This window comes from Lates calcarifer, linkage group LG24 (assembly GCF_001640805.2).
Source record: "Lates calcarifer isolate ASB-BC8 linkage group LG24, TLL_Latcal_v3, whole genome shotgun sequence".
NCBI classification, from domain to species: domain Eukaryota; kingdom Metazoa; phylum Chordata; class Actinopteri; family Centropomidae; genus Lates; species Lates calcarifer.
Window position 1 is genome coordinate 15,868,846 of NC_066856.1, and position 142,688 is coordinate 16,011,533.

A 142,688-nucleotide genomic window follows, 5' to 3' on the forward strand; every position below is an offset into this window, starting at 1 on the left:
ATTATAGAATGTACAGTGCTGGATTGAATATTATGCACAGAGTCAAGAGGTATCCTCAGTTGAACTCTCCAAAGCAGGTGTACTTTACAGTCATGCACCAGTGTAAAAAAAAGAAACTAAACCACCAGCAGGTCTTTGCTTTCTGTGTTCATTCCATCATGTTTCAATCCACCACAAGCTAAATGCTGTTACGAAAGCTCAGAGAGGGCAAAAGGCAGAGCTGTCATTGTGACAGGGCACTGGGGTGTCAAAAAGGCAGGCAGCACTACAGGCAAGGTCTGCCAGTGCTATATGAGGATTTTGGCGACAGTCAGAATAGGACAAAGACACAAATGTCTCACCAGTCCTTCATGCAAAAATACCAGCGAACAAAGAGGGAATGTGCAGCAGGCAAACTGCATTAAGTTTTTACATAAAAATAGATCAGTGTTGTCACCTAGAATGTCCCCTCTGTCCTCAGACCATGCAGGGCTGAGGTGGTTTTTTTTGTTTGTTTGTTTTTTTTTTTGTTTGTTTGTTTTTTTTATTTTGCATGAAGCAAGGAAGGAAAAAGGCCAAAGTCTCATACAATATGTGCATTGTAGCCATGGTAAAATGGGAAACAATAGACCGATGTCGGTGTGGCTTCTTCTTCTTTATTTAAAGAATACCCAAGTCATGGCATGATCACTGGTTTTGATTAATGACTGATGGGTTTCCTGTGATTTCACTACAATAAAAATGCAAACTGGCAAGTCCATTCTGTTCTTGTTTGACACGAGCTATAATTATGCTGAATTTGAAATTCAGTTGCAAAGCCCAGTTTATATTTTCATTTTCAAGTTTAATTAAGCATTGTCAGCTGATTTGAAAATGAGCATTAAAGCCAGGATTATATTTTGGTTCATTTGGCAATTTTAGCAGTAATTATGCATTTTCAAACCTTTAAAATGAGAACTGGATTTGCGCACAGCTCTGCTAAGAACACAGCAGGATTTATATTTGCAAAACGCTGAAATAAAATCAACAACATTTCAGTAGAACACTGCTGTCAGTGTATCACCTGAAGTGGCAAAGTAAGTGTGCACAGTGCTATCATATGAAATTTAACTCAGGTGAACTTTGACACACAAAGTTGTGTGTTTGAACATTTGCAAACTCTTGAAAGAGTAATATTTTTTGTGGGAATGGAGAGCCAGAGTCCAAAGTGGAACAAGTTAGCATATTAGCTGTGTTGCATCCTATTTTATATAAAGGTTCTCTGCCAGAGTGTAAACTGGGTCATTATCATCTCCTCCCAGTCCTTGCTGTGGTGAGTTTGGTGTTCCTTTGGGGAGTGACAAACACTCTTAACCACAAATAACAAAGCTGTGCATATTCTATATAATACTATATACTACCTAATTTATAAGACAAACTGAGCTTGCCCTGCTCTGAAATTCATGTAATTTCCAAAATGAGAGGACTGGGCTGTCCTAAGTCTTCAAGTGTGGAGTCAGGTTTATTTTAGGTAGATTGTAACATCCATTTTAGCTAGATGATTCACTCAAATCAAATTATCCAGAACTTAATGTAGTTTATCATCTTATTCACCCAAGAGAAGCTGTAATAAACCCAACCACATACTGACATTTTAATGATCTAAAATAGTTGTTTTTCATGGTGCCTCCAAACTGTGAAGAGGTAGTGAGCCCATCCGCTCACTCATTTTAAAATCATTGCTGCAGGTACAGTCTGAATTCACCACCCACACTGTTTTTGGGGATTGTGAGTGTCAAAACCATCTGGCATTAAGCAAAGAAGTCTGAGAAACATGGCTGCTGCCATGGGAAACCTGGGGCAAGTGCTTTGCAGTTGAAGATACGTTTACAGTGTCTAATAGATTGGCACAGGGCCAGGAATCTGATCGTCCACCTAAGGCCACAGTCAAGGGTCAAGCAAGTCAGTGGAGTGAAATGTTGAGGTTTAATCACCAAGCAGTGAAGTTTTGAGGGGGGGATTGAAAATTCATGCCATGGGCAAATTATTATTTTCAGGTGTTTGTGGAAAAAAATGAGGTGGCGAAGCCATGTTTGTGATTTCCCCTTTTTACTACAGTTCCCCCTCTAATGCAACTGCCAAGCCATTTCGTGTTGATGGTTCACTTTAATGTCAAAACTCCTCATCTGCAGGCTTGAAAAATTTGCATGCTAGGTATCATTTGTTCCCCGAAGTCACAATCCCCATAAAACTCGTTGCCTCTCCTCCCTTTGCCCCCTGTGCAGGTGACAAGCTAAAATGAGAGATAGCTCCATTTGCTTCCTATAGCTAATTGGATTAGTGCTTAAGGCACTACAATAATGGCTGAATTTAGAGAGGCAGGCGGAGAGAATAGGGGAGTGGGGAGTGGAGTGGTAGAGCCAATTTTCCAGTGAAATGAGCTTTGCTCCAGGTGAGGAGAAAACTCCTGCAGAGAAATAGAGAGGCTCTGTGTTAGGAGATTTTATGCTACCAGACGCAGTAATGTGTCACAGAATTTACATTCAGTGCCTCACAAGAAGAGAACATACCGTCGTTGTAAAAGACATGTTTGTACTATCATCACAATGCAGCAAATTAATTACATGTCATGTGTGCTTTATAACATGCTGTAGAGTAGATTTGATTCTGAGTAGCTGGAGGGTGTGAATCAGTTTTAGATAATACTGCAGCTATGACGCAGCATCTTTATCACTGTCATATATGTATGTTTAAAGGAACTTTGTGGATTTTTTTAAAGATGCAAATTTATGTTTACACTCAGTTTCTCACCAAAACTCTGTGTGTAATCCTTGAGGCCTAACAAACAAGCTGAATGCATTTTCTTCCTCATGAAGCAAAGCCAAATATTTTAAACCCTGCAGCATTTACAGTCATATTCCTAGCCTTTTGTTGGTACATTGCTTCATTTCTTTGTGCATTTATCCCACCAACTGTTGATTGCCAAAACAGCCTGAAACTGGTGGCAGGAAAGTGTATTGAATAGCTGCATTCATGTGTGCCTTTGTGTGTCTGCAGAAGACAGAAATTAGAGAGCTGCTCACAAACACTGCTCATAGTATATTTAAATATATTCAGTACAGTCAGTATATTCAAAACATCATTGATTATTATTACAATGATAGGAATAGAATATGTATGTGTACTGCTGACTTCCACTGTCATTCCTGATACTACCACAAGACTGTGCCAAAGAGAGGAATTTTCAAATTCTACTAATGGATTTAATATTTGATATAGAAAAATATGGTTTTATTCTATTTCTTCATTTTTCAGTTAGCGTACCCTACAGTAAAAATATGATTACCTTTCTTAGAGTGGAGTTCAGCCATTGTTATCTCTGTTTGAATGTTTCCTCAGGCTTCCTGCACACTGGCACCTCAACTATATTCAGGCCAGAGCCAGTAGTTAAAAACAGCATACAATGGAAGAAAATTACACAGAAAGTCCATTCAACTACTTTGAAAAATATCTTAATTAGCCTGTTACTATGAAACCTCTACAGTAATAGTTATGTTTCATCAATGGAGGTTTAACAGTACTACATTTTCTGATTCTGTTGACAGTTTCTCAGTTCACTCCCCATGACTTATTGTAAATCTGCACAAAGCAGCTTTGAATGCTGGCAGCTCCAGATGGCAGCAGGAGGTAAGATGTTTTCAAAATGTGAATATGCAGAATTCATGTAACCTGATGCTAACCTGATGGAAGCTCATGCTGCACACTGATTAGTCTGTGATACAGGGACAAATGAGGCAAAAGGTTTTACATGACAATTTTCAGTTAAAAAGAAAAGAGAATTTGTAAAGGGAATGAATTCTTTGTCCTCTGAAAATGATTCACAAGAAAGGCTTTTCATTTTAGGCATCACACTACTAACACCTTAAAGGTACCCTGTAGAGTTTTTGTCAGCAAGGCAAGTCACATGTTTCTCATCACAAAACATTTTGCCGAAGCAATTTTTAGAAAAAATTGAAACATTCATTGTTTGCATTCATGTTTGCATGCTGGTAGTCTTCTGTTTTCTTGCCTTTGTTGGTGAAACCATGAGCAGGATCGTGTATCACATCAGGGTCCTATTTTAAAAACATTGCTCCATTGTGCTACCAGTGGTCAGAAACTCCACATGGTACCTTTAGTCATCACTGAAGACATTGTATCTTTATCTTGAGGGTCAAGAGTCATTCCATTATCATGATTCAGATGAGCATTATGATCTGATGTTTTCATCTGAACCAAAATCTCTCAAAGATCACTTCCTCTCCCTTGTTTTGAAGCAAATTGTGACAAATTCTAAACTCCTGAACCTGTGCATGAGTATGTGAGAGCCCTGTAGGACTGAAATGAAAGTCATGAATTGTGATGTGCAGACACCAATTGCAAACTGCATGTAAGCAGTGCTCACAAACTCTGTCACAGCCCCAGGATTAGTAGCAGGACATTTATGGCTTCAATCCAAACTTTAAATATGCTTATGATCTCATACAAAGAGCAGTGAACAAGAAAGATAAAACTCAAATCAATATTTAATGTGACCACCCTTTACATTTTAAAGCACCAACTCTACTTGCACACAGTTTTCAAGGTATTTGGCAGGTTGGTTTCAAGCATCTTGGTGAACTTGCCACATTGGATTTAGGCTTCTGTTTCCTCACATAATCCCAGACTAACTCCATCACGTTGAGATCAGGGCCTTGTGGGGGCCAGACCATCCGGTGCAGGACTCCTTGTCTTTTTCGTTGCTGGAGATTGTTCTTTATGACCCTGACTGTATGTTTAGGGTCGTGATCAAGCTGCACAGTTATTTTTGGGACCAATCAGACGCCTCCCCCTCCCTGTTTCTTCATGCACAAATTATGTATTTTTTCCAGATCAGATCAGGATTTTGAGTGCAAAGGTTCTCTGTATAATATTGTGTATGAGGATTTTTAAACACATAAGCCCATTAAAAAAACTCTTGTCAATGAAGATTTTTTTTATGGCTTGAGCAGCTCTCCCACAAAGTTGAAAATGGAAACTGTACCTGCTGCGTTTAGAGTCTGTAAAATCAATTTTCTTGTCAGACTCTTACACTTGGCCTTCATCTATATGATTATTCTGCTACGCCTTTATTTCAGATGTCATAATTGCCTATTATATGTGCCACAATGGGAAACAGAGTTTCATGCAGAATGTAAATAAATGTAGCAGTCACTGTCGGAGAATGTGGGAAAGAAATGGATTTGAGGGATGGTGTGAACACACATGGCATGAAATAGAAAATTGCTGAGATGCAATGGAGAAGACATGGACTTATGGCCATTCTACAGTGCTGATTTATCTGATGAGAGAGGCAATTCAACACTTCTGCACTGATTTGTGGATGTTCTTCATGCCCTGTCCACCTAGATCAATATGGGTGTCAGTGCTATGGCTTTAAATTACTGTTAGATGCTCATTACGAAGCAGAGCTCAATAGAATTGGGGTGTTGTATGTGGTTTGTGTGTGTGTGTGTGTGTGTGTGTGTGTGTGTTGCACCTGTGAGTGCATCTTTCTGAAGTGCCTGCCAATATACACCAAGGCCATGAGGTGGTTTGAGTTGCAGAGGTTTAATCAACCAGAGGCATGAGCTCTCCCTCTTGCACTCGCACTACACGAAAATAGACACCAGGGGGAAAACACCAAACTATCCTTGAACTTTCCTTTTGAAACCACAGGTCTCTGGGTATACAATATAATTTATAGCAAATAATGTTGCAGTGCAGATAAAACATGAAATAGTATGTCCACAATGGGATGATCAAAGGCCAGAAAAAGCAATAAAAGAAGTGTGTCTATCCATCAACGGGCTGCTGAACACCCAGAATGATCTCAGTCTCAGGTGGACTGGATGCCTGACAGGGACTCTCCTCTCTAAATCACATGGCTGCTCTCTTATTTCCTGGATGACTGGACAGTCTCTCCCCTCAGCCATGTACAAAACAAGCAACTTCTGAAAAGGCAAACTTCACCAGTCAGTCAATGGTGAATCACATTTATGAACTGATTTTTTTTGTTGTTGTTGTTTTGTTTTGTTCCTGCTCACCACCACATCAGTGCATCTTATGAGGCTTAAAGAATTAAAAGAATTACACTCAAACTTTGTAAATATAATGGAAAATGGAACATTTTACAGGTTTACCAGCTATAATCCCTGATATATTTATACTAGAACCTCCTGAGTGACCGCACATGATTTTTATAGCACTACTTGGCTTCATATTCATACACTTGCACATTTCATACATGGGCCTTTTTTAAAACTGCTTATTGCTACTACCGTCAAGCTTTCCACTCTTACATGACACATGCACTTTACATCAATAGCAGCACATTTACCATTTGAGATTCTCAATCATTTTTGAATCAATGGCTCTTTGTTTTCAGACAGTTAGACAAAAGCAGGTTTCACATTTCTAACTGGCGACCATCAGTTTTGCCTGCTGAGTAAACGGCAACTGTTGTTGACAGATTTTATCAGCTAACATGCTATTTAAGGTAACGTTGGCTCCATGAGTTAGTTGGTCTCTATCTGACTATTTAATTGCAAATTGTAAAACAAGAGTCTCGTAAATGTGGTCCCTAAACATGAATTCAATAATAATGTGCTAAAAGATTTAGGCTAAAGCTGCATGTTACAGAAAAAAAGTTAGTATCCTTAATAGTTGATAAATCATAAAGGAATGGAACTGGAACTGTGGATAGTTGGTCCTGGTATTATAAGTATGTTAGGAAAACTGTGAGACCAAAGATTTAATCCATTTTGAATACATTTGCCCTTGTCAAACTTCTTAAATGCAGAGTACTCAATAGATAATTTAGGCGGGAATGAGGGTTGGTGCCACCCTGCTTGTTAGCAAAATGACCAAAATGCCCCTTGTTAACGTTCCATCCCCAGGCAGCAGCAGCAGTGCAGTGGCAGAGGAGTTGTTTATTTTAATATGCATGTATGCCTGATTCATTGATCCTTTATCTCACTGAGGTTTGAGCATGTTAGATTGTTCAAATCACCTACTGCTGTTACTTCAGCCTCTTCACAAACCAGTGGCTGATGTCAGAGACACCACATCCATGTTTACTGAAGGAACACAAGCTGAAAAAATAGGACATGCAAGACATATCATGCCTAATAGCAAATATGCAGCCTAGTGTTGGATAACATGTCTAACACCAGCCTCCCGCTCTTCTTGAAGAAAACACCTCGACAGTATCAGCAGGTTACCCTGCTCCCAGACCTGTCACTGGCTGATGTGCTTGGCTGCCTGACTGTCTGAGGATCCGAGTGAGACCATCCTAATGAGAGATAAGGGAAGAGCAGAGGGGCATGGCTGTGTGTTCCAGCAGTTGTTGAACACACCTGGCTACAGAGGGCTCACACTGAGAGGTAGAGAGCAGCCATAAAAATTTACTTTGTGTGTATTCAGTGAAGGTAAACTGAAGCTGCATTAAATATAAACCACTTAATCATTATATGGAAGCAGGGTTTTGTTTACATTTGCTGCCACAACACACTGTGTGCATCCAGCCCAGCAAACATACTGAATGCCCTTTCTACCTCGTAAAAACATCTTCAAAGGGTTTTATTTTATTTTATTATCATTATTTTATTTTATTTATTTATTTATTTATTTTTGAAGGAATATGCATCAAGTCACATCATGAGACTCAACACACACACACACACACCATATATTGGTATTATTGCTGCTAAGTGACCAAACCTCCACAGGCTATGTTTGCATAAGTTGTACTTTGTATATTGAATATTATATTTAATACATAAGTGAGTGATGAAAGCTGAAGCTGATGAAGCTCTTATAAATATAATGCTACATGGACTCACGTGGCACCACAAATTAATGTGCACACGTTTTAACCTTATTTAATGAAAGTAAAGAACATTTTTCAGCCTTATTTTTACAGTCATACTGGTCCTGCCTCCGTCTTGTGAGCTGCCCAGTGCTACCACAGTCTTATCTGCCAGATTTTGCCAGATTTATATAGTTTTTCCTGCTGGTCTCGGGAGCGAACAAAGAAAGCCACCTGCTCTAACCACTGAGCCCCCTGCTGCAGCAGACTTTCAGCGTGTTCAAGGGCACAATATCTACTCCTCCATTGTATTTCTTTGTGTGAAAATGTTCCTTTTTGTATGATTGCAATAATTTCACATGCAACCTTTCTGGCAATTTACTGTTGCTTTTTCATAGGTCATATTGTTAAATCTATGTTATGTTATGATGATTATTGGTTATATATAACTTTGATCTTCAAGTCCATTTCAATTCAATTGAAGTTCTACTTTTGACAACCGAAATTATTATCATATCATATATAGTTTTCACTATATATGATATGATATGATGTATATATATGTTATTTCACTGAAAAGTTCCATAGGTTAATCTTTAAAAAAACAAAAAAAAAAACAGCCAGTCATCCACTAAGATTCATATCTGTTTCCACAACACTTCACAGAGCCCAGTCGCTCATGTAGGAACGTTTTGGAGACACCATGTTGCTAGAGGAGCACAGTGCATTCGGCGTAATTAGGATTTTGTTTGGCAGTGTCTCCAAAGCTTGTTGCCTCTGTAGATAATCCTAACAGGCTACACAATGTGTTTGTCTGAGCTATGGGAGAACTGTGAACTCAAGCCTGAGCCTGTAAGCTGCCACAGAAGAAAATGAATGAATACCCACATTCACAACAAATCAGACTTTAGGAGAGAGAGGCAGGAAGAAAAAAACAGAGGCAGAGAGGTGGCTGTTCAAATGATGACACATAGCATAGCTCTGTTCTACAGCAGAGAAATTACTTTGGTGACTGTTTCTGCTGAAAGTTTTGTGTGTTAAGTCAGCATGCATTTTTTGCTGTTTCTCTAGAGAGTGAAAGAATTATTTTACTTCCATCAGAATTATTTATTATTTATCAGTGAGTGATAGCTAAAGGACATTTTGTGAAATTTGTTTGCTGAGAATTGGATGAAAAGATACCACCCTCATGTTACTTGGTGGCTCAACTTAATTTCTTAGTTCTACTTTGAAAACATTCACGTTATTTAAACAAAAAGAAGTTGCTCCAAAAGTTGAGTAAATTCAAAGACTTTGCGGCTTTGCCTTATATCCTCTGAACTATTGTGTTTTTGCAGTATACAAAAACGACTATTTGTGGTCTAAGAAGACATGGCAAGAAATAGTCCAGCACATAACCCCCCATAAAATCAAAACTTCTTGTTTTTACACCCAGTTCCTTCTTCTTCCAGGTCCTTTTGAATTGGAAATTTGTTAATATTCATAGCCCATGTAACCGCTTTGAGCCAGTCATACCTTAGTAGGTGGCTAGAATTAATATAAACCCATTGATTTTCATTTAATTGTTGATGACTTTGTGAGTCTGGGGCTCATTAAAACAACAGTGCGATGCAGATGCACATCTTAGCACCGTCAAACTCGCATCTCTGACCTCCAAGGACCACTGCATTTAACAGTGAACTGCCTCTCATTACTTATCCTTTATCTGCTGTCTCATTATACCCTTGTTCTGTTTTTTGAATTTTTCTATTACTGTCTTTGCAATGCAAATCTGCTGCTTAAATCAGCAGCTCTGTGTATACAAAGGCGAGGAGGGGGGAATGATCATCCTATTAGTGCTGAGGAATCTGGGCTCTTGGGGAAGTAGTCGGGGTGTAAAAAAGGGAAAAGGCTCTGACGAATATTCCCATCGTCCTAAATGCTGCTTTCACCAAAGTATGATTTATATGAGAGAGAGAGACTTCCTATAATCTTTGCGGTGCAGCATCAGGTCTGCAGTAAACTAATGTGCATGTGCTGATATGCTTTCCTGGATGGTGGATGATAGCTCATGTGTCATGACTGCAGGCCTATCGCTCGCTGTGTTCCCCCCGCAGTGTGAGCCAATATGTTCAGCAGACATAGATGTGGGCATTGCCTAATGGAATCCAGTCAGCATGGCTGATACCATCACCAAGTCACACTGCCAAGCCTCGATAACACTGGGCTCTCTCCCTCTTTGGAGCTATGGCAAGTGTCCTGGAGAGCCCTGCAGGATGTTACATATTAATACTTCTCGACATTTGCTGGGTGATAAGCAGACTGGGTATAAATATTTCTTTTTATGAAACCACTTCGGCACAGCTTCCTCACAGAAGACAATCTCTGGCTATTTTCTCTTCACAGACCCGTATCTGAAAACAAATGCTCTGTCCTCAGTAACCTGTACTTCTTAAAGATGCATCACCACACAAACAGAAGATAATGCGTAATGGAAGGTCTGCCAGAGTATAGTTAGAGTAGGGTTTATATGGTCACTATAGTGTATTGTGTGGTGATGCAGAACTTGCACTTAGTAACCTGCTTGGTTCTTAACCAATTTTTTATTTTTTTTTTCAAAATTCTCCAAATGGTTTGAGATTAGGCACACAACTTGGAATAGAACCTGTCCCATGTTGGTGGAAACAGTATATCAGAGAGCTTTAAGTGCTGTTAGGCTAATTTTGTCCTTGTTTGTTCCTCCTCTTTCCATGCTAAGCTAAGCTAAGCTAAACAGGCTACATATTTGCTGAGAGAGACATGAGAACTGTATACCTCACTCTTGGTGAGAAAGTCATTAGGTGTCATTCCCAAAATGTCACATTAAGAGTGAATCTGCTTATACAGTTACCATGAGCCACATAGTCACCAGGCATGAATGTGTGTGTGTGTGTGAGAGAGAGAGAGAGAGAGAGAGAGAGAGAGAGAGAGAGAGAGAGAGAAGATTCATTCCTGTGCACCATGTACTGTGTGTCCAGGTGCTACAGAGCCTTGAAATCTGAATGTGAAATGCAGAGTGAAACAAATTCAAACTACACAGATCTTCTTCGCCCCCTCCTCTATCTCTCTCTCTCTCTCTCTCAGCCAAGTGAAAAATTCATGTTCTATTACCCCATCAAATATGAATTGCAGTTTATACGATCACATTTGAAATTCCAGGTCGCAGCTCATGCATTCCCAAATACTTTTGGTAACATCGCCAGGGTCTATTTCTGGAGCGCAATTCACCAACTAGTTTAAAAAAAGAGTTACGTCAAGAAAAGGTAAGGTAGACTGTGACAAACAAAGCTATCACAGTTTTAAATGTGAAATAATGAAGCACAGCTACTGTATATGGAGATATATTTAAATGTGTGCATCAGCCACCACAGCGCTGCATGAGTTATGAGATTGCCTGATCACTTGTCATGGGCTGGCATAAGGGAATGAGGCATGTGTCATATCTTGTTTAAGCAGCCTGATGCAGTGTGTGTTTTGGTGGATGGTTCACAGCTACTCCTCAGCCTCTCATTGCAGTTCGTGTTGTTGAACGGTTCCTCCCCTCCGGCTGTTAACACACCAGGGGGAAGTTTCCCTGCCGGATACCATGACGACGGCTGGCATCCGTGCTTTGCGCCAAGACAAATGGAGGTCATCTGAAGAGACGGCACCCTTTTACCTCTTACCTTCACCGTTGCTCCGCTGACATGGCTACGCCAGCCGGCAGACTCTCTCTCTCTCAGCCCTCAGCCATCCCAGCATGCTGTTCACCTCTCAGCCGGCTGGAGCCAGGCAGCCGTTCCAACGTACATATGCTCATGCTGTGGAATTCAGGTGCCAAGAGACAAACGCAGCATGTGCTTGCTTCTCTTACACATCCAAGTCCTTGGGGTTTTTACATATCCAAGTCCCTCCAGCTCGCTGTAGAAATCCACCAGAATGCTGCTGCAACGAACGAGTTCAGCACTCCCCCCTTGGCAAGTAGCCCACAGCATGATCAAAACACATTCATTATTCATCACAAAGTAAAGATTCCATATCTCTGATGTGTGTGCATCAGCAGTATATTTTAAGATTTAGTTTCTTTTCCTGATCCCCTCAAAATCCACAAAGTTACTGTCAGAATTTTGGAATTCATTTGCTTGTGTTACAAGTCTAACATTAAAACTATGATCACAAGATGTGAGATGTGAAACTGATCTGTTTAGCATTAGTAATTAGGCAGAGTATATCTTTTCTTTCCATTATGATACCACTTCAGACACACGTTTTTCATGAATGAAAATGATTTATCTCCCCACTGAAGTGAACAAGACTAGGCCTCGTGGTACTCTTACATGAATAATCTTCTCTTTCGGTGTCAATGGTGCTTGACTTAGCTACTGCAAGTCGTGATGTGGCTCTGTGTCTGATGCTGGGGGCAGTAAATACCTGTGATTGGAGGGGTGTGATGGAAAAAAAAAGAATAATACAGCACACAGCCTCCAGCTGTTAGGGAGGACAGGTAGAGAGCAGGATGAGCCTGCAGTGGATATATAGGTAAGAGAAAAATGCTCAGCTGTAAAATACCATCAGGCCTTCTCTGGCAATGACAGACACAGGATGTAGTCAAATCTGGTAGCTGGTATTTGATTGTTTCACAAAAGAACGGTTGATTTCAGCATCACTGTTTGAGTTAGAGTTACCAGTTGAGTAATGTGTTACCAGCCCTGCATAAGGAGTGGGTCTGCAGAAAATGGCCCCTGTTACTGATGCATCATTATGTATGACTTTGTTACTTGTTGTATGATTTTATTTACAGTCACAGTATAGTTTAGTCCAGTGGTTTGCAACTTAGGGGTCAGGTCCCCTCCAACAAGTCACAGGACAAATCTGCGGGGTCCTGCAATGATAAATTTATGTATAAAAAGTGGTTACACAATGTGGTCTCTTTAACAAGACTAAGCATCTACAGCCACTCTATTAGTTCTTCTTTAAGCTAAATGCTAATGTTAGCATGCTGTAACATGGTCTTCAATATTGCATTCAGTTAATGATAGTGAGGGCAGTACAAGATGAATGACAATGGAGCCAAATTGCATCACAGAGAATCAGGAGCATGAATAACAAACTGAATCAAATATTTAATTAATTCAAAGGGGGGATAACACTGACAGTGACAGTGTAATCAATCCACATTTTGGCCTGATCTATTGTGTAACAGGTCAGACAAAAGAGGACAAGTGAAGAAAGAAGTCGATTTCTCCTGTGCTCCGAGGCCCATCTTCCTTTCACTCTTTCTTTCTGTCCTCTCTCATTTCTCTCAACGTTTCCTTCCTCCCCTTGTTCTTCTTCCTTCAGATCACTTTGAGTCCATTTTCCGACTTCAGTATATTACAGTTTAGTGTGATAACTAGCTAGCCTCACATTTCAGAATTATTTGCTGTGGTTCATATGTGGCACTACCACAGTGGAGAGTCAGCCTCCTCAATTTCTTTCCTTGTGACACATTTCATCCTCCATGTATCCATCTTTCTTACCAGCTTGGACCACATTGCTTCTGAAATAGGAAGAAAAGGTCAGAGCGTTAATGCACAAAGTGACAGCAGATACATCACCTAAATCTATGGTGACTTTTGGCAATACATCGCACACATGGACACTCAATTTTCATTGGGAAGAAATGGGAGTGATGAGGGAGGTTCAGAGTGTGGAAACACACATTCTGTCTTGGCTTGGAAGGATTTTCTTTTTAATTGTTAATGGACTTTAATAAGGAGATAAACAGAGAGGAGAGAAGTCATTCTTTGTAATATAACTCATTTTAAAAAACAAAGAAGATGCAGTTTATTTGCCATTAAATTAGTCTTAATTTTGTTGATTTAAAAACAGATGGCGACCAGTGCACTTAATAACGGAAGCACATCATAAGACTGTGAATTTGAATCAGTGAGAGACACAACTTGGCACATTTTCTTTTATAATGCTTTATGCAATATAGCTGTGCCAATGCTATACAATAATAGATGTCCATACTGGACAATATATTTGTATTTCCTGTTTTTCTCATTTTATGCCCCTCATACTGATTTGCATTGCTGCAGACTGTTTTCCAGTGCTTTTATCACACAACATTTCCCTCATTTAAATTGTATTTCACAGTAAATATTTTAAAACAAGAGTTTCTGACAGTAAGTGTGTACCAATTTCAAGTTGATTTTAGACACTCATGCCTTCCCTCACATTTATCTCTCAGATTACAGCTAATGGAAGCATCTCGTTTGATTTGTCGGTTGGCTTCAATGGGTTGTGACTGACAGATGAATATTTATCTTAGAGCAAAAATGTGTGAAATCAAGGACATAGAGAGTGAAAGTATGATGCTTTTTGCTCTCACTGTGTTCCTAAATGTGCACATTATTTTGGAACAGAGCTTTTGAAAGTGTTTAAATCTATAGGCTGATATTGGTTCTCTGCTGCAGCTTTGCAAAATGTGATTGATGGCACTTCTTGCTGTGTTCTGTGCCGTGCTGAAGTCACTGACAGTGAATGAGGCAGAGAGGCAAACCTGACTAATGTGGCAAAACTGAGCTGAAAATATTGCAGAGGTAGGATGTATATATATGAGCAAAATTCAGTATTAAAGGATGAAAAATAAGATGAAATAAAATAGATAAGATTAATCCATAAAGAAAGTTGTGCACAAGATATTCAGTATTAGTAGAAACATAACTAAATAAAAGGTTCAAGTTGCATTAATCAATATTTTCATATCTTTAAAAAAAAACACTAGAATGTAAAATGTCATTTTGTCATTATTTTGTTTATGATCATCAGGGTGGATTTCCCTCCACAGATTCTGCTAAATTTCCTGTAGATTGCAGGCCATCGGAGCCATTAGTAAGGAGGCATTTTTCACACCCTCTGTCTCTCTCTCTATCACTCTTTGTCCTTGTGGGTGATTAGAATGCACCCTGGTTGTCTGTCTGCTCGCTCATTAATCACACTGCGAGAGACTGGGCTGAACACTAAATATACAGTTTGTCCTCCTCTCAGCACTCCACACAAAGTGCTATTACAGCAGAAAACCACATAGGGTCATAAATGACTCATAAGCAGGGCTACAGGTTGGCCTTGTGCTTGTTATTATAACCCTACCAATCCATAAGGAGTAGAATCCCCAACATTTATGTAAAGTCTTGCTCCCATTAAAAAACAAATCTTGGAGACCAACAGTAAATACCATGTTTACATTACCATTATATTAGTCTACAATGTTTTCAAGGTTGAAAATGACTGGTCAACCAACTCCTAAACTTTTAATGACTAAACAACACTGAAATCAATCAAGAAGCTATATCAGTTTTGGTGCTTACTGAATTTTGTTACCGTTGGACACAAACGAGCTAGCTGTTTCCCCATGATTTCAGTCTTTGTGCTAAGCTAAGCTAGCTGGCTGCTGGCTGTGGTGTGCATGAGGGTGGTATCAACACTCTCAAAGGAAATGAGTGCATTTCCCAAAATGTTCTCCTCTTACTTTAAGCATAAGCTTGCATTACAATGGCCTCAAGACATAAACTGTTCTCATACTGTCTGCTTGCATATGGTTCTCTATTTAAACTTTGTAAGGGAAGGTTTTGATATTTCCTGTCTGGAAAAGATCAAACAGTTCTGCATTTTCAGAACTTGATTTTTCATCTTGACAGAAAACTGAGTGGAAACTCTGCCAATATCAACCCAAAGTCAAACCTTATAAGTGCAATAAATGAACTTTTCGAACCCAGAGGTTACAGAGAATGCAGATGTTTTTTTCATGGAACTTTTGTTTTGTAATAGGGGCAGACAGCACTTTTCCCTGTAGCCTTGGTGCTACCAATAATTTTTGACAGTTTCAAAGACAAAGGAGGATATTTGTGATTCAGAGGAAAATGTTCATCAGTTAACAGACTGCCTACACACACCAGAAATTCAAATAAATTGGCAGTATGCCTGATGCACTTAACTACTCACATGCCAAGTCAAATCAGGTCTCCTGGGAGGAGACGTTGCACCTAAAAGAAACCTACTTCACCAACCGATAAAAATGTTCCCTAACTTCAAGGATATGATTTAAAAGAACAAGGACACTGTAATAAGCACTCTCTTCTTATATTCTGTTTCTCTAATTATGCTGCTTTAGATGGACATCCACCCTCAAAGACCAACCCGAGGGCAGTCATTTACCAGCAACCTAAACTCATAAGTCATTACTGCTGCACGATTCGCAGGCAAACATAATGAGGTTGAAGCAGTTGCTTCTAATCAAATCCAAACAACCCTCTCTTTTAGATATTGTTTTCTGTCTAAGGATTTACCAGCTAAGTGTGAGGATGTGGATTGTTTTGTGTTTTTAGCATCAAATGTCTGCTCTTTGACAAATTTGAAGAAACTGAAATACGTCTACCCAAACACCAATTATCTCTTGAATAATAAATATATCTACTACAACCATGGCAGGTGTGAGCCTAAATCAGATAACAGCTCTGTCTTTAAGATTCATCCTCGCCTCTTGGGAAAGGGATGAGTGCAAGACTCATTTCCACAGGGAAATCTGGGAATCGTGCCCGTTAATGGTGCACTCCACTGATTTTACATGTCAAAGTCAATTTACTTGTCACATGGACCCTCTGAAAACACTTGAATAATGTCTTCAGTAGCTTTGGAGATTCAAGGTACATCACCAAAAAATCCTGCACAACAAACTAGAGCTGTGGAGTTCAAACCAGGCAGGAAGGATCTAACGAAAGACAAAACTGAGCTGCATTATGGGAAGTGTAGGACCCATGGTTTTTGATACTTGAAGCAAATTTATGGCTAAAAGTCCAAAAGGAGTCTTGGGAGTCACCCAACTTCATGGAAGTGGAACACTAAATTGCTAGAGTACACCTTTAATGTGCTGATGATGAAAACTATACATAATACGTGGCAGGCCTCAAGCAAAATTAACACATACGGTTTTAAACCTTTCCATGGTCTAGTCTTTAGTGTGGCAAACCCTTTCCTCATTTTTGATTTATTTGCATCGCCTGGATTTGATCAGCACCCAGCTGAATTACACTGCTGTGCAGGCAATTTCACATTTTCTAAACAACTAAAACCTCTGTAGTTATCTACAAATATAAATATTTTATCCCCCACATCATGCAAAAATCCTGCTGTTAGGTGTTACATCAGTTTTACCACATTGTGGTTTTCTTGGTTCAGTTTACATAATCTGTGTAGTTACTATTTTTGACACATAGATCATTAAAATGTGTATGTATTTAAATTCCTTCCAACAGAATTATGGAGTATTCCCTGAACATTACTGGTAGATTTCATTGTTCCTCCTCATCATAAACAACCACACACAGACAGCTTTTATTTCCTCATTCAGATGGTTCAAAAGTCCGTGGGGTGAGTTTTCCCTCCAGGTAAATCTGTTTTTCTCTGACAGGTTGTTTGCTCAGGGAGATGTCAGCAGTTCATCTGTGGTATATTCACTTTGAAACAACACTTCACACTCAACATGGGAACAGTCTGTTTCTGGAAAAGCTGTTGGAGAAACAGGCTGCAGAACAAGCTGTACACTTACTGTATAAATGCTACGTCTTCCCGTGCAGCGTCAAGGTTTAACAGTGCAGCAAACAGAACTGCTGAGCACAGGCCGTGCAGTATCTGGCTATGACTTCATCTACACAACAAGCAATGAATCATAAACAAGATGTCTTATTGACTTATCGACCTTTGCAGGCATCAAAGTGGTTGCCAGTTTTGTATCCATCCCCCCATGCCATTTCAATTTGAGCCACAATAATTCTCTGGATTGCAACTCGCACATTTCACGCTTGATTTCATGTTTCTCTCCACATTTATGGAAAAGCAGTTGTGTTTTCCTACGCAATTTACGTTAATGGCTCTGGAGATTGTTTTTGCCACGGCTTGGACAGCCGTAATATGTAGGATGTTGCTTTATAAAAACATTTGTACCCTTTGTCACAGATCATCTAGCTTTGCCTTACCTTGGAGATATGAGATTTTGCATTGCATAAAGCAAAGGATTTATTGCCATAGCAGCATTACACTCTCCACTCAACAAATATTATTTACCATAATCCTTATAAAAGCACGTCATTACATGGTGATGAGTGAATACACAGACTTTACATTGTGAAAAACCAACCACCGTTCCTGTTACTACTGCTGCTGTCACTGCTACATTCCATTCTTGTCAGACTCTTATTGATCCGGAGCATCCTACAGTAGATACAGTAGCAGATCACCAATATTACAACCAATCTCTTCTGCAGATACAACCTTAACTCCTCAACAAAGACCATAACAAAAACATGATTGAACAATTTTGTTTACAATGTGATGAAGAGGTGACAGAAATATAAGAGAAGAAAAAAATAAAAGCCCCACAAAAAAAGATATAAAATGGGTTGATGAAATGTAAACACATGATGGAAAGAACATTTAACCAAAAATCATTAAAACTGTCAAGGATTCAGTCTTCAAAAACCATGACAAACAACAATACATTCAAGTATTCAAGTTCTGAAAAACAAAACATCACCATCTTCCTCTTGAAAAAAGTTCAATATGTAAGTAATGAGTGTACATATAGATAGACAACATGACAATACCCCAAAGGTGAAGCTAAAACATCTCAATCGCCCCGGTGCTGCTGTAGTATAGGTCATAACCTGCCGGCTCCGTGTTAGGGATGGGAAATGGGTCAAACTAAAAATCTAATTACACATCAAATAAATATTTCAAAGATGGTTTCTGTCATTTTAGGTAGTTTTTTTATTACACTGATGTAGGTTCAAGTGTTTATTTCTGATTGGTTATTTGTTGGGCCAAGCGGCTATAACCTCCCTTGGTCTGGTATGACCTGTAGCTTATGGTGGCTAGATGTTTTTGTTGTTGCTGTATAACTGACATGACTGAGTCACTTTACTGACTTTAGGACTACTCTATACTTGTGCTACTGTTACACTGTTTTTTATCTTCTTCAGATTACCTAATGATGACATTTCAGTGTTTCCACTGTTAAGTAAAAGTTTTTGTATTTAACAACATCTTCTACATTTGTTCAACGAGACCACCCTCCTTGTTTATTAGTATTTCTTACATGTTCTTGTAAAATATAAATAGCTCTCTAGTGCAAACATGCAATAGCTGGGTCCAAGCTGCAGAAGTGTTAGGTTCATGCCGTCAAAGTTTTTCAATTAATGTTCTCCAATAACTTTATCCCTGATCTGCCCTTGTAAAAGAAGCCTGTGGGTCAAGTTGCTTGGTGCAGATTGGAGCCGGATTCTCTTTTATAATAACTTACCGAAGCTTGACCTTACATGTCAAAGGTAAGGAGTGGAGCAAAGTTGAGTGTGACATTTATGAGTCATATCTGCAGTAAATGATTGGAGCGCCCTTTGTCTTCATGGTGAGAGTTAATGGGGATGTCAGGGAAAAGGTGAAGCCATATGAAGCCTTTCAGTAATGTGATGGTATTACTAACCAGTGGCTACCTCTGCCACTCTGTGTGACAATACCACAATAAAGGTCAGTGCAGTGTAACCTTTTGGGCAGAGTGTCACCTTGCTGCTGGACACACAGACCTGACAGCCAGGATGGAGAAGTTGCCCTTTAACACTCCATCATGATTGATCCGCTCTGAAGGCTTCAACCCTTCTCATCCAGTGAATATTAAGTAAATCACTATCTCTGAAATTACACAGTTAATGTAGTGTCTTTAAAAAGAAACCACTCATTAGGAGAGATTAACACCCTGTAATGTAGTCACGTTAATGGCTGGCATTCTACCTAAGCTTAAATAATATGCATCAAGCATAATTATAGACACCATGAAAAGTTTTGCTGTGCATGCATGTGGAAGACTGCACAACCATTGTTTCGCTGCTACTACTTTTTAGATTTCACATTTTAATTAAAAACTACTTTGAACGCAGCCCCAGGAGGGATTCACTCAGAAAGAAAAACCAAAAAATTGTAAACAAAACATTATCTAAAAATGTCAGCAGGCATGCATTTTCTCTCTCTTTCTGTCTCACTCTCTGAAAACACACACTCACACACACACAAAATAAAACAAGGTTTGACCAGTGGCCATTAAACAGCCATTAATTCAGCTGACTCACCTCTTCAAGGAGCAGTATGGCCCAAGGCACAGTGATGCACTGTGGGTCACATAATGGTTCAGTTACTGCAAAATCTCAAAGGTTAATTCAAAGTCAGCACATTAACTCTTCAATAAATCATCCTTAACTCCTCATTATTTCCCCTCCCCCGTTCGACTGTCAACACAGCACAGGTAGCGCCTCTTCCTGTCTTTGAGCCACCTTGGAACAGTAATGAGTTAACAAGCTCGAGTCCAGGTAAGTCTCTGATTAGCCCAATATGATAAGCTTGTGGATCATAATGAAATTGGCTGCATTCCATTTTCAACAAGAGCCAGAAGGTAACGAAGTTAAGGAAAGTCCTCAGCCCTCTGCTGGCTCCTTCACACACTTGAGCCACTGAAGTAAGAATGAATTAATCCTGTCAGCTCTACTTGCCAGACATCACTATTAATGGGCATGTGTCCATATTTATGGGCTTTGGTTCAAGGATGAAAGGTATATCTTGGTCATAATTTTCAGTTTTGCAAGGTTTATGGAATCTAGTTGAAGGATTGAGACACTTCTGATTTTCAGCTTCTTTTCCAGTCCTTTAGCACCACACTGTGCCTCAACCGGGCAGTGCAGCAGTTAGAGAGTCCTGTGTGCATGAACTGCAAAGACCTGCCATGCAGTGTGCTCATGTGTAAAGCTAAGTATGTGAGGCATTTTGCTGATCCCCTCGTTTTCCTAAGGCTTAAGATTTGGCATATGATTAGAGGATCAATCTAGACTTTTTAAGGCCTTCTCAAGTGCAGTAATAGCTGTGTTTTGTGTTAGTGAGTGATGAAGAGTGCTAACACCAGGACTTATGAAACACTGAAAATGAACATCTTATTTCTGCGTTTTGTTTATCTTTTTCCCCCTTTTTGCCAATTTTCCTGTCAGCATGGTTTCTGTGTGCCCTTCTCCATGACCATGTTTATCATCTACCTCCAAAACAAATATCAATGCCATCTATATTTGTTATTTTAATCCAGCCTGACATTTCTTAAAAAGTTGAGACATGCTTTTAAGGGCCAGATGTAGCTCCTCCTGTTTTTGAAGCATTTCAAAGGAAATTGTCTGTCTTTTTAAAAATCCTTGGGACATATGAACAGTAAACATTCATTACAATTACTTGTCTACTTAGAACTGTGTTTCAAGTAACCTCCTCTCTCATATCTCTGTTAGCTTGGCTATGTGTTAAATTTTTACTTTTCAGTTTTTGTATGGATTAAGCAAATTGGATGTACGATGTTAATCTGTGAGCTTTACAGGTGTTATGGTGGATTGTAGACTGTTTCTCCTTGGTTCAAGTATTTAATTCAAGATGAGCTAACCAACTACTTCTGTTAGCTTCATATTTACCCCACAGACATGGAAGTGGTCTCATCTAATCCTCTAAAGGAAGTGAATAAGTGTATTTAGCAAAAAGTCAACCTGTTCCAACAGATACAAATGTATTTTATGTAATGTATTATATATAATGCAGTATTTTTTTTTTCATTATAGTGACTTAAAAAGAATCACGGCACAATAGATAAGTACTGTTCATTTTATTCCTTGGATTTTGTGGGATTCATTGAAATATCCTTTTTTGGTTACCTGACAGGAAGTCATGTGACCGGGCAATCAGCTCACCTGTACACAGCTCCTCTGGTGTGGTGTGCTGAAATGTTTGTTTCAGTGTTTTCAGACACTTGATTGTAAAAAGCCTAAGGTTATTTTATGTTTTAGATGATTTTTGCTGGAGTTTGGTCATATAAATGGAAGTTCCATCTTTTTTTTTTTTACCTACGCAGCCAATATTAGTGGAAGACAAGACCTGGTGAGTTTTACTATGTTTATTAAGTTAACACAAAACAAAGGGAACATAGGTCTATAGGTAGGTGAAAAACTGTAAATTAATGTCATATCTAGTCAGGGTGCCTGTTGGTGTTTTTTAATGGATTATAGCCCTGTTTGAATAATTACCAAAATATGAAGAGTGCCTGCCCTCACTCCTCATCTTCTCTTTAAATCACACTGACTGTTGTTTCAATCAATCACACAAAAAATATGATGCTGCCAGTCCCACTGAAGCTACCGTAAATTTCCAGCAATCCATCATCCACAGCATATTAATCACAGACTAGCTGCCATCCTCGTTCTAAATTAGCTTTGGAGAACGGAACCCCTCCTGAGATAATCGCTTTTTCATCACCGGCAATGTGACGTGTGACAAATTCAGATGTGCAAGTGATGGGTAAAACAAAGGACAGATGTGTGTGAAGTATATCTCTTTAATCAGCTGTGGCTTTAGTATGGTTTGTTTAGTCTTTTTTTTTTATATATATCTACTGCCCTGTGTACTTCATTGTAGGTAGCCTTTAAAATCTATTTAAATGGCAGTGACCAATATTTAAATATTTTCTAGTACTAGTCACTTGAATCCTCCTGAATGTAGATTAATGGAGTATCTTGATGCTGTGGAGCTTTTAAAAAGCAATTCTATTAAACTTGATAGGAATAGAATTGAATTTCCATCCTAGAATTATGTTTCTTTTTTCTTTTTACTTTGATATATATTTATGTAAGTATGTGGATTGATGTACATTATGAATTGTTCCAACTGGATTAGCATTTCTTTGCCTATTTTATAAATTTGTTCCTAATTTCTGAATACTATTTAGCTGTTGCTCCAATTTTTTTTCCAGCATTTGAAAAATCTTTCATTTGAACATGACTTGTAAGGAAATAGTTTTGAAAAAAGAAAACAAAAATGTTATTTGAGAGCTGCTCCGTATTTAGTAAAGGTGAAAATGGCAAAAAGGTCTACTGACATCCACAGAAATTCATATCAAAGTTGGCATTAAGTGGTAGCATTCAGCAAGACTGGTTTGTGATCTTTGAGAAACTGTTTTCCATAAAGTTCAAAGTACAAATTAAAGTGCTTGGAGATTGAGTCCTCTGGGAGCTGTCATCTGTTGGTACATTTTCTTTCTTCCTGACAGTCACACTGCTCTGAATCTGTGTTTGAGGTTGTGCATTATGTTGTCTGAAACCTGTCGTGTGCTATCTCCTTAGCCATGTCTCCCTTGGGAGCCTGAGTGGTACTAGCCTGGCTGTCCTTTGGGGAAAAAAAAGGTAAGCGTTCTCATGCCACAAATACAGCAAAAATATGTCAGTTTGCATTATACTGCCTTATTTTGGGAGCTGGTCCTCTTATGAGTTGTGTATATGCTCAAAGTGTCAAAATTTAGCACCGGTGAAATTGCAGTTCTCGGCTAAGGTCTGTTGGTTTTGAGTGAGACTGACAAGCGAGTACATTTGCCTACAGATGCAGCTCTGAATGTCAAGCTGAATCACAGAAACTATATCCATGTTGCTATGAGCACACACTGCAGGTGAATGAGTGCGTAGTGACGCTTGACATGACACTGCCATCTAGTGATGTGATCTATGAAGTCAACATATCCAATGATGGCACAATGAGAGACCTTCAAGAACAAAAAGCATAGAGATTAAAGAGACAATGATGTGTTGTTGGCATTTCTTTAATAAACATTTGCCAAAGGAGGAGGGAGGGGGAACAAAATCATTTTAGTACAAAAAAAGAGACATTGTTTCCTCTTTGAACCCAAGTTACGTGTGTGTTTGTTTTTGCTCATGATTTTACAACACCTACTGGCAAAAAGGCAAGTGGAATTGAAAGTGAAAACAGCCTTTCTCCATTAAGTCAAATCAGATTTGCTGCAGTTGTCCAAGTGCTACCAGTCTTTCTGGAACTAACAGCCCTTTTCCCCTAACAGCTCCCTGTGCTGATGCCTGAGCCATCAACCCAATCAACTGAGCCGCCATTGTTTCAACATAATCGTGGCCATAAAAGGAGAGGACACTACATTACTGGTCATATTCCTAATTGTGCAGGTAAAGCACATCATCCGTTTCCTTTCATAGCTAAAATAGTTTCCGCCTACTTCAGTCAGTAGTGCAAAACATTAATACTAGTCTGCCCTGGAGCAATTACAGACAGGCTAAGGTAGAGATTTAAAATTTACCTGCCTGATAAATGTACACTCAAAAAGGTAAAAGTTTAATTTAAAAGACAGCAGAATAGATTACAAAAAAATATGAAAATGGTATGAGCAAGAAAAGCTCCTCCGGGGTTATTCAGCTGTCCTTCTGCAACATACTCCACATTCCAGACTGAGGAGGAATACAATGCCTTACACAGATTTAAGTTATTACAAACTGAGTGTGCATCTCCAGATCCCTCTGGTCTGGCCTGAGAGGCTTTAGGCTCAAAATAGAGTCCTCTCGCCTTTGTCCATTGTCACAAATTGCCGTGTCAGATTTCCAGTCTTTCAGAAAGGCAGTCCCTCGTCCTCTGATTGTTGCTGTTGAGTTCACATGTGGGACATAGCCTAGGGGTAGTGGTGGAGCCCCGACTTGAGAAGGAGAGCCCCAGGGTTGTCCTGGTGCTGGGATGGGTGGGGGAGGAGGTACGCCATCCTTTCTAGCCATGGTGTGGTTGTACAGGTGGATAGCGCTGGGGTTGGGCTGTCCCTCCACAGGTAAGGGGCTGTGATTGTACTCGAAACGGTGGTCCTTGTCCCCGGCGAACACCATGCTGCCAGGCCCCGTGGCTCCGGCACCTGGAGGGAAGGGGTCTGGGCGGGCTGGGGCCAGAGCCCCTGCGCCAGACGAGGAGCCGGTGGCCTGGCCGGGTCCACTAAACACTTCTCTCAGAGTGTGAGGGGGCAGGCCTCCACCTAACATGTGACCCATGTAGCTGTCCCCAAAGCCTGCAGGTGTGAAAGGCGGAGGTGGTGGATGAGTGTACTCTGCACCATACCCAGGCCCCTCTGCAGTAGGGAGAGGGGGGTAGTCTGGTTCTGGAGGTCTCCCACCATCGCCTCCACCTGCAGATGCAATGGGGGGAGCGTGGCCTGTCTTGGGCTCAGGGGGAGGCTGCCGGTAGTCCAGGTCAGCATGTGGAGGTGGCTCTGGAGGCTCCGGTGGTCTCTGGTCTGGGGGCAGGATTGACACGCCACCTACTTCAGACACTAGTAGACAAAATTATAACATTATATTAGGTACTGCAATGTACTGAAAAGTTATTTTTCACTGAAAATACTGAACAGACAAAGGCTTACCTGGAGAGACTGGGCTGGGCTCTGGAGGCTGTTTGATCTCTGGAGGTAGAGGAGGTCCTCCTGGTGCTCCACCTGCAGGGTTTAGGCCCTCCGCCCCTTCTCCACCATCGCCCGCTTCCTGCCTCTGTGCCTGTTGAGCTTGGAGGAGTTGAGCCAGCAGCATTGTCATGGCTGTCTGAGTGGCAGTTGCAGCCTCTCCCTCTGGGATACCTGGCGGCGCCGACATGGGGGGTGAGGGAGGCTTCGGCATCGGGGGCGTACGGGGTACTCCTGCGGGAGCAGCAGGCTGAGGAGGCTTGGTGGGCATAAGCTGAGCGGGAGGCTCAGCTGGGTCAGTGGGAGCGAGGGCTTTGGAGAGCTGCTGTAACGTCTCCTGGTTGACCTTTGTGCTCATGGACTGGACAAACTGGGCCGTGTTGACTGTGCTCTTGGGCTGGCCGAGGAAGTTCAGGAGGACTGCCAGCTGCTCCTGCGTCAACTGGGAGTTTGGACCCTTTGGGTCTGTTAGAAGACAATTAACCTTTAATTAAAGTTCATTTAACAGCTTTTTCTGTAGCTTTCAAACTTAACTGAGATTAGACTGAAATCTCCAGTTTAAAATATTTTACCCCAGAAAAATGTACTGTATTTCACAACGAGTACTACAGGATAACCCAGTATGTCAGGTAGTGTGTGGTTTGTAAAGACTGTAAATGCCAAATAAAGGGTCAATATCACTCTCATATGGGAAATGACTGTAAAAATAAGAACAGGTTAAACAAGTCAGACTACAGGATCGGGTATGAAGACAACCACACACTTAAACAGTACCATAGAAAAGAGCTGACTAAATGAGCCTGGTTCTGTGTGTTGTCTATACATGTCTTCAAAACGTATGACCTTTCAGAGGGCAGATTAACTAAGTGACTAAGTGATTGAATGAGTTGCATTTCAGAAGGGTTCAGCATTTAAGACCAATTACTTTGCAAGGCAACAAAGTGCCCTCTAAAACTGATGTAAGTTCAGCTGAATTTGAGTATTTTTAAATCTCCAACAAGCTACCATTTATTATGTACACCATTCACCTTTCACACAGGTTGGTGTAATTATACCAGTGACTAACAAACTAATAGTACAGTACAATTAATAGTCAGACTCACCAAGCAGCGCAGAAGCAGCGGCATTCTGAGCTTTGACACCTCCAGGAGCAGGGAAGCCCTGGGGAGTGTTGCTGCGGCTGTCGTCAAGGCCCAGCTCTTTACGGGGCGCCTTAGGGGCCGCCAGTTCCTCCGGCATCTGCTTCTGTCGCCGCCGTTTCTTACTCCACAGCTCATGACAGTCCTGCCACAGTGGAAGACTGGGGAGATGGTGAGAAAATGTTGAGGATTTGGAAGCTAGGGTTATACACAGTGGGACCAACATGTTGACGCGACATGAACCAAAACATACTCTGGTGGGGGCATCTTGTCTGGGTCCACGTCCTTGAGGAATTCGCTGCCTAACGCTTGTTCGGCCGTGCAGCGTTTGCTGGGGTCCAGGTTTAACATGTGGTCGAACAGATCCAAGGCAGACGGAGGGATACTGAACAATAGAGGCACAATGTTGTGGTAAAATACACTGCTGGAAGGCCCAATCACATAAATATGTGATTAGATGTCATGGACGCTGACTTACAAAGCAAACTCCTCTCGTAACCGTCTCCTGTACTGTTTCTTTGGTTTCATGGTGTTGAAGAAGGGAAGCTTTATTACATCTGGCCAGACAGCAGGACAAGGGCTGCCACATATTCGGCTAGAAGACAGAAATTCATTTGTTAAGAAAAATACAGCAACGTGTGGGCAGACAAAAAAAATAAGCAAAAGCAACTTCCTCCGTACAGAATCCCAGAATAACTGACAACACCCAGGGAACTGGCCTGACTTGTTGCTTTAAAGAGCATCACATTTGCCCTCGCTACTTTATTTTCTCTCCTCCCTCACTGTGCCTTGTAAAGTGGGAAGTAAATGAGAGAACAAGTAGAAATGGTACAGTTGTGGTTCTTCCATTTTGTGTCTCATAGCAAAAAAAGAACTATAAAAACTTTTAGGATTTCTGCGCTCACTACCTTCACCTTTTCTCTAATAAGAGCACGATAAATCAAGTGAGGCCCGTTAATCAAAACCAATCTCATGGCTCTGTTGCCTTATTGCCAATTGAGACCATCAGTAGGAAAATCTGTGCCACTTTCTCTTCCTGTTTGATTAAAATGGGTGCACCACTGCTTGGGAACCAGTCTATGGTTCAAAACTAAAATCTCAAAGTGAGACTAACATTTCAATCCGATTTACCCTACACTTACCTGATAAGCTCTAACTGAGCAAGCTCCTGATTAGCTTGAAAGATGGGTTTCTTTGTGAACAGTTCTCCAAGAATGCATCTGGAAGACAAAACAAGATACAATTTATGGTTATGAGAACAAAAACAGTTACGCTAACCTGGTAGATAATCAAGTGACATATGTAATCTTAAGTCTGTATTAGTCCTGCTCTTACCCGCAGCTCCACACATCAATAGCAGGTGTGTACCTCTCTTCTCCCAGGAGCAGCTCTGGGGGACGGTACCATAGTGTGATCACTTTATTGGTATATGGTCGACTGGAAAGGAGAATACAGTTTATAATCTTGAATCACATACATAGGTGGAAATAAAATATGGAAGATGATACAGCAAGAAAGCTTAGCAGGTTGGATAAATTTTGCAAGAATATAAGAGGCTCACCTCTCTTCAGAGTTATACAGCCGAGCAAGACCAAAGTCTGCAAGCTTTATTTGACCTCTGATTAGGAGGGGAAAAAACAACATTGATTAAATCTTGCTGGAAAACATGTTTGACAGTGTAATAAAATACAACAAAGGTGTTTGTCCTGGTTGAGTGTGGAGATCCCAAGGACTCACTTGTTATTGAGCAGAATATTAGAGCACTTTATGTCTCTGTGTAGAAAGTTTTTCTTGTGGCAGTAATCAAGACCCTCCAGCAGCTGTCGCATGAAAGACTTGATGTGGCTTTCGTTGAAATGAACTAAGCCAGACTCGAGTAAACCCATCAGGTCGTGGTCCATGTACTCGAATACAAGATAGAAAGCACCTGACAAAAGATTTAAATATCATAAAATGTCCACATATTAGTGAAAACTATGCTGTGTGGAAGGATCACAGAGTAACTACTGCACTACTACAAAACGTACCTTTATCGTTTTTAAAATCTAGAGCATCCTCCTTGTCTGTGACAATCTCCTTCATGTTTATGATGCTCTTGTGGTTGAGCTGTCGCAAAATTTTAATTTCTCTGATGGCTGTGATTGGGAAGCCCTCCTTTTCATTGTCCAGGCGAACTTTCTTCAGAGCCACCATTTCAGCTAAGAGAGAGGGAAAAGAACTCAACCTTAGAACTAGATCATGAGCTGGTCGCACTCTAAACAGCCAATAATCTATGATAGTGGTGATGAGGAGTTTAAGAATTAATATTTATCTTCAAAATACTTACCAGTGTCTTTGTCTTTAGCTTTGTACACCTGTCCATAGGTGCCTTCCCCTGTGATTCCAATGATCTCAAACTTGTCCACACAGCGTTTACCCCAGTCTATCTCGGTTTCCTTAATCTCACCGTATCTTGGGCCGCAAATTCTGGAAAATATTACAAAGTGAAAATACAAAAAAGAGTTGCAAAAGAAAATATGACAGAGCAGTAAATGCACTATAACATACTTAGGTCTTCGGCGAAGTGTTTGAGACTTTTTGTCCTCAGGCGGGCTGTGCGGGGAGGACGTGCCACCAGGAAGTTCAGGGGGGAGAGGCAAGTCGCTCAGAAGCTGACGGGCCTTTCTCTCTGACTTTTTCTTCCCTGAGAGCGAGCTTTCCTTCAAGCTGATGGGAAAAAATGCAGGAGAGACAGAGAGTGTGACTAAGTCTAGACAGCCAGTATAAACGTGCGTAAAAATTCTCGACCAAACAACACAAACATACCTTTCTCCTTTATCCATGTGCTCAAGAACTGTTTGGGGCAATGGTAGGGATGACAGATTAGAGATGAGTGGACCAGTGGCTCGCTCCTTGTCTTTGCCCTGTCCAGATGCTGGTGCTTTCCTCTTGTCACGATGGACAGAGTCATCCTTCCCCTTTCCTTCTCTGTCCCTGTTGGTCTGGTGCTCAGTGGTCCTCTTGGATGACCTGTCAGAGGGAGACTGGGGCTGGCTGGTTGTTGGAGTTCTGGGGCCTTTCTCTGGTTGAGGCGGAGAGGGAGGGCGACCCTTCCTGGATGTGTGATTAGACTTAGGACTTGGTTGGTGAGCAGCTGAGGAACCCTTGGTTGGAGTAGATGTGTTGCTGGAGTTCTTGGCCTTGGCAGCAGCTTCAGCAGCTTTAGCCTTTTTCTGCTTACTGAGTTCAGCCGCAAGGCTGGTTTTGAAGGTGAGCGTGCTTGGTGAGAGGCTAGAGGGGCGACTGCGGGAGCGAGAGTGGCGGTGGCGGCTGCGAGAACGTGAATGCCTTGTGGATGAATATGGACTTCTGCTACGTGACCTGGCAGATCGCCTGGAAAGAAAATGACAGGGACACCTTTGCATATTTTGCTTCTATATTACAAACTTTTCCATTGCATGGTTGCTTTATTTTGTTGCATGAGATGAAAAATCTAGTGTGTTGTGTCATGAATAGAAACATATCAAGTGAGTTATTATATCAGTTCCACCAATTGCACAATATCACATGCAGGATTTTTTTTACATGGGCACACCAGCAAATACTGATAGATATCAAAGTTTTAAATTTATCCTTGTTTTACCTGCACAAGATTTTCAAACTAAAAATTTACAACCACTGTTGCAGAAGAGAAATTCCCAGCCAGTCATAAAAGATAAAAGATAAATAAAAAAATGCATTAAATCTGTATTTAACTTGGAAGAGCTAAGATTTTGTAAAGACGTTTTTCATTAAGAGACAAAATTCTGTCCTAATCCTAAATCATTATCCGTTATATTTGAAGCAGTGCTTACTTATTACAACAAAACAAACAAATTAATACATTTGAGCACAGGCAATACATTACACGCTTTGCTTTGTAAGAACTCACCTGACATCTGGACTTGGGCTCAGGGACTTCCTGTATGGACTTCGTGATCTCCTTCGGTTTCCATAAGGACTTGAACCAAACTCTCCTTGTTCATATGGGCTGTGTCGGCCATAACTCGGTGACCTGCGCCAGTTCACTGGGCTCACAGGGGATCGCTTCCTTTTGTTGCTGGAGTATGAACTGGGCGATTTTGGCATGCTGTATGCCCCATATATGTCTACATCCCGGCTGTAATATGTAGAACTGGGAGAGAGTCTTTTGCTCCCATAAGTTGGACTTCTTCTAGATATCGGCTGGTTATAACCACCAGGAGACTGGTAGCTATATGAGTATGATGTCCCATAGGGACTTTCTGCTTTAAATCCAGGACTTCTCCTGTATGCCCTGAGGTCTTCGCGGTCATCTCTGTAAGATTGTGGAGCATCTCTGTATGCAGATGGGGGCTCTTTATCAGATCTTGTTTTACTTCTGTGACTTTTTGAATCCCTTTTATCTGCAGATTGTGAGGGCTGAGATGTAGATGTCCTTTTACCATTTCTGTCATTGCTCCTTGTAGTGTCTCTGTGATTTTTAGAGCCACTCAGACTACCGCCACTCCGAGCTTTTGAGGAGTCTCTCTCACGGCTCTGTCGGTCCTTTTTCCTCCCCAGCTCCTTCTCTTGCTTGCTCCTCTCAGATGGTCCTCTTGTTTGTTCGTCCTTGCTGAGGCACAGTGCCTCCCGGTCTCTCGTCTGACTTCTGTCTGGGGATACTGGTCCATTATAATCACCATCGTCAACATCACTGAGTCGGTCCACTGAGAGCCGGTCAGCATGAGGGTCAAGTTTAGGAGAGGGGCTCCCAGAAAATCGCTCCGACTGAGAGCTCACGTCATCATACTCTACCAATGTCCGAAGTTCAACCTCTTTTTCAAAAGTGCTTTTGCGGTCATTGTCAGGGTCTTCTATTGTACCGGTATGCCACAAGTCTCTTTCCTTGGCCTGCCTGCGTTTCTTTCTCCGAGAAGCCGATGACCGCCTCTTCTCACGGTGTCTCTCTCGCTGAGCAGCACCGCTCCCTGGTTTACTACGCCTGTCCTGCCTGTTAGCATTTCTCTGTGCAGAGGGGCTCCGTCCCCGACCCTCGCGAAGCACGTCTGAATTAGGCATTTATCTACAAAATAAACGCTATAGACACGTTGAGAATAGTCTTTATATTATGTACTTTAACTAAGCTATGTCTCTTGTTGTGTCGTGGAACAAAACATTGGACTAGCTGTGTAACAGGCTAAGTAGCTAACGCTACAGCTATTTCACAATTAGACAGCCAGCCAGCTAGCTAGCTAAATCACAAGCTTAACACTAGCATTACAAAGCTAGCACGACTGAGGTTCCAGATAAAGTGTGTTACCTCAGACGGTAATTAATGACAATTGGTGCCAGCAGATTCTGTCACCTTAAATCCACAATATGGTGCTTAGTTATAGACCCAGTCGATAGTCAACCATTGTACTCCAGGACGGACATCTCCCAGATCTGCTTGCTAATGCTGGTCGGTTTAGCCAGCTAGCCTCCACTAGCTGTGTCCTGCTACACAGTCGCATTCCATTTCATGGTCAAAGCACAGGCCCAGAGCCTCTCGAAATTTCAAATCCAGTTCTTCTGAAATGCTGCAGTTCACGCAAGCATGTAAATCCATTCAACGGACAGTGTTAAAGTGGAAGTAAAAAACTCCGTCTCCTCCTCACAAACTTCTTCTCGCCTTCCATCACACTCCAGTGTGCAACAAGGAAGTGAATAGCACGCGAGTTGGCTGGGTAGCCGCCGCTAGCTTGTTAGCCGCTAGCAACTTAGCCAGTTAGCTTTCTTTTCTCCTTGCGTGGAGTTCAAGGCAACTCAGTCAAGATGCAATAAAACAATGCCATTCAAAAACACGTCTGCCCACACGTATCCTGCCAGGTCGTTGTTCCCTCTGACAACCGCATTGTCCAAAAGTAGCACACGCCTTCTCGGGTAAAATGGCTCGAGATACCTCTGAATTTATTTCAAAATATTGTAACTTTGTTCGCAATGTGGCTAACGGTACCGCTCGCCTGGGCCCAGACAGCTTTCAAACTACAGGCCTTGTGCGTCGGTGTGAACCAATGATACGCGTGTGCGTCATCCGGCTCAGTGGCTACGTCACCACCAAGGGAAACCCCTACCTTAAAAATATAACAGCAGATCTACCAGTTAATATAAGATATCGGAATAAAACTTGATAATTTCCGTGGAAATTCTGAATATAATGCTAGAAAAATACATTTAAAAAATCTTACAGAGCATGTGTTCCACTAATGTTTTTTTTCCCATCTTAGATTCAGTTTCTTTTGTACAAAAAGTACAACACTCACACATCTTTTTTCATTACCAATTTTTGATTATGATGAAAAAATGTTTTATTTATAAATGTTGTTTTTCAAAAGAATTACTGATGTATTTTATGTATAATCTAAAAACACTAATAGTCGATATCTTACTTCCACTGTGGCTTCAAATCAGGGATCACTGTGCCGCTACACACTGAAATTGGAGACAGATTTATTATTGTACATGTTAATCTTAGATAATGGTACACTTTATTCACTTAAATACTATATAAACATATGTATAGTTTTACACCAGTTCTTTCAAAACTGTAATAGCTTTCGAGTAGCTCATATTATATGGACAATATTCATGTTCAAAAAATATGTCGTCAGTATTCCTCATTGGGCAATGCAGCTCTTAAAAAGCCTTGTTAAAGGAGAACTTACACAGACTGCAATGTAGCCATGTCTGTACTGTGGTGAATCAATACTTACCCCTCCCATTCTCTGTGACATTGACACAAAGACTCAGTGTGAATGTGTAAACACAGAGATAATATGGACAAGCTGTCTGTACTTGAAATTATAGTGCAACAAGGACAATTTAGCAATGATGAATAAAATAATGAAAAATAATAGTCTGCCTAATAATTCGAGTCAAGACATAAATCTTCACACAAAGAATTTCTGAGCACATCTGGAAAATGTTATTAGTAATATCCACTTTATTTGCCATTTCCAAATAACTCACAAAAAAATGAATTGAAATGTAAGCGTCACCTCTTGCATTCACAAACAGATAGGCTACATTAGTGGTTATGTTTAAAATAAGTAAACATGAAGGAAACATTTAACTGATGGCATACATACAACCATCCAATCAAAGACATAGATATCTATTTTCTTTTTTTTTTAATTATTCCAAGGGTATTTATATAAAAGGCAAAACAAGTTATTTGAATACCCAGTAGGACAATTTTCTCATAGCTTCCACACAAACATCTGTTTTAGTATCCAGCTGAAAATATTTGGGCCATCAAGTCCATTAAACTATCCATGAAGACAAAGAAAAAGAATGATTATGGATTATGTTTTGCTTCTGGAAAAAGCACTGAAACAAGAATGAGACTGTGTTAAGCCAATGTTTGAGTAAGCAAGCATTATGGTGGTCACTTTAAGTGGCTTTAGTGGCTTCTGCAATCCTCAACAATGAAGACATTAATTAATGTTATGTCCATGAAGCTAAGGAAGGTATGCCATAACAGACTGCATGTCAGTTTTTGTGCCTGTCATTTTAACTTTCAGGGGTGTTTCAATCATGGTATGGTGTACTGGAGGTTAGCCCTTAGAGTATATTAAACCAAACTACTTCCCAAACATTCTGATGCCATGGGTTCCTAATATTTTGGGTTTGAGTCACATCCAGTCTCATCCTCCCATTTTTAAACCGTAAAACTCTCTCTACTGTGTGCTTTTCAGTAAATATGAAAACCCACTGACATTCTTTTGCATTACTGTCTTGCTGTAAAATTAACACACTGGAAATATACAAAGCCTGTAATCAAAGCCACAAATTCTTTAGTGTTTATCTATTAACTCAGGAAATCAATGAAACAGTATTAACACTTCACATTTTAGATGATGTTAGATTTTCTAAGCTGTGGCCAGATCTCTTCACAGCATTCAAGTTCAAGTGCTTGCACTGCACTTACGTCTTATTAAAAGTAGTTTGAGGATGCTGACAATGTTTTGAACTGTTTCCAAGTTTCTCATCCTCTTTGCAATTACAACAATCATTTTTGCATAGACTCCAGTGTTAGGCATCCTACTGGCTTACGGAGCTCCTTTAATGTAAATGGTGGGCTGTTGCTGTTGGCAACGCACACACAAACACATTTACTCTTACAATAATGATCAGAATTGGATCAGAGTAAAACGTGCCAACATTTTCTGGATGGTTTAATAAGGTATTGAAAAAATAAAATAAGTTATTTTAAATAAGTTACAAGTTTTGTGTCAGAAAAAGAGAGTGGCTCAGTCATCAAGGGGATTAAAGGGCAGATTTTATGGTGTGTTCTGGTCTATGCAATTTAGCTGTTAATCGTGTACTGAAGTCTCTTACTGCCAATTAATTTGCTTGTAAAACTATTCAACTACATGAGGGAGACTAAAGGAACATATCAGGTGTTTCATTAAGCTGTCACTACAGTGTTAAAACAAAGGGTGGGTTTGCACAAAATTTAACAAAAGGTAAACAAAGTAGAATGTCAGTGACCTCTAAACTCTGCACATCATTGGCAGCTGAAGATTACAGGCAAACAGGACAAGCGTGTGGGGATTATTCACATTCACAATGGACAGAGAGGCAACAGTGATGCACTGTACATGAATTACTAAAGCCATTTCTTTCCCAGGCCATTTAGAATGAGATCCTTTCATTTCCACTTGACACACTGCAGTGTTTACTACTGATGCTCACCATAACAAGTTGTCATTCACTTCAATTAAAAAGTGGGCACTTGTTTGTACTAGCTAGCATATTTCTTTGGTGACTGAGAGCAACTTTTTTTTGGACAGGTACCACTTTACTATCAAGCCTGCATTCAATTACGGTAAAATTAATCTATCCATAATTTATTCCCACTTTAGTCCTAATTTTAACAAATACATTTTAAATAAAAAAAGAGGGGAATTAAAAGTCTGAGCCAGGAAGAGTAAAACTGGCAAAATAAATCTTTACATGTCTGGAAGCAATTTATTTTATGTGTGTTAGACAGCATGTAAAGGATGTAGTGTTATGGAATCGCCTTTTATCAGAGCACCAGGGATTCCGTCATCGCAAAACAAAAAAAGGCAATGAAAGTCATTAGCCAAGTGAGGTAAAACTTCTGAAATGTTAGAATTGAAAAAAGTTCAAGTGCTGTAAAATCCCTCACAGGTTTAAGGGTAATGGATCAATGTTGTTTTGTGCATTTGAGAAGACTCAACAAAGTGACTGGAAGCGGGAAAGAAAATGGAAACGTTCATGCGCTTATCTTACACTGGCTGATATAAGAGGAGAGGAAGAGAAAAAAAAAAAAAGTTCAACTTTTACAGATAAAAATTAACTACCAATAACCATACCACATAGTAAAGTTGAGGTGTAGAACGACAAATAGGAATGGCATCAAATTTCAGCTGTGGCTTACGTTAACGCAATGATCTCTCAATTAAAATGCTTCCGAGATTCACCAGTGCAATGTACTTTTCCTTGGTGGCACTTGATGAATTCTGGGTTGACACTACACTGCTGAGTCTGTTACATTTCCTACCAAAGACGGTGGACTAATTATATGAAGTGGGGCTTTCCAGTATTGAGCTCCAGTTCTATTTTCCCCATTTAAACCTCGGCTCTGACACCTTCATTTCATCTTCTCTTTTAAACTTGCACTGCACAGTTGTCTGAATATATTATACACATCAAACTTTACAATGAAAGGTTTTGTAACATTTCAGGGCTTAGCCTCTTGTCAAGCTTAGGCCTAAATTAAAACACCATCCATTTATTACACTCTGTAATGTGGTCAGAGTAAGAGAGAGAGAGAGAGTACATAAGTTATTTGGAGTGTCAGCACATAAAAAGTTAGAGCTATAAATGGTGTATGGAGTGCCACCTTACTACTCCCTGACACACAGTCAGATGTCCTGTTAGCCAGGAACAGAAAGACATGGTCAGGTATGGGCACAAAATAAATGCAAAAGTCTGAGAAATGTATATGTACATAAGCAGCTATCCTGCTCTCTTTAACCACTATAAAATACAGCATCTCTCTCGAATTCTCTTGGCCAAACTTTTACTTTTCTTCTTCCCGTTCTTCTCTTTGCTGTCCTCCATTTTCCTTGCCCGGATCTCTCTCATCAGGTCAAAGAACACCTGTTTTAAAAAAAAACAACCAAAAAAAGGTCTCACTTTACTGCTACAGATCAACTAAGCTAATTCAGCTTTAGTCAAACCGAGGCTTATCTTTCGCCAGCCACACTAACCTTGTCAACATTGGCACGGGTTTTGGCAGAAGTCTCCACGTAGCACACGCCCCACTGCTCGGCACGTGCCTTTGCCTCGTCTGCGCTGACCTGCCGTCGATCGTCCAAGTCTGACTTGTTACCGACCAAGAGAAAGGGCACGTTCTCATCCTCTTTCACTCGCAGAATCTGCTCTCTGCAAGGCAGGAAATGTCATTCATCCATGAATTATGTAAATAACCAGACTGCTGAGTTATAGCATCATGTCCATCACAGTTCAAAAAGTAAAGCACTGCATTAAAATAAATGTAATCTATTGCACCTGAAGTCTACTGTTGCTGCAAATGATTCCAGTTCTGTGATGGAAAATACACAGAGGAAACCCTCGCCGCTGCGGAAGTAGTTATCCCGAATGGCTGCATAGTCCTCCTGTCCAGCTGTGTCGAGGATGTCAATCTGTACCTCCTCTCCGTCCAGCACCACTTTCTTCCTGTAGCTGTCCGCTTTGGTTGGCTCATAGTCTTCAACAAACTAGAAAGGGGAAGAAAACTTTCATTACACCAACGAGAACTTTTTCACGTCAAAAACTTGACAGCTGTGGTGTAAGTTACCCACCTCGTCGTACATGAACTGGAGAGTGAGGGCCGATTTCCCCACTCCTCCACTGCCCACCATAATCACTTTGTGGAGGGCTAGAGAGTTCTGCCCCTTTGGCTTAGCAGCTGCCATGGCTCTGTGTACCGAGTGATCCGAGTGCAAAAGGGGGAAAGTTCAAGGTGGAGGGAAGGATTGTGAAATGATGAGGGTAAAGACCAGTGTGGACTGCAGCTGCAATAAAGGAGCTGGACGATAATTCCTGGGGAGACAGAAAGGGAAAAGAGAGGAAACAATCGTAAGATGTTTCATCATCACTAATGGGGCTACAAATTCCATTTCTGCAGTTAGATTGCTTAGCCATGATTGTGTCTCATAGCAATAAATCCCACTACAATAAAAAGTTGAACCAGGAGAAACAGCCATTACACTACAAATGTAGCACAGTGGATTATTCCCTGTACCTAGTTCAGACTACATCAAATATAGAAGCATAATGAACAGTGGCACAACAGTGATTCATTAGCAACAGCTTCATAATCAGTATTTTTCATTATCACTCCTTCCCTGCAGCTGTGTGCCTGCAGGAACATCAGACGTCCCTTAATCTAATAGTAGCAAATACTGTTCCTCTACTTTATTTTCAATGGCAGAGATAGTCACAGAAATAGATTCCATTACTGGTAACATTAACACTAATGACAACACTAGCAGATTCAACATGGGTGATCCAAACAATTTTTTATTTATTCCTTGAACATGCATGAACATGAAATCAGAAGAGAGAAAACATATGCCAGAAAGGTGTGTTCATAATCACTTATAGATTAACAAAATACTAAAAACTGAACACCAGAAGCCTGAAAAACCTACTAAAATGGATGACATACAGATGAACAAATGTAAATACTTAAGATTCCACAAACCCAAGAGGAACTTGAGATAGCCATTTAGCCAAGACATAAAACTTTTCCTAAAGCTCCTGGGTAACATCTGGCTGTATTTTCAAAACTCTGACAAGAGTGGATAAAATCTGACACATGCCACAGCGATTTAGTGATCAGTTTCCCATATTGGACTGTCCAAGAGGACTATGGGAATGACATGATGTCGAAAAGTGCACGCTAATGCCCTTTCCACCAATCACGGGCCAACACAGATTTCTGGGATCAGGGATAAATATGGGAATGCAGCCAGTAGGTCATTATACAAATTAACAAAAAGGTCTACGCACTGAGAGTCAATATTGGGATTTAGTGTCCTTTTACCATAACCATTTGATCCCCCATAGCATGGGGCACATCTCTTAAGTAATTTTACGGAAATATTACGTTAACTCATATTTATATATGTGTAACATTATAAGTAACGTAAAGTGGGTGAAATGGGCAGTTGCCTAAATGGATATATGTCATCAGCTTTCAGGTCCAAAAGAAACGTTTATGATGAAACAATTTCTAAATAAAGCTACGCAATCAATAATGATAAAATGGCAATAGCAGGTACTCAGGATAAAATTAGGAGCACAAAATTAAGTGTAATGTCATCATACCCGCTTAACAAGTCTATCAGCAGATCATTATTTGGCATCTAAGAGCTAAATAAGAAGCTTAATAAGAATACAATAAGATGGTCTACAATGTTAGCTGAGATAGTGACCATTTTACCTTATTATTAGCACGACAAAAATGACAAACAACCATGCACAACACTGTAATAATCATGTGAACTTATTAGCAAGTAAGCTACTGACATGTCAGGTTGACAACAGTGGGCGATGAGGCTAACAAGCTAACTAACCTACCAGGCAGGTTACACTTGACCCGTCGCCCAACCGTTAATTAACATCCTGGGGAAGTTCAGAATGAAGGTAACGGCTCAGATGAAACATAAAAAGGCAAATCCATAAAACCAAATCCCCAGCAACAGATGTTCAGTAGATGCTTTCAAACTCAACAGCTCTCCTCCTCGCTAGCCAAACAGCTAGGGTGGCCACACAGGCAAAAAGGCTAGCACAACGATAACAAGCAGCTAATCACAACTAAATGATGCAACGTGAAAAGAGAGCAAACATGACCGGCAGCGACCGTTACAACAACAGCATTTATGGTGCACAACATCACCTACCGGTAAATTTAACACTGTTCACCTTGGCACGACGTTTGACGAAGGCTGAATTATGGTGGCAAAATGAAAAGACTCAGCTAGCTGCTTGTTAGCTCATGGCTAGCTTCCTAGCTAACTCCAGAGGCTTGGTTTGTAGCTGTTAGCAGCAGACTGACTGCACGTCCTGTGGGCTTGGCTCCGTCTGACAACGCCCGCTCGACTGGGAGAACCAGATAACACTCACTTTGACTTGTTCTTTGAATGTAACATTAATTTTCTTATATATAAAAATAAATGTAGCCTACATTTCCAAGGCACAGCACCGTTTAACGAAACACAATACAGATTAAGGGCATTGGATTTTATATGGGAGATAATTGATTAATTGGCTAATCCGCATTTAAATGTTGTCACACTTGTTCAGGAGGGGATCCTTTGTCAGGTCAGCAAGAGTGAAATAGACTTTCACAAGCCAGGTAATGGTGGTTTACTGGTTTTACGACAAATTGAACATAACCTTATAAACAGAAGTAACTCTTTACTTTTGATTTAAAAATTGTCTACTAAGGTATACTTTAAAAGTTTTCCTAGATTGAAGGAATGTCTAGTACAAATGTAAAAGTTATTTTCTCTCCCTCAGAGATGAAAGAAAAGTCCATAATTTCTGACCTGCACTTGAAGTTTGCTGAAAGGACCTGGAATGACACTTTTCAGCTTGTCCGAAGATGCATGGTGAGACAAGTTTCAGTCATTTCACTACCTCTGGTCTTCCTCCCTCATGTTCTCTATTTACCACCTTGACTCTTCAGTTAGTTTTCACTTCCCTCTTTTTATGCAAATGATGGAGATCCCCCAAAATTCCTCTCAGCTATTCCCTTATTTATTCTATCTGGAGAAAGGTGAAAGTGAAAAGTAACTTATTAGACTGGAAGCTGGATGGCTTCTCTAATGTGATGATGTGCTATGAATCAGGAACTGGTGTGCTGATGCACTGAGAATGAGATCATCTATCCTGGAACACACAAGTCTTTGTTGTTTGATCAGCAGTCTGTGCATTGATGGTTGATGGTCACATCTTTACTTGAATTCACTTCTTTTCAACCACACTACACAGCTTGTGTAGTTGGCGTTTTGGAAGAAAACTATGTTGTTTTTTTCTTATTTTAATCAGGCTTCTTTATGGCATTGGCTTTGCATGGCCTCCTGTTTGGCAAGACATTTACTATGGGTTGGTTTGAGTCCTTTGCTTTTGAAAGATTTACACAGATACGCTCCACTTGTAGATGTATATCATTTAGCTATAGGTTTAGGGGTCCATAGATCTCAATATGTTTTACATTTAACATTCTGCAAAGTGCTCTAAAGTGTATTAGCTGAGCTGTTGTTACGTGCATGCTGAAGCTCTTGAGCAGCGGGTGGGTTAGTTTTCTTTAGATTTGTCATGGGTGGAGCAGCAGGGTAGATAATACTCTTGGATTAATATGAAGTGGAGCTTGGCAGTGGTCAGTCTCTGGAGCCTAGTAAAGAAACTTGATTACTTGGTGGTCTGAAGTGATGTGTGGTCCAAAGGGATGAGGCAGCTGGGGTTAGTCATACAGTTTCCTGCCAGTGCTGATGCTAAAACATACTCTTGCAGGACCAGACTTCTCTAAAACTAAGTATTCATGGTAGTGCACGGTGTATTTGGACAGGCCCAGGTACCTAAAGATCACACCCTCCCTGTGCAAAGTATCAAATGTCAACATTTCTGTTTGTTTGTGTGTTACATGGCGGGATGGGCCGACAGGACCAAAGACTGTTTACACAAGAATGACATTGCCATACAACTGCTCCATTGTTGTTTTTTCTTCCCTTTGTCCCCTAATAGGAGAAATCCAGAGATGAATCCAAACCCTGTGAGCTGCTGGTTAGATCCCTGGAAAGGCTCCAGCAAGAGGTTAATGGTAAATAAACAATATACTGGTGATTCTGTATGTATGCTTTATTGCATGTATTTCATTTTAACTGTGAGTAAATCAGCCTCTGTATGTTTCAGTGTCCTCTATGAATACCATGAGGTCTCGTCTGGAAATGATAGCCACACAACAAGGGTAAAGAGTTGACTTTTTCTGTCACTTGTGGCATTTTAGGCTCATGATACTAACCTTCACAGCTGTACCAGATTTATTGGCTTTATTTAGTTTTTAATTAACTAAATCAGCTGTAGGGTCACCTGTCATTCTATTAATATATTTCGGTGTCACCCATTTTCTTCCATATCCATGTTTCCTATCTAGAATGGGCTTTCATGTTACTGAGGCCACATGCTACCTCACAGCTGACTTGTTCTACCTGGAGGTGGTGTTGGCGCCATGTGGTGGGGTGGAGGAGGTAAAGGTGGCCCCACATGGAGCACCCCCTGTGGTAAGTGCATGTTTCCAACAAGCCTTTCACAGCACTCTCCCTTTTACTCTGTGCGTTAATAAAATTGAATTGTTTTGCAGTCCAGCGACTCCCTTCTGCAGCTGCTGAGGTAGGAGGTAGAGCAATGGTAAATTTAGGTTTTGACATTTCACTTGACGCCAGCAGTGCTGTTATCCCCTAAACTATAGAGACAAAGATGACAAAAGCCATTTAAATGCTTTCCTACAGATAAATGATTTTGGATCCACATGCTGATTGTACTGCTTCTTGGCTATCCACACAGGTTAAAGAATTTTGCTGACTTCTCTGTGAAACTGGCAGGTCTCTTTACCCAGTACAACATCCCTGGAGACAAGTACACACTCCTAAAAACATTTCTATCTTGCATAATTTGAGATCTCTTGTAGTCCTATATTTACTTCCATATTTTTTTCCCCCAGTGAAATCAAATTAAAACTGTTAATGTCTCTGCAACACCTCGGGAGAGACTTGGAGCAGATATCACATTTGCCAAGGTGAGCAACATGAAACAAATGCCTAAAAACTTGTTCTGGAGACAGGTTTTGGCAAGTAAGGGAATCAAGTTTGGAATTGGCAGATTGGAATTATTGGAGTTTTTCTGTTCTCAGGGCACCAAAGGACTGTGACCCTGAAATGGACATGATTAACAATGGCAGCGTTGGGTGTCTAACAATTGGAAAAGAAGGTGCAGATGCAAAAATAGCAGTTATCACCACATATTTTCTTTAATTGTTTATATTTTAAATTGACCAAATTTTCTCATTCTAGATTGCCCCTTGACTATCCAGTTCTATATCACCCCAACTGATGTGAAGAAAACAGATTCACGTAAGAAGCCAAAACACCTGCCAAATTGCAGACCTGTTAATTTGGCCTCTGAATGCAGTGTTTGAATGCATGAGGCACATTCTTAAAAGCATGTGAGGGCTTTAAAAGGTCTTAACAAATGTAGAGTTTCTGAATAAGGTCTTGTTTTAACAGACACAAAGGCAGTTGCTCAGGCAGCCCAGGTGACTGTCTGTGCCAGTAATGTGACTCACAAGCTTCAGATGGCATCTGTGATCCCACAGCCTGCACAGCTGGATCCCCAGGGGTGACTTGTTATTGTTTAATCTCTCACTCATCAGGACACTATCCATTTTACATTCTGCAGTGAATGTGAATGTCAGTGCCAGTGGTATTAATATTGTGTCCTGTGGCAGTTATCCTGTGTTCCTGCCATTGAATGAAGTGGCAAATGAGACACTGCCTGCCTGCTTTCTCCTCAAACTGCAGCCAGCCGTACCAATGATGATGTCTTTTGTAAACAAGCTGAGCATAATTACAGGTGTGTTAGCTTTTCCAAGGCAATGTTGCATAAAATATACAGTTTTTCAGTTCTCTATTAGAGGAGGAAGTCACTCTCAAGCATCACCCCATCACATACTCTCCTGTTCCTCATCTGTGATATTTCATAGATGTGACTATACCAGATGTTGACCTGCAGTGGGCACCCTTACCCAAGCTTCTGATGAGAGGGTCACTGAGTCTAAACAACCATGGGGAGAGATTAGATGAGCAGGATACTATTTTTACAGTGGTATGTACTGTATGTTTTGCTTTAAAAGATCCACACACTTGTGTTAAGCTCAATACAAAAGGTAATTGGGTTCAGACATAATTATTATGCAAGCTGTAGAGGTAATATATTATCTAAAAGGGATCAATTTATTTTCTTTTCAGCCTGTTCCTGGTGATGTGATGCACAGTTATATTCTCCCCGGAGCTGCATGGGAGGCGCCTGCACAGAGAGGGACAGTGATGGACAGTATTCCCTTCACCCACCCTGCCCATGTTCCGGCTGTACTGGAGCTGCTGCGCCATCAGTGTGTCATTAACCTCCTGCTGAGGAGCTGTATCAGTTCTCAGTGGGCCAGTCCAGGTAGTTTTAAATTACAAACCCATAAACAATATGTAGATGACTGCAAATTGGACAGGATTTTTTTTTTTTTTTTTTTTGTGCTCAGTTATATAAGACTTCATTGATGAATCTTGTTATCAGGTTCGGTTTGTGACCTGCACTTTGAAGTCCTTCCAGAGTCTGACACCAGCTTTTCTGTGACCTTCAACCCCCCTAGCACCAACTCCCTCGCTGTTTGTGAGCATTTACCACCTGATATTAAGCTTACCACTGTGATATTAAGTATCACAGTTGATGTGTGAGGCCCTCACAATCTGAAAGATGTTGTTTGATAATTGATTTATTGTTTAAGTCATTTTTCAAACAAAAATGCCAAATGTTCTCTGGTTTCAGCTTCAAATGTGAAGATTTGATGCTTTTCTTTAGGTTATATTAGTAAACTGGATATTTCTAGACTGTTGGTTGAATAAGGCCCTTTGAATATACCACCTAGGAGTGTGGAATAATTATAATGTGCATTTTCACAATTTTTAAATTTAATTTTTAGTCATATTTTGTACAATTTTAAGGTCAGACAAATGGCAAATATGATCTGAAAATCTATCAGACTTGTATGACTTGTTGGTGTCTATCTGTACATAGTGCTGGTGAACATATCAGATTCTCATCAGATCACCTGCAGCTTGTTTGCAGCAGGAACATGTGATCCATCCTTGGATGAATACATCACCACTGTTATGAAGAGGTATGTTAACTTTCCTTGCTCTGCAGTTTTAAGAGAGTGCATACATGTAACTGACAGCTCTGGGCCTGTCCTCTTAGTGGGATCAGTACTGCTGGAGCGGAAGTTTAAAATGAAGTGATTGGCGTGATGTCTTATCAAGATCAACAGTTTAAAAAGCTGTAAAAAGTGTAGCCTTAATCTGGTCTCTCTGATGCTGTGTGTCTGTGTCTTTGACTCAGGTGCATGTCCGTTCCTGAGACCCTGACGACATTATACAGTAAGCTCGAGGAAATAACCTCTGCCCTACTTTCTCCTGGCCGCCGGGCCACCACTGAAGCCGAAAATGACGAGTCAGCTCCCAAGAGCGCCACTGTGACGGACACTAACAGCGCCTTGACCGAGATCTCCCAGAGAGCAGCTGTGCCAGAGGACAGCTTCAGCATCTCTGGTTCGGCCCACTATGCCATGTCTGTCGCCAATTCTGAGCTTCCTCCTGAAATAAATACGAGTCCTGTTGTCAACCCTTACCCATTCACTCCTGCGGGTGTGTTTCCACATTGGATTGGCAATAATGGTCAACTCTCAGAGCTAACCTAAACCTGTTGGTGATGTTCTGAAGTGTTTTTATTATTTTTTCTAAAGAAGTGAATAAATGTTCTGGTAAAGCAGCTGTTTTCTTCACATGTCAAAGCTTAGTTTATATTTGGTCTTCTTTTTTTGTCTGAAGATGCTGTGAAACTGCAGAAGTTTAAATTTGTTAGTGTATGATCTCCGCCATCTCCTGAAAAACACTGAAGTGTTTCTTACTATGCATTCCAGTGTGGCAGAGATTGCTGGCTGTAAAAGTTTTGAGGTTTGGCATTTGACCTCTCTCAGACAGCCAAGAGCCCAGTTGATTGGTACCATGTGAGCCAATCAGACATTGTTAAAGTGCATAACGCATTCTCGTAATTGCTCATAATAATAAAGTAGAGATCAACACACTACATATTAAAATTAGAAGTAGCTCTGTTGGGTGCACAAATAACATCAAGGATACAGCTTGATGGCAACACATCAACACATCTAGAAATGTATTATAGTTCTTAAGCACTTTCAGTCACTGAGTCACTTTTTCCTTTGAGAAAATAAAGCTTTGCACAATAAAGAAATGACATTTGGTGTGAAAGTGTGGGAGTTGAATGCCTCTGTGGAATGGAAACTCCACCACGGTAACAAATCTCCCGATTACCGCTGAGCACCCTTTGCACGATTCTGCTTTTCCTGGGTGACAGCCAAGACTGCTACCAATATAGCACAAATATGACTAGTCTGTGTACTATCAAATATTCTGCCATCTGATGCAGAGAAGCAAAAAAACATACCTACATGAATCTCCATCATGTAGAAGAAGAGAAGTTGCCTTTTGTGGACATAAGATGAAATTCTTGGTGCTACATTAACCTCTGTATCTCGTTACAGAATATAGGTCTGTACAGACAAAAATACCATTTTATTCCAGTGTTAAGCCCACCATAAATCTATTGGCTGTGTGCATTTAGAAAGGAATTTAACATGTATTCACAATATTAAGTCAACTGTCAACAGCTGACAACTGGTTTTATCCTGTGCCTTCACTTCTAGATATCCAATGGCCTGTATAGCTGCTAATTATAGAGACATTCCAACATGTGTGGTTGAACTATCCTCTTCTGTCAGTAAGCCTTCATCCTTAGAATATATGTGAGCTTATGTGTCCTCAGTTCTGATTGGTGGAGAATGACTCTGGGAAAATATACCTGTGATGACTTAACATTTAAAAATGAAAGAGATTCAAGTCTGTCACCTCAGTGCTACAGACTGATATGAGTGTTTTGAACAAGAATACAAGGTAGTTATATCATGAAACAAACTGTCCTCTTTTCTAATGTACATTATAAGAGCAATGAGTCACTCGTGTGCAACAATGTGTCGTAATGTGTTGTAATTTCAGGCACAGCCACGGCCTGTCTTTGCCTTATCTTTTTTTAACATCCACATCTCCCTCCCTGGTCTGCGGTCTCTTTAAATCCAGATCCAGTGTGGAGGAGAGAGCTGTGCTGTCCTCACAAAGTTTGTCTGGCCGCTGTGATTGCTCGCACACTCTGCCTGATAAACAGCTGCTTACCATTTAGGGCACTTCACAAAGTTCCCCCCTCAAAAACTCCTCGAAATTGGGATTTTCTTTTATGTACGACTCTCTAGCTGTGTCTGTGGATGTTCAGATATAGAAAGTCTGCACCGCTGGAAGCTCGAGTCTGGATTCTAGGTTTGCGTAATGCTGAGGCGTCCTCTGTTCAACATCTGGATTAACTATTTGGAGTCAGAGCTAACGGCCCTACACAAAACCCTTGACTGTCTAGCCTATCTTTATGGAAAGACTGTCTTTTTCTCTGGAATTTAACTCCTTTTGACAACCCGCGTCTTGGGCATAGATTATGTATTCTTTAAAATGGGTGCGAACAATGGAAAACAGTATGGAAGCGAGGGTAAGTGCTGCAATTACTACTTTTAAACAAGTTTTATTTGAATTCCACTTTGAAGAGCGAGTTTTTATCAAACTTCCCTGCTCTAGTAAGGTAAAGAGAGGCTATCATGTTACAGTTATTTGGGACAGTTTCTCATTTGTGTCCGGCTAAACTAAAAATAGAAAACAATGTGCAGTTATTGGTCTGTAGCTTCCTTGAGGTTAACTCTAGACATCAGTTAGCTAGCTTAAAACTAGCACTATTCCCTCTATATCTCCAATGTCTTACAATGAGTGTTGTCTTTTCTTGAGTTGACTTTAACTTATACCATATTCCATTCAAAAATCCTCACACTCTAAAGGACGTGTGTTGCTATGAAGCTAACAGCTACTTCTGACCATTAATTGCGTACTTTTTAATACTTTTTAAAGATGTGCAACGTTTATATTCTACCCATAAGATACAGAGTGACATCTAGTGGTCATGTTGTAAGCACTTTTTAAAAAATGAACTGTTTCTTATTGTACTGTTCAGCATAAAAATTGAACAAAAACTCCTATAGCTGCTATCAGGCCATGCACATTTACATTTATTACCCACATTTTCTCAAGTAATTTAGCTTCCATTGTCTGCAGCCACAGTTAATGTCAGTTTACATTGTGCTACAATAAAATAGTATGAACTATCATGTCCAAAAACTTGAAAAGTTGTTATTTGACATGCAAGTATCAGGCTCTTGAGATGAAGTTGTTAGCAGATGTGATGTTTTCAATCTGTAATAAAGTCAGTTTGAATCAAATATCATCTCACATAGTAATGGCTGACTCGGCAGGGCAGCAGGTTCACCAGACAACACCTAGTAGCCTAATTTATGGCTTGTTTTTAAAGTAAAAGTGCATCCCTGCACATTTAGTGGAGGTGGGTCAAAGGACATGAGTGTTTAGGTATGTGGGCACTTAGTCATTCTTATCTTGATAAGAGCCAATTCCAGAGATTTTTGTCCACAATTCCCTATTCTACTATTGTGTGATTTGGAAGCCATTTTGTGTGTACACATACACTCCAATGCCATGTGATTGTTGTATATCTTGTACTATATACTTTAGACATATTGAAAAGAAACAAAACAGCTGTAATAATGAATGACAACAGGTGTCAGTAACAACTTCTCCTGAGATGATTATGTTTGATGAAACTGATTTCTTCAAAATTAACAGTAATATTTTCATTGAATAAGTGATTTATGATGTTTATTAGATCTCTTGTGGCTGATTGTTAGATGTTGTCATTGGGTGGAGTTCAAGAGCCAAGGGTTTCTCAGTGGACAGGTTGTCTAAAATGATAAACTTGACTTGCACAGCAGATATTCTGGATCATAAGGAAAATGCAAATACCTCTGGTGCAAGTATCCTTTCTTATTTGTTCATGACAAATGACAAATGTTGACAAAATCTGGCCTGTTACCTCATTATCAATAATGTGCCAATGCTGGACTACAGGACCAAAAAAGAGTACTTTGTAATGTGATGATTTTGGCCAAGCAGGCATTCACTGTCCATCTTACAGCCAGAAGATAAATTCAGATGTTTATTTTTTCACCCCGCTGGAATGCAGTTTAAACCCAGGGAGAGACAATATTACACATTTTTAATGATATTATGATGACCAAAATCTGGATCTGTTGAGCCTCATACCATAATATTGATAAAAATCTCCAAACATAGCATTAATGATCCTGGACTATCAGCTCAGCAGGAAAATCACACACACCCTCACTACTATGGTTAGACAAGCATGTTACCCTTCCTAGTATCCATTATGTCCTCTCTCACCCCTCTGTCCTACTGTCTTTTTCATCTAAGATGTAATCTTGGGCATTACTTACTCTGAAAAAACTGTGGCCCGGCTCTACCAAACACATCATTTCTGTCTCCAGAGCAGAAATGTTTGTATAAATAACATTCCAATGTGCTCTCTTCCTAAGTCAATAAGTGCAGAGAAAAGATTGGAACTCATGATGTTAAAAATAACATGTGGACCAGCTCCACCTATGAATCCAGCCTGTTAAGGTACATGAACAGATTCTATCAAAGGTTTGTCTTTTTACTTGCATGTTCACGTTTTCCTTGAATTGAATTTGCAATAGAAGCACCTTTCTTCACTCAAATCTAGTTAATAGTCTTTAGTCAGGTGGGAAAAGTAAATGGGAAAATAATACCTTGCTACAGTCAGTATTTGACAAACCCTCATAACTTCTACTGAAACAGTCTTTTGTGCTTTTTGTTGATGTGACATCACCACATGTTAAGACAATGATGGCAAACTACCCCTATGAAAACATCCTTTGTGTGCTCACAATGATTAATTTGATGAGTTTGAGGTTGAAAACATCCAGCTTAGGTTTTTGGTTTCTGGTTTTAAGTGCAGAGACACATGAAGACATTTTGGCGTAAGCAAGAAAAGCAAGTGCTTAAACATTTTCTAATGAATAATTTTGGAGATAAAAGTGACCATGCACATGTCAGCAATTATTGGTCTTCAGATGTGGGGTTTGGAGAAGCTGGAACAAGAGAATATTGGCATTAGACTAAAACCGATTGATCAAATATCAAAATAGTTACCAAATAATGTTATGTTGATCGACTATATCGTTGATTGGGCGAGTAGTTCATGTTGATTCCCTCATGCTTGAGTATACAGTATGACTGCAATGTGAGAATGGCAGACCCTGCCACCAACAATGAAAACTACTGAACAGTTACAAAATTGAAAAACACATTGGATTGTTGTTGGTGAAAAATGCTGACAGCTAGAAGTCATACAATCTGTTATTGATTTCATGATAATCATACGGTATTGTAACTTTAATGTTCACGCTATCATACATGGCATTTATTCAAAGTATTGTCATCTCACTAAAGAAATCATTGTGTGGTATTTCAGATATCATCATCTTGATAGTGTCTAGACCAGTGTCTTATTTACAAGTGCAGAATTCTACAGTCCATTGGTCCACATCTGTTTTCAAGTGTGATTCCACAATTAATTACACTCTGGTCACAACTATGCAGCAGCCCTCCACCAACACATTATATAAGCATAAGACAGGAAGCAGGAGCTTTTCTGAAAAGTTGTTTTTCCATGAAAGATCCACATGCGTCAACCAAACAGCCCTGCAGAGTTCCCCATGCTGAGGACAGAAATCCTGTTACCAGCTAAATATTAAAATACATTTGGCTCATCCTGACCCAGCCTCATCGCTTTCTGCTCTGCTTAGATGTTAGAAAAGTGGAAACTCCTCATGAATATCTGAGTCATTTCTAGGAGCAATAGCAGATGTGGTGGCTCAGTGATGTCACCACCAAATGTCATTCATACTCATACCATATGTGCTGCACTGGTTTTATATTATTTTACATGCATCTGTGTGATCATGTGTCTTTGGTGTGGCTGAATATGGGGACACAGGTTGCGTTTTCTCTCTCCCTGCACAAGCTTTCGTATTTACTGCTTATTTCAGTAGCTGTCTGTTCTGTTTAGGTGGCTGACTTGATGTGCATGTGGGTGTGACTGTTTGGGAATACCTCTTCAGCCTGTCGTGCTGGGTGAAAGGCACATACTTAGTCTCAGGAAAGCCACAAAGCTGCATTTATGAACTGACAGAGGAATGAAATGCCATAAACAACTACTCCACAGACAGGCTGCAGTCACCATGGCAGTCAAGCCTGCTGTGCTCCGGCAGCAGAGGCAGACATTCAAAAGAATATGTCTTTGAAATTTAGCTCTCCTGTGTGACCGTATAGAAATCCAAATCCTAAATCCAATAATGCAAGTGTAGCTCATAAAAGAAGAGCTGTATTTTCATGTAAACTCAATAAAAATCACTTTGATGTGGCACTTGTGAGACTGTACAGAGTCTCACAAGTGCCACATCAAACTGATGATACATATAATTATCATTCATTAAAGAGAGTGATAGCTTGTATCTTGTGCAGGAGTGTTTCCACACTCGGCCTCCGTGGAAGTGAAGGCTGAAAGGGGATTTTGGGAGACTTTTATTCTTCTTCCAAATATCAAAAAGAAACGGACACTTACTCAAACAAACCAGCAGAGACTTTGTGCATCTGCCAAGGCTAACCATTCATCCAAAATTGAGAAACATAAAAGTCATGAAAGCAGAGAATGATGAGCTTTATATTTCCTTGCACTTCATACCTCCTTACCATATTAAATACATCATGAAAACATGATTTCACCTCATCTTGGACAGAAACTCTTCAGGATTTAAACATAAAATGTGTGTTTTTATATGACAAGAATTGATTTCCAAAGGCAAACTCTCAATTCGACAAAGGAAAACGTTAAATTCAGGTTAATGTTTTTCAGTCAACATTAAAGTCATCTTAAAGTTGCCATACTGTGTCCCAACAGTCTTGTTTTTCTTCCCATTTACCCTGCAGGTAAAGGGAGCTCAAGCATCTCTTCTGACATAAGTTCGAGCACAGATCACACACCAACTAAAGCTCCAAAGAATGTGGCTACCACCGAAGGTAAGGCATCTGGTGCTCATTAACCAAACTCCCCTCCCTTCTTCTTTCCCTCCTCTTCTTCTTTTTCTCCTCCCGCCCTTCTCTTTCTCCTCCTCATCCACTTTCTGTGCTGCCTATTTTTGGAGAGAAACCTGTGTGTTCCTGGGATAACCCTAAATTGAAAACAAACTCACAGCTCCCATCAGAACCCAGAAAGCAAAGGCATTTCTTGGGCTTTGCTTTAGAGGAAGAAAAAAAACCCACCTCTGGCTTCTCATTGTGGAAGAATGCTTATCTAAACTGTGGTCGTATCAGGCTCAAAGCATTGCAGAGGAGGGAGGGAGGTTCGTGTGCTTGAGAGAGGAGAGCAAGAGGGATTTTGCTGGAGATGGAGAAGGTGTGGGGAGTTAAAATGGGTGAAAGAGAGCTTCACCTTCTGCTCAGAGGCTGTTGTTACTCCTCTCTATGCAGCTCTCTGGCTCCCTCTCTCCTCCCTAGCCTCCTGCCTGCCCAGGCAATCGTCCAACCCTGGCAGAGTTAATGTAGGGAACTGCTCCTCTTTGTCAGGAGTGTATGTGTTATGAATGTAAACTGTGTGCTCACTCTAATGGCTCAGAAATACTTTGCAGCTGACAGATGCCTTTTGAAGCCTCCTGTCAGCAGCTGTCTTGAATGTGGATCAGTCTGATACATTTTTAACAATCTGTCAGTCAGAGCAGCAGTTTTTTTTTATTTCAACAGAACTGAATAAACAAAAGCATTACAGTCCCAGGTGCTGCATACCCACTGTCTTGTAAAAACGCTGAATCTGAGCTAGTGCTCTGTAAGGATTGTAAGGATATAAACATTTGTACTTTTTGTACAGCTTCACTGTAAGGATATATTCTACTTTTCAGCAAAGCAAAGCATCGAGTTGAAAACAAAACATTTACACAGTATCATCTCAAGTTGAAAAACATCATTCATTTCAAGTTTTGTTTATGTCCTCCATCTCCAATATTAACTCCCCTTTTAGCTTTGTTTTGGTCCTCACCAGCTTCTGAGAAAAATATCTTGCTCTTTAGCTGCTAAATGCTATGTTTACCAGCTAGTAGATAACTTTATCTGTGTGTTTTTAGTGAATTTCTTGAGAGGGTTCCACTCTATCGCTGCTGATGTCAGATGCTCCATAAAACTGAAGTGAGCTTAAGAGCTGGATGATAATTTTCTGTGGGTCTGTTACTTTGAATGATAAATTTCAGATTACATAGCGTCATTTGATCCATGATTAATATAACATTTTTGATGAGGGCATCTTTAAGCGCTGCAGTTCTTGTTAGCTTAATAGCCCCTTTTTAAATATGTCTTGGCTAATATCACCTATCACTGAAAAGGTCAAACATGACAATATGTAGCATCCTGCAGCTCATTTACCATATATCTCACTGCTTACAGGTTTCGGGAGAGTGTTTAATTTCCACAGAGCAGGAAATGTTGACAAATAATGAGTCAGACAGTGAAAATGAAACCCCAGAACCCATTGAAGTAATCAATGAGTCATTGATTTTGATCATGAACCTTATCAAAACCCCCCACAGATACAGTACATTATGGTCTGTCTCCCCTTGCACTGTGGTTACGCTTCCTCTACGTTGACCAGTGAGTCACTGAATGTTTTGCACGCTCATACACACATAAACTCACCCTGTTCCTCTCATGCATTGTCATCACCAATCTTAAATTTGCTCTGGCATGATGAATGTAGTATTCTTGTGGTTTTGGCGCTACCCACAAGAAAACAAATACCAGCTACAGCCTGTGTTTATAACTGTCACTCAGCTGTAGATTTCAAGGTGTTTCTCGGAGAGAAAAGAGAAAGAGCAGAGAGAAAAAACTCTTCACGAGACATGTGATGCTCTCTTGGTTTCATGCAAGATGCATGTCAATTAGTTTATTTAAGTGAGGTTAATTTACTGATTAACCTCACTGAATATAGAGTGGGATGTACAGTGCTCCTGTGAGCGTGCATTCGGAAAAGGGAGATTACTGTTACTCATTCGGCTTCACTGGAAATGCTGACTCATTTGGATCTGTCCATTGAAGGGCTGTTGGAAGTGTACCCAGAGTATTTTGGGGAAATTGATAATTGTCCTGAATGTGTCCTCTTGGAGAACAACCTGTGCAGATAGGAATATATAGACAAGAGCATAGTCTACGGCCAGTGGCTTCCCGACCATAATTTCCCTCCTGTGTTATGACTGAAATTGTTATTTTTTTCTCCATGCTAAGTGGGAGTAATTACATGGTCTGGAACCACTACGGCCACAGTCAAATCCCCCCTCCTTAAAAAAGCATAGACACACACATGCACGTACACAAACACTCACACATATTCAACACACACAGCGGCAGATCACACAGCCCTTTGCCCACCTCGTTCTGTGGTCCACTAAACTAATCAGGAAGCAGTCTGGGCTGTTTCCCCACCACACACTGGGAGTATTCTTATTAGGGCCTTGAGTGTCCTCATGCTGCAGTAATGTCACTGCATTAATACAGTATAAGTCTAGTGACAATATAAAAAACCACAAGAAAAACATAAATCACAACATTATCTACACACATTTCCAGGGTTTTTCCAAGTAACTGGGTAATATAAATGTGAATAGCAGCTACATGTTAAAAAAAAAAGTCAGTGTTTTTTTTTTGTTTGTTTTTTTTTTTACTTTGCTAAACAGCATATTGCGTACTTTCCAGTAAAAAGATCAATGGAAAACAAACTAATTTTCTTTATCTCTGAGTTAGCATGAGGTACAACTTCTCCACTTCTGTTCTCCTTGACTGACAGTGAAGTGAATGCAATTCTAATACAAAAAAAATGTAAGATTTTTCTTCCATCAGATAAAGCAAATTTCTCAATATTGTTACACTCGTGTGATGTTCAGTACAGTTCAAACATTAGTCATCATAAGCTATTGATCAAACCAGGCCAGATAAGGCTGTATCAAGGAAGCAAGACTGCATTTTATTCTTATGGATTCAACTTTTCATGTCTAAGAGAAAGATTTTTTTGTTTTTTTTTTCTTTCAAAAGACACATTTATGTACGATCCAAACCAGAGAAACTGGCATTGAATGGCCGGGGACGGCACCAATTCTAACCAGGAATGTCTCGTTTTTATAAAGTTCTACTTGACTTGATTTGACTCTCTAAAAACAAAAGTTTATGCCATCAGTAGAATCTGATGAGAAGATGCTATATTCACCTCAGAATCCCAGACTCAGTGGCTTTAAAGTCAGTAAACGATAATATTGAGTTATTGTCCAGCCCTAATATCAAGTATGCAGATGGAAAGTAGGCCACTGCCTGTCTTCCTTCACTGGTCCAACATCCATTCCCACAAAATCAACATTAGGAAGTTATACTCCTTCTCGTCCTGAAAACAAACTGTGTTGGGCGGTCATCTGGCAAGTTTTTGCAACGTGTCTCTGTTTTCATTTATTATTTAGACGGGTTTGTGGTGGCCTGACCCAGCTGAGTTGCTTATTAGCTGCAGACTGAAAGGAACAGTCTTGGACAGTAAATCCGTCTTGTGGGATGAAATTGAGTATCTCCCAGCAGGGGTTACGCTGTGACCCTGTCTGGGCCTCAAGGGTTTGCTTTGGTACAGCCGAACTCAGGGTACCTAAGGAATGTGGCTCAGACATGGTGGTAGGAGCAGGACTGACAACACCCTGAGATGTTCAGCCTTGCATGCTGTAACCCTTGAAGGACGTTTTGATCCCGTTATATCAGTTGGAGCTTGTGCCAAGATGTAACGCAGACTCACAGGAGTGTTGATCATGTCAGAGCAGCCGTGCTTCGGGGTCAGCTCCTTCACCCGTTTACAATGGCACCAGGAAGGTAGTGGAGGCACAGGGAACAGTGGGAACAATAAACATGCTGCCTTCCTTTCTGTCTGGCAAGGACCAAAGAAACAGTGATAACAGTGACAGGGAAAAGTTTACTCCATACTTCAATTCCACTTTCAGCACCACATAGTGAAAGATTACACCCTAAACATCTCATGATTTATATATAATTCTCTATATGCTTATCAGAAACAGTAAATTCTTTAGATTCTGTTTCTTTACAAATGTCTGTTTCTTGTATAAAGTCATTACTGCATTACTGCATTACTTTCCATAGAAGTTAATGCCAGAATTGGACAAGAGGCTACAACTAATAGTTATTGTTACTATTTATTAATGTCATTTTATATATAATAAAATAAATTAAAAAAAAATTATAATATAATTTAATATTTAATTTCAAACCTGTTTCATCTCAAATCTGGTTGGGTGTGGTCTGTGTTGCACCTGTAACCACACCCACCAATGTTGCCACAGGGTCCTGGAATACACCCCCACATCGCTACAGCGAGGTGAGAACTCAAAAGACATACATGTTGACAGGCTCTGATATAATTCTTTGATTATTATAGCCATAAATACTCCTCATGTTGTGTCAGGGTCAGCTGTCCAGTCTAAACAGCCCCTGCAGAAAACTTCAGTCTCCATCATGTTAATGTTTTTACCCTCCCAAGGGCAACAAATCCCTTACACTTCATCTGTAAACGAACCTTGTACGCTGATGACCCATTTACTTGTGTTTACCCAACTGGATATATAGTGTTTCACTGTTGATTTTTGCTGTGCCAAACATGAAAGAAGCTGCAGCGAGGCATTTGTGTGTATCATTGCCATTGGGACATTCTCACTGCAGAGAGAAGATTTAAGTTGTTATCCTCCACTTGTGTTGTGAATGTAACTTTTATCATTCATCTGTAGTCATTACAGCAGTGTTTCTTCAAAGCTAAACAGCTATGGGCGAACCTCAAGCTAGTGTGACAAATTTATCTTTTTGACATCTTGGTGAAACTTAATGCGGCATTTGTTCTGCTGCTCTACAGCTGTGTTGGAAGTTCTCAACCGGGCAGAGAAGTTTGTTTAGATGAGGAAGCATCTGTTTCTAGAGGGAAATGCTTGGCAGGTGATTGACAACCTTGTTAGAGGAAATATTGTTGGAGATTGTTCTAATTTTATGCACAGAAATTCATAGCCTTTAGAAGTTTATACTCATAAACTGCAGGCTGCACTGGTGGAAAAAGAATCAGTCCCTTTTCACCAGTTTGATTTAGGACACAAAGCAGCTGCCTGCAGTTATTTTAAGACTTTTTCAACAAGCCTATAGCAATTGTAATGAGAAATATCAGTGGTTTACTTTTAATCTTCACTGGAAATTGTCTACGTAAAGAGAGAACACAGAGAGGCAAAGAATGCCAATGCTATTTTCCCCCAGATTTTCTCCATCAGCTGTCCTCGCTCCTCCCCCTTCCTTTCTGCCGCTCCTAGAGCCAGGAAATCTGAGCGAAAAAGCACAGAACAAGGCGGCGAAAGAAAAAAGAAAACAAGTGAAAGCAGTTTACCAAAGGAGGAGGACGAGGAGGAGGAGGAGGAGGGGAAGGAAAAGCAGTTCAGCATGCAGAGCTCTCCATCTCATAACTCTTCTCTGATTACTTCTCGCTCTTCTCATTCTCTGTCTCTGAGAGGAAGCGCTGGCCTTGTTGTTTTGAATGCATATGCCATTTTCTTCAACAGGGTCACATTTTTCATTTCTACTACAGCAGTGTGTTTGACAGGAGTTGGGAAAAATGCCACCTGGCCAAAATGTGCTCTTGCTTCCTGTAAGATTTTGGCCCACGAGTTATGTTTTTACTGTGATACACCTGGGTTTTCGGGGCTTTTATGTGGCAATATGACCACTGTTGTGGACCAGCTGAACTGACACATTGGACTTCCCCTCCCCTCTTTTCATACTGTGGTTAGTTTCATTACATAAGCAGGGACGTGTCAGTTGCTATGGTACAAAAATGAGAGGAAAATTTCTCTTTGGATGGTGTTCTTCAGGGAGTCTTGGTTAGATCAATTTTGTGTTTTATAGAACCATGTTTTTAAAAAACAACCAGAGCAATTTATTGGCTTTTTTTGGCATGACTCTGAGGATGGCAACGTCAACCGATCTCTGAAATATCACAACAACTGGAACACACGTTCTTGGAACACACATTCATGTTCCCTGTAATAACTTTGGTGATCCTTTCATTTTCCATCCAGCGCCATCATCAGGTGAAGTTTTTAATTGAATTAATTTTTTGCCCAGTATTTTGGTTTATGCATAACCTGACTCTTTCATACAGAGCAAAAATAATTACCCAGACGTTTACTAGGCAGTTACTGGGTAGTTTGTTATTAGTCACTTAAATTAGAAAAAAAGGGGAGAAAAAATCATATCATCTGACATCAGGTGGGTGAAAAGTGACAAAGACACAACAAGATCTTCTATTAAAAGAACAGTTTGACATTTTGAGAGACACTTGTTCACTTCCTTGTCAAAAGCTAGTATGATGATTGAGGTGATTTTAATGTTGGCATGCTAAATATGAGCAGCTGTTTATGAGCAGCTGGGGGAAACAGCTAGCCTGATAAGAGGAGGTGCAGAAATGGCACCTATCAGAACCTCTACATTTTACTAATTAACACTATCTTGTTTGGTTCAGAAATAGTTTTGTCTTGTTTTGCTTCTACTTCTATCACTTCTTTTCTTTGACTGATGTCAGCATGCTATTGTTGGCTGTCTAGTGATAGCAAAACTTACAAAACTAAGAGGACATTCTTCCTGTAACAAATTTTCCATGAGGTGGTTGCCCAGGACTGTGATATGTAGCTAGTATGACAGTCCTGCACTAGAGAGCATGAGTGCACACTATAGATAATATTAGGCATAAAATAATCTTTCTAAGAGTATACATCCCTCTGTAAAGGCACTTCTACCATTCAAAACAAAATAACCTTTCAGGAGTTAAAGTGAACCCTTCTTTGTCAGGAGTTTATAACCGCAAAAGTTCCAGCACTTCCCTTGTTCTGTTTCTTTAACCACATGAGATCATTACATTTGCTCCTCATCACAACCAAATCAACCGTTTGGGCCAGCGCTCACTTTTCCATTCCTTTCTGATGTGCAGTTCTTCTTGGTGCTGTGTGTGTGTAGCCAAAGTTACCCTCCGCAGTCATTTAACATGACTGTCACTCCACACTCTAGCCCTTCTCACACACCGCTGCCAAAAAGGATAAACTGTACAGAAAGGCATCTCAAGCACATGATTCTCTAACTCTGTTGCCCCATCTTTGACATCCTGATTTAACAACCTGTAAAAATATGACATCATCTTGAATTTCAGTGATTTGCTAAAGGCCAGATCAATTTTGACTGATGCCAAATTGCTTCTGGAGTCTTAACTGTCAACTCTACTCTGGAAATTTTGTGCTGTGACTAGTAGACAAACACAAAAGCTCAATTTTGAAGGAGTGGCTTCGCCTTTAAATTTGGCTTTAGGATATTTGAGTGTCTGCTGTCCTCCTCAGCTGAGGATTTATAAAGTGACGAGGGCAAAGCATGGAGACTTTTCTGTCTTTTGAACAGACAGGAGGGCTTTAAGAGGCGGAAAACTCCCTTAAGGAAATAAGTTGTGATGTGAAGAAAGAGTGTTGCAGCTCCCGGCACATGTGTAGCCAAATCTGTTGCTGCTCGAGCTTCAAAAATGAATCTTGAGACTGAGTGAGTGTGAGAATAGCTGCAGTCCAGAAGGAGAGGAGTTATGGGGGTTGTGCGGAGCTAAGGAGCCTGTTTCCTGTCCGAGTGTGCACATTGTAAAGGAACCAGCAGGCCCTATTGTCTCTCAGGTTGTCCAGTGACGCAAGACCTTCCTGTAGTGAAGGCTCTGCTGATAGCCCAGCCACCACACTGTACGGTAATATCAACTTCCATGTATTCAATAAAACCTGAGACAGACCCAGATGTTTTTTATCCCAGGAGTTCTTTTTCTCAGTCAGATGTTTCCCTTTAAAAAAAACTGGAGCACGTAACCATTTAGTGCTGATAAATCAATTGTGTTTCTGATTCTCTTTCAGTCAAATCCCTGCTGCCTGGTTGTTTTTTATTAGCTGATACTTTCTTTTTAACACTTCCCCTCCTCTGTGTTGATTTGGATGTGATTTCCTGACTTATGAGAAGCAAATAAGTATCTCCGATTTCCTCACCTACAGTGCTCCACACCACCCTGTCTTGGCAGGGAGGAGCACAGTGCAGAGCAGGAACATGTCACAAGCCTAATGGCATTGAGGTAATGGATTGGTCTGTCCTGCCAGATGCAGCGGTAATAATCCTACGAGCTCCAGACAGAGTCTTAGCAGAGCTTCACAGCACTGCAAGATCCTGAGTGGAATCCCTATAGCTTTAGTTTATGACCAGGCTGCGTCAAAGTCTGGATTGACCCTGCCTGTGCACTTGTCTCTGCCTCTGGTAAAGTCTGCAGGATCTTGTGCCAATTTATCTTCCCTCTTTCTTTTCTTCTTGCCCCTATTTTCTTTTGCTTCCTCTCAAAATCTGTTTTTGTGCATTACTTAAAAAAAATCGTCAGGTTTTTGTCATTAAGGCGACATCACTCTGAACATCCAGCTGTGCCACTTCATCACGCAGGCATCTTGTCTTTTCAGTGACCACTCCAATTGATTTACATTAAACTTCTGGTATCAAAGCACAATCCAGATGTGTCTCAGAAGTAAGGCTAAGTTGATGTTAATGGGATCCTGCTGCGGCACTGCTGTGGATCAGCTTAGATTTGGGTATTAGTGGCAAATGATTTCAGCCAAGTATGCCTTGCTGTGGCTATATGCACATTCAAAATGCATGAGTTTCTCTTTCATTTCACCACTGCTCCGTTGTTCTTTGTCCAGGGTAAAGACCAGATGTTCCACTGTTTCTCCTCTGATTTCCTAAACCAAACTGAGTCTTCCACCATCTGCAAGAGACATTTAACAGCTGTATGGTATTTGTTCTGTTAATGATAGTTTTGCAGTGATACAGAGATATAAAACACAACACTGCTAGTTAACTTGCACAGTTTTCAGCAGTAACCAAGAGTTACAGAAAAGTTTATTTTGTCATGCTTAGAGTTTGGAGCTGCAGGTACATGCTCCAAATGTACCCATAATTCCCAGCAAGCCTATCCCAAGGTCCACTTACCAGCTTTTTCTGGAGCTTTCAGTTGTATCAGATGGTCCTTATTAGTGGATAAAGTTTGCTTAGTTGCCACAGAGACATACAGGCTCAGTAGTAGCTGTTATGATTTCATTCATAGCACTTCGTGGACTTCTCATCCATGTTGGCTTATAAATTAAGCCCCACGTTCATTCATTATTAATGTTAGAAAAACTCGTTTTTTGACAACAATCCCAACTCAAGGTCTGTACTTACAGTACATGTGATACAGTTGAAAATTCCATTAAAACTAAGTAACTGGACCTTGAGTGGGGATTATTTTGTCAAACAGCTTCCAAGATGAAGGGTGAACTCGCATGCAAGTTGAAAACTGAGAGAATTTGCAGTTTTTTGTTTGACTTTTTAGGGGATGGGCAGTCTCACTTAAAGTAACAAATCAAAGGAAAAGCCAACATAAAGTGTCCTTGTAAGGTTGGCACTGATTCTACAAGTTTCTGGAACTCTACTAGAGGGATTGAACACCATTCTTCAAAATTATATTCCCTTATTTGGTGTTTTGATGATGGTGAAGAGCGCTGTCTAACATGTTGGTCCAAAATCTACCATAGGTGTTCAGTTGGGTTGAGATCTGGAGACTGTGTAGGCCACAGCATATGATTTATATCATTTTCATTGTGTTTCTCCCCTAATTTTTCAGATTTTTCCTTTAATTTGTCACAAGTTGGTAGTTTTGGATTATATCCTAAATATTTAGGCTTTTCAGAGAGAAATGTGCTTCCAGATATGAGGATTTTAACTATCTTAGACAAGAAAATACACTTTTTGGATCATAAACTGTTTGTTTCTTAATTTCCTGTTGTGTGTTTCTGTTGTTAAGAGGATGGAAAACACCCCATCTCATAAAACAAGACTCACACACCACAAAAAAACTAGCAGAGGCTCTTTAGATGTAAAAATGGTAGATCCAGAAGTGACAAAAGTCTGAAAAATGTGAAGGAAAAGTGAATATTTCAGTCATCAGATCACTGTCAGCAGTTTCATCATTGCTTATTTTCAAGCAATCGTCAATGGTGACTGGATAAACAGATGCCTCATGCAGCTAGAAAACACTGATAAATAACACCTGGGCTTCCTTAAAGTAATCCAGGTGTGATCTATCCAAAATCCATTGCAACTTAGCAACTGTGAATCTGTCTTCATTTAACTTTCCCCACCAGCTGTGTGAAAGCGTGTCTCAGTATAAAGAGAGGTGGTTGTAGTCTAACTAGTAGCACTGTGTTTCTCCAGGCTTGGAGCACTCTTCTGATCAGCGACACATGTAATTACGCAATTTGGAAGTAGGTCCTTGGCTGGTGGCAGATGAGTTTGTCTCTCCTGCGTGCAGAATCCATCGCATTATAGCTCGGACTTGGATAATAGAAGGCGAGCCTCATTCATCCATCAAAACTAATGACTCAAGAAATGTGTCTGTGTCATGCCTGCACATGGCTTTGTGGAAAATCTGATTGTCTGCTGGATGTTGTGATTTTGGCAATGTGAGGCTTGTGTAGACCTTTTTGTTGTGACACCACTGGACTGATCCCTGAATTTGGATTTTTAGCCATAAACATATAGCCTTACATGATCAATTTTCTTATAGTTTAATGACAAAAATGGAGCTGGATAGACCAGATGCCAAAAATATACTGATTTCCCCTTGTTTGTATAGTTCTGTGTGGTTCCAGTCGTGTTGGATAAATCCACAAACACTAGGTATTAACTCAGGAATCTTGCAATATTTATAATGTACTTGAATAAACATAAAACCCCAAGGACCACTACTGTCATGACATATTTGGACAGGTGTGTGAAATTTGAAATAGATGAGGTGTTTATAATGACCTCAGACCATTAAATCCCTTGTATTAAGCTAAAAAAAAAAAAAATGCATTATCACTGGAAAAATCCAAATGAAAGTTGCATGGGCCAAGATAAGCTAGATGACCTCAAGGAAATAATCCTGCACATTTGTAGTTGAACTAATCATAGACGGACCACCCACAACAATGTGATGCATTAAACCCAAACTGAGGTCAATTGTATCCCACAAGAAAATTAAATCCCACAACTTCATGAAAGCTGAATAAAATGTGTTTGCTGCAGATGAATGCATTTTAGACAGCAGTGCTCCTTGTTTTTGGTCGAGTTTGGACGCAAGCAAGCACTTTTAAGGCACACAAGAGGCGGTTTTAAAGTATCCGTGAATGGGGAGGACATGCTCCCAAGAGGATGAGCCTGTGGATGTCATCAGAAGGCGAGTCAGGAGGCGAACTGAGCTGAAGGTCTGGAATACAGATCTGCAGGACAGTCATAAGGACGCTGTCACTGCCCAGCTGTCTGTCTCAGCACACAAATCCAAATGACAGGCAGGATGCTGTCCATTTGTCATGCAGATGTTGACATACGCTGTGTAGAAGCAGCTGACTGTCGGTCTGAAACGTCCATTAGCCAACATGGTTCAACCTACATGAGTGAAATGAGAAATGTAGATTAACACAGTGTTAATATACTGTTAACGCAATTGTATCAGCTTAAATAGCTTTTGTGCATTTTTGACCAAAATATTGACCTTGAAATGTGGAGCCTCAGGAACAAGATCAGGAATTAAAAGTCCATTTCAGCCCATTCCTGTTTGGCTTTCCACCACATCTGAAAAACCAAGATTAGACAAATTAAACTAATAAAGGATTAAGGAGTGACAGCTTTGTTTTGAGCTGCAATTTTGGCACACAGCGAGACAACAACACAGAGTAATCGTGATTGTTACTGCAAAGTGGCAAGGATCTGCTGAGTGATTTTTTCCATTGTTTTACTGCTTTTGTACACACTGAAACAATTAGAAAATAACCCTAACCTTCCTTCTCTTTATCTTTTCTTATTAGGGCTTAAGGGGATTAGCTCTATAACCTTGTTTAAACATCAATAACACTGCAAGAAATTCCAATTTTCAAGTCTTAATATTGACCCTAGTGACAAGTATGGTTTGCTTTCAGACTGGATTCCATGAATTCTATATGCTTGAGACTTGCTCAGCACTTCTAACTCCTCTTGAGTTAGGCTTTGAGAAAGTACTTTAACTTTTTTAGGCATAAGACCAGGGAACCACTGGAGCTAGGTTACTGTGGTGGAGATATAGGTAAATCCTGAGTTCCTAGAAAAGTCCTTGTGGTGAAAAAGGGTCAGGAACATCCTTACCACAAAAAGGTTCCTTAAAAAGTTTCCTCTGAAGGTTCATAGGCAGGCTGTTGTGGTGGAAAAGTGCCAGTTGGTGTTATTGTTATTGTGTCAACCACATTTTAAATGAAATATTTTGACCAAAATTGATATTGTATGTTGCCCTTTAGAACAACTGGCAAGTTCATCACAAAAAGTTCAGTGGAGGAAAAGATATAACTTAAAAACAGTTTCAACACAAGTTTGAATGAAGACTCACTGGAGAAAATTTATACAAAACTTGCTGTTATCTTTGTGGAACTATTACTGTCTCAAACATAAAGACTGCTGTTTTATTTTGAAAGATGATAAGACCTAATTTTTTTTGCCTGCAAACTCATAGTTTGACAGCTGTAAGTGACATCATATTTGTGACCACTTGAAATGCTTTTAGTGATGATTATCAATCCAACTGAACTTCTTAGGATTGGACAAAACGAACTTGGGGGGGTGTTGAGGAGACACAGATAGCATCAGAGGAGAGCACTCAGGGTCCCAGCGTCCCAGCATGATGGTTCAACCCCTGGAATCAGATATAACGCCTCAGCCGATGAAGGCAGAGGCTCCATCGTCTCACGCCACAGTGATGGGATCCAGTCACCTCTTCTTGCAGCTGCGTCTTCAGCCGCGGCGGCAATCAGTGCACATCTGTCAGGACGGCCTCAGTGTTTACACAAGGCTAACCGTACAGTGTCAGCCCCGGCACCAAACTCCTCAGCTGCTCACTTTGAAGCTACAGAGTTCATCTGATGAAGAGGCCCAGTGACTGCTGCCCAAACGCCTGGAAGATAAATGTGACACATTTTTTCCCAAACATCCCAAAACATGATAACGAGATCCATGGAAACTCCTCTTCATTGATGATAAAAGCTGGTGTGGCTATGGCACCATCACGATGAACCCTACACTTGATGCATTTTGTGGCCTTTTTGTGTATTTTTCTTGTTTCCATAAGTAACTGTCAAATATAATTTGACATTATGTCATTTCTAGCACCAATACAATGATGATCAGTGGAATAAATGAAATTCAGTGACTGAAACAGGAATAGAAAAGGTCAACGTTTGGTGTGAAACACAACCCTGAAGAGCCAGGGTACAGTGGGGAATTGAACAGAGAAGAAAAACAGATACCAGTGTCTCCAACAACAGAGGCTACAAAACACCAGAATACAGTCACAAGACATGTTGTGTTTTAAAGGAACATTCCACTAATTTTACACATTTACTGATTAAAGGGGAATTCCACCTGATTTTACACATCAAAGTCTGTTTACGGGTCTCAGAGTATGCTACAGTATACATTATATGAAAAAATTCAACAATACTTTTTGTGGCTCCACAGGGGGCCTCATTAAATCTGATAAGTTACCTCAAGTGACGTCACTACAAGTCTGAAAGTTAAAAGAAACGTGAACAGGTAATGTTGGCTATGTAGTGATAGCTGCCAGTGATAACACACCCAAAACGCTTACCAAACTTACCATCTGCGATTGTATTGCATTATGGGTAATGTAGGTGCCATGTTTTGATAAGGAATTTAAAAGATGGGGTTTCTGTTTCTGCTGCATTGAATTTGAGCCTTAAAAAATATTTTAAGAGTGCAAGGCTGAATCTGCGGCATACTCTTTTAGAGAGGTACTAAGCAGCCTGAAAAAAAGTGTTAATGTGGCTCTGTGGCTCTGTGGGAGCTTTGATGAGTCTTGAGAAAATTACATTAATGTTGACATTTTCCAGGCAGGGATGGTCTAAAGGGAAACTGTAGGTTGCATTGTAGGAAGCGTAACATCCCATGTTTTTGCAGTGTTGCCCTAAGAGGAAGATTATTTATTATAATCTCATGTCACTTGTTGTATTTTAATGTAAAGCATATTGAGTTTCCCTGTAATGAAATGTGTTAAAGTTTTGATTTCTTAGCCTCTGTCGCTTACATTTTTGTCCATTCTTTTTTCAATTTGTCTCCTGGAAGCCCCTGAACTTTATTAAAGTGCAAGAAAACATCACTAGAGTATCGCTTTAAGATGCTAAACTAGTTTTTTTCTTGCATGGAAACACTTACTTTCTCAGTCTTACCAGCACAGTCACCATTAGCTGTTCTCTCCACCTCTGTGAAACCCACAGATTACAATATAGTCACTGAATGGCTGTTTTTAGTTGTCAAAAGTCATTCTAAAAAGTGGAGGTCATACATGTGGAAATATAAGTGCATGAGTCAGGTTTGAGAAGACAGTATTCATTGCAAAATTATTCTTGGAATGCACTAAATGTCATAGATTGATGATATTAGAAAATGTATCTGAGGGTGGACTTTTTTCCCTTTAATAGAAATGGAAATAGAGTGACACTGAAGTTGGCTTCTGATTTGACAGATTTGGAAATCAAGCAAAAAGTTCTCTCTATAGTTCTCTAGTATTTGGAGCATTTACTTTTGTGAGAAAGAATCAGACATGTTTAGTGATCACATTAAATCAGGTCTAGCTCAAAAGCTACTGGACTTAGACTTGTCAAACCAGGACAAGATTAACAAGTGGAATCCAGAGGCTACAGTTAAAACACAGTTTGAGATTTTTTAAACATTAATTCTATTTATAAAAACAGGAAAAGGCATAATTTCACAGCTTTTTCTCCACCAGACCACATTAGACCAGGTCTTGGAGAAAAAACATAGTTAAATAAAAAAATATTTTACTGCATCTAACTCTCTATCTTTGTCCCTCTTTTTTTCACATCAGGTTTAGACTCCAGTACAAGGACTTTGAGCACTCCCAGCCCTGGTCTGATTCTGCCGTCTAAGTCCTCCTCTCTCTCATCGCCCGCCCTCTCCAGCAACGGCCATGAGACCAACTCCTCATCCTCCTCCTCTGCCCCCGCCGAGACAGTCGCCGTGGTCCACCCCCAGCCGGGCACCCACACCCGCTCCCGCCAGTCAAAAACCCACCACCTCGCCCCCATCGACCTCCTCCCCGACCACACCCTTCTGCAGATCTTCTCCCACCTCCCCACCAATCAGCTGTGCCGCTGCGCACGTGTATGCCGCAGGTGGTACAACCTGGCGTGGGATCCGAGGCTGTGGGGCACTGTGAGGCTGACGGGCGAGCTGCTGCACGCCGACCGTGCCATCAGGGTCCTGACTCATCGGCTGTGCCAGGACACCCCGAACGTGTGTCTGACCCTGGAGACAGTGGTGGTGAATGGCTGCAAGAGGCTCACCGACCGGGGGCTGCTTGTGGTGGCTCAGTGCTGCCCCGAGCTCCGTCACCTGGAGGTTGCTGGCTGTTATAACATCTCTAATGAGGCTGTGTTTGAGGTGGTGTCCCGCTGCCCCAACCTGGAACACCTGAACCTCTCAGGTAAAAAGAAAAGAAAGATTCAATCAAAGCCATTTTGCCTTGATTGGTGGTTAAAGGCAGGCTTAGTCAGTTTTAGTAAGGAGTGGCTGTAACCTTACATCACACATGTATGTGGATTTACCTCAAAGAATTCCTCCTCTCAGTCATTTCTTCTTAAAGCTGGTAAAATCATTAAGAGGAGCAGGCGAAGCTCTGCCAACCTTAAGCTCCCATGTGGGAGAAGAAAGGCTTTCTTTAGCTGAGAGCAGAACTTACCTCAACATGAGTAAGAGGGCCGGTCTGCTGCTTTCATTAAGGAAGTGACACAAATAACACTGACTTGGATAGGACTCCGGTGGCAGAGCAGCGTCTGCACCATTAGCACCAGAAAGTTAGCCTTTTGTTGCAAAAATAGCCTTTAAAAAAAAGTTGCGGCTTTTATTTGAAAGGCCAAAAATAATGAAATCAAGTCTATTTTTTAACTCGTAAGGACATCAGCCTTTGATTTTTATCCTGAAAACTGACCACAATTTTGGTTTTCTTGGAGTTGCTTGCACTCAAACAGTTTTATACTTCTCTAGTTGCAGGCATGTGGCCAGATCTTCAGGTTTTACTCTGGTTCCCTCTAGTGGCTACTCATTACTTTACTTCTGCTGGAAGTAATGGGGGACAAGACCCATACCTCTTGTTCCATGTTCAACAAAAATGTTGATCTGAAGCCAACATCAGTCTGAATTAGAAAAAATCAAACAGGCTACAGTCTGTTTTTTTTAGTAAGAAATTAATTAACAGTGTTCCTTGGCTGAGTACAAGTACTAAAAAGGCTATAACTTTGAAGAATCCTGCTAAAATCTTTTCTTAGCTTCAGTTAAACATTAGAGGCACATTAGAAACACACATCATAACTGATGTTATGAACAGGAGCAATGATTACAGCAAGCAAAATCTGTTTCAGTGTTCATATGGGCACCTGACTGCTGTTTCAAAACAGACTTAAAAACAAGTGAACTTAATTTTGATCTGACAACCTCTTTTTCTTCCTGCAGGCTGCTCCAAGGTGACATGTATCAGCCTTACCCCAGAGGCCTCGCTCCAGCTGTCCCCTCTGCATGGCCAGCAGATTTCCATTCACTACCTAGACATGACCGATTGCTTTTCCCTCGAGGATGAGGGCTTGCGAACTATCGCCTCCCACTGCCCCCGCCTGACACATCTGTATTTGCGCCGCTGCACCAGACTGACAGATGAAGCCTTGCGCCACCTGGCTCTCCACTGCCCCTCAATAAGGGAGCTTAGTCTCAGTGACTGCCGCTTGGTAGGGGATTTCGGCCTGCGTGAAGTCGCCCGGCTGGAGGGCTGCCTGCGCTACCTGAGTGTGGCCCACTGCACCCGCATTACAGATGTTGGCATGCGCTATGTGGCTCGCTACTGCCCAAGACTGCGCTACTTGAATGCGAGGGGTTGCGAGGGGCTGACAGATCACGGCCTGGGACACTTGGCCAGGAGCTGTCCCAAACTCAAGTCTCTGGATGTGGGTAAATGCCCGCTGGTGTCAGACAGTGGGCTGGAGCAGCTGGCCATGTACTGCCAAGGCCTGAGGCGAGTGAGCCTCAGAGCCTGCGAGAGTGTAACAGGCAGAGGACTCAAAGCTCTGGCAGCCAACTGCTGTGAGCTGCAGCTTCTTAACGTGCAGGACTGCGAGGTGTCGCCAGAGGCCCTGCGGTTTGTCAGACGCCACTGCCGGCGCTGTGTCATCGAGCACACAAACCCGGCTTTTTACTGAGGGCGGGGAGCTCTTGGACTGGTCCTCTGACAAGTGGATGTTCTAATATTCCTGCTATGGTGTTGGCAGAGTTCAGCGGCTCATGTGTCAGGACTGGTTGAAAACTGGTGTGCAATACTGGCCAGAATTTGTCTTTTTAAAATCCGCTTAGTGGCTGTTAATGCTGTCCTTTGAAAATACTTCAATAGAATGTATTTAACATATTTATCTGTAAAAAGGCAGAGAAGTACAGTATTTCAATATATTACTTTTTTCCATCATCACAGTTTGCATTGTAACAACATGCTACAACACTGAGCACTGGGTACAGTACATTTAAAAGCATTGTAATATATTTTATTTTTAAGTTCATCATCACCTTAAGGCCCTGAGTCATAATCATAATCATTCATTACTGCATCTATTTATAAACAGCAAGTTAAACCACTAAGAATGTAGCCACAAAGCAGCAACAAAGCAGATCTGGTGATTTCAAATATACTCAGTTTCACCTTCCTTTATGTTGTGTGCATATGCACTTTATGCAATTGTACTGACAATCACTTCAACTGAGCTCAAAGTGTCATATTTCAGATTTTGTCAAGAATATTTCTGTTAATTAATTATTAGCCGATGCCAAATAGAAACAAACTGTTATGGGACCATTGTTGAAAAATAAACAAGAACACATTGCTGCTATAACTGTGCCAATAAAATTCTTCTAAAAATCCTCCTCCAACGACTGTTAGTGTTTTACTCAACCCCTCATTACTGTCTCAAAAGATTTAAGTCTACACATGTAAGGTAACTGAGAATATCTAAGAATACCACGTATGGGTTTGTAAAAGGGTGTGTTACCCTTTAAGGGCTGGAGTTTGTGGGTTCAAAGGGCAGAGTGCAAAAAGAGGGAAAAGGTGCTTCCTGCTGTCATGCTATTGGTTTAAATCAGCCTGTTGTCTAAACTGGCATGGAATTAGACTCACCTGTGTCCTCCTCAAAAGGTATCTGCACATACTTCTACACTTTGCACTTTAGCTGTGAGATATGCTGGAATTAGGGAGAGAGGTTTAAGATTGTTTATGAGTTGTTACTGATGCAGTTAAATTTTCTGTATTAAAAAACATGGTGACTGGTGAACTTGATTGGGGTTTGTGTTATCTACACATCACTATGGGAATCCTTCTCCCCCTGTTCTTGATTCTTGTGCTCCTGCAGTGTTCCCAAACTCAAGCAGGCAAATATATCACATAATCACAACATGAAGCAAAACAAGAAGATCTCCAAACAGATCGGAGCTGCTAATAAATAAATTTAGACTTTCTCAAGTTGTGCTGTTTCAAGGAAATATGCAGCTGTGAACACAGTTTTGTAATGAGGAATTTGTATGAGGATATTAAAGGACAGTGAGGGGTGCAAAGCAGCAGGTGGAAGAGTAGTATTAGTAGTATCTGTTTACAGCTTCTCTATAGTGTTTTATATAAGATACCAATATGGAGCATTTTTCTGTCCATTACCTCATATTATCTTTTCCTAGGTGACTCTAGTCACTTTCAGCTTTTCACCAGTAGAGGTCACCAGAGGTCTATAATTTCTATATGAAGCTTAAACATCAGGTGAGACTGATTTTATCAGTTATATTTCCCTCTTGCAGGTGATCACCAGTTCGACTGTGAGAGCAGCAACTTGTCCAGCATACCAAAGGAGGAAATAAGGTACAACACACATCCACCTCATCAGTGTGAGAGTGCTTTCTCAAGTCTGACTCATAACTGTCAGAAACAGTATTTCTGACTCTTGTTTCTTCAGTATCGATGGTGGTGACTGATCACAGACCAGCTGGACAAAGCTAAATATAACTGCTAACCGCATTATATCATATTAGTCGTTCAATTTTAAAATCTCTTATGGCCATTAAATTTTGAACTTGTCATGCGGAGATACGGAATCGCAACACACTGAGATTTTTTGCAAATTTTTGGCTCCGTCCATTGATGATACATTCCTGAACGGCCCTCCTGAGAACATTTTGAAGAACAAGGAATTCCAGAAAGTTCCTACGCTAATAGGAGTGAGCAGTCATGAGTTTGGATGGACGGTCCCACAGGTAAACACCCACAACCCTTTTTGCTAGCAGTTTGCTAGCACTAACTTTCACAGGCTAATAATAGTAATACAGTGAATATATACATCAATTTCAACATTTCCTGTATGTATCAATAGCCTTATTATGTTTGTCTGCTTGATAACATATTGTATCTACTTGCCATTAGCTAATAGGCTCTCCGGGGTGAGATCAACATGTTTTTTCTCTCTCGTTTAAGTAACAGCCCTTCCATTTTACTCTTTATTTACCCAACTGCAGAAAAGACTCAACATACATGTCATTCAGTTTGGTTTATATTCACAATAAATTAACAAAAAACAGGAATATTATATGGTAACAAACACTTCATACATTCATAAATATACTGTCAGAATAAATGTTTCTATATACATTTTCTCAGACTACCTCTATCCTCCCTCTCTAACAGGCCTCAGGTGCAAATAAACTAATATCGAATGAATACCTGCAGCAAAATGACTTCAGAGAACACAGGGACGCTTTGACCGTGATACTGTGCAGGTGTGCCTGTGAATGTCTGAGTTTCAGCACCTTTGATGCACGGTAAGACAAGACCCAGTTTCGTTGGAGCAGAACCTATAATGATGTTTTGTTTTTTCCTTTTGTACTGGATATACTGTAGTTACAGGTACTGTAAATGGGCATCTCTCATTCTTTTGTCACCTTTTGATGAACATTATCCACGTTTATAGTGTTTGGGTTGTGCAATAGCTGATAACTCCCTCAGGACCTGTGTCACAAGAGGAGGAGGAGGGACTGAGTAAAGTCAGTATGGCTTATATTGCAAACTTTGCACACACTGGGTAGAGTATTTATACTGTCACTGTGAGTGCATCCAGAGACTCACACTTTTTATTTCTTTCCCCGCTGATGGGTCACTGAATGGGCCGGACTGGAGGAGTGGCCTCGTTATTGTGGTGAAAAGCTGAATCTACAGCAGACAGCCGATCCAGGACAGTAACAGAACAGGACCTGCTTCCTCAACGTTGGCCCGTATAGCCATCGTACTCTCTGAGAGAGACCTCCATAAAGTGCAGCAAAATTTTGTCACACAAAGAGTGATGAAATTGGATTCCACAGTTTATCAAGCGTCTATCGCCTTTGTAACTGCGCGTGGTGCTGGTTGACTGGACGGACCTCCCAATGTTGATGTTTGCCTTGATTTGTGCAGATGCATTCAAGCACGGGCTGCGGCGGCTGAGTCCAAGTCACCTATAAAAACACAGAAACTATATTAGCCTTATTTATTGTTGCAAATGTGGCCAAATGCAAGCACATAAACTCAAAACAGTGTGGCGTACCTGAGATTTTAGGACGCGGAGCTCACTACGAACTTTTCTATACTGGTTCTCAAGCTCCAAATACTTCTCTTTAAGCTTCTCCCTGTCTTTCCGCTCTTTCAAGAAGTCCTCCTTGTAGACCTCAGCCTAAAAATGGACGACAAGGAAACATGATATAAGGATACAAATGGGCATTTAGGAGAGCACATTAAATATGAGGGAAATACCCTCATTTGCTGTGTCTTCTCATCAAACTCTCGGCAACCAAAATGTTGACCTATTCCTTTAAAGAAAGGACATATATGAACAAAGCTCACCTGATGTTTCCACAGATCCTGTAGTGTTTCACTGCTCACCCCAAGAGGTTGAGTCATATGAAGAGCTTCTTCTAGGGCCTGTGCAAACACATTAAAACAACTGTATTACCACTGTTATTGAAGGGGGCAAACACTCAAAACTGCCTTGACTTGTGTTGAAGTTTAATGTGTTTAAGTTCCTTCTTGCCTCACCTTGTTCAGCCGCTTGATCTCCTCTTGCTGGTGCTGCCCTCTGCGGGTCAGAGTGCTGTTCTGCGCCCGCAGCTCCTGTGCCTCCATTTCTGCTTGTAGTAACTCAGAGTTCACGTCACCGTTGTCAGCCTATGAACATTTTCCCACATGAATCATCAATCAATCATCATGAATCAGATTATTGCTCACATTTTACAGAGTTTATGTCATAAAAATTCCTTAAAATGTGTTTGGCGTATTTACCCATTTGCTGTCTTTGTCTTTAGTTGTCTTGAACTTTAGTTTTTTATAGTATGTGACAGGCTTCTCTCCTTCCTCGCGTGTCTCCTCTTCAAAGTGACTGTGGTTTTGCTGCAGTAATGCTTTTAAATCCCGGACCTGAGTGGGTGAAGATAATGATACGTGACGCAATACGGAAATAATAAAACAAACTGACGAGAGATGAATAAAACAATGAGTGGGACTGTGAATCTGTCCCTTTCTTACCTTCTCTTTGTAGAACCGCACCATGGTTCGGTACTCTTTCGCCCATTTCTCATTAATAGAAATCAGCTGAGTAAGACAGAAAGAACATGAGTGTTGTAAGTGCTAAAAGTACACATATGTGTTTAGGGATGAATGTAAATCTCAGTACTGAAATATACTCACCTCTTGCCTCTGCTCCTCCAAGATAAGTATCTGTGCTTTCAGTCTGACGTCGCCGTTGGCAGCACACACTTCCGACTGAGGGAAGAGGAACTATTTAAATGTGGCACACAGTATATCATCAGCAGCCAAGTGCCTGTGACTATGTGGGCAATTTTGCAATCTGACAATATCCACTGACTTCCTTTTACACATTTTCGGAAGTTTTGCCGTGGACTGTTTCCAGTAACACAGTAAGCATGGTCATTTCCTTGTGGTCAGAGAATCAGATGAGAATAAATAATGTTCTCTCAGACGTATCTTCCCATGTTTCATCTGTTAGAATTACCTGTGTGTCTTCCAGTAGACTCTCAGGATGAGACACCGCAGCCGTGTGAAGCTTTTCAGCAATAGAGTCGGGCTGGCACAAAAACGTCGTAACTGAAAACACAGGACTTGCATGAGGCTTCAATTATTTGGCATTTTATAGGTTTTTATTAATAACACAGAGTCAGTAAGTCATAACAATATGTGACCAAAGTGATGTGATGTTCCTCACCTGTCTACATTTGGCAGTGATGGATACAGTCTGTGGGGTTGTTTGTTGTCTGTGGGAACAGGTTCACTGGTCTGGGCTCTGTCTGCAGCTGGTCTGTCCATTGGGTTTTTATGCAGGGACTGTTAAAATACACAGAAGGACACATACACTTTGAGACAACAAAATCATGTTATCTATGTAATAATATATTTGCAACATCAGCTTAAAACATGCCAAACTGTCCCTTTAGGATAAGTTATATTATCTAAAGCTGAAAAATAAGTCAGTTAATTGATCAGCCATTGATCTTTTAAGCCATTTATTGAGCCAAACCTTTATCTTAATCTTTTATATCACTATGTATTTTACCATTTTTGATGGTTCAGACAGAACAAGCATTTTTTAAACGTGTCATCATCTCCTCTGGAACAATTTTCATTGTTTTTTAATTAATTGAACTTTGATAACGTTAAATTTCATTCTAGTATTTAGCTCTTATAAACAGTATATATGTTTTATAACACACTATAATGTGGCTGTAAGCAGATATTAGTGTTTATTAATGTATTTGACAGCTACTATAACCCAAACATTGTTGGAGGCTGGTGTATAAACAGATGATGACAATTTATTAAAAATGTCTTCATAAGAGAAGTTGCTGACCAAATACTGTCCATTAACAAACACTTAAAGTGTTCTTATACCTGCTTACAGCTACATTATAGTGACTTATGAATATCTCTCTCTCTCTCTCTCTCTCTCTATATATATATATATATATATATATATATATATATACACACACACACACACACACACACACACACACACATATATATATATATATTTAATAAATAATATAATTATTAGCTGTGGCCCTAATATTATCTCATCCCAGACTTGAACTTGGACTTCCACTATTTGTACTGACATTATGAATGCAGTTTTTATCGTGTAGTATTGGTACTTTTTTACTGAAGTAAAAATATCTCAGTACTTGTTCCACCACTGTCTGGTCTTCTGTGATATATTGTAGATTTGATGCACTGTAATGCACAGCTGACTCAAACCCACAGAGGATGTGAATTATCTCACCTCCACACAGTCATGTGATCACCCATACTCAGGCTGCACACGAGGCTCTCAAATGTCACAATAAAAAGATACTGTACATGAGAGTTACTTAAACTAATTCAATTGTTGTGGAGTCTCAGAGAATGTGTCCTGGTGCACAGTTGTTTACCGTCAGTGTCATATATGAATCCATATTCATAGAAAACAGTCATTAGTTCATTCTAACAGATGTATAAGCTGCTTCTAACAAAACCTAATGATAAAACTTCTATAACTGAACACAGGCACCTTTAAGAAATAACCTGCACAGATCTACATGAAATGATAAAATCACACTCACCATAGTGTAATTCTGAGGTGTCGTCGACATGTGCAGATCTCTCGTTAAAACCGTGATTTGACGCAGAGTCTCGCTCTAGTTATACCGAGGATCCCGTGTGACGTGGTAAAACCAGCATTGTCCAATCAGTTCTCGGGATTCCCTCACCGTGCAGTCACTAGAGGAAAGGAAAGTACAACCAGTTGATCAACACCCCGAGCGGTAATAAACGATGTTTATGGTTATGAATCGATGACTAAGTGAAAAATCTGTCTTTACACTGCAAAAAATGTCACGATGAGTTTCGAGCCTCATCTTTACTCAGGATGTTTATTTTAATGTTATAGTTGGATGACTTTTCTTAGTCGGTTCCCTTTAATAATTTGATTTTCTTAACTTTATTTTATTGTTTTAAATGGATTTTTTTCATAATAATTTATAATAAATAAAGATGTAATTAATAAAAACAGAAATACCTTAGAAATACAGACAAAACAACCAAAAATGAATTAATAAGTATTTTTTAATGAATGAAAGTGCATGAATAAAATTAAACAACTAAAACTATAAGAAATAATAAGAAAAATAAAAACAACTTCAATTTGTACTAGTATGGGTCTGAGGTAATTATTATTATTATTTTTAATTACAGTTTTAACATTTCAATACTCGTCTAAATCAAGTGAAATTGAAACAAATTAAGATTTAATAAATATAAAATGCAGTAAATGTATATTTAATCTACTTTTGGAGATGCACAGTTAATATTTTTTACAGTGTGCAGCCTGCAGTTTGACGCTGCATGGGAACATGTCTGTGCCGCTTCTGAGTGTTTTTTAACTTCCTGGGTGAGTTAAACGATGCGCACACTCAAAATCCGGAAAACGTTCTTAAGTCGCTAATATCGAGATGAAACTATCCACAAAAACGTATGGGCTGCGGGTTATGGGAAAGTCACACATCACGCAGGCTTATCATCTTACACAATCTACTTAGTCTTTTCTCAAAGGTGTTGACTCAGAGCGGGCTTGTTTCAGGGAAGAAGGAGAGGGGAAAACACGCCGCTGATCCTCCCCCAGTAACCGACAGTCAGTGCAGGGGACGCAGCCCGCGGCCACTCATTTACTCTGTCACACAGAAATTTTTTATTACTGTCGCTTATTTTCCATATTTACACATTTATGAAGCTGTGAGACACCCTAATCTTCCCTTAGAGACTGGTTTAATGCAGGATCATCCTTCTTACCAAGAAAGTCAAAACCACCTGGTGCTCAAATGGTTAAAAGTGGTTCCCCTTAGTGACACTTTTCACACCAAAACAACCAGTTTTAATACTTTTTGCAGTGATTATGTGTATGGATTTTTTATTGTTGAAGTGGGAGCTTCCACATCCATTAATTCCAGTAGATGTTGTGAATATTCCCGCAGGGTTTTCTGGGAACCATTTTCTTTTTTCAAAAGACAAAAATTAAATAAAAAGTCCTTCCCCTAAAAGTATGTTTTTTTGTTATTGTCAGGTGACAATCAAAAACATCTCAGCTCATATTGTCATTATTCTCAGAGGAACAAACTCGTGGTTGTTTTCTCTGTCTTTACATCAGTTTGCATCTCCTTGTGGTCGTTTTTTTTCTCTTTGTAGTTGTTTTGTGTTTCTTTCTGATTGTTTTGCATCACTGAATGGCTGCTTTGTGTCTCTTTGATGTCACTTCTGCGTCTCTTTGTAGCTTATCTGTGCCTCCTTGTGGTCATCGTGCAAATTCCTTGAGGTCGTTTGGTGTCTTTTTGTGTCAAAGAAGCTAAGGTCCAGGGGAAGCCTGACTCCTTTGACCTCTGGGCCTGTGCCCAGCAGGCCCATTCAATAATCCATCTATGGCTACAGAAAATATGTTACCGTCTCAGTAGCTAATTTAACTTCTGACGTGTTTGTTGGAGACTGTACATCCATTACATTATGTTAACCATCCAGAGTGACTTACAGTTTTGGACACATGGACAGGAGGAACCAGAAACCTTATTTACACCTGCCACAACCCATCCATTTTTTTACCTGTCTTATCCTGTGCAGGGTTATTATGGGTCGGAGCTTATTGCAGTTCACATTGGAGATGATGGTGGGGCAGTCCCTGGGCAGGTTTGCCTGTCATAGCTGACATACAGTATATAGACAGATATTTCCACTCAGGTTTACACATCTGTAGGTCTTTGGACTATCGGAGGAAATTCACAAACATGGAAAGCTTGATTTATAGGATTATTTGCCTCTCGCCCAGTTGTGCTTTCCATTCGCTCATCCTACCTGAAATCCAATCAGACTTGGCTAAATGTACACTTTCTGCCTTGTACTAAATGCCTGGATGACAGTCAGTGGTACACCCATAGCTGGATAACCCCCACATTTTTTACTATACTTGTCATAGTCATGGTCCCATGGTGATTTGATTTAACACGAATTAATTCTGAAATGTGCAACAAGTCAGCAGGAAACTGAAACTTCGGCTAGATTTGGACACAGGAATCCCCTTTGAGAGAGAGCGTCAAGATCATGTAATAACATTAAATAACTTCAAGGAAACTGTACTTGAGTGATGCATAATATGAAATAAATTTTCTGCAAAATTAGCACAAACAAATTCAGTGTAGCTGCCCACTCTGCCCATTTGGTAATGTAGCTTTGGGTAAACCCATAGTCAGGCTTGACTAAGACTATACCTACAAATTTTAACAACTGAAATGGGGCAAACAAGTTTCTCCTTGGTCTGAAGATAGTCCAGATGGGTAAACTATTGACAAAACCATGTGAATTATGTAAGCTTGCTTCAAAACTACCATTAACCTTCTTGGCAAATGAAAAATCTCAGGTAAAGTGTGATGTGTGAGCCAGTTTATGAACAGTCATTGTTGTGGTTAAAAGGGGACAATTTGAAGGAGTTTCTCGAGTTCTTGACATTTTTTCTTCTGCTCTCGAAACACCTTTGTTATTGTCTTAAAAGTGCTATGAAAAGATAATCTTTTGTAGTCTGGGGTGAGTGGCAGTGACTCAAACCGTGACAGTGTTTACCGACATTACAGTGTTTCTCACAGTACCCCATGTTGTGGTTTTACAGAAGGGGCCTTCTTCATGTAACACCTGTGCAGTGAGAACCCCGAACGTCTCTTCCCAGCACCGGCACAGCCTTGTTTACGGTACGTGTGACACAGCAGCAAGTCACTAGAAGGGAAAGAAGAGGTTTTAGTGCGCTTGATGAGCCTCCTTCTTCCTGCCACAACTTTCTCGCTCTTCAAGATTCACAGTCACACTCTGCTCTTTAAGTTCCTGCCTGTGTCATCGTCCACACGCCTTTGGTTCACACACAGATAGATAAGACATTTTGTGGCCTACACCTACAAATATAAAACCAGAAGAAGGTTTGATTTTTTTATGAGCACTTTCTATTCTGTTGAGTGGTTTAGTGGTTTTGCATATTTACATACACCTTAGTCTAACATTAGGGAGCAGGTTTGAGTTTCACCGGAACCAAAAAAGAAACTAAAAATGATGTGTTTAGCAGAAATACAACTAAAATCATCACCTGAGCAAATGTGTACTAAGTCGTACATGTATTAGATGTTAGGTTACATTTCATTTATAATCCAAAATAGTTTTTGTTGTGTGGTCTGATTATTGCAGAGAAAGTTAAACTCAGGGCAGTTATGACCATTTTTAGCTTCAGTTTCCATTAGTTTCCAGTGAAAATGCAACTTAATCGCTCTCTCTTTAAAAAAAAAAAAAATCTAAATCAAACGAGGAGATGCTTAAAAAAAGACTTCTTGGAATCATGCTTTACTTTCAGATAATATATTTTACAAGTTTACAATGTCAGTATTTGACCATTGTCATTTCACATCTGTCACATAACTGCATGATCTATCAGATTGATCATAGATAGATTTTAGATAGATAGATCTTTTTCTCATCAAAGATGCTGTTAATCATTATCAAACACAAATAATAATTTCTCAACATATTCTAACACCTTATTTAAAGATATTTAAAGATTTTCAAGCAACATCAGCCGTAAGACTTAATTTGATAGTACTTCCCCTTTAATCCTCAATATTATAAAGAAAGAAGAATAAAGAATCAATCAAGAATAATCAATATTATATTCAGTATACACATATATTACAATAATATAAAAAATTCAAATACTCAAAACACTTTTATTTCAAAATATTGTAAATTCTTTTGACAGCGGGCAGGAGTAAGATTGTTAGTTGAATGCAACTGGACAGCAGCACTGGTGTTATATCCTACAGTACATGACACATGTAACCTCCCCCTCACACCCTGAAACAATTTATTACAAAATACAGTGGTGTGTTGTCATATTGTAAAAATGTCTTAATGACATTTTATGCAAAAAGACCCATTTCATATTCAGTCAAACTGGCCCCCAGGTATGAAAAGAATTAAATCTATGAAATACAAATATAGAGCACATTATGTGATTCACAAAGACTTGTCAGGAAAGAAAACAAACTCTAGACAAATATTCTTTATAGCTGGTTATTGTTGAGACTTGTGTGACATTATAATCTGACATTTTCACCAACAGGCACCGCATGGTTTCTCTGGATTAGAGCTGCACTCCTGGATCTGAGATCTACGACAGAAAGAAGCAGAATAACACCAGGTCAGCACACTGACACAAAACAAAAACATACATGTGATCTTTGTGTCTCACAGACACATGCTCTACTTACTCTGCCACTTCCTTGCAGTTATATTTAATTCCTTCATCCAGCTCTTTCTGTAAGTCTTTTAACGATGCATTTGTACAGTTTGTGCTAATAAATAAACAAATTATACATGTTAGGTAATTTTTCCTTGTGTAGGGTATTATGTACTTGTTACTTACAGAATTTACATGTGTGTTGCAAAAGTCTTAATGTTACACTTACACAGTGCTCTCCTGTGTGACCAGAACAACATTCAGGCTTCTCATCATGGTGGAGTTAAACCTTTTAACTTCAATGCTGGCAAAAATACTGGACAGCAGAGATAAAAGAGCATAACTTAGAGGGATTTCATAAATTCACCTGAAAAGGAGATGGCAAAAATTCTCAAATCATGAGCCAATATTTCAAAATCACAGAAGATTACTTTGATAAATGTGATTTTGTAAATTCAGTATTTACAATATAACATAAGATAGTATAGTATAAATAGTAAAACTAATTATTCGCTGCATAAGAGTAGAGAATTTGTGGCACAATTGTCCAGCAGGGGGCAGGAAAGAATGCAGCTGTGCTGTGATTTACAACAAAGGCAAAGAAACTGACAGGAACCTAATCCATTATCATAGAATAAATCTCCCTGCAGACAGTCTGCTAAAAAAATAGGAAAAGGATATGCATGACAGGAGTAGTATTCATGAAAGGAGTTAAGAGGTGGAAGCAAATTGTGAAACAGCAGAGAATAAGCACCACATAATTGTTTTCCACAAAAGTCATAAAGTTGTCAACACAAGCAGTGCAGAGCAGCGTACCTTGTGGGACTGAACGGGGTGGTGATGGATCCATTTAGCATTGCCGTAACATCACCACAGGCCACATCTGCAAACTACGCACATGAAGAGGATGTAAAAGAAAAAAGCGCCTCAGATTTAGACCACAAACCCATCATTCACCTCGCCATAAAAAGAAAGATTTTGAGGAAACACTGTCAGGCTGTCAAGTTGCTTTAACTAGTTTTATTCCCTCCTGTAAAGAACATGTGTGATTCATACAACAGCTGTGCATCTACTCACAATAAACTGAACTGGATCTATCCAGTTCACATTGCTAGCAATTCTCTTCTCAAAATGGACAAAATGTTATTACAAAGGTGGAGGAGGTGGTGTTACACTATTTCTTTTTTGGTCACTGCAACAACTAAAGCAATTAGAATGAAACTAAAAATGAATAAACATACAGTCAATGTTACACTGAAATGTGGGAATTCCTTATTTAGAAAAATTACTTCATACTTTACAAGCTTATTTTATGGAACACAGACTGTGTGCTTTTACTACGAAGTGAGAAGTTTAGAGTTTGTTTCCTGGTATTCACTCTGCAAGTGTCTGGTACAGTTTGGAAAACAGTTGGCTTGACAACCAGTTTGGCAGCACTGTGCAGCAGCTGACAGGTAAAACCACAAATCAGGTTTGTGTGCAGCAGTCCTCGACAATATAATTTTAGCCAGTATCAACTGATTTTCTATTGTCTTTATTCTGTAGAAAAAAATATCTGTTTGTATTCTTTACCTCATGGTACAAATTTTCAGCAGTATTCTCAACAGCTGAAAATCTCGTCTTTGATGACCTCTAGTGGTTGTAGTTGTCATCTGGCTGCAGGTTGGTTAGGTGTGGTTACAGGTGCAACAGGGCAAACAACAGGGCTTTCAGATCTGTCTTAAAACAACCAGCAGATCTCCCTATTCCTCCTGTTCATACTGGTCATTAACAGATCAATTCCTGTGCACCTCCAGTGTAAGTGGTAGGAAACTAAATACACAATCTTTTTCTGAGACTAAACAGTTTGAGGCTTTAAAAGGGAAACACAAAGAGAAAATTCTGTTAATTTGCCTTGCTGCTCATTTTAAGGAAACACCTGTGTATATTAAACTGACGTCAAGGTCAGATTTGCTTCACATCAGCTGTTTAGCTGCTGTACTTTGCTAAAGATGCCAGCAGAAGCTCAAGTGAATCTGTGAGGGCTCCTCTGAATGAGTGGGTTGCTGCTACTTGCTCAGGAGAGAGCTACACAATGTGGCTCCATGGAGACCGACACAAAGCCTCATTGATGAAGAACCAGGCAGAGCTGACCTTTTCTTTTCTCCTCACCATCATAATCACTAATACACAGGAGAGATTTGCTGCACCTCATGTTCCACATATGTTATTTAAACCAAAGGGCCTGTTGCATTTTTTTTGTAGGAACAAGTGAATTCTTGTTGATAACTTACAGCAGCTGAGGCTCTGTTCCAAAATGAGCGGACAGGGTTGTTGCTGCAGTCTGTCCAACCTGGGCAGCCGGCTGTGAATGTTTCTAGAACAACACACAAACACACATTCGGACCTTTCTTGCTTTCAAAGTAACTGGTAGGAGTTTGTTTTGGTGAGCTGCCACATAAAGCAAAACAGGGTGTCACATTGCCACAATAGTAAAAAAATAAATAAAAAATTATCCATGGTAAAACAATAAAACCTTTATGCCAGAGTTGCCACAATAGCAGGTGTTACACACTGATTACATAACTTGCCCACCAGCCCCATCATATTTTCATGTATGAGCAGTAGTGCCCGCGTTTATTAGATAAAAAACTGTCATTTGTAAAATACTAGTTATCAATACTTTTACAAACTGAAAGTGTCTGACTAACAAGACTAACAACACCGTGAGGTTCCCAGACAAGAGACTAAAGAAAGTTGCTATGCCCAGCCAGGCTAGCTGGTTCCAGCCTTAATGCTAAGCTAAGCTAATCAGCTGTTGTTGGTAGCTTCATACTTCATACAGACATACATGTCAGTGGTATCAATCTTCTCTCAGCAAAAATGCGAACAAGCATATTTCCCAAAATGTCAAACTATTCCTTTAAGATCACCCTCTGGAAAAGTGCTTTACGTGTCCTTCCTGTCCTTGTTTCCATACGTTTTAGTCTTTTAAAAGAAGGGGTGTGAACTAAGGTGTTCTGGCTTTTGATTTGCCTCTCCAAAGGTCTTCTCTTTTGAATTACTAAACGTGACTTGACATGCTATGCAAAAGTAACTGTAGGTGTTCACAACTAACACCTCTGGCATCATGAATTCACATATTCTCATGGTGCAACAGCAACACACACACACAGGGTATGTAAGGTCTTTTGCCTGGGGAAGAATACATATGAGGTTGTTGTTTTTAAATGTAAAGTAGTATAACTATATATCATTTGTATATAACAAACTTAAGTGAAACTCTGCTCAGGTGCAAGGCTGTGGGTTGCCTGAGGGGTCTTACCGCTGCTGCCCTGCTTCCCACACCACGTCAGACCATCCAGGACAGATCCTAACAGAGTGTCTTCCAGGGTGAGAAAACAATCTCTCTTCTCAGTGAAATCATGGACCACTTCCTTTGTTTTGCTCCAGAACATCATCTAACCCCCCCACCAAAAACAAACAGGGAATGTCACATTATTTCTCTGATTATTTTTCATTATGAGAGACTAGTTTAGACTAGGTGAGATAAATGATGTGATGACTGATATTTACTCTGTTGCATGCAGGTCTGAATGGGGCTGCAGCTATGAGCGGGTCATAGGCTCCCATGGAAACGTTACAAGGGTCCTGTCCTACATAGGCTTGTTCGAATGTACTCCATATCTTTTCACAGTCGTATCTGAAAAATAAATGACAGTTCTGCTTCTGGTCTCAGGAATGTGGATCAAGTCTAGACTACACTGAGTGTAGACTGTCAAGATCACAGGTAAAAGCACAACCTTCTCCTCATCTTACACCATTCGAATTAATGACTCATTTTTTTTTATCAAACAAACTGAGTATTCACCCCTCCTTTAAATGTAAACAAACTCTTTAAGATAAGAACTCAGTGTCAGGGTTTAGAAGTACTTCACACAGTATGTCCAGTTCATACCATCAGTAAACATGAATTTATCACAGTAGATAATGCAGAAAAACCAAACAGTGCTTGTATACCAGCCCCAGTCTGACACAAACTTATAAAGACTAGGACTAAATCTAGTGCAGGTTAGTGAATAATTTTTAAAATCAACTGTAAAAGCACAACTTTCACTGCAGAAAAAAATGCTTTTTTCCTCCCTCCCCTGAACATAACATTGCTCTTTGTTAGAATATTTAGATGATTTATATTCTCTTGCACTCTGTAGTCAGTGGCCACCTGTGCAGTCTAGCTGACCAGTGAGTACTAGTAATATCTTCAACCCTGCAGACAGTGCAGAAAAAAGGCTGGTGAATCAATCATTGACTGGAGTAAAACAGAGACCAAACTTCAGACTGAAGTCCCACTTTAGCATTGAATTTTCATGAAGCTGTACTATGACTACTGTGACTATGTCTTCCATTTCCATGACTACTGTATTATGTCAGTCAGTCAGTGCCCGCAGACGCACTTCCACAACCTCCATTAGTTAAATCACAATTTCTTCAATGCAGTCTAACACAGAAGTCCTAAAATAAGTCGTGCTTTGTGAGGGTTATAATGCTCAGATTTGTTGAGGTGGTTGACTCATTGACTGAAGTCATTTCTCATTGAAGAGGATGTGGTTAGTGGTGCTGTTGAGGTGTTGTATTCCACAGAGGTGTGTAACTCAGCTGTCTCTCAGTGATAAAGATGAGGCTGACATAATAATATGAAGGTAGAATTTACTGTAGAGCTCTAGCAGTTGCCTAGTTGTAGCTCGGTGTACCACCCCTCCAACAATCAACTGAAGTACTGCAACTGCGACATATAGTTCACATATCTTACATTGTATTGCCAATTCAATTATTCAGGTTGTGTGAGGAAGCCCAGTTTATCGCCGGACTGAGACCATGCACTTACTTTTATAGCTACATGACATTCTGTACATCCATTTAAAAAAACAAACAAACACTTACCCTTTGAATTCCTCACACCTAGCAATAAAAGTTGGTTTTAGTTTGTCTGTGTTCCGACGGTAGGTCAGTGCCAACACGACGACTAATATAATAATAATAAGTAGGACAGCGACGACACTAAAAATGGCACAGTGTCTCTTCCTTCTCTTCTCCGGCGGTCGATACCCTCCGTGGTCCATTTAAAAATCCTTACGTTGTTGTTAGACCCAGGTGGACGTTTAGAAGTCGCCTTGGAACTTTGTTGACACTGAACGTCGCTCGCGCTCGCAAGTCTATTTACGGAGAGGCGCAATCACTGTGCGCGCGCTCGCTCGCTCCAATCAGGAGTCTTCACTGTTGTGGTGGAGCAGAGGTGGAGGGGTCACATCAAGACCGCTAAATAATATGTATATATGTGGATATAGTATATATTTATAAATATATATACTGTATGTTCAGACAAATCAGTTTAAAATCTTTGCAAACAAAACTATGTTGATAAAATATTATGCCTATTTATCCATATTTATACATTTAACAGTATAGCGGAATGAAGTGGTATCGACTACAACAGCAGTGGAGTAGCCTACTGCTTACATGTTAATGTATCATTAACTCAGACAGCGCCAGTCAGAATATTGAGTACTAGTTGATGTTGTATATTTTGTTGCACCTCTGTACTTTTTAACTTGTAATGGAGAATTTTGATGGTGTAGTATTGTCGGTTTTACTTAAGAAAAATAATCTGAACAAGTCTCAAACAAAAATTCAGTTTTTTCACTATCTATCTAAATTTTACTTTTAATTCACTCTTTGAAATTAGCTGCAGCAGGTTGATACTAGCAGAGTTGTATCATGGATTTTAGAAATACTGAAGTTAAATAAAAATACAGATCAATTGATAAATAAGTCTACTCCAGCCACTGTACCTCCCTCCCCCAAACCAACAAGTTAAGAAAAACTCAAGTGTTTAATGTTTTACTTGCAATTCAATATGTTAATTCATTATTTATGTCTCTTCAGTGGCAGCTATGGCCTTGAATAAATGGACCTCCACGTGCCTGCGCTGCACTTAAGTGTGGAAATCATTAAGAAAGCTTACACATATATCTGTGGTGCAAGCATGAACAAGTTTAAAAACCTTTTTTTCTTTAAGCTGTTCACAAATATTTGCCTTTCTACCGTCTTTATGTTTTTTAAAAGTTGGCTGCTCTCATTCTTTCACTTGTTTTTGTATCCGCTAAGTAAGAACTTTAATAATAGAGACTTGAACCAAGGAGCTGTTACATTAGCTGGTTGAAGTTCATGCACTTAAATGCTAATCAGCCGTTAAAAGATGTGTGTGGGCTATAATTCAAAGGTCATGGAGTAGACATCAATAGTGAACATGTTGAGAAATGCCACAGATCTTTGAGTACGAGTGTGAGAGCCAAAACTAAAGGTTAACCATTCCAGTAAACAGGTTTATCATCTCTGTTTTGCAGGATGTGTAATGACATAATGACACAGCAATACAAGCATATAATTTTGTGGATATCTCCTGCTCTAATTATCTTGTATCATAAATGACGTGTAATAATAAGAATGATATGGTTCCGAGTTAAAATCATGCCCCAGTGCCTTTGATAAGATGTCTGATGTTTCAGACATGGCTGGACCTGCTATTAGGCCCCAAAAATGAACTTTTACTACTACCCAAATTAACCAGTCCATTTAAGTGACATGTACAGTTTTTCTGTGCTAGAATATCTAGTCGCTGATTTGTGTGGTCAGTTAATTAAAATCAGTAACATGAAAGGTCTTAAAACTAGATTTGGACAAATAGGTGAACTGTTAAGTCAGAACCCTCTGTCAAACCAGAGGACAGTAGACCGTAAGCAGTAGGTATCAGCTTCAGAAAACAGATAAATTCACTTTAAGAGGTTTTTTATTTAATGAATCAGATAAATGAAAAGTATGGGGTTTAAAGGAGGCTTTAAGTGCTGGAGTCTTCTGAGCAGCCAGTTTTTGACCTGTATGTAAAGATGACAGTCATCGTGGTCTCTTTAGTGTCAGGTTATTCTTTTATTGCTAATGTGGATTTTCACTAAAGTCACTGACCTAAAACTACACAATGACCATATCAGACAACACGTTAAACTTGTGGGTGATTCAGTTGGATGTGAGGCTTTTTCTGTGTAACAGGCTGTTTGCACATGTCTGGCAGGAGGACTGTTTGGGGTCCTGGATACACTGCAGGATCATGAGGGTCCTGTGGACAAATACGATTTATGTTACTCCAGGGTGCTTTCATCAGGAAGTTCATTACAAAGTCACAAAAAACATCTGTATAAATTCTGTCCACCTGTCTGAGATGTGTTTTACCATTTAGTTTGGAAGATTTGTTGGAGGTCACTTACTGGTCGTTGTCTATGCAAGTCCAACGAAAACCTCTGGACTGGAGGATTTGGATCAGGTTTACAATGGACCCTTGATTACATGACTCTCTGTAGAAGAGAAAAACAAGGGTCAACTGTGAGTGCTTTCTCTTTTATGGATGCAACCTTCTGATAAGTTGCCATTTATAGAGTGTTTATGATCAATAACTAATGGCAATATAAATGGGTAATAAAAATGTTGGGGCAGCCTGGCTGTGATTTAAAAAAAAATCCTTTGTATTTGGTAATAATTCAATTTGATTCAACTTTATCATCATTATACTTGCATGCAACAAGATTTATTCTTGTCATTCCAAGACAATGGCATCATAAATCTATTAAAAGACACTTATGGGTGTTTACAAATTATTGATATGAAAATCATTTATTACCCACTCAAAAAGTCATGTGTAATAACCTTTTATAAAGGGTTATATATTAAGAAATGGTACAGCGTCATCTTATTGTAACTTTGTGCTGCATTTTTACAAAGTATCCATTGTTTTATCCTCACATATATGGTCCCTCTAGGTTGGTCACCACCTTAATGTTGACATAATCCACCCTTTGAGGATTCAGGCTGTCCAGTTCAACACTTCCAAACATGCTGTGAGATTAAAAAAAAAAAAGATTATTTTATTACATACTCATCATTAACAGTACCATATATATTTGTTTCTTTTTTTTAATTTTAATTTTTTACCTTTTTCTGTTGAAGGCGTTGGCAATCGATCCATTCAATAATACAGTGATGTTGCCACATGCCATTTCTGCAAACTAACACATGAATGAGGAAAATCACGTTGGAGCAATATTCTGCTGCTGGTTTTGGAACAATATGTTGCATATAAATTATAAACTGTGTGATGAGTGGTGACTATTCTGCAGTTTAAACTCACATTTTGAGAGGCTCGCCTCCATAAGGAATACACTGGGTGATTTCTACAAGCTGACCACTCCGGGCAAGAGCTGAAATCAAAACCTGTGTGTAAATTCACAGCTATTGGTTAAAAGAAGCAGAGTGTCATAACCTTGATAAGAGCCAAAATGAGACATGAATGAATGGTAAGAGAAAGTTTAGGTGATTATAGTGATGATGACATGCAACAACATGCAGCTGACAGGTTAATCTCTCTTCACTACGACTGTAATAAAAAATCCTGAAGGCTCAGGAAAGCATTTGGAAGCACAGCAGCAACTGAGTGATGGTCCTGCTGGTTAATTTTTAATTTACTTTAAAATGTTCTATTTGTAAACTTTCTCTGCTGCTGAACGTGGTTTCTTGCTGGCAGTGGGTTATGGTAGTGGTCAAGAGCTTCAGCCATCATTGCATTTACAATATATGATAGAATACACTCCCTGGGCACTTCTACTTCTTCAGGGCAGTATGGACACCATAGTCACTCACTATCAGAAAGTAACAAGACCAGCTGGGGCTAGCTGGTTAGCATGCTAACTTCATTAGAAAAAAAGAAGTGATGGCACTAGAAGTAAGTGCTGTTGTTTTTCCACAGCTGGAGACAGCTCTTGGCGAGAAAAGGAATGAAGTTTGATGCTGAACTTGTAACATTTCATCAAGCCTGGTCAGTAAACAGCTGTTAATGTTAACACTGGCTATGTAGTGATAGCAGATGCTTACAAATGGCTCCTCTAATTTGTAAATTGAGTCAAATGTTTCCCTTTGTTCTGTGTTTTGTTTACCCTGTGTTACAATAAGTAGTCATAAAAAACTTATACAGTTACAGAAAATGTTATATCATGATTGAGTTACTGCAGTGGGTCTCAACCTGGGGGTTGGGACCCCTTTAAGTGGTCACGAGGTAAATCTGAGAGACTGCAAGACAATTAATTAGACATAAAAGAATAAAATGTATTCTTCTATGTATACTTTCAGTGTTTTGACTTTTAATTGTCTCTGTGTAGAACACATGGAGAAAAGATCTACCGGAGTCTTCCTCTTGTCCACACCAGATGAGGTCATTGAACATGAAGCCAACCAGCGTATCCTCCAGCGTCCAGAAGTGACGAACAACAGCTGCATAGCTGTGCATCAGCGCTCTGGTTTTACTCCAGAAGAGAAACTAAGCAGAAGAAAGAGGAAATATACAGTAACTCAAAAATATTCCATCCAAGGAGGTATCAATTAAAAGTGATAAATATATGTATGAAATTGTAGCTCAAGTCTCACTCTTGCTCACCCTATCGCATGGCCAGGTTTGTGGCATTGCATAAAACATCTGATGATAATCCTCCACCGTAACATTACAAGAAGACTGACGGACAACTGCCTCCTCAAATTGTCTCCAGATCTCCTCACAGTCATACCTACAATAGAGATTATATACCATTTTCTGATATTCTATAATTGTTTAATCAATTAAAAGTGCTATATCTATTTTTGCTATCGCTATATAGCCAATGTTAGCATTAACAGCTGTTTAGCAATGGAGATTAATGTCAGTATTAACTCTTGTTTTGCCTCTATTTCTATCACTTTTCTCCTACTGAAGTTAGCATGCTAACCAGCTACCCAGCTCACTATAGCATCCAGTATGCTCCCAATCCAGCATGAGGGGATGAATTCTAACCTCTTGTCTTGTAAACACAACAATGCCAGAGGTACTTGGTAAGTAAAGAGCTGTTAATGCTAATGTTGGCTATGTAGCAACAGAAAAAACTGACAAGATCCCAGGAACCAATTTTTGGGTTTCAAAGCCTAAGTAAGTGATAGGATTTTTTTTCTGTACACTTAATGCCATTTAAAAATGTAGGCACAGTCACCTTTATGATACCTCAAAAGAAGAAAATACTGTGCTACAACTAGACAAGAATTGGGATAGAAGGTCTTTTCAAAAGAAACTAAGCAAATACAGCTGGACATAACAATTATAAGTTAGAATTTCCCACAATATAAAATGTCTTTTCATACTACCATCTCTTCATTGGTTTATGTCTTTCTAGAGAAGCACATAAAAGAAAGCTGATTCAGTGTCACATCAAAGTGTCCTTCATGTGGGCTTCAACACTGGCCTGATAATGAGCTGCTGGTTCCAGCCAAAATTCTTTTGCCTTGGACATTAGGAGGAAATCAAGTCTTTCAAGTCTTTGAGACTCAAGTAATTGGTGTTAAGGTCAAAATGTAGCTGTGAATTCTCATCTGAAGTCATCACATTTTCAAATAAAGTCTCTCTAAAGATCAGAAATGTCGTGACATGAGGACAAATCACTGCACAGTATATTACCGTAAGCTGGGGTTGACCAGAGTGATGTAATTGTAACACCTTCCAACCACAATGTGTTTAATGTTGGGGGTTGTCCCAAACTGTGCTGTCAGTTGACTTGGACAGAGCAGAAGCACAATAAACCCTTTGAAATGGACACAAAGACAGATGAAAGAAGACATTATTTTGGAGAAGTACATCAAAAGAAAGATAGAGAGAAAAAAGCTGGAGATGTCAAGAGGAATTACTTACATATCGTCATGTTGATCATTACAAACGTCTCAAATGTTCTAGAGGTCATAAGGGTGAGACCCCGGACGGCCTCATTGCTCCTCAATAAAGATACGTGTTCGTGCATGCTTTAATCTGTAGATATGCAAAACAAAAGTTCTATCAGTTTTTGGATTTGACCTCAGGCCAGCAGGTACTTTCCCAGGAGCTCAGAAGGTGTGTGTGCTGCAATTATGGCAAATACAAAACTTTCTCCCACATTTTTTTTTCTTCCAGAGCTATCAGATCTGCCAACTTTTCAAACACCCTCCAGGACATTTTAACAATGACTGTTGACCTTTAGATAAACAATAACCCTTCTAGCATTTCAAGTAGATACATAAAAGGTATGAAAGTTTTCACATTGCAGTGGGTAGTACATGCAATCATTAAATATCATGGAATAAACAGGTACACATGCCCAGTTCATTCTCTGAATAAACTTAGAGGTAAATGCTCACCATTTTCCTTGCAGAAGGTTAAAATGTGACAAACGGCCCCATGGCTGTGATGTGAAATGCTTTCTGCCCAAACCTGAGTCCCGCTGTGGTGTGCTGTGGTGTGTACCCTCCTCACAGGGCTAATGCATGACATGCCTGAGAGAGGCTCCTCTTCATAGGTTGACAAACACAGCTCCTCACCAACCCACAGACACATTCTTAAAGGACAGATGAGATGTTTTTTCCAGCCTCCAGCTGCAACAATCCACATGATTCCCATTATGGCGTCAGTGAGAATTTGTCCACACAGAGTGAGCGCTGTTCAGTGAGACATGGTGCCATGGGGTGGAGGAAGTTTGTGTTATTGAACACACTGAATTATGGTATGAACTCAGCTCAGTATATATATCTCAAAATGAACCTCTGGTATTAGGTTGAGGATAATAGAGCCCATTTTATAAAAAGGAAATGGAAAGATTGAAATGTATAGGTTGTATAGCAATTTTCATTTTTGTAAGAGATTGTTTGTCTTCTGTATGTATTCCCTCTTCATCAATGCTCAATTTGTTTGTGTGGCCTTGTAACGCCTAAGATGTCTGCTAACCTTTTTCTGAGTGCAGAGGAGCAGCTTTACTGTGTGTTTTTTCACATTATCTACACCAGGTATTATCATGCAATCAATGGTTAGTGTAGTAATGTCACACCAGTACACTTTTCTTCAGTCTTCACTGCTGGTACTTTTTCTACAGATGCTAAAGTAGTTTGAAAAGTACATTTTACCAAGCAGAGTTCAATATTTTCATTATTTGTTTTTGTACTCCCTTTGAATGCAGGACCTATGCATTATTCCACTGTGTTCCTGAAACTTTTGCTGAAGACAGTGAGGACTACTTTTCTATCACTAGAAGTAAATGAACAACAAATATAACCCTTCACTTCTTTTTTAACAAGTAGATATAATGTACCTAAATGTAGTGTAGCTACTTTCTTTTAGCTTAGGTTACAGATTTTACTTTAGTCTTTTTTTCACTCTCTGAACCTGCAGTAGACTATGCATTCACCTCTGTTTGTTTGCTCCTTTATCAAAATCTGTGCAAAATCTCAGACTCACATAACTATATTTGGGACTAACTTCATGCATATTGGCACCAGATTTTGTACACACATTTATGCTCCCCAGATGAATCCCACTGACTTCCACAGTTCCTTTTTCTTCTAGGGCCACCATGAGGTTGCCATTTGTGACTCAGAGTGAAACATCTTGACAACTGTCAGATGGATTACCATGAAATCTGTTGAAAATATTCAAGGTTTTTCCACTTACTCATTATTTGCATAAATAATGGCATTCCCATCATCTCAGCTGCTAATTAGCAAATGCGAGCATAGTAACACTCTGAAATAAGAACAGGTTAAACATTACCCCTCCATACGTCATTCTGAGTGTTGGCATGCCGGTTTAGTTAAAAGAACCATAAAACCATAAAAACGGTTTCATACAGTCTTGTTTCCATGTAACCATGGAACCCGTTGTTAGGTTATGATAAAAACAAATGAGGAAATGACACATTTCATCGCCAGTGTCCAGCTGTCCGATGGGAATTGACAAAGCTAGAAATAAATAAATGAACTATGGTTTTAAGTAAGTGACAGTGAACTGTGGAGAAACATGGACTAATACTACATTGTGAATAGCAGAGGACTAATATGTATTAAAAGAAAAATTCCTTCATAATTCCAATCAAGACAAACTTCCCATCTTGGCAAAATAAACACCATTTTTATTTTCATTTTGTGTTAATATACAGTATCTAGTATCCACAAAAGAATTGTAGGGAGTACTTAGATAGTCTCAGCTTATGCTGTTTGTCACCAAATATACAGAAAATTGCTCCCCAAGTACTTTCTTGTGACAGGCTGAATGTGATTCTCATTATACTACCTTGTCTTAAACCATAAAACAAAAAATATTACTATAGGTCAAAGGAATTAGATTTAATGTAAGCCTGACTGTTGCCAGACGTCTCCCTAACTGCTTCAAGAAATAAGTTTTGGATTTCTGCCATCTCTGTGTGAGATAAAGGCTGTCTGAGGTGAATTCTTTAAGGCAGTATGGATGCCCTTGTGTTCTAATAGCTAATTGTGTTGTTAGCTCTCTGCACAGGAGAACAGAATGTCTCCATATAGCGACCGGGCTCACACACAGGGTTCCTAAATACTTCATTGACAAACTGAATTATGCTTACATAAGCGGTCTTGAAATTACATGTATACCAGTCACTTCCTTATATTGTAAAGTATGTGCAGGTTTTGTTCTTGGAAACAGAACCAACATCATGCCATTAGAGGAAGTTTATGAAATTAATGAACTCACATTAAAGGAAGCTTAATATTAATCATCCAGATTTCACAACTTGAATGTCAACCAAACATAAAAAAAACACCTGCAGTCGTTTGCAGCATTCATTTTTTCTACGCATTAACCTGTAGCCGGTCTTATTCTTCGTGTGTAACCTTTTCGTAAAGTTATGCTAATTGGGATGTGCGGTCCCCTGTACACGATTGGCTCGAATTGAGAAGGCGTGGCATTCCCTCACCTCATTTCCTGTCTCCTGCTCTTACGTCCTGCCTTCTGACTGGCTGACACGTTCCCAGCTCAACTCCTCAACTCCTCGGCCAACTTCTCAGTCGGGGTGGCAGTAAAGTTGTTCGACGTGGATGTCGTTTTTGCTTGGCAGACGTCAATCATTGCGTCAACTCGCAGAAACTAGCATTGTAAATTATTTTATTTAGACAGCATCCACTGGCCCTTAGTAGTTTTGTCTCACCTTTTTGTGTTTGTAACTTACTCTCACCACAACCAACTGGTTTACGTGGGGTCGTAACAACAACATCGTGTTTGACATTTATCCATCTCCGCCAACATGCTGTATGTGCGTTATCACATAGTCTGTCACATACACTGTTGCTGCTGCCACCTTGTGGACTGAGGGTTTGTGGATACAATACAGTCTATGGTCTGGATCCAGAGTGAGATCTTTCCAGTCTGATACAAGAAGAATAGTAATAAGAAGAAAAGACACAGTTGAATGACCTTTGGGAAATTTGTGTCTGCACAGTGTAATTATTTTTCAACACATATCTGTAGCTGGGGCTACATTCATACGTTTTTTCCATTCATTTCATCATGGCGAAACAGGACAGTATAACAGCACTAATAATAGTGGCTAATAATAGGCTACATCAGCAACAGTGTGGGTAGAGAGGGGGCAGATTCACTTTATATCTTTGTCGCACGGAACTTTGTACGGAGCGTGTTCCATGACGAACACAACATGCGCTCGGACTCAAAAACTTTGATGAGCGTTCCCCCTAAATCCGTTAATGCTGTCCCACTGTCAAATCGTCCAGTACACCAGGGCAGACAGTTTGAGTCCTTTATGCACACTTTCCGTTAGACTGTGGTTTCTGTAGACTTGTCTGGGGGAATTACCCACGGCTCATAGCGCTGTGACGTTAAACATGGTTACCAGGGGAAGCCCGGAAGCATAAAAAAGGCAAACAAACAATCACGGAAGGAGCAACCAACCCTTACGCTGCAAGAAAAAAATAAATTTACATGTAAACTGAAAAACCCCCTCAAATTTTATGTTTTCAACAAAGACACCAAACACACTCTTTAGAACTTTTACTCAGTGGAAGACCTCACTTTTTTGCGATAACTTTGAGTGAATAGTATTAATTACTGTCATGTATCAATATAAGGCAGCATCTAGTCAATGAGAACGGCGACTTCACATCCGGGGCAGCGATTGACCAATTAGAGTGCAGGTTACCTTTAATCCCACCCTCTCGTAGTTCGAAATCAACCCTGAAATCCAGCTCGTCTGCAGGTGGGTGTGCTAGCATTAGCTCATTGAAACTGTATTAGTATTATATATCTTAATAACGTTGAATAAGAGTCCTTTCAAAGCAGCCTGGCAAAACCGATATTTTTATGTTCGTACCCGTAGTTGTCTTTAAACATAGGGTTTGTTTATTCCTGGTTTCCCCACTGTAAAAGCTAACTAGCATCGAGAGCTAATCAGCTACCGGTTAACAGATGTTTTTCCTAATACATAATTCTAACTCTTTTTTCCAACCACTGGGTCAGCGCTTTTAACTGAGACAACTATATAAACGCGAACTGAATCCTACTGCACAAGTTTACTGTCCCTTCAAAATCTCGGTGTATGTTAACAGGTCCATAGCTGTGACTATTTCTGCTTTTCCGCATCAACATGAGTGACCCTTGGCAAGAGTGTATGGACCACTGTGTGGAGGTCACCAAAAAGGCTGGGAAGGTAAGGAAGTTGCATTTTTCCTTATATGGCCTGGAAATTAATTTCGAGTAGAAATGCTGTACAACTTTAACCATGCTGTATCAGCAGTAGAATCAGTGTTAGTTTTGTTTCTATTCTGTATTTAGAATTTGTTTAGCCAAGAACTTGGTTGGTATCTAGCCAAAATGGCACTGCAGAATAGTTACATATGTTAGGTTACAGAATAGAGCTATTCACACAATTAAGAAATTCACATTCAGCATATAGAACAATAACATATATTTTAGTATAATTATGTTTTCCTCATGAGACATGTTCTGAATATGTCATTTAAATGCCTGAAAAGAATGTAGTGTTTTACCAAGTTTAGAATAGACTTTACTTATGCTATTTATGCTTGTTTAGATTTTTAGTTCTGTTATATCTGAGTTATGTTACTTTTGTGCAGACTGGGAATTATTATTTGTTGTAGTAATGTGTCATGAATATGATAAAGACAACATGTAAATATCCTTGGGCTTCATAGCTTCCACATAATCATCTCTGACCCATCATTGCCAATGATATGTAACCACAGATGTAGCTAGTCAACCAGGAACAATCCCCTTACTTTGCCGTTGTCGTGTTTCTGACAGGTGATCTGTGAAGCGCTCCAAAAGGACATCGCCGTCATGCAGAAGAGCTCACCGGTTGACCTGGTGACCGAGACAGACCAGAAAGTGGAGCAGCTTATTATATCCTCCATCAAGGAAAAGTATCCCACACACAGGTACTTGACTAGCCAACATGGACATGACTTTATTTATATTGCACATTTTAAAAAGTGCTTCACAGACATAAAAACAAAAAATACACAGTGCAGTTACACATTACAGTAGTTTCAACACAATCAAGAAATGGGGAAAAATATAAAAAATGAATGAGTGTAAGCTATTTTAGGTCATTAATGGTGGAGACTAGAGTTTGTCGGAGGAACATCTGTTCCCTTGAAGACTGGTCCTAGTTTTTATGCAATCTTTAAATGTGTGTTTATTATTTCATGTTTTCCTACTGTTTAATTATAATAATTTTACTTATGTCACTTTATGTCAGTTGTCTAAAATTTGTATTATTAAACAAGTTCATGCTTGTTCTTATCATTAATTCAGCCAGGGTCAGTATGAATACTTATATCATGAGCTAGATGGGGATATAGAAAACAAACAAGCACCAAAAAAAATTATTAGATACCAAAAACCAGGTGTCAATTTGATAATAACTTGGATTTTTAAGATTTTAATTATTCAGTTAAATGTTAATTGTAAATATGAAGATCTAAATGCTGTCAGAAAGCTTACTCTATACTGCCACATGTGAAGTTAAATTTAGATTATTTATGGTGGTTTAAGTTGAATATAGTCATAAATACTGGAATCAGCCTGTCATATAGTCACCTAGTGTAATTGCAGGATGCAACCTATCCCCAGAATGCTCAAATGTCCAAAATTACATAAAAACAGCCTTGCATCCAGGCCAGAGAAAACTGGACTCAAAATAATATCCCTTGCTGTATTATGGACTAATAGAATCAGGTGCACTGGTTTTATTCACTTTATTTGTTGTATCATGACTAAAAACAACCATTTGTTTCTTTTTTGTCTTTGTGATTCTGAAGCTTCATAGGTGAGGAGTCAGTAGCAGCAGGTGCACCGAGTGTTCTGACTGACAATCCCACTTGGATCATCGACCCCATCGATGGCACCACCAACTTTGTCCACAGGTACCGCTCCCTGCGCTTAAAATACTATATAAAGCACTGAGAAACTCAGTACTGATACTGCACTGGATTGGTTTTATCTCTGTCGCTCCTTAACTATTTTTATCTTTTAATTAGGTTCTCTCTTGGATTGTCCTGTCTGTCTGGGATAATTAGTCAATGTAGATGAAACTGAACTGATAATAGAAACTGATTCCTCTGAGCTTTAACCTAGAGGGAGTTCATTAAACAAGTGTTTTATATTGTAAATTGTCTTTGTGCAGGTTCCCGTTTGTGTCTATATCAATTGGCTTCACTGTGAAGAAAGAGGTAGGCTTCTTTGTTTGTGAATCACAAGTAAAAGACACTGAAGTATCTTAATTGTAAGAAACATTAGATAGTAAATGTATTTCTGATCAGCAGCACAGCAGTAGTTTCCTTCTATTTACATGGAAAGCTGTTCTATTTTTAGCCCTGCTCCCACACCACATTAATCACTGCTGTTCTGTGTGCTGCTTCTTGGTCTCAGATAGAGTTTGGGATCGTCTACAGCTGCATTGAGGACAAAATGTACACAGCACGGAAAGGGAAAGGAGCATTCTGCAATGGAGTCCCTATCAAAGTGTCTGGGCAAGAAGGTGAATATTGACAAACACATCAGGCCTCTGTGTTGCAGTTTTTAAGAAATCCACCAGGTGGAGGCAAAACCACAGCAATGAAAGCTCTGCACAGTGAAATATCAGAGGCAGGAGTTCTATATTACACACTATGATTTCTGTGTTTCTCTAACCTGACTATTTTTCTGTGTAGTAGTAAACAAGTTGACATTGGTGGAATGATAGTGATAATATTTTATTCTGTTTTCAATCCAAGATGTTAGCCAGTCGCTGGTACTGACAGAAATGGGCTTCAAGAAGGATCCAGAGCAATTCAAAACAATGCTGGCAAACATCAAGACCATCCTCACCATTCCTGTGCATGGGTAAGTATGAGCTTATTAATAAGTTATAATTCATAACATATCAGTCCTGGTTGATTCAGTGATAGCTGTGGTTACAGCAGTTGGGGTTAAACACTACAGCAAGCTCTCGTTGAGTTGCTGTTTTGTCAGTAATACAGCTGAAGAGCAACAAGTGTATCTGTTCACAGCACAAGTAGAGAAACTCATTATGTTTTAACCATCATGGTATGAACAACCACAATCTGAATTTATGCTTCACATCAGTACCTCTTCACATAACAGCAAGTCTGTAGCTCTGTAGCATGATTCAACTGTGGTGGCTCCTGTTTGTTGTATTATTTCTTTTAAAAATGTAGAAATTGTCCGTTGATGAAAAAACAATTTTCATCATTGATTAATCTGAGAAATGCCTTTCGTAGCAGCCAATGTGACATCATCGTATATCTTTGTACAGTCCATCCCACAGAGATATTCAGTTTACAATGATATAAAACTGAGAAAAGCATAAAACCCTCCTTGGTATTGGAGAAACTGGAGCCAAAAACATGTTTGTTTTTTTTATTTGCTTGAAAAATAAAAATGACCCTGTGGATTTGTTACTTACTTTCACTTACTTCTGTGATAAACACATGTTTTTTATGACTGCTTCACAATAAAAGTCACCCTGTGTCTTGCCAGTTGAATGGAATGCTTTTAATGTGAAGCAGCAGCAGTATGAAAGTTTTGTTTGCATTTTCAGTATTTAACACAGCTCTGATATGGCTATAGGGGACTGAAGGTAAACAGAACAGGCTGATATCAATGAGAAAGAAAGAAATGGTAACGCTGGTTAACACACATGCATAATTTCCTGAGAATCCCTCTTTGAATCCAGCACAAGAATGGCAGACTCTGCCACTGACTATTGAAAGTACCACATACAAGGGCATCTCAGTGACCTAATAGTTGAGGCGCGTGTTTAATTCCTGGCCGGAGAACCCTTGTTGTATGTCTCCACCACATTTCCTGCCTGCGTATCTGCTGCCACGAACAAATAAAATCAAAACTACCAAACATAATTTTATTTTTGGACAAAGATGCCAAAAAATGAAAAAAAAAAAAAAAATCCACTAAGACACACTAAACCTTTACTAAACCATACGGAATTCACGTGCAGTCAAATGCAGCGCAAACATCCCATTTCCATCTACAGAGTCCGTTCCCCGGGCAGTGCAGCTGTCAACATGTGTCTTGTAGCGTGCGGTTCGGCTGACGCTTACTACCACATGGGCATCCATTGCTGGGACATGGCTGGAGGGGCGGCGGTTGTTACTGAAGCTGGAGGAGTTATCATGGACATTTCAGGTGAGTCACTGAGAAAATGTGAGCACTTCAAACACCACTTCTGCTAAACCTTTCAAAGGCTGCTGACACACTGGATGAAATGATAATGATGGGCAGCAGGGTGATTGACTGGTGGGAAAAAAACTGCAGTATTGCTGTAGGAGATTGCTTTATAGAACAAAACAAAGAGAGTGGGCTGCTGTTCTTTCAGTGCAAACACAACAGAAGTTATTAACGTTTATGAATTATTTAGTGTTACTAATTCTCATTGGTTTTTATCTCTCTTTCTGCACATAAATGGCTGTGAAACAGTCATAGATGAGGAGAAGGCAGGGACTGGCTTTGTGCTTAAAATAGGAAGCAGCAGGATTTGAAAAATTTGATGTTTGCACAACACTACCACTGACATAACAGCTTGCTTAAGATTTAGGATGCTAAAGAAGCTGTACCGTACCGTACAAGTGTTTGCCAAGTCAAAGCTGTACTGTTGACTGTAGCAGTGCTATTAAAAGAGTAACCATGCCCTCAATTACTGCAGAGATACCCCTTTCTGTGTATTTAAAATGTAGAATAATAGAGGGCATGTAGGTGGTGGAGTAAATGTGTAGGAGTGACTTTTGAGGCACTTTGATCTCAGAGGGAATGTGAAATGAAAGCTGTGTCCACAACATCACCTGCCTCTTTATTACAGTAAATTTTACTTATTATTTTCTCTTTTAACCAGGTGGGCCGTTTGATCTGATGTCTCGGAGGCTGATCGTGGCCAGCAGCAGAGCGATAGCGGAGCGCATCGCGAAGGAGATAACAGAATATCACGTTGGCAGAGACGACACAGATGACCAGTAAACTTCCACACACTCCTCAGTGAAACGTCATTTAAACACTCAGCTGTTTGGTATATAACAGGTCAGGATTCTGTCTTTGCCTTAAAAGCCAAAATGATAAACTTACCTCTGAGGAGGACCAGTTGAGGGAGTTTTTTCAATATTCAGCGCTTAGTCTCTTAGTAATTAATTGTCATATGTTTGCTCTTCACTCTTGGTTCTTTTGTGACTTATTTGGGCAGTAATGACATGATTAATAATAAGGAAGATGTGATTGAGCAATCCATGTGTCATAATATACTCTTGTTTTTATGTTCTAATCACACAGCCATTTTTTAATTTATATATATATATATATATATATATGAATGATGCAGCCACAACAAGAGCAAGGAACTTATTGATAAAATACCTCACTGCAGCACTTATATAGTAATTTTAGAAGAAATGTGTTTGTTCAGGGCTTGACCAATAATATTGCTTTCCATCCATACAGTCATTCACACAGTATTTCATTGCCATCACTAGTTTGCACTATAAAAGATATGTACACCAAACACTGTGTACATATAACTACTGTACTGTATAATTGCTTCAAGTCCAAACTGAAATATACTGTTGGTGTTCTTAATGTGTGCAGTATGTTTAAAAGTGTTTTTGAAATAATGTAATGAAAGCAACAAATTAAAAAAAAAAGCCCTATAAATATCTCTTGCTTCCTCTCAGCCTCTCTGACTCACCACAGGTGAATAAATTCATGTCATTAAAACACTGCAGAGACAGGTGTCAGCATGCATGGACACGTTAGCTGTACCCATGCACTAAAGACAATAACTGGCAACAGAGCTAAAGCCTGAGCATGAGCATTTGTGTAGAAAAAATGCTGACATTTGGTTTCCTTGACTAGGGAGTTTGTTGTCATGACTTCTTCCCTGTGAAATAAACACACAACCCAGAAAAATTTTTTACAACAATGAGATGTGTTAAGACACAGCGTCAGTTCAGACATTCCTGTAAAATTCTGCTTCTCAAAAAAAAAAGAAAAAAAGCTGCCATGCCATCTCATATGTTACCAAGCCTCAACTCTTTGAGAATGGAAAATCCCCCTGCATTCAATCTCCTGCAAGGCTCCTAAACATCCTGACATCAGCCTGTATCAGACACGTGTTCAGTGATAAATAAATGTCCATATTCGCTTTTACCTAGAAAAATGCTAAACTGTCTTTTCTCCTTATAAAGTCTATAAAGTAAAAAATGTTTCTTGTGAAAAACAGGAAACCAAATAAACAGAAAACAGGCCTCTGACACATCATAAAACACTAGGAAAAAAACCACTGACTGCTACCGTAGTGATTTAGTAGAGAGATAAAAGCATTCACAGCCATTACACCATGTAAAATCTCCGCTGCATTTCCCCTGCCCTTTCAGTCAGTGCTATAGATGCTGCACATGCAGAGCGGTGGACTGCCCCCCTGGGCTGATGTGCTCTATGAAATAGCCCCAATTTTTGCTCTCCATGGACTATTGTCTCGTTTTTTTCCCAGCTTGCGTTTGCTGATGACTAACAAATGGTTTTAAAACACTTTACTTGAGCAAACCAAGCTCTTCTATGATGCAGCCCCCTCCACAGAAATCAATGGTCCATGTTAGTCTGCAGCAGGGGGTTCAGACGTAATCACCACTGTTGGGATTGATTTCCAGAGTCAGCCAACTCAAAGCCAAGTCCTTTTCTGTCAACACCACCTTTAGACCAACAGCTGCTCAACAAATCTTTTCATCATTTAGATTTCCTTTGATTTTCGATGTTATTTGCCTTGTTTACAGACTCATTAATGGCACTAAGAGCCAAGTCCTCATACCTTTACTGTATGTCCTGGTTGCCATTAAGGAAGTACCAACCATTGTTCTTTAGAAAACTGGTAAGGCTGTGTTTCCTGCCATATCACAGAAATGTGCCCCTGGAGATTAGAGAGGCTCTGTTGATATTTCTGAACAGCTTTAGTTAGGCCTGATTTAGAATTTCTGTTTTTTTCTTTATTTCAGTTACATTATTTCTCATTGTGCTCTGCATATGTATTGTCACTTCATGTATATTTCATGTATATTTTTAGACAAGGTTCTCTCACCTCTGCTATAGAGAGAGGGGGTATTGGAGGCAGCCTGCCTTTCAGACCACAAGTATAGATTGGACAAAGATATGAGAATGTCAAGTTCTCACTTGAATTAAACTCTAATCAGCTCATGAAGTGGATTTTCATGGAGTGGATCTAGACTTAAATGACCTCTAAGACTTCCATCCAAATTTCCAAGTATTGAATTCCACAGCTTATTGTATTTTCACCATGTCAGTCCTTAAGTCATTAATATTTCGAGTAAAGAGTGGAGTTGAAGATTTAGAATACGTCTTGGACTTTTAATCATCCATCCAAGTCATTATGATAATTTAATACCCAACCTGTATACTACATTAAAGGGGTAAATTGTTAGCTTTATCTGCCACCGAATGTGGTTTCTTGCTGGGAGTGGGTGGTGGTGATGGTTGCTTGTCAAGAGCCTCATCGTTGTCTTTACAATACAAGAGGTTAGAATACGTCCTCTGAGCAGTGTTACTTTTTCACTGCAGTCTGGGTGCTACGAAGAGATCTATCAGAAAGCCTCAGCTGTACTTTGTGTTTATTGCTAAGTAGCATGTTAGCATGATAACCATAGTTTAGCACATTAGCATGGTCACGTGCTAAACTAAGGTGGTAAACATTCTAAACATAACCTAAAACCCAACATATTTGCATTGTCATTGTGAGCATTTTAGCGTGCTGACTTTAGCATTTAGCTCAAAGCACCTTTGTGCCTAATTACAGCCTCATATAACTGGTCGAGTATCTATAAATTCTTGTCAGATAATATAGCTCAAAAGGGCCTTGGTGACTAGATAAAACCTGTCTGAAGCTGCTGCTCGTCTTTCAGGATGCACTACTGACCTTCAGCAACTTCAGCATCATGGCAGGCCTCAGTTACAGCTATGATTCCAGGGAACCAAACATCCCAAACATCAGTCACTCCGGATAAATTATTCATAACAGACCTGCCAGGGAGACAGCAGGACTGATGTATTTGTTTTGCTTGTCCTATCACTTCTCTCTGCCTGTCTCCCAACATCTTTTAGAGAGCGTCTTATATTTTACTGCACAACTGGGACAACAGGGTGACAACTGCTCTCCTGCTGGTCCCAGTCAAACAAAACTTTCAACAAATCCCCCCTCCACGATACCCCATACTGATCTGTTAAATTCAGCAGAGGTCTGTTTATTTTAGCTGCACAGCTTGTGCATCTGATTCCTAGCAAATCCAGGAACTAATGTAATACGATGACAGCGTTGTTTGCCAGCTTTATCACTGTTTAACAAAACTATTAGCATATGAATATTGATACCAGGTAACTAACTTGCTTTGAAAAGATCTGATGTGAAACATTTGCTTTAGTGCTCATCCTGTCACTCTTTTAAGAAACACGCTTAGGACATTTCAACACACATAGATTTGAGTTATGCAAGGTGTGGCGGTGATGAACATCATGTCTGAACGAGCCCTGGACAAACACTCTTTTTTTTTTTTTTTTTTTTTTTTTTTTTTCCCTCAACAGAGACAGAGGTATCACACAGTGTATAACCTATTGTATTATTTTCTTTAAATTATTATCTTTTCAGGAACCAAAAATCAGAAAGAAACTCACTCATGGTTTACCTGGGTCAAATGTTGTTGCCTTCATGTATGTGTAATCTGATTTGGAACATTTAAATGAGCCACAAATCACCATGATCATTACATTTAATGCCGTAAATGAATAGGAAACACATTGTCATCATTGGATATGACTTCCTGCGAGACAATTGTCATGGTTTCATGATAAGTCGTTGGAGTATTCGGATAGTAGTCTTTTACGTTACTGTAAACTGTATCTCTGGGAGTGGTATTGTAGATATAAGTACACTTTATTGCATATTTTAAGGGTTGAGTAGCTGCTGTGAATTTGGCAGCCTTTTTAGCACTATCATAATATTGGCATTTGATATTTCTATGCTGCAGTATCTCCTTTTATAGAAGAGAAGAATTAATTTTCGTGGAATTTACCTCACCTTCACCTGTGTTATGATAACTGCATGTCTTTACCTGTCAAAACAGTCACTATTGCAGGAAAGATGGATACACACTTGAACGTGTAAATCTAGAAACACATGCATCTAGATCTGTGTGTCTGCAGTATATACTTTCACTGATATTGTCAAGATTTTATCCAACTTTCAGGAGGCACAGCGAGAAAATGGGCATGCATGCACACATAATTTACGCTGACTCACCAGGGGACCTTTCAAAGTATTTTCCACCAGTGGAATACAATAAAAGAACACAAAGGGAAAGCTCAATAGCAGGGAAACTGTCAGGAAATATAAAACTGGCAGGAGCTTTGATTGTCATGCCAAATCCCATGTTGAAATGAAGTCAGGAGCTGGAATGTACTCTTTGATTTCTCCAAAAAACGTAAGAGTTTTACCTCAGAAAACTTGATTTATGAGGTCAGTGTGCTGTCAGCTACACTAAGAGGATGGAATTTCTCCGGTGCATAGTTAGGCATTTAATTACTAGTCATGTCAGCTGGTGGATGTACATATGTGAGATAGACCCAGCAGGGTGTGTCTTCATGTGGCACCTCCACATTGTTCACTGAAGTCGTCACAAAAATTGCAGACAAAAACAGACAAAAAATTTCCACTCACTTAATGCAACCACTGTGCAGTAAATGCAGCATCATGTTATTGCAGGTCTACCTTTATGAGAACTACATTTTTTTTCTTCGGGTTGCTATGAGGAAACGTGTGGGCGGTGCCAGTACTTTTCCCACTCTGTCATGCCAGCTTTTAGGGTTTCATCACCTTGACACTGAGGCAACTTAAAGTCAGGTTTTTCAAAAGAAGCTGCACTAGCAGAGCTACCTTTGACAACACCACCTGACTTCACAAGGTAAGTTTTTCTTTCTTTTCAGTAGTGCATGAATTACATGTGTGTGTGTGCATAAAAGGTGTGCAGGTGTGTGCTTATTATCAGAGCAGATGGATCATTGTCTGACACCTCTTTTTTGTAATTTTTTGTTATCATTATTTCATGTATCTCCAAAAACTCTTTAAGCAGGCTGGATTTGTCATAAAGCAGACCCTACTCCAAGACATAAGATAGATTTATAGAACAGAGATAATTCAGATAAAGATTGGTAGTAAGACATAAAGTTCAGTGGGTATAGGGGCAGTGTCTTATCCTCTCTCTGCAGATGAGCAAACATACTGTCTGTACTGTCTGTAAACACTGAAACCAGTTTTACCTTGAGTAGTTTTGACCATGATATAATCTTTCCAGTAAGAGTAAGATTTAAAGATGTGAACTTGACTGAATTGTTCATAGTTTATGAGAATCTAGTATGAGGTCTTAGTCAACAAACACTAAATGTGGTTTCAATCAGGGTTAGTGTGTTAATAACACAGCAGTTTACACAGATGCATAATACAAGTTTTCAGTTGTACCCCCCACTTTTGAAACCTATACCTTTAGCAATACCACCATTTCTTAATCGCTATGACTTTCAAGTTGAAAACTTGCGGCTTGAGGTCGTAATTTAGAAAACTGCAGGACAGATGGATGCCAGCTGCAGGGGAAATGTTACATAACTTATTGTTTTGTAAGAGATGTGTGCTCACACAAGTTATCAGTATTGTTTTGCTGGCCTCAGGAAAGGGATGTCAGCATTAACACCTTCTCTGACAGACTGATTTTAGCTTCTAACTGTTGTATGTTTAATTAAGTGGCACGTCATTGTGTGGTTGTATGAATTACATATTTACACCTTTATGCCTTTAATGCATTTTTACTATAATGTTGTTTTTTTTAATTTCTCTTCAGCTAGAAGTAGAAGAAAATGGACGACCCATGGCAGAAGGCTTATGACTTTGCAGTTGAAGTGGCAAGAAAAGCTGGGGCGGTATGTCTGAGCTTCTAAATCTATTTCTCCTCTTAGTGTCTGCAGCATAAAGTTTGTTTCCATCCACCTGTATTTATGCACATTTTCACTGTGCACTACATTTGGATGAATGCCTGACTTTAGGGTAAAACTTGAGTTATGAAATATGGCTTATTTTAACCTTTAAGATCTTAATAATTCTAAGTTTATGAAGCAGAGTAAGCATGTGCTGACGGTATTCGATTTCTTTCTAGGAAATTAGGAAAGCTGGGGAGAGTGAAATAAGGGTCATGACGAAAAGCTCCACTGTGGACCTTGTCACTAAGACTGATGAGAGAGTGGAGAAAATCATCATTGGGTCTCTTAAAGAGGAATTTGGAGAAGGCACACACTGGTGAGACATACTGCCGTGCACACACACACCTATGTACAATATGATTCTATATGCTTCTACTATTTGTAACAAAAGCACAATATTGCTCAGGCTTGATATTGCTCATTGGTTCATTAGTTTTTCTGTGCTACAGTTTCATTGGGGAGGAGTCTGTCGCAAAGGGGGAGACATGTGTCTTAACTGATAAACCCACATGGATCATAGACCCAGTGGATGGCACCACAAACTTTGTACATGGGTAATACATCACTCTTACCAAAGCACAATTTATTTTCCCAATTCAAACCAAACTTTTTTTTATTTTATATTTTTTCCTTACCCACCCAAACTCACACAAACTCTCAGTTATTATAGTATTATCAACCTTCTCAGCTATCTCTTAGCCTAAAAGTGCAAACTTCCTCCAATGTCGAACTATTCCTTCAAGGATTTTTCTTAACCATCATTTTTTAAACATTTCTTAAATACCTGTAAATACAGCTACATAATAACATACCCTGATACTTTCACAGATTCCCATTTGTGGCTGTGTCAATTGCCTTCGCTGTCAATAAGGAGGTATGTAAAATCAAACAAGAAAGAATTTTACAGTTAAGAAAAAAGTATTTTATCCATACTTAGTACATGAAAGACGAAAATAATCCTCTATTTTCAGTTGGAGTTTGGTGTGGTGTACAGCTGCTTGGAAGACAAGATGTATAAAGCAAGGAGGGGGAAGGGAGCTTTCTGCAATGACGAACCAATTCAGGTGTCTGATGTAAAAGGTAATAGTCAAGCAGTACCAAAAGTATACACTATACTACTACACACCTACAGTAATCACACACTCCAAGGTTAATATTTTCTAAGAACAAATTAGTAAAGGACTCAAGCAGAATCCTTGTGTATATGTGAATGTGTGTGTGTGTGTGTACCTTTACTTCACACCTGTAATGGCACATAATGGTAACTCTTTTGACATGCTGTTATTATAGATATCAACAAGTCCATTATCATCTCTGAGCATGGAACTGACAGGAGCCCAGAAAAAGTAACCAAAATCTTCTCTACCATGCAGAAGATCCTCTGCATCCCTGTGCATGGGTAAGTCTTGCACTGTATGCAATGAGTCCCTTTTATATTGTCTATTCCCTTTCAAAGCCAAAATTGTGATTCCTATGATATCTGCAAAAACTACAGAATACAGCTAAGAACCAAGCCAAAAGTAGTACAGGCTGCAGTACTTAAGTAGGGAAATCTTTGGTCTTTATATATTTATCTGCCGCACTTCACCACTGCACTCTCTGTAACACAGAAACAATGCAATGCAATACAATGAGAGCTAGCCCATGAGCCTTAGCTAAAGTTAAAACAAAACTGTTTATGTCAATTTTGATAAACTTGAAACTAAATGATGCATAATGTTAGCCTCATTCAATCAATATATAGATTGTTCATCATATATATATATGTATGTATATATATATACACAAAATTGCAAAATTATCTTGCAAAACAGTTACTGTACTGTAAGAAAAGTAATTGTATTTCCTTAAATAGATATAGGCAAAAAAAGTACATTTTGTTTGTAGATGCTAGATAGATACAGTTGTTCTTGCTTTCCATGAGGATATTATCTGAATTCAGAGTGCAGTATTTGCATTTTAGGCATTGTATAGGTGCTATGACAGCCTGACAAACTTAAACCAGTTTTCTGTACTTCACAGTGGTTGCAGTTTGCTGTAATCATAGGGCAGTGTAGCTGTTTAAATTCATTCATCTGCAACTGATCTGCCCTGACAGCCTCCGTGGATCTGGGACAGCTGCCACTAACATGTGTCTGGTGGCGACAGGGGCAGTGGAGGCCTTCTTTGAGATTGGGATCCACTGCTGGGACATTGCTGCTGGTGCAGTGATAGTCAGAGAAGCTGGTGGAATACTACTGGATGTTGATGGTGTGTATGCTTTCAGATCTGATTATCACCTGATTATGTAGCATCAAAACTGATTGCAAAGTTTTACAAAATAAATGAATGAGAATTAGGGGATACTGTGGCTAAAAGTAGGATTTACTTTTTGAAAATAGAGTGCAGGTGAAACCCCTCTTAACTAAGGCTTTGTTTGACAATTTAGGGGGACCATTCGATTTGATGTCCCGAAGGATGGTTTCAGCAAACAATGACATTATTGCAAAGAGGATCATCAAAGAAATTGAAGCATTCCCAGTGACGAGGGACGATGCTCCAATACAGAAGAAATGAGGAGATTCATAGACCCTGTTTGCACTGAATTCCCAAATGCATTGCAAAAAAAGTAGTAAGTGCAGTCTGTTGCTTTGTATGTGTCCAAATAAAGGTATTGTGCTGTAATCACCACTGATAATCTTTATTTACATGCTGGATGTGTTTCATTGCCTGCACGTTTTGCATCCAGAGGAAATAATTTCAGCTCAGCTAAAGTGACCTTGAGGTTAGATCTGATTACTCCTCTGTGATTCATCAATCAAAAATATTGATTCAAGTGGGAAACAGCCCTAATTTTGCACTTAGCTTTTTTGAATACTAGTATTTTTTTACACCTGTCTTGAGATGTGGCTGTCCATGGATACCTTTGATCTTAGATTATAAATGAAATATTCAGATTGTAAATTCACATACGTAGACATTTGGAGTAATTTGACACAGTTTTCAACTCTACCACCACAGCAGACTGCAGGAGAAGCCAGCCCAGTCTGATACTGATGGTTATTTTGACTGGATTTCCAATCAGTGAATTTATTTCTCCTCCCGTCTCATGTGACTCTAATGTGTAATTATCTGATGGAAATGAGAGAAATTCTGCCGGGGTGATTACCCTCATTAGAGGCAACAGTCCTCAGCGCTGGGTTAAGTCAATGCTGAAGTCACTTTATAAACACTGGCCCTGTCAAGTGTCATTTAATTTACTTACAGTTAACATCACCCCATTGCCTGAGAGCTTCTACTTCAACATTATTGCTGTTTACACAATTTATTATACTCATATTAAAATTCACCACTAGAGGTCAGTAATGCATCAGCAAATAGATGGGATTTTCAGGCTGCTCTTATTTTACTTTAGTGGTTGAACTTACACTATTTCATATAATTATTTAAATAGACATAGTTACGTATGTTAGTAGAAAGTGGCTCTGAAGTATCTCTATGCTTTATGTCCACGTTTTCTTGCTTCCATTTGGGGAAGAATTGATCCCACTCAAGAGATGGGATCATTTCTCTTCTTTCTCATACTTCTGATCTGTAAATTAACAACTGGCTTTGAGATCAGTCACAAATGAATAATACAGTGTGGAGGAGCCAGCTGAAAGTGAAAACTAACAGCCGCAGCAACAACACAAACAGCAAAACAGCAGGAACAACAACGAGAGCGGCAGCAACAACAGCAGGAGGCTGGGTGGTGGGGTGGAGGAGTCTATGAACGTGTTTGAACTGGTGCCTTTGAAACATAAATAACTGTAATCTCTGCATATGATTATACTAATATACATCTGCCACTGCTGTAGTGTATACATAGGTGTGTGATGTTCCATTAGAGATTCTGTTTGTCTGTTTTTCAAATGGCAAAATCTAATTTCCCTGTACTTTTCAGTATCAGATGTGCGATGCGAGGTTTTTTTTTTTTTTACAACACAGGGCTGAATGGAGTGAGATTATGTGTTGCAGTAGAGCAGGGCAGATAATAGTTGCAAATACAGTACATCTTAACATTTGCTTGAACTTGCCCGAAGTGCCAGATGACTGGAATTTGCCTTGTAGGACAATACAGTAAATGCCATGGAGGTCAGACAACCACACACAAGCTCATAAAAGTCAATTTAGCATATTTACTTGAAACTATCAGTTTTTTCCCCTCCCATTTCATAATGCAGGAACATTTGAACAATTGGTAATTATAGTTCTACCTCTAAGTTGAATTCACTAATATTTGTTGCTTTGTGTTGTGATCTTTTGATTCTTTGAGTCTACACAGTAAATCTGCATTTTACCTTGAGACCTTTGTGTAATTTTGAAGCGTACAGTTACAGTAAATTGAGTTTTATTAGCTCTCAATTAGAAGGCCATGGGAGACCTGAAAGAACAGGACAGTGTGGAAACAACATCGCTTTGTTGAAGTCAAATCTGATTCAAGTAACAGTTTTCCTGACTCAATTAATCATCGACAGATTATGAGACAACAGGCCTCTGGGCACAGACTCTTTTAGGTGATTTTGCGTCTCTATTTAGTAATTTTGAGACCTATTTTTACTCATCTGGTGTCTCTGTGGTCGTTTAGCATCTCTTTGTTGCCATTTTGTGTCAAGTCAACCACGCTTTGTGTCTTTTTAGTCTCTTTGTGATTGTTTTGCATCTATTTTTATTAGTTTTGGGGTCGTTCTGGCTGCCTTTGTAGTTGTTAGATTGATTGATGAAATATTAACAGTCACCTATAGTAAGTAAGAATGTGTTAAGATAACTACTTGAGACTTTTATTTTGGTAACAGTTAGTGGCTTCCTAAAGTGAAACAGGTTAGCACTATAATATAACATAGGACTTCTCACAGTCAAACAGTATGTGCTGATGAAGGTAATGAGATTTGGCTGAAAGCTCTGAGGGAAATGTACCAAGTGGAAACAGTATTTAGAAACAGTCAATAAATGTTTAATAACACACTCTAAGTACTTACTCGTGTGTTAATCATACCATGTATCATGTATTAAATATGACTGTAGATTATGTTAAACTAGATTATATATATATATATATATAGATAGTTATATAGATGCCTCATAGGAAAAGCTGTATTTTAACAAATTAATCAATGGACGTTGAACAGAACAAAATCCTCATATCTTCTTAAAACTCTATTATAGTATGTGTCTTAATACTGCTGTTAAATGCTTAATAATGGCACATCGAAACTTAAGTTCTTGCACCTTTTAAAAGGCAAACAGAGAATAAGACAAAGGTTTAACTCCTGGGCACATCTACCCAGATACAGTGATGTGACAGGTCCACAAGCTGAAACACACAATACAGTACAGAGGTGTATTATTGCTGTACTTTCTGTCAGAAGAACCAGTGTTTGGAGAGCCTCACGATAAGACAGCTGATAGGGAGGTGGGTTATAGTTCTCTGCAGTTATAGATGCATTGTGGTATATAGAGGCCAGGGGTGCAATCTAAGGAGTTAACATGGAAACATAATAACCAACCTTTATGGTTGTACAAAACATCCAGATTGTCTTAACAGTATTTACATCTGACATGAGACTGAGTATTTGTATGTGTAGAGCATCAGGTTTTCAATGGCTAATTAGAACAGTGTTAGCACAGAAATAAAACAGCAGGTATAAGGCAACTAAAGAGTAGTGAAAATGAGTTTCTCACCCAAAGGACCTATCTACTGCAAATTCAAGATGCTTAAAAACACACATACAAAAATGTGATCACATCTAATAGAAGCTCAACACAAACCCAAACAGGCTCTTAACAGTACTCACCATCTGTTTATCCACAGAAAGCTTGTGTCCATTGCCTTTCCAGTTCAAAATCACTTCAGAAAATCTTATATTAACAACAAATAGATTCTTAAGTATCCCATTCATAACTCCCAGTGACCAGTTCATTTTTATTAAGAGAATTGAAAAGCATTCAATAGGAAATATGGGAAGGCACAGTCTCTACCAAGATTAGTCCAAGTGAATTTGTAGGTGTTTTGGTTCCCCGACTGAAGGTGCAGTTTGTGTGTCTCGTGTAATCAGGTGATTTTTCAGCTCCTTTCAGGTCCTGTCAGATTCAATCATAATCTTGGATGTAACCCCAGACCTGGAGCAGCCCAGAACCCAAATATATGCAATTTACTAAACACAAAATTCTAACATTTGAAAAGCTGGAATGATGAATTGACTATGCATTTTAGGTCTATACTCTTCATGCACCAATGTTACAGTTGCCTCTGCATTGACCATCATGACAAATGACGCTTTATAGATCCTCCATCATTTTTCATTATAGTGGTAGTGCTCCATTGAAGGAGGATTTTGTGCAGGTGTTTTTTAAAGAGGCAAACTGGCAAAAAACAGAAGAGGTGGTGGCTGGTGGAGGAGCTTGTCGATGGTCAAAAAAAGTTACTGTTAGCTGGTAATAACACCACGTAGGCTGTAGCTATGTGACAAAAAAGAACCTTTTATTCACATGAAAAGTACAGAAAATGTAAAAATCAAATCATTCTAGCCTCTAGATTTTTGGTCAGGCAGGATCATTTTAATCTTGAAGTAATATTATTCAAAAAGCTTTCCTTTCATCTTCATGGAAAGGAGAAAGCAGTCATTCAGTCTGTAGAAATTTTACATGAAGTTAGAGTTAGATTATGATATACATACATATATTCTAAAATCAATAGGACAGAGTATATACTGTATATTATACTATACGATCAATAGTGAGTGGAGGGTAGGAGAGCAAAGCAATGGTCTAAGATAGCATTGCCGCTTGATTTCCTAATTAATGAAATTGAACAGAGAGCAAGAGAGAGGCCATCACAACCAGAAAACCCCCCAGATATCCTCTAAGAGTCCACCTTTTCTGGTTCAATAGAGCCAGAAACAAAGCTGGCTGCAGGAGATTGAGTCTGCAGATCCTGTGGGTCCAGCATAAAACCACAGTAAACAACAATGGCCATAATCAAAATGGAAAATGCAGGAACCCTTTAATTTGTGCTTGTTACCATTAGCTGTCATCATTAGGTAACAGAGGCCTGCGGTTGTTTTTGAATACATGACAAAAGCACTGTACATCAAGTAATATACAGAACAGTTCAGCTCCCTTTGGTGATTTGCAAGGATTATTACTGTGCACATATCACAGTAAGCTCTACTTCCGTCACTGCTTCTGTCTGTGCTTTTTCCTCTGACTTTTTGTCAGTCAGTCTAAGTCATGTTATGCAAAACATCTGAAGCAAAGCCAAAGAAATTAGTTTGTCCTGGCCAGCAGCCATATTGACTTGTGGGCTTCCCAGTCCCAGTTGTTTTTGATGCACTATTACGCTAATATAAAAGTTGAGACACATTTCATCAAAGCATGTACTGAACTTATGCTTCCTATCTGGAACGGATCGATGTTCATAACCCTCCTTGAGGAAATGAGGGAACGGTCCGGACATTGTAATGAAATCTAAAACTGAAAGTTTTATGAGATGCAACGTGTGAGTGGGTGTCTATCAAAAGCTGCTCAAAAGTGGTGAATCAATAGGGATATTAACGTCAAACTCACACACAGATATAGACAAAATCAATGATGATAATCCTAAGTAATAGCCCTTGAAGCCTTTCTTACATTTATTTTAACAGATTTTTTGTCCCTGGGAGGTTTCCTTGACATATTAATTGCTTGCCTAAGTGCTCTATTTTCTGAGCACTTTGATTAATCTTCTTTGTCTTCTCTGTCCATCATTATTGATCTATTAAACACACACTTAATCTTTGCTTTTTACAAAACCTAGATTTAATCACATCTGCTGATGCTGTACTTCTAAGTGAGCACATTTTTTGCACCATCCTTCCATACCAACCACTTGTCACCTGTCTGTATGTGTTACAGTCTAAGAAGTTTTTAAGTGCGAGCACAGCAGTATGTGCATGTATGTACATCCTCTCTGTAAATTAGCCTCCTCCAGGAGTATGGTGCTCCTGTAATGCACAGGTCTACCACCACCGGTCTCTCAGTGTCATTCAAGATGTTTGAAATGCGAGGATGAGGAATCAATATCCCTGCCTGGTGCCTGTGTAGGCGTTAGCAATTAGCAGTTACAGCCGTAGACCAGTGGCAGATGGATCAAACTGCAGTGGGGGAAGGTTTCCTATTAGTTGCTAATTTGACAAATAACCATGCAAAATGTGCCAGCCTCACCTCACACTTTGGCACTTTTAATTGACGGGAGTGGTGGATTTCACAAAAGTTTTGAACTGTAAATGGACGAATTAAACAAGTAGTCTGGTGATATTCTATATTTATTTTGGACCAAAATCAACAATGAATTGATCCAACAAATAAGTAGCTGTCAGAGTAGCCAAAGCCTGACATCACATATTCCTGTGTGTCATAGAGCTCTATTTTTGGCCAAAACTCAGTGAACAGCCCCACTGCACTGGCTAACGTCCTCCTTTTAATACAATACCCAATGGACATGGGCATTGAAGTTTATTTTGAGTCAATCCTGCATACAGTATCTGTCGTACTACAGTTATTCCTAATTTGAGAGTGTAATAGTAACATCTGACTTCAATTATTTCAATAGTAGTACAAATGCACCCTAACCCTAACTGGACAAAACCACCCAAACATTGACAGTTCAACTTGATTGGTGGTGTGGGGATACATGTGACAAAAAAGGTTGAGAACTGCTGCTCTACAGCTGAAAATTGTCCCAAACAAATGCACTATTTACCTGTGTTTTGAGTAACATTTGATTAAAATTGTGTAGTTGTGCTGGTAAATTATTTTAGCTTTTTTTATATAAAAATTGTTACATGGTACAATATGTGTTAGAAACATGAAATACAATAGGCTAGACTGAGAGATTTGAAAGTACATTTCAAAGATAAGATTTTTGGCATCTAAAAATGTTTGGACAGAACAGCAAAAACATGTTTTCTGGGGGGTTTACCTGAAAAGCTTGTAAGCAAGGTTATTTAAATTTGTAGTCACCTAAAGTCTGTGGTATGTAGCAATGTTTGGTAGAACACACATGTATTTTAGGGTGAAAGGCACAATTTTTATAGTTTTATGCGGTCAAGTTTCTCTAACATCTCTTCTCTTCAGCAATTCTGTCTTTCCAAATTCAAAATGAGAGACTGTTAGCCAGAGATCTTTCTGATTATTCAACTTGGGAATAATGCCCAACATGATGATGCATTCACAGGGTCAGGGTGCGGTTCTAGCTTCATTATTTGATTTTGCCTCCTCTGTCTTCTGTCATGATAACAAACATAAAGCAGCATATTTTATGCCAAAATGTTGCCACATGTTTTTATTTCCGTTAAGCTGGACATCTTGTGAAATTCTCAAAACACCACATCAAGTCATTCATCTGTTCACCTCTTGTGTGTGGGTGGTCTACGAGGCCACCGGCTAGACCATGTCACCTTGTGTCACCCGTGTGTCTGAAAACAGTCACCACTCCCCTCCTCTGACTCTGGGGAGGAAACACAGCATGAGGGGGTTATTACGCACGGGGAGTGACCACAGCTCGGCAGCAAGGCGACCCCAAAGGCAAAGCATCCATGCATTTGAATAATCTATTGCACCAACTCACACATTTGCATATCTGGGCACTTCCAAGTCACAGGGGCACTATGATTCACTTCCCTCTGCCAGACTGTGTTGTTACTAGTATGAAACAGGATGGATATTAAGCTTGTTTGAATGCAAGTTCCCTCATGAATCTTTAAGGCTGCTGTGTAATAAAGAACAAAAAAACAGAAAGCGACGCCATCAGACTGCGGAATTACTTTGCTGTTTCATTCTGAGACATCAGTGACTGCAGGGAAGTTTTGCCCACAAGGAGATACCTGACAGGGCTCTAAATTGTGAAGAAGACTGACATGAGTGTGAATTTAACAATTGCCAGTTAGAGTGTAAAGAGAGGTTATGTGGTGTGCAGTGAAGCAGCCCCTCCATGCTCTCTGCCTCTTACCCACCTCTCATGGATCCTGTAATGGATACAGCCTCTGAAGGATTTAAGGATAGCCGGACTACTCACCTGTTAAAATAGAGCTTGTACGTAAGTCTCTTCTCTGGCAAACTTTGACAAAGCATGACTTTTCTGCTGCAAGCAAATGATCTCAGGGGTTAGCGGGGGGGATATTTGTTGTTATTGGGTGTTTTAAACATGCATGGCACACAATGAAAAGTAATTAAATCTGTATTCTGACCTTTTGTGATGTTTTGACAGCTCTCTGCTGTGTATTCAACACATTTTTTTAATGAATGTAGAGTGTTCGAGTGCTGATATCCACCAGTGCGCGGCACTGAATCAACAAAAAGCAACGGGGAACACTGTGTAGTCATGCACTCACCAGTGAGGTTATTGTGAGGATTGTCTAGGAAGAAGAAGAGCACAGAGGAGCTACAGGAATGAAAGATGTTAGTCTGCCAGTTTGTCACAAAAGCAGTGTGCTCCTGTGTGATAGACTGGCAGACCGTGCTAGCTCAGTATCCTTAGGGACACACAGGCTACTGTTATGGAGTCACATTTTTTGAGAAGCTCCTCTCATTTTCTGAGGCAGAGAGAGAGACAGAGGGAGAGAGGAGCCAGTGGTTTGGTGTCTTGGAGCAGACATGGTTAAGTCTTGTTAGGCTGCTTGTGTCTGTGAAGGTTTATGGCCTGTGTCAAGCCCAAAGTCCACAATCAACTATCATGACATGGTGGATAACAAAAAAAAAATGTTTCACCGGATGGATCCTCTCAGCAGCATTTGAGCATGTTTGAAGAGCTACCCAAAGCTTTTGTATAATGACATCGAACCAAGCATCAGAACAGTGCTTGAGGTGAGAATAGGAGTTGGGGCCACCACATTTTCACTTGACACTGTGGGTAGTCAAATCAGTTCCAGCCAAGTCAAGTTTATTTATACAGCCCAGAATCAAAAGTTTGTCCCAGAGGGCTTTGCGCTCTGTATAGCACAGAAAACCCTCTGATTCAGAAAAGGAAAAACTCCATCTTCCAACATGAACAGACGTACACCAAGTTTACATTATGCAAACTACAAAGCAGCAGAACCAGAATGTACTAGAATAACAATCAACAATCAAGAACGAAATACACTGCATCTGTCATAATTATAAAGATCTCCAACCATTATACCAACATATGATTGATAAACTATCTTTATGAAAGCATAGCAGTAGCATTCTGATATATCACAGCTCAGTATCTGTAAGTATAACGAGGACATAGAGGTCAGGGTGGATGGTGGTGGATGGTTGTATAGCCTGTAGTCTGATGTTTCAGGCAGAAGGCCTTCACTTCGTCTCCTGTCAAAGTAAATGACAGATGTAATCAACATTTATGTTTTTACAGTATTTAAATTGCCTGCCTCCTCCTAACCATAGCCTGCCAGAACCACAGTCTCTTAGTAATCTTACCATACTGTACATTAAATACCATGCTAATATAGCAGAAAGTCAGACTTTTTAAACTCTTGGCAATGGAGGCAAAGCAGATTTATGCAGAATTGCCCAATGTGGATGTTCTTGTCTGATAATAGGGTTGTATATCAGCCTCCACTCCTCTGGTTTCAGGCTTTGCACATAATTTTAGAGCCTGGCTGCGTGGATTTATGAGGTTAGAGGTTGGTTGATAAGGCCTGGTCTACTGTCTGTCCAGTTCATCCCAAAGGTGTTGGGTGGGATCATGGTCAGGACTCTGTGGGAAAACTACTTTTTTATTGGCCTTGCTTTGTACACAAGGGCACTATCACATTGAAACAGGAAAGGATGTTCCTTAAACAGTTGATACAAAAGTTGTGAGCGCATTATTGTGCTATCACTTTAAGATTAAGAAAACACTATAACAGCAGATATGGATCTCACCTAAAGATTTCTGTTTTGATCTCTGCATTCTGGTTCTCCATCTGATCTCTACTACGTTTCGAGTTCAAAATAACTGCATGTGACAAATGTGTAGTATTTTTAAATCCTTGGTTTTGTATTTTTTTAGCTTTTATGTGTTTTGCCAGTTGTGCTTCTTCAACTGTGGAAAAAATAAACTCACAGAGAAACAAATAATTTAATAATGGTGTGAAAAACAGCTATAACAGAAAAAAATCCCTGTTGTCATCTCTTGTAAAGCTTTTCACATGCATCGCCCACGCAACGCATCTTGCTCTAGCATCATGGTTTCAGTATCTGTAAAAAAAAAAAACATTTGCAGCAGTAAAACATGATGGGTGCAGAGTATATGTCCAGGGCAGAGGTCAACTGAAGAGCCAACAGGAGCAGAATGGCGTCCCGCTAAATAGCTAATTCCACTCAGTGCCCTGTTACTGTTGCTTGGATACAGTGTGATTCTAATTAACAGTTTTGTGATTCATATGCTCTCCTGTTAACCTCAGTTTCCCACACTTGCCACGCTGTTTCAGTTTATGCACCACATTCTGTGGACACTAATCTACAGATAAAATTCAATTTCTCAAATCATTGCTTAAATTGTAAAAAAAAAAACAACAAAAAACAAATGTGTACTGTCTTGTGGATAGAAGCTCAGTTTGTGGGTGGATCTGTGTTTGAGGGTCATGGACTAACAACCTCTCTATAGACACCTGTCTCTTGCTTGTTATTTTTCATTTTATGGCACCACATGATTATATAAAATCACGAAGGTGCATTATTTCACCACTTTTTTTGCAAACAATAAAACTCCTTTATATTTCCTGAAAGCCTGAATGGTACCCCTGGGACCTGAGCTCTTTTAGCGATTAGGGTAGCTGAACTGCTCTTTGAATTAAGTCCCCCTCCCCTTTCCAGCATGCCTCTCACTAGGCTGATCTTGCAGGCTAATTGGCCTCTGGGTTGACGTGCAGTGTTTACCATCGGTCCTCTGGGAGCTGGATGAACCGGTAGCAGGGAAAGGGTGCTGTGGCTCCCCTACTGTCAGTGCCGGCTTAAGGCATGGACCGCTAGTCCTTATAACTGTCCCCCGCAGCGCATGGTCAGGACCCGGGCTTTAGCTTTGAGATAAACTAGAAATTCTTCTGAGTTCATGTCAGGTTACTTGAACAACACAATTCTAGGAAAATGGAAGAAAACAAACAAAAACTCTGAACCACTGATTGCAGGCTGCAGACATGAATTAGAAAATTGTGTTCCTTTCTATGTGATAGTGGTGTCAAAAGATGTAGCATTAGTATGTAGAGGGGGGCAAAACGTTGAGGAACAGGCAGCTATTTGCAATCAAGAGGGAAAAGTAAAGGCAAATGCATTTGTAGAGCACATTTGATACAAAAAGGCAAAGCATAGGGTTTTACATATCTGCAATAAAAGCATTAGACAGAAAATACTGCATAGGCCTAGATCCCTAAACTACCTAGTTTGCTTGATAGTAGCTCAGTGGGTAAGGGGAAAATATTTAAAAAATGTCTTTGTAACATAACTGTCTAAATGGCTTGTTTGTGGAGCAGCTTATACATCAGCTGAGGAAGGTTAAATTTAAGTTCCAAGGTGCAACATAGCTAGTCTGCTCTGTTTCAGACTTCAAAAAGTTCAGTCGCGTTAAGATCGTGATTCCAGAATCCCAAAATGTTGTGGTTTTAAATGCTGCATGTCCCCCTCATTTTTCAAAAATCCAGATGAGAGATCTTAGTTACTGTGCACTCTCAACAATGAGCTTAAATATCAGAGCCATGAGTGGTTAGCAAACTGTTTTTGCCCCGAGTATTGTCTCTCAGGCCGGACACTACCTGCACTACCTAAAGATGTTAGAATAAAACATAAGTCAAGATAGCAAAGCACAGGAAGCTCGAAATACTAAATTATTGATCAGAAAGCATCAGGTATTACATAGCATTTCTGTGGAAAGAACAACAACTAACTTTAGTATTATTTGTTAAACAAAAACTATTGTTGGAGAAGATTCACACTTAAGTAATTTAAACATTACCAAATTAAAACTTGTTAGAAAGTGACTCACACACACAATCACACCAGTACCATCTACCATCCATGTCAAACTACAGCTTGTTTATATCGCAAGCTTTTGCTAGAAAATGGATTTTCCCCCCACTTTTCCAGCACGGAGCATGTATTTTAATTTTGAGACAATGTGCTCATTCCACAAAATTTGGGTAGACCAGACTCCAATTAAAACTAATATATTCTGATCACTGTTTTCTGTTTATTTGTCAACTTCTCAGGAAGGGAGAAAATCTTCATCTGCTACATTATGCTCTCTTCACGCTTCAAAATGGCTTTGAGTGCAGCTACACTGTTAGTGGTTATGAATGGGACATACTGAGGGAGAGTTGTTGCCTCCAAAAATGCTTTAGAATCGCATTGTCTGTAAATTAAGCAGACACTCTTGGTTTCAAACGGACATTTGTTTCAATTATCTAGATGGAGTGTGAAGCTGTGCAACTCTGCTTTCCCTGAATCTTTTCTGATTGGATGGGAAGCCAGATGGGAAGCACAGCAAGCAGAGAGAGGGGGAGAGTGTTGACGAATGCGCTCATGGTGTATGGCATTCACAGTGGCTGAGACAAATCAATTACAGATAAATGCCATGTGCTCCAAAAGAATGCAAAGGCTTTTCAGTAATTTTGGAGTCAGTCGAAGAGGCACAGCTTGCGTGTCACTGACCTTGTGAAGAGGAAATATGAAAAATACCAAACAACTTTTGTTTTTGAATTTCATGTTGACACCCCAAAATCATTTTAGGGTCACAAAATGTGGTGTTTTTCTCTGCTGCAGTCATTTTTTGTGCCAGGATTGGCCAGTAAATACATGAAATTCCCCCCAACAGAACTCCATAGAAATAATTCTGTAAATTAATAAGAACACGAGCCTCTGTCCTGTGGAATCTGTACCATTATTTTGTAAATCTTGGATTAGGATATTTCACAGACAGACAGACAGCTGCATTCCTTACGGGAAAAGCAGTCTCATTTCAAATTAAAGGTACGAGAGCAAGCTTCGGTTGAATAACAGCCAAAACCCGGCTGCCTCAAAATGCTGAATTTTAGCCTTTCTTTCCTTGTTTGTGTGACAAGTGAGTCCACTTTCTTGTTGCTAATACCCAATTAGGGAGATGATTATTGATTGAGGTGTTGAAAGTTGACCGCTAATCTCCCTTCTCTCAGGATGAGGCGATCAATAGGTGAGTGTAATGAGCAACCTGCTTTCTCTGTTCTAATAAATAGAATTAGATTTAGACTTGGTACATATTTGTAAAACTGAATAAGGCCTTTGAGGTGCAGATATCTAGGTATTTTTTTATTTTAATAGAACTGACATGCTGGAAAGTACACATGAAAAGGCAAACTGTTATTTTTGTTTTTGTCAGTGACATAGAAAAAGTCAGCTGGTTTTAGCTAGTAGCAACGCTAATGTGCTAGTGCGCTCAAAAGGCTTTTACTGGCCTTCTGTTCAGTTGCTTAAAAATGTTCCATACATATCCACATATCCATAAAGCCACCTCTGAAGTTTCAGTCCTGTGCTTATATTTAAATTTTTACGACCCTTGGGTGCTTATAAACAAACAGTGATTAAGAGCGAAGGTAAGCTAATGCCACCAATAGCTGTAGAACAGCATGATTATGGCTAATTACTTCCAGAAGGCAATTTTCCCCCCTCCACTTTGTTTTACCAACTTTGTTATGATGAAAGTGGCACACAAATGACTGAGTGTTTGTTTTTGACCCATCAAGGGCAGCTAAACAATCAAACAGAGCAATTGTGGGGCTATTATTGTAAGGAGGAATTTGCTTTTCAAGGACAGTACAATTGTTCTTGACATATGGGTCTTTTGACGTTCTTTCCTTGTTTAGAGTTAATATTTCAGACATCTCTTGATTTTTAGTTGCCGTTTTGTTTGAATGTCGTGATACCTATACCTGTGTCCTATAAAATACACATTATATCCTGTACAATCCAGGAACAACATGTTTTAGTGCTGAGAAAATGGCATGTTTGCCTCCTGGTTGTCACTTTCCTGTGAAAGGATGCTACGCTGTGCCATGATGCAGTCTCTGTGGACCACGCTCTGTTTTCAGACACTGTATTAAAATGCAGGGAAACTTTAGGAAACATGGCACATACCCCAGCACAATAAGTCTCTGACTGTGGGCTTCCAAATGTATTGTTAGACACAGAAATGTGTGTCAGGTGAAAATATAAAAGCTGTCTGCAGAATGTGTTAATGATAAATAAAGCCAAGGTAGCTTCAGGTCTTAGCTGTAAAGTGTTAAAGATATTTAAATTACATTAACGTTGTGCCATAACAACTTTGCTAAATTAATAATGTGTCAGTGTATGTCATGTTTAGCTTGTTGTACTCTAAAGAGGAGGTCACATGGGTGACTACTGTTTAGTTTCCAGTTTCATATCACGTGTAAGGATTATAGGAGGCAGTGATGATATTATCCTGCTCAATGATTAGAAAACAGTCATATCTGTTGTTGTGGAAGGCTGTGAAATTCATACTTTCTTTCCTTCAGTTCTGAGGACGTGTTATTAGGAACATTTGCACAGGATGTGAAGCTGTAAAATGGGCACAAGGAATCATGAAGGAATCCAAACCTGGTGGTCCTCCAGATCACAAGGTTCTTGTCTTTGCCCCTTTTTTCTGATTTTGCAACAGAAATGTTTATTAATAAAATATATTCATATCTTCATGCTGTAAACAAATACTTACAAGTCAACACTTTCAACTGGGTTAGCTTGCAATTTCCCTCCTTTTAAAGTTTGGACTTTCATCACTTGCCAACATCAGTGGAGAGTCTTTCACAGGTAACACTCCTGCAAAACTTTCCGTGCTCATTTGCAAAGCTAGGTTAAGCTTATGTAAAAGAGATGCATTCTGAGTACGTTGGAGGCCCCGGAAACAAACATTTTCCCCTCCTCCCCTCCCCTTGACAGACGAGTGACAGCTATTTAAATGCAAACTGTCATTAACAAACACAACCCTGTGCGACACCTGCTTTAATCACGGCAACAAAGGCGCAGCAAGTGGCCGAGTAGGAGCCCCCTCTCTGTGTGATATTCAAATGATGGGGCGGTGCAACATACAAAAACAACAACATCAAAGAATAGGCTGTGCAGGGAGAGAGATATGCTGCACTATGTGCCTCCTACCACCACTGTTAATCAGCTTCATTTTTAAAGTGATTAAAGTAAGAAGGGCTGAAAGTCACTAAATCGCTTACCCTTAGAATTGTGTGAAATTGCAGTTCTTCAAGTCTGTTTTTTTAACAGCCATTTCTTGCAGAGACTTATGCAGCCCACTTTCACTCTTTTTTTCATACAGCATTCATAGTGGCTTTGGGTAAAAAACACCATTTGTACAGAAATATGTAATTTCCCATGATTACTTCTAATTCTACCTGAATCAAACTGTCAAATCTGCATTCAAAAGGAAATAGTACTAGCGTAGTTACATAGAAGTAAAGCAGTATATTCTGAAATTCTGTGAACTGCCTTGCTTTGGACTGTGGCCTGATATGTCTTGGTTGTAGTCCTGTCTTGGTTTGTTGTTGTTTTTGCCTGGTCATAATTTAAATGAGGAAGTCATTGGGCTGTAACATCCTGCGTGCCCGCCAAGGCCTGGGCACTTGTAACTAATGCATGGCATTTGTTTTGATTAGTTTTTGTCTTTTTTCTTTTCTCAGAGCAACCACTGCAGAACATCCAGCTGTACTTACAACAAATTTACCTTTTGTTTTGTTTGTTCCACCACAAATATGTGCAGTTTGAGGTCAGCAAATTAGGATAAAGATTTCTTTTTAGTGTATTCTTTTGTTCAGTTATTCATCTTTGGTGTGTGTATCTGTTGCAAATGGGCAACAAAATTCTGCTGCCAGTCACAAATAATCAAGGGACCAAGTCTGTCTTCTTCCTCGTGTACAAGCACCTCTTAAAATTTAACATTTGGATCATATAATCCACCAAATGCTATCCTGTACAACATGCTGAGAACATCCCATTACAATTTGTGCACATCTGCCATGTAAATAAGGACGAAATGAGCAAAATTCCACGAAAGTTTCTTTTTTTTAATCCCCCTTCTAATGCATTACCCAGAATAATGCCATCTGCATCCACATCAGCCATATTAGATCCCCATCACATGCCGGTTTGATGCATTTCGTTAGAACTCCTGGTAATTTAAATCTATATGTTTACAGATGGAGGGCTACAGAAGCATGCTTTATATGTGGGTAGAAATCCACATAGTCCCAGTAGCTATGTGCTACTAATTCAGATGCGCCACTGATTAGACTAATTCCTGAAGTGAATCATGCATCTGTGCAGCTGATCCAGCAGCAGAAGATGTGTGCATGTGTGTCGGTCGTATCACTACAACTTTGGAACCAATGTAACTGCGATTATTAGACATCTGGTACAAGTGTGGGAGAGAATAAATCAGGAGCCACTCTGACTAATCAAATATAATGACGCAACCACCCTACTGGAAATAATTAATGGACACAGCATATAATATATATCTCCTTCAATCTGCTATGAATTGTACCCCATAAATATTGTGATTATAAGCAACAACACCTTCTATACACATATGTAGAGACCATACATCAAAAAAAGCAAAAAACAAAGACAAAACTGATTGCCAAGATACACAAGAACTCAAACCCTGAGTAAATATCACAATGTAAAAATAGTGAATTACAACCAAATGTCCTGCATTCAAAATTTTATTTAAATGATGGTACAGAAGTATTATCAATAAAATGAAAGTACCCGTCCTACAGGAAAATGGCAGCTATGACTGATATATCATTAAATATAACATTATTAGATTGTTAATACTGATGCATCTGTGTGTAAGTAGCATTTTGCTGTTATAGCTGAGTTGTAGTTGAGGCAAATGTGGTTTTAAGTACATTGTATGCATTCACTGGGGGTGGTTTTGTCCATTGGTTCCCAGCCTAGATTTTGTGCTCCTCCAAAAAAAGGTCACAAGCTAAATCAGAGGATTCATAATGGGGTAGGAGAGAGAGAGAGAAAATAAAACAAAATTCTCTAAATATTTTACCTAATTTAGAGGCACTAAGACTTGCTCACACATGCAGCATTGTTCCTCATTGCATCAGTGTTTGGCACAAATAGAATCATAATGATCTTTTAAAACCATGTTTTGATGGCAGACATTTAATAAGGATTCAGTCAGCTCACCAAACAAATTTTATCAGTCCAATAACACTAAGGATGATGGTGATGTTTCCTGGACATCAGCAAAATACAGTTTGCAGCGCTGATGATCTCAGCCTCAGCCCAATTGTCAGAATTATTCATCAAAGCAAAAATGCACTCTTAGACCCCAATTTATTCGTCAGCTCATTAAGTGCACATTAAATAATAATCACCTGCAAAAATACATAAAGGTGATTTTATGACTACATGACTATCACTGATTTAACCAGTAAAAATTAGCTGTTTTGTCAGGCAGAAAAAAATGTGCTGATGGTATTTGAGATCAAATTTACTTAACAAAGTTGATATCTGTCTATGAATCTATCCATCTGTAGGTTGGAATATGCCCTCTGAGCAGTGCTATGTTTGGACGCTACAGCGAGGTGCTGTTGGAAAGTGGCAAAAAGGACCAGCCAGGACTCTTGCTGTTACTTTCCAGGGATGACGTTTGACCTTGCAATGTTTCTTCTAGACTGGTAAGTAACCAGCTGTTCATGTTGTATACAGCAATAGCAAAGCTCACAAATGGCTCCTTTAATAGCAGTTGACTTAATTTCAGTGTGTCCAACTTTTAATATATAGTGAATGGAAATGCAAATTAATTAGCATTTTCTTTTGCCACTTAAAATTTGGTGAAAACATATACTAAATTTTTTTTGGAAACTCCAGTATAACGCAAGCCTCCATGCAGACACTGCTTTTTGGTAAGGGCTCGCAAAACAGAAAGGATGGAAAGCCATGGTTCAATCTTTAATAATTTGTTTTATTTTCTAGGCTTATCAAATGCTTTTGAATGGTAATTTCAGCTGTAAGGTAAAAGAAGTACTTTAAAACTTTAAGTAAATATACTTCCACTAGTAGTAAAGTTATTTAGTTTTACACTGTAGAGGTTTGGACATAATAAGTAATCTGGCCTTAGGGTGTGAATACTCCAACATCTCAAACTTAAAACACTTCCACACGCTCGCTGTGAAACTCTTTACACTGAAGATTAGACCTTCAGTGTGCACAAAATGCCCGAGCCCTGACAGTGAATGATGGCTTTATTTAAAATCATAATACTTTTAATAAATGAAGTACAGGGTGCACTGGGAACTCGTAAGACGTGATTAAATACTCCGGTCCCTTGTTAATTAGATTCCTTCAGGTGTTAACTGCAAATGCCAAGCCTCCCAAAATGCACTGGCAGTGAAGTCTGAATGAAGACGGTGGACTGTAAAAGGGCCTCTCGCTATGTCAGGAGCAAAATTTCTTTTATATTGGCCCATGAGCCTCATGAAGCCTTGATCAGATAAGGATTTGGGGGGCTTTTGCTTCCCAGCAGATGTACAAAAAAAATCCACCACATGAACAAGACAATCCAGGTGACATTTAGGAAGAGAACCTGTGGAAGTCACTTTTATATCAAGCCATCGATCTGTACTCGGCGATTAACATTTGTGACGAGTGGGGAGCTGCAGGTTTTTCGTGTTTTAACTTTACGATCATTGTCATTTTTATTACTTTATTTGTGACAGTCTCATCAGACTGACGGCACAGCACATCAACAGCTGATGGAAAATCTCTAGGGATTAAGTGGATCAGTGCTTTTCTTTGGCAACAACCAGCTTACAATTACAAAGAAAGATGTTAACTTTGTGACAAGATACAAATCTATAAATTAAGGATTTAGGTGTCTCATTTTTCCCTTAGGAGAACAATCCTGGATGGATTTTTCTTTTCTTGAAAAAAAAAAGGTTTGATTTGTGCTTTTCCATTTTGTCTTGTGGAGCACCCACAATTTTGTTGTACTTAACTGTACAGTGACAGTAAAAGCCTATTCTATTCTATTCTATTCCTCACAGAAAGCACCCGGACAAGAAAATCTAGTGGTTATATTGTTCTGAGCTCTGACACAGTCATCTGTGGGTTCAATTTCCCCTCCTTGGTGCATATAAAATAATAAATAGATGCGTTCTTTGAGGTGGAAAGCATCAGGTGACTCTGAATATTGAATAACAGCTTTGCAAGAAGGCAGCTATTTTTGCTCTCTTTTTGCTATGTGCATGTGTGCTTGTAGTTAAACATGCTCAAACCCCCCTCCTCCTTGACACTCTTTGTTCTCAACTCTATGAACTGTATTTAACTCTGTTCTCTGAACCTGTCTCCTCCAGCCTTGGGCAAACTCTTTGCACCTACTTGAGTGTTTGCACCACATTTTTCGTGATGAATGACAGCACTGACTTTGTACATGATTGTGAATGTGAGCACAACGCGAGATGAGCATGAGGCACTTTAGTTCAACCACCACAGGGTGATATGATACCGTGGGCTGATGCAGTTTACTGCGTATTTTAATATTAATGTTAAATTAATATTATATTACATTAATGGTTGAGCTGGTGCATTAGGCCTTAAGTAAGTAAGGCAGCTAGGTCTTCTGCATGAGTAGCCCTGCAGTCGGACATAACCGGTGAAACAGAGCGGTGCGACAAACATCAGATGGTCATCTCACCCAGTTGGAAGACTGTCTAATAACATCTCCTAAATATTCATAGATGGATTTTTTTTCTTTTTGTCAAGCTAAGTAAGAAAAAGGACCCTAAACATCAACAATAACCATTTCCCTCCCAATGGAATTTCTTTTTCTTTCTTCTGATGAATCCTTGGTAGCAAACAGCTGTGTTTGTTTTCCATCCTGTACCCCTCCCATATACTCAGTCCTTGGTGGCTCAGGTCTGAACCTTGGCTGCTCATCAAGTGTGCAGAGTTCCTTCAATTTTTTTGGACTTTTTTTTTTTTTTGTTTTGTTTTGGTTATAAAAACCAACCAGACGCGGCTACTGATTGCAGGCAGGTGCGGGTTGTGTTAAGCACCTCAGGGCTGAAAGGAAATCATTGATTTTTGCCTACAAGGTTAGAAGGAGTGAACTTTGAAAACCTACACAGGCCCAGCAGTAGGCCAATTAAGGGTTTTGATTTAGAAAAAAAATAAGGAAGGAACCTCTCTATTTGTTTACCTTTGCCTTAAATTAGTGGGAATATCTATATCTTAAACAACATATTAAACAAAATCCTTCAGATTCAACCCTCTGTCTCTATGTTGGAAAATGCTCACAGGAAGTGTGTTTACATGGTCAGAAAATATATTTTCTTAAGAAACTGCACACATTTCCTTTGGCATTAACAAAAAATAAAGATATTTTTAGCACCTCCCCCATCTCCTACCTCGAAAGCAAGTGTGACTTTTAGTGAAATTAAAAAGTTGCTTTACAGTGCCATCTCCTGTGACTTCTATTAATACTTTTTAGCAACATATATTATTAAGCATCAAAGGGTTTTGTCAGCATATTTATAATAATTTTAATTATTGCATTGGGTTGTGCATTTCATTATTTGAGGGTAAGAGGGAAGGGGGACTTCTCTTGTCTTGAACATAAAAGAAAATATTAATAACTGTCTCACTATTGGTCACTTTGCATGCTGTTATGGGCTTTAAGTAAGTCCCAGTAGAAATGAGTTAAGCCAAATGCAGTGGTAAGCAGATAAACACATTCTAACAGAATTTACTCCATTAAGAGGCTCCCTCTAAGTGCTTCAGGTGAGAAACGTTTCCCTTTTTAAGTTTTCATTTTCTGTGATGGATCAACCTCTAAAAAAATTGATGATTCACGGCTGAAGGAGATGCAGCCAGCTCGGTGCTCCTGTGAATCCACTCATCCGTCTTTTCACCTCTTTATTGTTTGTACTGTAAAGCAGGTTGCATCAGGCGGCTTCAGAAAGCAATCAAGCACTGTCTATGAAATGTTGGTTTTATCTAAGCCCCTCCATTTAGCAAAGTCTTGTAGTGCAAATAGAGGGGAAGTGCACCAGGCAGTTTAAATGACATAAGTACTGTTGGATCATACTTAAAACTGCTTCACCTAAATCCACCTTAGACCTGGATTGTTTAATCTTTGCTGTAGAGTGGAGAATTTTGTATTCACAAGATGACTATTGCTCTCCAGTTATTTAGTGCTGTAAAAGGCTATCAACTCAAAAATATGACTGAATACTTCTAAATAATTTACGAACTATACATTAAAGGATAACTCTGCTATTTTTTAACCTGGTTACTTATATTTATGTAAAGGATCTGAATACTAATTCCACCACTGAAAGCCACACGATAACATAAACTATGTACTATGTTGTATTTAAAAGTTGGAAACCTGTAATTATGATAACTCAGATAGACATGAACGCGGCATAGTGTTTATAATAGTGTTTATGACGTGCGTGGTGTGCATGTTCAAAGCAGTCGTTTATTTATCTAGGGTCTGTGTGTGCGTGTTGGCTCGCCCACTTTAATACTTTAGCTAGTGTTATGAATGTGCATGGAGGCATGGGACAGAAAACAACCCATAATGCCTGAGAGTTTATGAGGAGAAAAGCTGACTTTGAGCCCATGACTGCATGAATCACAATAGTAAAGAGTGGAAAATGTTCACTATCTAAACAAGAAAACCTACGTGTCAGCTCAGAAAACACAATTAGCTGTTAGCTCCAGTGATCAGGTCAGAGCTCTGGAATTTATGAAGGCTGTGGATGGTTTTACACTGAAACTGCAGGAATAAACAGCAGTTTTATGGTGAGACAGCTCACACTGTTACTGTGTGTTTTAAGGCTGTTTAATGAATATTGCTCAGGCTCTGTGTTTGACATGCGTTTAGAGTTTCAGTTGGGCAATCGGTGACAGCTGACAGAGGAGCAGACTGATGGCTTTGGATGAAAAATGTGTTATATTGTTATGCTTATAATTTTTCAGTGAATAAAATTAAACAGGTGTACAGAGTCTCTATTCATGATCCTTGTGACTGATGGATAATACTGATTAAAGCTTAGCACAGTTTGTCAGGAGTGAAGTTTTACTGTTTACTCTTTATTTATCTCTCTAAGACTTTTTTGCATTAATGTATCACATCTAGTGTCGCGTATATTTTGGGACAACAGCACTTTTTAGGCTAACATTGTGCTTTTAAGTTTAACGACTCTTAATCTAATAGTCTTTTGACTTATCTCAAATGTTGGACTAAAAAAAGGAAAATGAAAGAGCTGAAAAATAAACAAGCTATAGTGAAAGATAAATATAAGAGTGAAATATTGTCTGATAAGATTTTACTACATAAATTGTCATTTTCCCTGCTCCATGCAACAGCAGAGTACAGTATATGAGCTCAGAAAAGGAGTCCAGTCTAAGAAAATAACCTGAAAGAAGCGAGAGTGAACTGTGCAATCATCATTGGGAGCCGTTACTTGGGGGACATTGAGTCAGATTTATGTGAAATGATTTAGGAGATAAAACCAGGATGTGGTACATTTTGGCGTGTACATATCCATTTATGTAATTAACTAGGAGTGCTCCCGTTAGCGACAACGGTTAATAAGATCCAGTGGGAACATGGGGAGGCAGGTGAACCCGTGGCCCTGGAGATGTTAAACACAGATGAATAGATGCCATAGCACACACACTGCCTAGTAAATCAGATAAAATGAGCAGTGGAACAGGACACAAATGGGCCTCGTGGTGAAAACTCAATATCACATAAATGGACAGGCCTCTCATAGATATTGGAAACTTGTAACCTTGCCACTGTGAGCTCACCTTTTCTATTGCTCACACGCCCACTGTACATTTACGGGGCTTTACCTTCTTCACGTTCATTTTAGCCTTCAAAACCTTTACGTGTGCAGGCTGGTCATTATGGGCAGTTGGCTAAATTAATGTATAATTTTAGTAGCTCTGGTTACAACACAGCGAAAACAATATATTATATAATCATCTGCAGCTTTCCTGACTGCTAGATAGGTGGCTGTGTCATCTGGTGAGGCTCAGTTTAGAGAGGCCAGGTACTGAAAGAAAATGCAAGGTCACGTTTGATGTCCATCTGGAGGAAAGGCAATGACCCCCTGAACTCTTTGTGCTTGTAAAAAGAAAAGCTTTGATAGATAGATAGATAGATAGATAGATAGATAGATAGATAGATAGATAGATTTTGTACAGCACAATTTGCTCAGATTCAATAAATCTGCTTCAAGCATGACCCATTTAAATCATGTATTTTGTGGTATATTCGTCTGATACACTTGACAGTCCTTTACTGCTGCCTCAGGCTTTTGAATAAATCTCAAATGGCTTCTCCTATACACATGAAATTTGGCTATTATAGTTTTTTTTCTTTCTTACTTTTTCATTTTTTTCATATATATACCGAGACTAGCAGAGGAAGAGGCCCTTTAACATTTCCATTGTTTCCAGGTGTTGAAAACATATCCAGTTCTTTCATGATTTGACACAACTTGCAGTGTCTTCCCCTCAGTCCTGTCTCCTCGATGTTATGCTTATATTCTACTAATTCAACAACAGTACAGTTAACCTTTCAATATTTATTTTTGGGTACTGACAGCATTTGTTTAAGTAATGAAATATCAAAAGAGACTTGAAGCGCACATGTAACCGAAACCACAATGCTTCAAGTGCCTCAAATCATTCACATAGGTCATACAAGCCATAAACATTTACATACACGTATGGTTCATGAGCCTGGCAAACATTGCAGTATCTTCCCTCAACCCTGTTTCCTAGAAATTATTTTTAGATATTATGGAAGCCCATTTCTGCCAATTTAATGAAAAAAAATCTGTATAATGAGAAACCTTTTCATAATAATGAGTTAGTACCAATAAGTCATTATTTTGAGACATTAAAGTTTGGCACAGAACTTTCTTCCTTGGAAGTCAATGGTTAAAACATACACAGTGTTAGTGATGATACACAGCAGTTTTATATGGCTGCAGGCTTATAGCATTCTTTCCAAACCACAACACTGTATCATATATCATTAGGAAGTTATTCTACACACAAATGCACCAGAGAGAATAGGGAATAATTAAACTGTTTGATGCCAGAAATATCCATTTAGATTCATAAAAAAACATAAATGAAAAAAAAAAAAACATAGCTGAGAATGTAAAGCGAACTGAGAGGGAACACACCACGACTGTGACGACCAACGAGTTATACTGCAGATTTAAATCTGAGTTTCAGTTTAATTTAGTCAGATTATATCCGACAGTTTTTTCCATTCTCCATTTGAGAATGTATTTATACATTGCTAAATGTTTGAAGAATAAACACCATAAACAGTGGTATGGCTCCTGTAATATACTGTAGGTCATTACTTGTGTGTGTGCAGTCTTTTTGCATAATGCACTTCACAGCTATCTGCCTATTTTTATGACCCCTATAATTACAAAATAATGGCTTGAACTTCTCCAGTGCTAACCTCGCTTACATTGTTGTAATAATTGAATAAAATCTTGTAATAACCCTATAACAATGCACTTGTCAGAAAAGTGTCACTCGTTTAAGTTGGCCCTAATTGCATGGAGTTATGGTCTATTAGATGGGGTCCAGAATAGCTGCACTTGGCACTTTTATGAAGTGGAGAGATGAGATAGGAAGTGTGGGAAAGAATGCTTTTCGTGGTGTTTTTTATTTTATGAGCTTTTCAGTAACTTTGAGCCAGATGTCCTCTAGCCCTGCCCTTTTACTTTGTCTATTCATTCCTTTTGATTTAAATAATGAAACTCCCGTGTTTTGCCTTTTAGCAGTGCTCTTGTACACCGTAGTTGCACGAGAAGAGTGCTTGGATAACCAGTCGCTGTCACAAAGGACTTTACTGCACAGGAGACGAAGATGGATTTTTTTTTTCCTTGAGCAATGTCACCTTGATAGAATCACAAGAATGGGGTTCAGGGTTTCTCCAGGAGTCGCCTTGCCACGTTTTGTTTTGAGCACTTTGATGTGGTATGTCATGTAAGGTGTCATTTAACAATAAGACTTCGAAATCTGAAAAAAAAAAAAGATATGTTTCCTGACTTCAGGTGCACAGAGAGGCACTGCAGGTACTCATCCTTTAAGCAGTAGTCAGATGAGACGCTCTCCCCAATGGCCATTAATGTAGAACGAGAAATATCTTCTAAGTTATGTGCTCTTATTTTGGGAACACAGCCCTGATTTGCATACACTCCTACTGCAGAAGTCCCTTCGGTGGTGTTTGGATGATTTGCGCGCCGATACATTTCCAGAGATTCATTGCAGTTGCACGGCAGATTCAATAAAACAAGAGTCCAGTTGCTTCTCCAGACTCCTTGGTCCTGCCATTCTCCAGCCCTCTCACTCTTCCTCCATCCTTCAGACCACTCGTCTCCAGCTCTGCAGTGGTAATTAACAGCAGCGTTACATCTGGGGAGATACTGCAAGCTATGTCAGAAAATTAGGCTGTGGAATAATGAGGGTTGAGGGACATGTACTGTGCTGCTGGTCTGTAGCGCTGCATTAAAATCAAAGGACTTTCACAGCTAATTGGAGAGGGGTTAAACTGCTTGGCTGCCTCACCCCTGTCCCAAGGCCTCCGCCCACACCCGCCCCTAGGATATGAATGCCTCCCTTTTTACTGTAATTTTGTGTTTCATTTCCATACCAAAGTGAGAATTTTTTACTTCTTTACAGGGGGAATCCACAGTGGTGAAACACTGTTGAGATAACTTTGGCTGTAGTCTGTACGGAGCCAATTTAAACTACAAGCAATTACTTCTTGTTATATTTTTTTTTCTTCTGTGACCACATAGGCCACCCAGCTGGCTTGTTTTCTTCTGAATGGTCACCAATTACCTCAATGTCTTCGCAATTGACCATAAGATACACACAGTACAAATCAATGCAGTGTCCTCTCATTTTGGCTGACCAGTTTGCTCACTCTCACAAGTGGAATTAGCAGAGCACGAAGAGGAGACACCCGCTCTCCCGCCTCTTCCCCTGGTTACAATGATGGTATCAGCAGCATGACACTGTATAATGAGCACAGCCATGGTCGGCTGCTCAGAAGAATATAGTAAATACACACCCTCTCCATTGTGTTTGGGATTGTGCAGAGCAGCTGCATGGTAACCCTGTGGACGGCTGCACAGCAGCTAATTAAAAGTCAGCAGTTGTATTTATGTATGTATTTAAGGGGAAATCAAACCAAATTGTGTTCTTTACTTTTAAAGTTAAAATACAGAGAAGCAACAGTGCGTTGAGTCAGCGAGACTGTGTTTGTTTCTCACAGCAGTGCTTCACATACTGCATCCAGGCATCCAGAAAATGACATTTATACTAAATTATGTTGACAAACAAGCAATATATTTTAATTCTAGCAATGCTTGCAGCTCTACTGATAATAATGTTGTATAATAAAGTAATGTATGCAGGGAATTGGTACCATTAGGATCATTGACCATTGTAACAGACAACTAATTAAGCATAATGACTTTAGAAGAATATGACATTTATACAATAGCAAGTCATAAATATTATGTTAGCAGATGAAACATGATGATGTACAATGATATTATTGCTATAAGAGATATAATAGTTGACAGATTCTTAGCATGTACAAATAAATCACAACTGTTGTTACAAAGTTGACAATGACACACAATCGGTGCAAATGCTAAAAATAAAGAATAAATAAATATATATATATATATATATATATATATATATATATATATATATAATGTTGATTGTGCTGGTTATACATAAGTGTAAAGTCAGTTAGGTAGTACTAATAGATAGAAATACATAAACAAACAGAAGTAATTATGATAAGCTGAAGCTGATAAAACTGTGATGATAAGAGATCATGCCAACCTAACTCACAGCAGCTGTACCAGCTGTAATCTGGTAACCCATGAATAGAGTCATCACATCAAACTCCAAGGTGAATCGAGGGGAGATGAAAGGTCTAGATGAAGTTGAAATTATTTTTTCCTGTATCTCAAGCTAGCAACTTATGGCACCATAAAATCAGCGACCCATTCATTGTCTGTGCAGCAGCTGATTTTACGTCCCAGTGAACTGCACAAGTTCACACTCTTTGATTTTCATCTTTTGGAAAGATTGCTGCAAGTTCACTGACACTGTCCTGACACCAAAGTATCATACAGAGTGTAATTTTTTAAATGGCTGGCATCCTCTTTTTTAAGTGTTAATGCTAAAACACATTCACACACAGAATCTGTTGTATTATATATTGAAAATCACCTTGAAAATAGAACTCTTCATATTTCACTTTACCTCATATGGTGTTGTGCTATTTTCCTGCTACTGCTGCGATTGTTAGGCTTTTTGTTATTATTATTTGTGTGTGGGTGAGAGCTTCTGCTGTCACTGTCAGTCATTAACAGAAGGCACAATGGGTCCTGACGGATGAAAGAAGCAAATTAATTCAAGACTGATATTAGAATTTGAAGTGTTACCATCTTGGCATGAGCGGGCCGCGTTCTTGGAATCTGCTTATTTCATTGGAAATGCGGCCAGAGCTGGAAGACGAACAACTCAACAAAAATTAACAGGAAACGTGTTTTTTTCAATCATTCTACTGTACATAAATAGCATCAGCATGTTTATCAAAGCTTTGGGAGATAAAATGTGTGATGTCAAAATGGCTAATTTCTCAGATATTTCAAATGTTCCCTGGCAGTAAATTATTTCCTGTGGTGTGCTTTTGTGAGGATATAGTTTGACAATGATTTTATATATTCAAACAAATAAACATCCTGGCACATGAAGTTTTTTAAAGCTTTACATCAAAAACACTATAAGAAAGAATTTCTGTAATTTTATTTGTAGAGGAGAACAAGATAAAATGCGTTTTTAATGTACTAATTCCTCAAGTCTCTTTACTCAAAATGTCAATATCTCTATTATGAGTGCCTACCTCCATTTAGACTTCATCCATCCAGCTTCTCTATTCTGCTTCCTGATTGTGTTCCCTGTCCAGGCCATGCCGTTGATATGGGAGAGAGGCCATAGCTTAGTTCAGTCCCTAGAGGGAGAGTGTGAGGTCTACACAAACTGGAACTGCCTTTCTCTTGTCACAAGTTTTCTTGTTGCAGTTGATGAGGCGGCCAGTGAAGGCAGTCAGGCTTTCACTTTTTTTTCTTCGCAGAAGGTCTAATAGTTGTGCATGGATTTAACATCCATTTACACATTAAAATGTGTCTTTCACATTGTCTAGGACAGAATATAAAACCACTAATACTCAAAGCAATGATTTCATCAAGATGTAAAGCCTTTTGCTGATTCCTCAGATATGAACATAAAAATTTCAGTCAAATGATTATAAAGGGCTTTACCTTCAATAAAACTAAAAGCACAACTGTAAAATAGAGCTTATTTGATTAAAGCTCAAATACTCTCCTTTCACTCTTCACTCTTGCACTGAATGTCATTTTGGAGGCTCTGCACTTTTCTTTTGAACTGTGAGCACCTTGTTAAGACGATTGATGCAAGGACTTTGGAGGTTTCTACCTTTGTGGTATAGTAACAAAGTAAGATTTCTTAGGTTAAAGCAGATACAATCAATAGATAAAAGCTAACAACAGACCGCACGACTACTCGCCCAAGAAAAGCGTTGCTCATAGTGACAAACCCACAGGGAGTTATCACTCAAATCTACTGAGCATTCTACTGACCATTTCAGCTTCTTTCATTTTATTGTTTTGATTTTCCCAATGCATTTATTTGCTTTCTTGCGAAGAGTTACATGAAGAGACTAATAGCACTCTTATATCTGTATGTTAAATATGACACTAGAGCCAGCAGCTGGTTAGGTTAACCTAGCATAAAAATATGCACCGACACCTCTAAAGCTTATTAATTATATATCATCCATACAAAAACTGTAACCTAAAGAGAAGAAGTCTATGCTTTGTTGTGGGTTTTAATGGGCTGTTTCCAGTCATAATGCTAAGCTAACAGTAACTTGCAGCTTAAATTTCTGCTTGCAGCAAGACAATGAATGAGTGTACCTCTCAAAATGTCAAACTATTCATTTAAGTCTTTACAGTATCTTTGTTTTGGATTGCTGTTCCCACATCGGCTAATCCCATATGAATCCCCCTCACGGAAAATGATTACGGGTGACAGGCAGCCTGTGCGGACAACAATCAAGTGATATTATCACAGAGGCCATCAGAATCTGTTTGTGAGCGCAGAATTGAAACCTTAGTAATTTAGTGTATGGTGGGCATTGGATTATTTTTTTTTTCATAAATCCATTAAAATAGAGTCAAGAATGAAAAAAAAGTATAATAAAAATACGAGAGCATCTGCAGCAAGTCAAATCTGCATTCTGTTCCAATAATGAAATTTGAGAGAAAGCCCTTGAGAGATTAGGGATTCCCCTTTGCCAACAGATGTTTGTGAAATGAAAGAGTTTCAAAGAGAGGAGGCCAGGGGAGGGGTGGAGAGGCAGGGCAAGAAAACAGCCAAAGTGTAATCTTGAGATGGAAGGAAAATGTTTGGATTCTCTCTGCATTTGCGCGGTGAGGGTAAGGGGACAATGGATGAGGCTGATTTCAACATTGTAAATGTATTAGAGTGCAATCCCCCAGCAGAGGAGTGCTGCATCAGGATCAAGACTTAAACAATGTCGCCTTGCCTTTATCTCGCCGCCACACTCTCCGACGGACCTGCTGGAATTGACTCGCAGTCTGTTATTCCCAAAAGCCTGAATCACAAACAGCTCCCTCTCATTCAAGTGCAACTTCATTACAGCTTGAAATATGCTCAGATTCAAGTATATACTGCTTTTATAGCCCTTGCATCATAATTTAGTTTACATAGTGCTGTGATGATCTGTTTCTGTAGCAATAAAGCAGTAAAGTTAACTTTATGATAACCTTTAACAGCCAACTTTGACCTTCAGCTATGATAAAACATCAAACAACACAGGAATCTGAGAAAGAAATTGCTTCAAGATGGGGAGATACAATCTTCCATTTGCCCTCTGCACAAATTCAACTAAAAGAACACTTGTTAAAGACCTCCACTTTATTGGACCAAAGCTGTCACATCTGATAAAACTCACTGTAACCAAGTGGGCGACCCAGGGACATCAGGGAGACTGGGAGATTGGTTGGCGCCAAACTTGTGTGACACTGACGCGCACCTTTCACTCAGGGGAAAAAAAAAAAAGATGTCACAGCCTCAAAGGCATCAAAACCCGTAACTTAAACAATATTATAGCTGTTAAAAGTCTGCTCCGAATGACAGACTTCACTGCAATCTGGCCACAGCATTTGCCGGAACACCTTGGACTTTAATGACGGCCATGAAACTGCAAATGAGCAAGTGAAGGCTTCCAGTGTGGAATCATGAATGAACACATTAGCGTGTGCTGACAGATGAGTCTTAATTGTTACCTCTGGCAAATGGGACTTCACACAAGAGAACAAAGGCTCTCCTCCCAGCGCCCTGTTTGATGCAATGTGACGATGACCTTGCTGCAGTGCACCCTCTGCAAGATCCTTAAGAGTTTATCTTGACAGACTCCCAAAGACTGTCTCTCAGGTGTCGCACTGATAGACCAATTCATTTAACTCTGTCACGATCCGGGGCTTTAGAGGCTGCTGCTTGATGAATCCCTATTGTTCCTCTGCCTGTCTTGCTGTTTGCACTCCTTGAGGCGAGCTATCATTACTGTTTCAATAGCCTTTAGACTATTACCACATGAAAAAACAGCTCTGTTTTCCATGAGCATTGTCCTCTCTGTCCTATGTGTGATTCCATGGTAACAACAATAATATGCACTGCTAGATTCTTCACTGCTTATTAAGTAATTTTAGAAAGGGCTTGTCCACATCTTCCATCATCATATTAAACACAGGAACCTAAAGTATGTTTTTTATTATCACATCTTTTCATCATATTACTTAAAAATTTATGTACTGCCACTTAAAACCTATCCATATCTTCTCCTCATACCTCATGTTTTTAATACACTGTATAATAAACTGAGCTATGTCAAAAATTTGGGGAAATATGCTTATTTGTTTTCTTGCTTAGAGTTATATAAGAAGATTGATACCACTTTCATATCCATCCACCCATCACCTATACTGCTTGTCCTTTAAGGGAAGCAGTATATGTAATGGAGGTGAGGTACACCCTGGACAGATTGCTAGTCTAACTCTCATATCTGTTCACTAAACTTAAAACTACAAACAGGAGACAGTTAGCTTAGCATAAAGCAAAAACAGCAGAAGCAGCTAGTCTGGCTTGCGATTGTTTTTGTTTGTTTGTTTGTTTGTTTTGTTTTTTTTACCTTTGGACAGAGCCAAGCTCTCTGTGTTTTCAGTATTTATGCTAAGCTAGCAGCTGATTAGCTTAGTTTAGCATAAAGATTGGTGAAAAGAGGAAACAGCTAACCTTTGTAACAACATCTGTCTACCAGTACCTCTTAAACTCAAGAATTATGTTATCTCCCTCATTCCTTGTTGTCTTGTCCCTGTGAGGCTAGCTGTTTCCCCTTGTTAATCAGTCTTTCTGCTAAATTAAGCTACCTGTCTCTTGGCCCTTCATATTTACCTCACAGACATGAGAGTGGTATTGATCTTCTCATCTGACTCTCAGCAAGAAAGGAAATAAGGTTATTTCCCAAAATCTCTTAACTATTCCTTCAAGGGATTACATTATCTGTTGTATTTTCTACTATCTCCATAACCTTACCGTTGTCTTGCTGTATCAAGGGAAGGTGTGGGGAATACATGAAGATGACAGGGGAGAAAAATAACCAGAAATCTTGTCTTTGAAATATAATTCTTGTAGCAGCAAACAGGAACTGATAAAAATGATTTAATATCCACGTTGAAAGGTCAAACACAAATATATAGGTTTATAGATTTGAAAAGTAATTTTGCATCTTGTTTTACAGTAGCTTCTATGCCCTTTACACACCTATGCAAAGAAAAAGGCATGGTACTTTCTGCTTTATTTCTCTTTTTCAACATAAAACGTTACTTGTAATAACTGTCCTTGAATGCAGCATCATCTTCAAGTAAACAAAGAAGGCTTATTTTACCACTGGAGCTGTAACTGAGCCAGGTTCAGTGAGATAAATACAGCACTAGCTGGTTTCTGCTCACATGGTGACAACATGATTGGCAAGCTTATATTTTGTTACTGAAACGATATTTATATCACTTTGGAGAAGGTGTCTGCGTGAGATTCCCTCCACACCCACACAAGCCAACTCTGCATGTTACAGGCTCCATATGGTAGCCAGAGGTATTTGAAAACTTTTAAATCCAATACCCACAATCAATATGATGGTGGTAAACTAAACACAGCATTGCATTATAAGAATACAATACATACAAGATACAAGAGGGAGGAGAGACATAAATAATCTAAAGCCTGGTATGTCTAGTTTTCTCCTGTTGAGCCACTCCCTCTCTGGTGTTTCTTTAGATTTTTTGCTGTAAGAAATTTCCAATTAGCTTGTTTCACTCTGAGACACAGAATATGAGTGTGGGAGAGTGAGAAAGTCAACTTTTTTCATTTTGTCACCACCCTTCCTTGTAATACATCAACAAATCACCACAAGTGGTTGTGTCTGGCTGTGCACACTCATCTCCAAGCAGCTGGACTACCTCATTGCCAGGCAGGGAGTGTGTGAATGGTGTGAGTGGTCTTGCCTGGTTCAGCAGTGGGCATGCGGGTGTTAGATGAGGCATTGATCCTTCCCAGCAGGCTCTTCCACCAGGCGATTCCTCTGCTCGCACAGCCCCTCCCCCATGCCATTGACTTTCTGCCATGACGTTCCGCTGTCACGGCAGGACCTGACATTTAATGATCCTCTGATGGAGTAACGTCACATTTATCACTTGCTGGCAGATGTGACGGGGCGGAATCTGAGGAGTGAACATAGGGCCAAAGCAAAAAACAAACAATATAAGCCAGGAAGAGGAGCTGCACTCTGACTGACAGCGAGAGTAATTCAGGATAAAGTACCCAAAATGACTGTGCAGAAATGTCTTCTGCAGGCACCCCAAGTAGGACAGATTTAGCCAGGACAGTCAGGAATTGCATTTTTAGGGGAAGAAGTCAAACCCAGGCTGTGCAAACTTGGCTTAGGTCCCATAGTGACACTCCATTTTTTAAAATCTCTTTTTGTTGTCCTACTGATACAGCATCAATTGACCACTCACTCAAAACCCTCCCAGGAACAATGATTGTCCAGTCATAGTTTGGCACCAGTAAAGGTGGATGTGATGAATGTGAGTGGGCATGAAGAAAGAGTGATATTAGGCATTTGAAGAGTTTGGAGGGTGGTGTCATTTTTTAAGCCTTTCCAAAACCAAAAACACAAGAGCAAAATTATAGGGAAAGGATCAAATGGTGTATTTATCTGCTCTAACTGAAGATGCAATTGTTAGCACATCTGGCTAACTAGCTACCTACAGAAGTAACCAAGTGTTACATCCAAGGGCAACAAGCAGAAAATAGAAGCTAACTTTAGGACGATGATGATCTTGCCGATACATTGTGTCACTGTCTCTTTTTTACTAGTATGGTTGACTCATGTATCTTTGAGGAGGCACAATATCAGCTTGACATCAAAAGTCTTCTAGAGACATCATTTTCAGTGAACTTGTGGAGCTGCCGTTAGCTTAATTAGCTAGTTACAGTCATGGATGCATTAAGGAGAACTGGATACAGCATTCAAAGATGGCGTCTTGATGGCGTCTCCATTCATTTATATGAAAATTTGGCTTCTATTCTGAAATGCCTCTAATATGTTTCTCAAGGCTTCCTCATGATTCTGGGTTCTGCCCATAATGCATGCATTTCTTCCACTGGCTGAGCCAGCTGACTACCTGTTGACTCCCTGAAGTCATTAATTAAATTGTAATAATAATAACTTAATAATAATCATCAGCTCTTCTATACTTTCCAAATGTCATTGAACCCAAAAGGTTAATTTTAATTTTAACTGGTGATGCTCAGAAAAAAAATCTATTCACCATTTTACAACCAGTCCTCCTTCAGTAATTGTGGTAGGGAAAAAGCTTTTTGGGCCATTGTGCATCATTTGGTGAACATCGTGTTGTAGTAACCTGGTGTGACCACTGCACCAAAATCGCTTCACAGCTCAGCTTCGTTCCTGTAGACTTGGTTACCGCTTGCAGCATGAAAGCATTTACAGGTTGGGCCTC

The 142,688-nt window shown here is 39.5% G+C and overlaps 9 protein-coding genes and 1 long non-coding RNA gene across 17 annotated transcripts; 5 read left to right on the forward strand and 5 right to left on the reverse strand.

The window, feature by feature from the left end:
• Positions 1–23,503: 23,503 nt before the first annotated feature.
• Positions 23,504–32,315, reverse strand: cdk13 (cyclin-dependent kinase 13). The gene is made up of 14 exons (XM_018700771.2): positions 30,207–32,315; positions 29,102–29,668; positions 28,844–29,002; positions 28,623–28,762; positions 28,324–28,494; positions 28,034–28,223; positions 27,858–27,914; positions 27,632–27,733; positions 27,439–27,516; positions 26,775–26,891; positions 26,550–26,681; positions 26,261–26,457; positions 25,122–25,622; positions 23,504–25,031 (listed from the first exon to the last, which is right to left on the reverse strand). Exons 1-14 carry the CDS (start codon positions 31,352–31,354, stop codon positions 24,202–24,204), a joined length of 4,389 nt encoding a protein of 1,462 aa, XP_018556287.1. The 5' UTR covers positions 31,355–32,315; the 3' UTR covers positions 23,504–24,201.
• Positions 32,316–33,237: 922 nt separating this feature from the next.
• Positions 33,238–40,112, reverse strand: ralaa (v-ral simian leukemia viral oncogene homolog Aa (ras related)). Of its 4 annotated transcripts, none has more exons than XM_018700782.2 (5): positions 39,904–40,112; positions 37,150–37,390; positions 36,857–37,065; positions 36,556–36,730; positions 33,238–36,445 (listed from the first exon to the last, which is right to left on the reverse strand). In XM_018700782.2, the coding sequence occupies exons 2-5, from the start codon at positions 37,261–37,263 to the stop codon at positions 36,323–36,325; spliced, it is 621 nt and encodes a 206-aa protein (XP_018556298.1). In that variant the 5' UTR covers positions 37,264–37,390; positions 39,904–40,112; the 3' UTR covers positions 33,238–36,322. The 4 variants fall into 4 exon arrangements, with proteins under 4 accessions (XP_018556298.1, XP_018556297.1, XP_018556296.1 ...); XM_018700781.1 differs by lacking the exon at positions 39,904–40,112 and adding an exon at positions 39,278–39,425; XM_018700780.2 differs by lacking the exon at positions 39,904–40,112 and adding an exon at positions 39,256–39,420.
• On the forward strand, positions 39,161–44,950 carry zgc:111976 (uncharacterized protein LOC553663 homolog). Of its 5 annotated transcripts, none has more exons than XM_051066863.1 (18): positions 39,161–39,257; positions 39,659–39,710; positions 39,875–39,966; positions 41,102–41,177; positions 41,254–41,324; positions 41,511–41,637; positions 41,718–41,746; positions 41,921–41,992; positions 42,078–42,152; positions 42,267–42,343; positions 42,427–42,486; positions 42,640–42,751; positions 42,861–42,985; positions 43,116–43,237; positions 43,381–43,579; positions 43,700–43,795; positions 44,201–44,303; positions 44,522–44,950. In XM_051066863.1, the coding sequence occupies exons 3-18, from the start codon at positions 39,935–39,937 to the stop codon at positions 44,877–44,879; spliced, it is 1,734 nt and encodes a 577-aa protein (XP_050922820.1). In that variant the 5' UTR covers positions 39,161–39,257; positions 39,659–39,710; positions 39,875–39,934; the 3' UTR covers positions 44,880–44,950. The 5 variants fall into 5 exon arrangements, with proteins under 5 accessions (XP_050922820.1, XP_018556288.1, XP_018556295.1 ...); XM_018700772.2 differs by having other exon boundaries at positions 41,270–41,324; XM_018700775.2 differs by lacking the exon at positions 39,161–39,257 and adding an exon at positions 39,366–39,497 and having other exon boundaries at positions 41,270–41,324.
• Positions 44,951–46,323: 1,373 nt separating this feature from the next.
• On the forward strand, positions 46,324–69,456 carry si:dkey-192l18.9 (F-box/LRR-repeat protein 7). Its single transcript, XM_018700784.2, has 4 exons — positions 46,324–46,789; positions 51,229–51,318; positions 66,359–66,976; positions 68,002–69,456. Exons 1-4 carry the CDS (start codon positions 46,753–46,755, stop codon positions 68,736–68,738), a joined length of 1,482 nt encoding a protein of 493 aa, XP_018556300.1. The 5' UTR covers positions 46,324–46,752; the 3' UTR covers positions 68,739–69,456.
• A 1,640-nt stretch (positions 69,457–71,096) lies between these two features.
• LOC108899987 (TNFAIP3-interacting protein 1) lies at positions 71,097–75,364 on the reverse strand. Its single transcript, XM_051066865.1, is given in 11 exon segments — positions 71,097–72,051; positions 72,141–72,266; positions 72,437–72,514; positions 72,629–72,757; positions 72,872–73,006; positions 73,115–73,180; positions 73,277–73,351; positions 73,602–73,667; positions 73,669–73,693; positions 73,812–73,930; positions 75,205–75,364. Coding segments are annotated over 11 exon segments (969 nt in total). The 5' UTR covers positions 75,235–75,364; the 3' UTR covers positions 71,097–71,931.
• A 3,880-nt stretch (positions 75,365–79,244) lies between these two features.
• On the reverse strand, positions 79,245–85,089 carry LOC108900035 (ADP-ribosyl cyclase/cyclic ADP-ribose hydrolase 1). Its single transcript, XM_018700835.2, has 8 exons — positions 84,816–85,089; positions 83,451–83,577; positions 83,200–83,335; positions 82,169–82,251; positions 80,712–80,785; positions 80,125–80,211; positions 79,927–80,010; positions 79,245–79,826 (listed from the first exon to the last, which is right to left on the reverse strand). The coding sequence occupies exons 1-8, from the start codon at positions 84,992–84,994 to the stop codon at positions 79,769–79,771; spliced, it is 828 nt and encodes a 275-aa protein (XP_018556351.1). The 5' UTR covers positions 84,995–85,089; the 3' UTR covers positions 79,245–79,768.
• On the forward strand, positions 83,571–89,283 carry LOC127139250 (uncharacterized). Its single transcript, XR_007809425.1, has 3 exons — positions 83,571–83,664; positions 88,726–88,794; positions 89,135–89,283. It is a non-coding gene; the product is annotated as an uncharacterized LOC127139250 (long non-coding RNA).
• Positions 86,835–91,427, reverse strand: LOC108900033 (ADP-ribosyl cyclase/cyclic ADP-ribose hydrolase 1). The gene is made up of 10 exons (XM_018700833.2): positions 91,164–91,427; positions 90,685–90,798; positions 90,454–90,577; positions 89,410–89,536; positions 89,157–89,292; positions 88,111–88,193; positions 87,915–87,988; positions 87,726–87,818; positions 87,194–87,280; positions 86,835–87,045 (listed from the first exon to the last, which is right to left on the reverse strand). The coding sequence occupies exons 2-10, from the start codon at positions 90,788–90,790 to the stop codon at positions 86,946–86,948; spliced, it is 930 nt and encodes a 309-aa protein (XP_018556349.1). The 5' UTR covers positions 90,791–90,798; positions 91,164–91,427; the 3' UTR covers positions 86,835–86,945.
• Positions 91,428–94,932: 3,505 nt separating this feature from the next.
• LOC108900038 (inositol monophosphatase 1) lies at positions 94,933–106,333 on the forward strand. The gene is made up of 10 exons (XM_018700843.2): positions 94,933–95,035; positions 95,385–95,485; positions 96,100–96,233; positions 97,119–97,223; positions 97,484–97,529; positions 97,729–97,837; positions 98,073–98,181; positions 99,353–99,504; positions 100,208–105,323; positions 106,258–106,333. The coding sequence occupies exons 2-9, from the start codon at positions 95,423–95,425 to the stop codon at positions 100,327–100,329; spliced, it is 840 nt and encodes a 279-aa protein (XP_018556359.1). The 5' UTR covers positions 94,933–95,035; positions 95,385–95,422; the 3' UTR covers positions 100,330–105,323; positions 106,258–106,333.
• LOC108900039 (inositol monophosphatase 1) lies at positions 105,253–109,053 on the forward strand. Its single transcript, XM_018700844.2, has 9 exons — positions 105,253–105,323; positions 106,254–106,332; positions 106,566–106,705; positions 106,839–106,943; positions 107,218–107,263; positions 107,361–107,469; positions 107,680–107,788; positions 108,488–108,639; positions 108,818–109,053. The coding sequence occupies exons 2-9, from the start codon at positions 106,270–106,272 to the stop codon at positions 108,943–108,945; spliced, it is 852 nt and encodes a 283-aa protein (XP_018556360.1). The 5' UTR covers positions 105,253–105,323; positions 106,254–106,269; the 3' UTR covers positions 108,946–109,053.
• Positions 109,054–142,688: the final 33,635 nt, after the last annotated feature.

What these genes read in the sequence shown, in the direction of transcription:
- cdk13 (XM_018700771.2), bottom strand. Translation starts at nt 31,354, where the DNA reads ATGCCTAATTCAGACGTGCTTCGCGAGGGTCGGGGACGGAGCCCCTCT. An exon ending in CTGTATAACTCTGAAGAGAG is followed by an intron (nt 27,734 to 27,857) that starts GTGAGCCTCTTA and finishes TCTCCTTTCCAG; the next exon opens with TCGACCATATACCAATAAAG. An exon ending in TTACGAGAGGAGTTTGCTTT is followed by an intron (nt 26,682 to 26,774) that starts GTAAGTCAGCGT and finishes TCTATTGTTCAG; the next exon opens with TATCCCTCCGTCTGCCTTGG.
- ralaa (XM_018700782.2), bottom strand. Translation starts at nt 37,263, where the DNA reads ATGGCAGCTGCTAAGCCAAAGGGGCAGAACTCTCTAGCCCTCCACAAA. An exon ending in TCCAGTTCATGTACGACGAG is followed by an intron (nt 37,066 to 37,149) that starts GTGGGTAACTTA and finishes TCCCCTTTCTAG; the next exon opens with TTTGTTGAAGACTATGAGCC. An exon ending in GCAGCAACAGTAGACTTCAG is followed by an intron (nt 36,731 to 36,856) that starts GTGCAATAGATT and finishes CCTGCCTTGCAG; the next exon opens with AGAGCAGATTCTGCGAGTGA.
- zgc:111976 (XM_018700772.2), top strand. Translation starts at nt 39,174, where the DNA reads ATGATGCAACGTGAAAAGAGAGCAAACATGACCGGCAGCGACCGTTAC. An exon ending in CAGATATCACATTTGCCAAG is followed by an intron (nt 42,153 to 42,266) that starts GTGAGCAACATG and finishes TTCTGTTCTCAG; the next exon opens with GGCACCAAAGGACTGTGACC. An exon ending in ATCACCACTGTTATGAAGAG is followed by an intron (nt 44,304 to 44,521) that starts GTATGTTAACTT and finishes TCTTTGACTCAG; the next exon opens with GTGCATGTCCGTTCCTGAGA.
- si:dkey-192l18.9 (XM_018700784.2), top strand. Translation starts at nt 46,753, where the DNA reads ATGGGTGCGAACAATGGAAAACAGTATGGAAGCGAGG. An exon ending in AAAACAGTATGGAAGCGAGG is followed by an intron (nt 46,790 to 51,228) that starts GTAAGTGCTGCA and finishes TTTACCCTGCAG; the next exon opens with GTAAAGGGAGCTCAAGCATC. An exon ending in GAATGTGGCTACCACCGAAG is followed by an intron (nt 51,319 to 66,358) that starts GTAAGGCATCTG and finishes TTTTCACATCAG; the next exon opens with GTTTAGACTCCAGTACAAGG.
- LOC108900035 (XM_018700835.2), bottom strand. Translation starts at nt 84,994, where the DNA reads ATGGACCACGGAGGGTATCGACCGCCGGAGAAGAGAAGGAAGAGACAC. An exon ending in TGGGAAGCAGGGCAGCAGCG is followed by an intron (nt 82,252 to 83,199) that starts GTAAGACCCCTC and finishes GTGTTGTTCTAG; the next exon opens with AAACATTCACAGCCGGCTGC. An exon ending in GTCACACAGGAGAGCACTGT is followed by an intron (nt 80,011 to 80,124) that starts GTAAGTGTAACA and finishes TTTATTTATTAG; the next exon opens with CACAAACTGTACAAATGCAT.
- LOC108900033 (XM_018700833.2), bottom strand. Translation starts at nt 90,790, where the DNA reads ATGCACGAACACGTATCTTTATTGAGGAGCAATGAGGCCGTCCGGGGT. An exon ending in CTGGTCAACCCCAGCTTACG is followed by an intron (nt 89,537 to 90,453) that starts GTAATATACTGT and finishes TCTCTATTGTAG; the next exon opens with GTATGACTGTGAGGAGATCT. An exon ending in TGGACAAGAGGAAGACTCCG is followed by an intron (nt 88,194 to 89,156) that starts GTAGATCTTTTC and finishes ATTTACACACAG; the next exon opens with GTTTTGATTTCAGCTCTTGC.
- LOC108900038 (XM_018700843.2), top strand. Translation starts at nt 95,423, where the DNA reads ATGAGTGACCCTTGGCAAGAGTGTATGGACCACTGTGTGGAGGTCACC. An exon ending in TCACCAAAAAGGCTGGGAAG is followed by an intron (nt 95,486 to 96,099) that starts GTAAGGAAGTTG and finishes TGTTTCTGACAG; the next exon opens with GTGATCTGTGAAGCGCTCCA. An exon ending in CTCACCATTCCTGTGCATGG is followed by an intron (nt 98,182 to 99,352) that starts GTAAGTATGAGC and finishes TTCCATCTACAG; the next exon opens with AGTCCGTTCCCCGGGCAGTG.
- LOC108900039 (XM_018700844.2), top strand. Translation starts at nt 106,270, where the DNA reads ATGGACGACCCATGGCAGAAGGCTTATGACTTTGCAGTTGAAGTGGCA. An exon ending in TGGCAAGAAAAGCTGGGGCG is followed by an intron (nt 106,333 to 106,565) that starts GTATGTCTGAGC and finishes ATTTCTTTCTAG; the next exon opens with GAAATTAGGAAAGCTGGGGA. An exon ending in ACCACAAACTTTGTACATGG is followed by an intron (nt 106,944 to 107,217) that starts GTAATACATCAC and finishes ATACTTTCACAG; the next exon opens with ATTCCCATTTGTGGCTGTGT.